This window comes from Leptonychotes weddellii, chromosome 3 (genome assembly GCF_054177405.1).
Source record: "Leptonychotes weddellii isolate Sample4059 chromosome 3, ASM5417740v2, whole genome shotgun sequence".
In the NCBI taxonomy this organism is placed as follows: Eukaryota; Metazoa; Chordata; class Mammalia; order Carnivora; family Phocidae; genus Leptonychotes; species Leptonychotes weddellii.
The window spans coordinates 16,780,452-16,920,111 of record NC_138371.1 but is presented as its reverse complement, the minus strand read 5'-3'; the positions used below and the strand labels follow the sequence as shown (position 1 = coordinate 16,920,111).

The following is a 139,660-nucleotide window of genomic DNA, read 5'->3' as shown; positions in this document are numbered from 1 at the left end:
TGACTTGTCTCCCTCGTGGAGGTTGAGCACCTGTGCCGCCTTTCCCCTTCTAACGCTGACTCTCCTGCTCTTCTCCACCCCCCATCCCCTTTCCCCAGTGGAGAAACTTCCCTGGGAGCAGAGGAAGCTGCTCCGGTGGAAGATGAGCACAGTGACCCCCAACATTGTCAAGCAGACCATTGGACGGTCCCACTTCAAAATCAGCAAGAGTGAGTCACCTGCCTTACTGCGAGCCTGTCCTCTGCCCCGACAGATGGGCTCTGGGCGGGAGGAGGGCCCTAGGTCCCTCCTGCTCTGCGGGGACCCTGACCTGGAGTTTCCACCTCCTAGGAAGACATGGCTCTGAAGTCCATCTGGGCTGGAGCCTGGTCCTCAGAGTTAGAAGACAGAGAGCCGTTGTTCTCTTCCTGACCCCAGGGTCTCATGTAGGACAGCTCCATGGCGACTCTTAGAAAACTGGGTCTGGGAGCTGTGCCCAGGCCCGGTGGTATTTCTGGGGCCTCTGAGCCTCTCTGTCCCAAGGACTGAGCTGCTAGCAGGGCTGACTCCCTGATGTGCCTTCTGTAGGAAATGATGACTGGCTGGGCTGCTGGGGTCACCACATGAAGTCTCCTAGTTTCCGATCCATTCGGGAGCATCAGAAGGTAGGGGTCCTTTCTGGCGAGCCCTTCCCCTGGACTTCGGACCAGGCAGGAGGAGGTTGGTGTGGGCAGGGGGGCAAGAGGAGGATGACCGCGGAGAAGCCAGGAACGTGCACAGAGGAGCAGAGGCGGTCCCGGAGGAGGGGGCAGCGGGGCCCTGGCGGGTCACGTACGTCTAGTGGCGCAGCTGCCGCCTCCCAAAGACACTTTCTCCTCTGGTGTGTCATGAGATGTGGCACGTGTTCCCATGACTCATATCTCTCCTGTGACCACTGTGCATTGCCTCTGGTCCTCCAAGCTGGATATGCACAAAGAGGACCCTGGTCTCATGTTGCGACAAAGGAGTCCCTTGCCCCCAGACCTCACGAAGGCCAGGTGCTTTCCTGTCTTTGCCCTACAGACTGTCACGGCAAAAGACACTTAAGGGGAATATCATGTCTGACTTAATCATGGTTCTCTGGCTATTCATGAGCTATCAACTCCTCAGGGGCACTACATTTTGGTGTTTTTTTGTTTGTGTTTTAATCATCTTTTGGTGAGTGCTCCGCAAGGGAGTACTTACCATCAGATGGTGATGGTAAAGATGGATCAAGAGCTCAGAGCGTCGCTAAGGAAGTTGGAAGGGCACCAGTGAGCCTTGCTGTCTTCCTCCTGGCCTCACCTGGGCCCTCTCCGTGCTCTCACCCTTTGTCCCTTCTGTAGCTAAACCACTTCCCAGGTTCCTTCCAGATTGGGCGAAAGGACCGACTATGGCGGAACCTGTCTCGCATGCAGAGCCGCTTTGGCAAGAAGGAGTTCAGCTTCTTCCCCCAGTCCTTCATCCTGCCCCAGGACGCCAAGCTCCTGCGCAAAGCCTGGGACAGCAGCAGCCGGCAGAAGTGGATTGTTAAACCAGTGGGTGGATCGCGGCGGGCGGCGGGCTGTGGTCTGAGAGTGCGGATGACGGCGTACTGGGCCGGCAGCAAAGCTCATCTCCTTCCACTTGACTTCTAGCCAGCGTCAGCCCGAGGCATTGGCATCCAGGTCATTCACAAGTGGAGTCAGCTCCCCAAGCGAAGGCCCCTCCTGGTACAGAGGTGAGCCCGTCTCCAGCTCACATCCCACTCCTCATTCTCCCATCTCCTCAGCCTGGAGGTTCCCTTTTTATAGTGAGTGTTCTTCTGCCCTTTGTCCTCCCAGCCATCGACCTCCGTCAGCCAACGGTTTTAAGGTCTTTGCCTTGGGGACTGTTGACTGGCTTTTGCTGTTTTACCCACCGAGCCCTGTCTCGTCGGTCCTGTCCCTAAAGCTGGCCCTTCCCTATTTAGGTATCTACACAAACCCTACCTCATCAGCGGCAGCAAGTTCGATCTGCGAATCTATGTTTACGTCACCTCCTACGATCCTCTGCGGATTTACCTCTTTTCAGATGGACTCGTCCGCTTTGCCAGTTGCAAGTATGTGGTCGCTGAGGCCTCACCCTGACAGCTCTGGGGATTTGTTTTCCTGAGAACGAGGGAAACTGGAGGATGCCAAGCAGAAAAACAACACGTTGTGGTAGTTTTTGTTGGCAAAGGAGAAGGAGGGGTATATCTGGAAAACCCAATCTTCCTTTCCTCTTGTGTGTCTCCTATTACATAGAACACTTCACTTCCACCACTTCTGGTCACCAAATGCGTGGGGCTTTTCTCCACAGGAAGCAGTTCTCTGCAATACCAGCTGGGTATCCTGCATTTTAACTCCCCTTCTGACACTGGCAACGCGCCCCCCCCACCTCACCCGCCAGGGTCCGAGCTCCCAGCTTGGGGCTCCATCTCACGAGGTTGCCCCTTCCTCCTGCTTCAGATGCCTGTCACCAACCCGGGTGCCCCCTGTGCTTCTCATTGGTCAGCTAGAAGTCAGAGGTTCCTGGGACCCCCTTCTCAGCTTCCATTAATTTGCCAGAGCAGCTCATCATAAAAGGAGATGGTAAAGTTCAGTTACAGGCTATCATCCAGATAGAAGAGACAAGGTGGGGTGTCAGAGGAGCTAAGGCACAGGACAGCGTGTATGGCAAGGGGCACAGTGCTCCCCTGCCCTCTCTGGGCACCACTCTCCGAGCACGTGCCACAGGCTCACCCACCCAGAACACGCACCCTGTAATTTTGGGGTTTTATGGAGGCTTCATCACATAGGCATGATTGATCGTTAATTCTTTTTTTAGCCCTTCTCCCTCTTAAGAGGGGGGCGCGGCCAAAAATTCCAAGCTTCTAACCATGGCTTGGTTTGTCTAGTGATCAGACCCTATCCAGGAGCCCACCCAAAGTCACCTCATTAGAACACAAGACACTCCTATCACCAGGAAATTACAAGGGTTTCAGGAGCTGGGGTCAAAGACCAAATATTAGTCAAAAGATGCTCTTATAGTGCTCTTATCACTGAGGAATTTATACGGGATTTAGGAGCTCTGTGCCAGGAACCAGGGGCAGAGACACACACGTAAGTTTCTTATTATAAATCGCATTGTCACATGGGGAAGAGGAAATGAGAAGGTTCTCGACCTCACTGAATGTGGGGTGGGTCTTTCTGCAGGACTGAGGTGGGATGAAGGAGATGAGTCCCACATACCTTGCCCTACGCTTCTCTTCCACCTGGCTGTTCATCTGTATCCTTTGTCGTCTCCTTTTATAAGGAACGAGTAAACAGAAGTAAACTGGTTTCCTGAGTTTTGTGAGCGGCTCATGATAATGGAGCTGTGGTATTCTAGAAACCTTAGCAATAGACATACTTATCAGACTCTTGTGTATCTGAAAAGATCTGTCTGTCCTTTACTGCCTCGGGATTTGGGGAAATGTCCACCTGCCGTCTCCCTGTCTTACCTCTGCCTTTCTCCTCACTTCCAGGTATTCCCCTTCCATGAAGAGCCTTGGCAACAAGTTCATGCACCTGACCAACTACAGTGTCAATAAAAAGAATGCCGAGTACCAGGCCAACGCCGATGAAACGGCCTGCCAGGGCCACAAATGGTACCCAGGCGGCGTCCCTGTCAGGCGGAGGCCTAGGGGAACATAGGGTTCTGGGCTTTGGGGAGGTTCGGGGGCATGGGTCAATGGAGGATTGATGTAAAACCCAAAGGTTATGTAAACACTGGGCAATTCAGAATTGGTCTGTTTCCATCCAAGCTCCTCTCTTTCTTAATTGAAAACCTCAAAAGAAGAGACATGGAGAGAACGCCTTTGGACCTCTTACTCCCTTTTCTTTTCTCTTTTCTTCATCACCCATTCATAGAATATAACCCCAGACACTCCCTCCCCCTCCCCCCTGCTTTGCAGGGCACTGAAGGCTTTATGGAACTACCTGAGCCAGAAGGGAGTCAATAGTGATGCCATCTGGGAGAAGATAAAGGATGTTGTCGTCAAAACCATCATCTCGTGAGTCACACTACCACCCTGGGTGTGGGGCCTGCCACTGCACCCCTTGGCTCATGGGCCTCCACACGGCTGCGCCCCAGACGCCGACCATGCTGTGTGTCAGTTTCTGAGGACAGGGAATAGGAAGGAGTGGATGGAATTCTGCTCCTTTACTGAACTTCCTCTCCAGAAGCTGGCTCCAGATCGGAGGCATCTCTTGGGAGCTGCTTTTCCTGGGGTGCTTCTGTTCTCCCATCTCTGGGCAGTGTAGGTAGGGCTCTCCGGGAGGAGCCGGGCTGAAGACTTGGCCTTCCCCGTGACCAGGTCCGAACCCTATGTGACCAGCCTGCTGAAGATGTACGTGCGGCGGCCATACAGCTGCCACGAGCTCTTCGGTTTTGACATCATGCTGGATGAGAACCTCAAGCCCTGGGTCCTGGAGGTCAACATCTCCCCGAGGTAGGTGCAGTTCTCAGGGCGCTCAGGGTACAACCCTGCCTGTATCCTCACGGTCCTCTTTCCACTCTGGCCTCGCTGACTTTGGGAAGACCTTTCCTGCGCTAGAATTTGTGTTTTCCCTTCGTGATCTGTTTTTCGCTCCTTCGCTCATTCTTGGCCATGATCTCAAGCTTCTTTTGAGGATGGAGAGAGATTGTTAAAAGTTGCTCTTTCCAGGGGCGCCTGAGTGGCTCAGTCGTTGAGCGTCTGCCTTCGGCTCAGGTCATGATCCCAGGGTCCTGGGATCGAGCCCCGCATCGGGCTCCCTGCTCCGCGGGAAGCCTGCTTCTCCCTCTCCCACTCCCTCTGCTTGTGTTCCCTCTTTCGCTGTGTCTCTCTCTGTCAAATAAATAAATAAAATCTTAAAAAAAAAAAAAAAAAAAGTTGCTCTTTCCAGCTTGATCCCTACCGCATGCTTTTCCCCTAGCAAACAAAGGTCGTAGTCAGGAACCAACCCTAGTGAGGTTATTCACTCTCTGGGGGGCAAGAAGTCCCCCACGGTGGTGCTCAGGAGTCGGGAAGGCAGGGTACACACAGGGCTAGCACTGACTCGGGCGCATAGCCGGAAACCGCTTTACTACTCCTTGTACCCTTTCTCCGAAGCCTCCACTCCAACTCTCCACTGGACATCAGCATCAAAGGCCAGATGATCCGGGACCTTCTGAACCTGGCAGGCTTTGTTCTGCCCAACGCAGAGGATGTCGTGTCCAGCTCCAGCAGCTCCGGCAGCTCCAGCGCCAGGTCGGCCGGCAGCATGAGCAGCCCCATGGGGACTGTGGGCAGGAAGGGTGCCCGGGCGCCCCCTCCTGCTGGGTCTCCTGTGCTGCACAGTCTGCTCCCACAGTCTTCCCGCACACCTCTTCCCACATCAGTGCCCCTTAAAAGCATTGCTGGTTATATTGTTCCCAGCTCAGGAATCTCCACAGGGCCTGGGGAATCAGCTTTTAACTCCTCGCAGGGACATTCGGGGCCCCAGCCTCCTTTCCCCAGGCGCCCCTCCCTCTACTCCTCTTCCTGGCTCCTGTGCTCTGACAAAACAGTCACTCCTAGAACCTCAGAGTTGGAAGGATCAGCGAATCGAGTCTCCTCTCTGAAATGTGTGTGGCTTCTCACTGTCCCTCCATAGTGTCCCCTCCTCTGCTCATGGGGTTGCTTCCTCCTGACATTGCCCTCAGTCAGGCCTCCCTGTTGGGACCTCACCCACCCATGGGAGCCTAGCTGAGGGCATCATCTTCATGAAGCCAGCTCCACGTGGGCTCTCTCCACCACAGCCCCGAACCTCTTGGAAGCACTCTTGAGGGAAGGGAGCTAATATTTAGTTGGGACCTGCTGTGTGTAAGGAGAAACCTGTAACTTATCTCCACCACAACCCCATAAGGTTGGTATTAGTATCCTCAGTTGACAGATGAGGAGACGAAATCACTGGGATTAGGCAGCACACCCATGGTTATTCAGCTACAAAGTGGTAGAGCTGGGATTCCAATCCTGATTTTCTGGGAACAACACTTGCTTTCCCCACCATGCCTTGTAGACTCCGGTGTGGCTCTGTGCTGTGGCTGTCACTTGACCCCTGCCATCCTGTGAGCTCTGTGGAGGCCATCTTCGTGTCTGTCAGCAGTAGCTGTAGTGATGTGGATGAGGAAACTGGGCAGGGAGTCCTGTGGTGTGCCCAGGGTCGCGCAGCCAGTGCTGAGCTGGGTATTTAGGAGGTGTCCACCAAATTCAACTAAATTGACCTACACAGCGATTATTCCGGAGTCCTCTTTTCTTACCACTGACATGCAACCCAGAGAGTGTGCCTTGTACTCTTCTAGTTATTCCGTGGTATTTGATCTTTGATGCTCAGACAGGCTACTTGAGTAGAGTACACTGCAGTCTCATCTACTTGAGTAACAAATATCTGTTCAAACTTCTTTGTCTTCTCTTGAGAAGGGGGTGACTCCCTCCAACAAACCACTTAACCTTGGTGCCCCAGTGAGTCCCCTGACCCCAGCCAAGAGTTGTCTTCCTCCTCCAGCTAAGCTAAGGGTCCTGAGATGGACCCCCTCTCCACATGTCCTCAGGATGTGAAGCTGCTGACCTTACACTTTGCTTTTTTTCCATCCCCTGTGTTAGCCTGCCCAGCTCCCCCAGGGATAAATGTCGAATGGCCCCAGAGCATTTCACTGCACAGAAGATGAAGAAAGCCTATTATCTGACCCAGAAAATTCCTGATCAGGTAGGAGATTACCCTCCACCCCCAAGTGCCAACAGAAAGTTTCCCTGGTGAAACATTTAGGAGCCCAAGGCAAGCAGTTTTCCCTCTCTCTAACCCAGCTCCGGGGTCCCTTGGTGTGCAGGGATCTGCTGGCATATGTGTGGTTCCAGGGGAGAGTTGATGGCCTTTATCACGTGGTCAACCACAGCTCTTAGCCAAATGCTGTACTAGCCATCCCCTGTTGTCAGAGCCGTAGACCCTTTGGGTTTCTTTCTTGAGGTGCAGTGAGCCCCGGGGAGGCTTGATGTCTTCTTGGAGCAGATGAGAGTAGCAAACCGAAGGCGGCTGCCAGATCTCAGTTGCTAGATTCTGGTCTTGACTCCATCCAGCCAACCTTTTAAAACCTCTGTGCTCCAGGGGCTCCCCCACCCAGACCAAGAGTATCTTCTCCAGACAGCAAAGCTCAGTAGGCTTGGGAACAGACAAGGTCCTGAGCTGACCCACTAGTCAGCCTTGGTGTTCCCTTGGGAGTCCTGGAGCCCTAGGACCTCAGAGCTGTGCTCACCGTCCCCCAGCTTTTTGATCCTCTGCCTCCAGCTCACACCCTCTTGTCACACTCTCTTCCTCTCCATTCCTTGGGCCTTAGGACTTCTATGCATCTGTGCTGGATGTCCTGACGCCAGATGACGTTCGGATTCTGGTTGAGATGGAGGATGAGTTTTCTCGCCGTGGTCAATTTGAACGAATTTTTCCTTCCCGAATCTCCTCTCGCTATCTCCGCTTTTTTGAGCAGCCACGATATTTCAACATTCTCACCACCCAATGGGAACAGAAGTACCATGGCAACAAGCTCAAAGGTGATGTGTCCTCCTTGTCCACAGGAGGCCATGTTTAATGAGTGATTAAATCCTAGTAGACCAAGAAATGGGCCTCCCTGACAAGGAGCATTGACCAGTTGATTCCACCCTCTTGAGTCCCACCCCTGCTAATCTTGTCCTAGGAGTAGATCTGCTTCGGAGTTGGTGCTACAAAGGGTTCCACACGGGAGCCATCTCTGATTCTGCTCCAGTGGTGAGTGACGCCATTGTGGGGGGGGGGGCAACTCCAGGCAGCACCCGCAGTCCTCCACCTTAAGAGCGCAGCATGGACTGGATGTAGGTTCAGACCCTCTCACTTCTCCCCTAGGCCCTGCCTCTGTGTCTCCTGACCCTTCCCTTTCACTGGAAGAGTGGCCTCCAGGATTCCCTGGCTGCCTTTCTTTCAGGGTCAAAGAGTGCTTTGTAGCCTCAACTTCTTTTTTTTTTTTTAAAGATTTTATTTATTTATTTGACAGAGAGAGACACAGCGAGAGAGGGAACACAAGCAGGGGGAGGGGGAGAGGGAGAAGCTGGGTTCCCGCGGAGCGGGGAGCCCAATGCGGGGCTCGATCCCAGGACCCTGGGATCATGACCTGAGCCGAAGGCAGACGCTCAATGACTGAGCCACCCAGGCGCCCCTGTAGCCTCAACTTCTTGTCTGAATCTGGAGAAAACAGATTTTTGTCCCAGATGGGCCCATGCCTGAAGGATAGGGAAGAGGAGAGCCCCATGATCACTCAGAGGTAGAGCCGGGAGAGAGTCTCAGGAGCCTAAAGACTCCCGCCTGACTTCTGCCTAGCCCTTTTGGCCTCACGGCTTCCTTTGTTTTTAGTGGTCTTTCCCAACATCACTTCTGACCGTCCCAAAGGGGGATGTGGCCCTCTGTGCTCTCTCCAAATCAGAGACTGGCAAGCTGGGGTGAGTGCTGTCTGGGCAAGGGAAGGGTGTTGGGTGTGAGTTCAGGGAGTTTTCTTCTTCGTCTCTTCCCACATTATGATGAGATCAGCGTTCTCCATTTGGGGGTGTGGGGGCGTGGACTGTGTGGCCACCCGTCTCCTCTGCCTGGTGGCTCCCCATCTGCCTGGCACAGTCGAGCCGGAGTGCAGGGTTAGGTCTCTCAGCTGTGCCCACTGCCCGTGGGCTCCTTGAGGTCTCCTCTCACACGTTCCCGTTTGCACCAAGCTCTCCAGCCTTCAGATAAAGAAGATGTATTTTATCGTTCTCTCTCTCTCTCCGTATAACGATGGTGTGTAGCCTTGCAAGGTCGTGAATGCCTGCTCCAGACTCTGAAGGCAGATCATAGGCTGAAGTCCCAGCTACACGGCCGTCTCAGCCATTTCTTTCCCCTCCTGTTTCCTTCAGAAAACACAGCTTCTCCGAGGGAAGCATACCACTCTCTGAAGACGGGACCATCCCGAAGCCCAAGAAGACCCAAGCTGGCCTTTCTCCTCTCCCCGAGAAACCCAGTTCTTCCAGGGACAGTGAGGACACCAGCAAAGAGCCCAGCGTCTCCACCCAGATGTTACCTCTGATGAAGTACTCTGGGCAGACTTCGAGACTGTCTGCTTCCCCCACCTCCCAGTCAACCGGTGACTCACTCCTGGCTGCTGTGAGCCCATGACTGGCCTCCCTCCACTCGCCCCTGCCTAGGAGCACCAGTGTTAGCTACCTCATGGGAACTGGCCGGCCGGCTGGCTGGCCAGCCAGCCTGAGCCCCAGCCCCTTCCTCAAAGTTTTTTTTTTTTTTTTTTTGAAGTGGTTGAATTGCAGAGATGGGTATCTGGAGGGGTGGTGGGAATGTGGGAATGGGGAGAAGGTGAGGAAGGTTCACTGGCTGGTACCTCATATCTTCATAGAGAAGCCACTGATGGCCACTCAGCCTTATAAAGCAGGGTTTGGTTTCTAACTTCAGAGAGCTGTGTGTGGTTTGTTTTCGACCTTGGTACGGTGATGAAGTCACAGCTCTAGAGGAGAAACCGCGCTGAACACATTTGGGCCTGAAGTCCTTTGCCTGTAATTGAGGAGGTCCCTCCAAAGGTCCTTATCTCCTCAGATCTCACCCTCAGTCCCGGCACCCCACACCCTGTCCTGAGGACACTGAGAAACCTTCAGTCTTCCTTAGTAGACAGGCAGGGAGAGGCCATACACGATAAACCCACTTCCTGTCATCCTAGTCTTAGGGGCTTCACTTCCTTCATATACCCAGCAGCCAGCAGTCCTGAGCCTTCGTATTCTGACCTCACATCACCGCCTGTCCAACCTTCTGGACTTCTCTCTCTCTCATGGATGTTAGTTCTTAGCGCTCTGTGAAGTGAGAGGTCTTGTGAGCTTTGCAAATTTCCTGTGGCCCCAGGGAAGGAGCCCAGATAATCAGTTGCTGTTGTCTATGTCCATCCATCGAAGGACACAATCCAGGGCAGGAGCTGTGATTTCATGTCCCCGCAACACAGAGGGAGTCTCGGCTTCTGCTTACTCCCTTCACGGTCTCTGGTTAGCAGGGTCTGGCTCCCAGGTCACGGGGGCAAGCGGAGTCTGGTGGCGTGGCAGGTGGGTTTCAGGAGCAGTCACCCCTGTAGGATGGCCTTCTAGCCGGACCGCTGACGAAACTCTCATAGTCTTAACTGAATCTGCCTCCCTCCCCAAGACCCAGTAAGATGGCGAGTGTGGGATGTTGACTGAGTGAACGGTGCCTATGAAGAACACGAGCTCCCGAACCCGGCGTTCTGCTCCTCTCCTGGGGCAGAATGGCGTCAGGGGAAGCGCACGGTGTGATAGTGCGGATCAGAAAGGTGCTTTTCCCTCGAACTGTGCTCCTCCTCGAGCCAGCACTTCCCGGGAGCTGCTCGCCCCCTCCCCAGCCCTGTAGTCTCTGGTTTTCTAGCAGCAGTGCCCAGCGTGCAGCCCCCTGGCCCCAGGCCCTCTGCCTTCGTTCTCCGAGTTTTGGAAAGATCATCACCCTGCTTCGGAGCTCCTGGAGTTCTAAGTGGCGAGTTGGGATGGAGCAATAGAAAAGTCACTGAGAGGCCTGCCTGGGTTCAAGGCCACCCAGTAGATGGCTGCGCTGGCCATTCGTTAGGCCATGTTGACAATTGTGAAGAAAGCTTGGTGGAAAAGTCCTCAGCAGCAAGGACGTCAAAGTCAGGCCCAGCGGAGAGGCCCTGGCAGTCTGGTTAAATCCCTTCTGATAGAATTGAAGCCAGCTCCCCCCGTCCCACCTGCATGCAGGACCCTAGTGCCAGGTCAAACGAACCTTGTGACGGGGGCAGGACCCGGCCTTCGCCTTCCTAACAGAGCTGGCCACCTGCTTCAGTACTTTTGGGGTGGCTGGTCTGGGGCGACGGCTTTGGTCCGGAGGCCCGGCCGTGCTGGTTTGCTCCTTGGAAAGCAACTTGAGGTCTTCGGCCCGCCCTCTGAGTGTCCCCAGATGGCATCCCCCCGTAATGAGAAGGGGGAGGGGACCGGCGTTGCGGCAGCGTGGGAATGGGGGTTGGGAGAAGGGCTTAGTTAAGCAAGTAATGAAAATAAGTGTCCTTAGTAGTTTAAAGCATCTTTGTACGGACACTATTTTTAATTTCCATCCCATCACAGCATCTGAAGGTGTGGGTGTTTTGCCGGATGGGAGAAAGGAATGGGGCTTATAGTCCCCCTTCACCCTTGAGAGAAAATTGAATCTTGCTTGAGCATTCAGCATACATGTTTAGCAATGAATACCCATGGTATAAGGTATTCAGCTAAATAAGGACTTTGGGGGAAGTAATGAAATTTTTGAAAAGTTTTAACTTTGGAGCTATAGTAGGGAAAATGTCAGAACGTGTCCACTGTTCTTCTAAATTGATGACTTAACACCCAGTCCCTGTTTGGAGACCGGGGAGAAACACAGGGTATTTCTGGATCAATGGAGTAGGGATCTGGGGTGGGGGCATGGAGGGTGGTCACTATTCCTGTTCACTTCGGATTCACTCAGGATTGATCAGAAACTAATTTAGAATGCATACTGATGAAGAGGTGGTGTTGTGATAGGAAGAGCACATGGACCTTGTAGTCTGACCTTGGATTCTAATCTCGATTCTGCTGTGTGACCTTGGGCATATCATCTAACTTTTTAAAGTCCAGTGTTTTGTTTTAAGGTTTTATTTATTTATTTGAGCACACACGCATGAACAAGGGGCAGGAAGGAGAGGGAGAGAATCTCAAGCAGACTCCGCACTGAGCGTGGAGCCTGATGCGGGGCTCAATCCCACCACCCCGAGATCACTGCCCGAACTGAAACCAAGAGTTGGACGCCCAAGCGACTGAGCTACCCAGGCACCCCTAAAGTCACGTGTTTTAAATAACACGAAAATAATACCTACATTGCAGGGCTGTGAAAATTAAGCAAGACATAGTAAAAGTACTTAGGACATAAAGGGAACTTAATACATAACACGGTCACTCCTTTCTCCATTTGCTGTCCAAGCCCTGTTCCTTGGCTAGGGGAAGGCAGGCAAGAAACGTAAAGCCCTTTCCACAGGGGAAGTGAAGCAGCTGAGACATTTTAGAGGTGAGGAAGGCCAGAACAGGCTTTATATACCTCATCACCCCCACACAAACACTACCAGCATTATTCATTCTACTGTTTTGCTCTTCATTGAGGGTTTCTTCAGTTAATATTTTACAGAATATTTGGGGCGCCTGGGTGGCTCAGTTGGTTAAATGTCTGCCTTTGGCTCAGGTCATGATCCCAGGGTCCTGGGATCGAGCCCCGCATCGGGCTCCCTGCTCAGCGGGAAGCCTGCTTCTCTCTCTCTCCCTCTACCTGCCACTCCCCCTGCTTGTGCTCTCTCTCTCCATCAAATAAATAAAATATTTTACAGAATATAAATGCCCTGGGACAGGAAACACATTAAGCATTGCAAGTATGTGAATTGAATGAAATTATTCAGCCCTATCCCAAGAGAAACGTTGATAGAAAAGGGAGAGCAGGGGAGCACTGAGGACCTGGTGGCCGGAAGGGGGAGGAGCAGGGTCCAGAAAGCAGGAGACCTTGAACTGGAGCTGGAGCCAAGAACATGCACAGACCCAACAGCTGTGCCAAGGACAGTTGTTACAGGTGCATTCTTAAGCTCTTAGGCTATTCGTTGAGGGCGACTATCCCTCTCACCATGGCTGAACGACACACCGGGCTGCCCCCTGAGTCCATCCAGCCCTGGGCCAGTGAAGAAGGTGGATAACCCAGCACATGGTAGGTACTTCCACGTCCTGTCAGCTGAATTAGTTAAATAAGGGGGGGCACCAAAGGCAGCTGGGGGACCTCCCCTTCTCGTTTCCTCTGGATTTGTCCTTTAAGACCTAAGATTAAGCTGTGTACTTACTGGTTGAATCCCCCAACTGCTTTGAGACTTTTCAGAGATGTGTAGCTGAGGGACCTCTATCTCATGCCACTTGTGATTCTGATCCAGCCTCTCAAACCTTCTTGGCCTTTGGACCCCGCCTCCCACCCCCAGCAGAGTTTTCATCCTCGTTAATGTCCAGGGATCAATAGATGCTCTTTTGATATGACCTTTCATCAGCTTCAGAGCAATGAAAGCTGCAAGCAATCATATGTTGCTCTTGGCAGATTTCTTACATAGATGAAAGCACACGAGAAGGATCAATAGTTGTTTTCTAAAACCCATTTGTGCCTTTATTATAATGGACTTGGACACAGAATGCTAGGGACTGTCACTGGAAAAGCTAACACAATTTGAAAAGCTCTTTTCTCTCCACGCTTCAATTAGTGAAGTGGGGAGCCCAAACCATACTTCATTGGCTAGTTATGAGGGTTAAATGGGGGGGGGAGGATGTATGGAAAAAATTAGGCAAAGTGTCTGATAACATACAGTTCAGATTTAAAATAGATTCTAGGGGCTCCTGGCTGGCTCAGTCAGAAGAGCATGTGACTTTTGATCTCCAGGTTGTGAATTAAAACCCCATGTTGGGTGTAGAGATTACTTAAATAAAACTAAAAAAGTGGGGGGCGCCTGGGTGGCTCAGTCCTTAAGCGTCTGCCTTCCGCTCAGGTCATGATCCCGGGGTCCTGGGATCGAGTCCCACGTCGGGCTCCCTGCTCAGCGGGAAGCCTGCTTCTCTCTCTCCCTCTGTCTACCATTCTGCCTACTTGTGCTCTCTCTCTGTGTGTGTCAAATAAATAAATAAAATCTTAAAAAAAAAAAACTATAATGATGCAGGTTTAGAGATTTGGTGTATGTTCTTCAGTGAGCCAATGGGGCGAAGCTACCATCTACGAATATGACTGAACCTCTAAGAATGTTGAGGCCAAATGATAGGGCAGTGTGGCTGGGCCTCCACCTGTTCTCCCAGGTGTCTGCTGCAGGTGCACCCTGGGCGGCGTCCTGAGCAGAGAGCCGCTCCTCCAGAGACACGGGTGTGGCTGGAAAGGGAGCCTCGTCCTCGCATGCCATGCAAGGCACATTCAAGGAGAACCTGGTGTTGAACTGTTTGTAGAGAATCTGTTTCTGGGTCTGGGTTGCTATGTAGCTGAGCAATTCCCTCATCGGATCTATTGAAAGTCAGCCCTTGACATAAGGGGTGGGGGTGGGAAAAGGGCAAAACAAAAGAAAACCAAAGTACAAGAAAAACTACAAGGAGACACCACTTACGTAGTAGGATAGCTCACATGAAAAAGGCTGAAAATACCACGCGTCAGTGTGGATGCAGAGCAACTGGAATGCATACGTTGCTTGTGGGAATGCAAAATGGTACATTGGAAAACAGCTTGGTAGTTTCCTGTAAAGTGAAACATACTCTTAGCATATGACCCAGCAATTCAGTCCTGCATGCAAATGTTCATAGCAGCTTTATTCATAGAGCAAACACTTGGAAACAACCCAAATATCCAACACCTACTGAATAAATCAATTGTGATATATCTGTTCAATACTACTTAGGAATAAAAAAGGAATAAACTGGGGCTCCTGGGTGGTCTGGGTGGCTCAGTCAGTTCAGTGTCTGACTCCTGACTTTGGCTCAGGTCATGATCTCAGGGTCCCGAGACCGAGCCCTGCGTTGGCTTGGTGCTGGGTGTGGAGCCTACTTAGGATTCTCTCCCTCTGCCTCCCCCTGGCCCCCTGCCCTGGCATGTGCACTCACGTTCTCTCTCTTTCTCTCAAAAAAAAAAAAAAATCAACTGATACATGCAATAATATGGATGAATCTCAAGAGTATTGTGCTAAATAAAAGAAGCCAGAAACAAAAAACTATGTACATTTTTTTTTAAGATTTTATTTGTTTATTTGAGAGAGAGAGAGAGAGTGAGAGCCCAAGAGGGGGGAGGGTCACAGGAAGAAGCAGACTCTCCTCTGAGTGGGGAGCCTGACGCAGAGCTTGATCCCGGGACTCCAGAATCATGACCTGAGCCTAAGGTAGCCCCCCAACCCACTGAGCCACCCAGGCGCACCAGAACTACGTATGTTATGATTCCACTTATATAACATTCTAGAAAAGGCAAATTGTAGTGACAGAAAGCATATCAGTGGTTGCCAGAGACTGTAGATGAGGGTGGGGCTTGACAGTTCAGGGGTGTGTTGGAAATACTCTGTATCTTGATTGTAGTAGTGGTTGCATGACTGTACATTTGTTGAAAGTAGTCGAATTATACACTCCAGATGGGAGAGTTTTATCGTATGTAAGTATATGAAGCTGACTTTCTAAAAAGGACAAGGAGATACCAGTTCATCATGCATATACAAATTAAAGACAATGAGATAACACTAGAATAATTAAAATTTAAAAGGCAATCAAGACCAAATGTTGGAGAGGTTATACAATTGGGGCTTTCACATTTGACGTGTGTGAGTGTAAATGGTACAACTGCTATGGGACACCAACAGTTTCTTGTGAGTTATCATATATCTACCTTCGATTCAGCATTTCCAGTCCTAGATAGTCCCCCCGAATAAAACAATATGCTCATCAAAAACGTTTGTTGCATCTTTCTTCATCATAATAAAGAGTTGGAAACAACCCAAATGTCTCTCAATAGAAGATCAGATAAGCTGATCTGAAGTATTGCCATTCAGCAATAAAAAGAAAGAAACTACTGATTTATTCAACAACATGAATCTCAAAAAAATTATGTTGCATAAAAGAAGCCAGATGCAAAAGAGTACACACAGTGCAACTCGTGGAGTTCAAGAACAGAGGAAAATAACCTGTGGGGAGTTAATAGTGTGGTAGGAAAAGGGGTACCAGGGAACTTTCTGGAGTGATGGCAATGCTCTATTCTTGATAGGGGTCTTGTTTACACATGTAATGCACTAGTTAAAACTCATCAAGTTGTGCACTTAAAACCCGTGCATTAATTTTAAGATAGCACTTTTTTTTAGAAATTGGGGTGACACTGACATAAAATTAACTTTTTTTTAAAGAATTATTAGAGAAAGTACAAGTGGGGGGGCAGAGGGAGAGAGAGAGATAATCCTCAAGCAGACTCCCCACTGAGTGCGGAGCCTGACGTGGGCCTTGATTTCAGGACTCCAAGATCATGACCTGAGCCAAAATCAAGAGTCAGCTGCTTAAGCAACTGATCCACTCAGGCACCCCCAAAATAACTGTTTTAAAGTGAACAATTCAGAGGCATTTATTTTTTATTTTATTTTATTTTTTTTAAACTCTACACCCTCTTTTTTTTTTTTTTTAATTTTATTTATTTATTTGAGAGAGAGAGAGAGAAACAGCATGAGAGGGGATAGGGTCAGAGGGAGAAGCAGGCTCCCTGCTGAGCCGGGAGCCCGATGTGGGACTCGATCCCAGGACTCTGGGATCATGACCTGAGCCAAAGGCAGTCGCTTAACCGACTGAGCCACCCAGGCGCCCCAGAGGCATTTAATACATTCACAATGTTGTGTGACCACCATCACTCTCTAGTTCCAAGACATTCTCATCCATCTGAAAGGAAACCCCAGCACCCTTACCCCCCCACTTCATTTTCTGTTTGCTGTTTCTGTAGATTTACTATTGTGGATATTTCATGTAAATGGAATCCTACAATTTGTGATCTTTTGTGTCTGGCTTCTTTCACTTAGTATATTTTCAAAGTTCATCAACTCCGTAGCATGTGTTAGTACATCATTCCTTTTTATGGCCAAATAATATTCCATCGTATGGCATATGTAGGTTCACAACCCTCTCAGGAGTTTTCCTGGTGTAATCTGAAACCAGGCCCCATATGCAGAGGGCAGGGAGAGACTGAAGAAAGAAGCAGGCCACTCCAGGTTGGCAGGTGACAATTTTAATACTAGCAAAGTGAACTTACATATGCAAGGTGAATGGATCCCTGCACCCATTAGTCATAACATCGTCAGTGCATGATATATTTCAAATTTGAAAGGTAGTTCACTTGAAACCAGACAATCCAAATCTGAATGCTCTTTGGCAGAGGAATACAAATTTTAAGTCAACTCTCTTGTTGGGGAATTGATTCAAAATCAGGACCATGGGCTTGGTAAGTGCCAATCTCAGCAATCATATCTGAGACTTTAGCTGAGATAAATATCACTGATTCTGTTGCCTCTATTAGATGGGAAAAATTCCAAATCCATGGAGATGAAAGACAGTTTTTTTGTTTTTTGTGTTTTTTTTGCAATTCCTCTCTAGCCTCAACAAATGACCTTTCTTATGGGTTGTGCTATTAATAGATGAAGTCTCAGACATTGAAAATCTCATCATGATATATTTCAGAAGAGCAATCAGTCACTGGAAGAGGTATTACAGACATTTTATTAATATGTATACTTCTTCCCAGAGAGTGGATGTTTGAGCAAAATAAATAGTAGCTATCGCTTACTCGGTTTCCATTTTGACTCAGGCATTGTTCTTGGAGTAGACACACACGAGCGTGCACATGCATGCACACTCACACACTTACTCTTATCAAAAAATTCCTTCAATATTGGTATGATTATTATCTCTATTTTTCAGATAGGAAAAATGAGGTTCAAAGAGGTTGGATGACTTATGCAAGGTTATTGAATGAATCAATGAATGCATGTACTGCCCAGTTTCTCAGTGCCTTGTAGCAGTTACAGACTTCAGAAATCGATGGGAAGACATGGCCTGAAGGAAGGAGGGACGGTGAAGCCAAAAAAAGAGTCAAAAATATTAGAAGATCGACAAATGTGACAGTGATTTAATCATACGGTCAGAGGTACCCTAACAGTTATAAAGTAATAATTAAATGATTTAGAAATGATTTTTAGTGGGTTTTCCCCCCCATATAAGGTATTTCCACTACATCAAAAACTGATGATGTACTGGATGGTGACTAACATAACATAATAAAAAAATTATTAAAAAAAAAAAGGTGTTTCCTACACATTTTCCGTCACTGAAAACGATGAAATAGACAGTACATGGCCAAATAAAAACTTCTGCCAGTTGTCAAAAGGAGTTTCCAACATTATTCGATGACTTGTGGCACATCCCCAAATTTGTGGGTTTTCCTTTTCTTTCCTTTTCTTTTGTCTCAAGATATATTTTAGGAGCACTTGGGTGGCACAGTCGACTCTTGGTTTTGGCTCAGGTTATGATCTTAGAGTTGAGGGATCGAGCCCCGAATCAGGCTCTGCGCTCAGCATGGAGTCCGCTGAAGATTCTCTCTGTCTCCCTTCCCCTCTGTTCCTCCCCAGGTTCACATGTGTGCATGCTCTCTCTCTCTAAAATAAAATCTTTTTTTTTTTTAATCTATTTTATTCATACCACTCTAAATAAAGTGGCTTCCATTTACTCTAGAATAAAATGGCCTGCATTTACACTTACAGATCTCTTAGTGATTACCTATCCTAAAGTTTATCCCACGATGTACCCCAGAGATGCAGCTGTGAAAAAAGAGAAGAGACTTCATAAAATGGAGTCTGGAAGCTCAAACTGCAAATTAGATTTTATTTTATTTATATGAGAAGCCAAATTTAAGACCAGTGCTATCCATCATAGCAATCAACCTGTAGCTAATTAATTCTACAGAGATACCTGTAGTATCATTAAAAAGAATTGCTAGCTCCCATCTGACACCTATCTTGACAACCCTCTCCCCTAATATTGAAGATGGTAAACCAAGTCCTCAGTATAAAAGATAACATATGTTGGGAGTCAAGAGCAATTTTTAAGCAATAAAGAATATTTTCTAATTTAAAGTCTATGTGATTGTTTCCAGCCAAGATGAAGTAGCAGGGACTAGATTTGCCCTCCCCCATGAAACAACTAAAAAATGGACAAAATATGAAACAATGATTTTCAGACACTGGACATCAGGCAGCATAGGACAGTGACCTGAGAGATGGGGAACAAAAAATACGATCCTTGTGGTTGTCCCAGCTTACTACCTGGAGAGAGTTTCTAGGCCAAAGCTCAGGGAACTGGACCCCAAGTGGAGCTTGGTAGAGCCCCTGAGCTGAAGAAGGAGAACTAGGAGTCGGGGATGCCAGGAATTCTTAGGTGAATTCCCAAAGAAGAGAGCTCCACACAGAAAGAGGGACAGGGAGAATGCTCAGGCGATCTACAGAGGGTCCCTTTTGAGTCTTCAGCTCAATTCTGATCAGCGCATGCGTGAGAAGAAACCACCCAAGCCTGGGGGGAAAACCCACCTAAAGGAATAATCCTCAGAACTCATATAGGGACAGGAATAGATTATGTTCCCCACAAAGTAGAAAAAAATGTATAATTCATGGGACATCAGATTGAACATTCAGAAGGGTATCACCTTGATAGTGGAGAAAAATTAGTCCTAAAGTCTGTTCTAATCCCACCTAACAGAATTTAAAATCTACATAGTTGAAATAATTTATTTCCCATCTTTGGAGATGGTTGACTTTCCATCTGGTCCCTCAATAAATATTCATTAAGTAACTGTAAAGTTGAATAGAGATTTTTACTTTGTCTAGATTTTGGCATCCAACTCCCCAGTTATACAAATGTGAGGGAAGACATGGGTGAGAACATCACAGAAGTGGAATCAGGTGTACCGTTTGTCGGGGAGCCATACTATCCCATCCCCTTCAAGGTGCTTCCAGCTGGACTGAGAATCAAATTGACATGAGACAGAGAAAATAAAATCTAACAGGGTACATACAGGGAATCCAAACAGACATGGAAATTCTAAAGACAGGCAAAACGAGGGATATATGTCATCCTGACCTAAGGAGAAAGGGGTTGGGGTCTGGGACTTCAGAGGGAAGGAATGCAATTCACAGGGCAGGAATGTTGGTAATTGGATGTTTTCCCCGCCGTACAGATAGGTCACTCAGATAAAACTTATCTCTGGTAATAACCATTATTTTGGGAAAGATCCCCAATTTAAATTCTTCTAACTAGTTAAGGAAAGGGCCAAAGTTTCTACTGAGCCCTCAGGATCTTAACTGCCTTCAGCTCGAAATAATCTTCATGCCAAAGTGGCCCATCTTGGGGCAGCCTGCCCTGGGCCCCTACACATTCCATTTCTATTTTCTCCTCTATCTTGCTTGTGTTCCATTTAGCGGCAGATGAATCCAGGATAAAGCTATAAAATCAAGCATCCCCCTAAGTGTTTAGAACATGTGATGGCAACTCTTTTTCGTGGCACCTGGGAGGCGGTAGGCTGCTTGAGGATGAAACGGAACATCTCTTGCCAGCTACTGGCTGCTAGAGACTCACTGAAGTGGATGAGGAACGCAGACCTCGTACCTTTTAGGAGAAGCGCATGGCCCCAGATGTTGCTGCCAATGTTCTGGGTGAAGAAGGGCAAGTTTCGTGGTCTGGAGCAAGGGTGGTGATAACAGACAAGGCTTCCCCACAAAGCAGGTGCTCTTGACCCATGGCCGTGTCCGCCTGCTGCTGGGTAAGGGGCATTCCCGTTACAGACCAAGGAGGACTGGAGAGAGAAAGCGCAAATATGTTCAGGGTTGCATTGTGGACACCGATCTCAGGCTTCTCAGCTTGGTCATTGTTAAAAAAAAAAAAGTGGAGAAGGATATTCCTGGACTCACTGCTATGACTGTGCCTCGTCGCCTGGGGCCCCAAAGAGCGAGCAGAATCCGCAAACTTTTCAGTCTCTCTGAAGAAGATGATGTCCGCCCGTATGTTGTGAGAAAGCCCCTAAACAAAGGAGGTAGGAAACCTAGAACCAAAGCGCCCAAGATTCAGCGTCTTGGTACTCCGTGTGTCCTCCAACCCAAATGTCGGCGAATCACTCTGCAGAAACAGCGTACGGAGAAAAATAAGGAAGAGGGTGCAGAATATGCGCAACCTTTGGCCAAGAGAATGAAGGAGGCCAAAGAAAAGCACCAGGCACAGATTGCCAAGGGACGGGGGTATCCTCTCTGAGAGCTTCTACCTCTGAGTCCAATCAAAAATGAGATTTTTCTAAGAGTAGCAAATAAATAAGATCAGACATCAGATTTCAAAATGAAAAACAAAAAACCCAGCTAAAAGCCAAAAACCGAATATGTGATGACAGCCCTAGAAACTGTTTACTTCCTCATTTTGAACAGACAATGTGCCCACTGTTTGGTAGCATTACTGCATCCTTGTTACACAATTACCCACAAAATATCATTCAGGCATTGCACCTACCAGAGACTACGCTGGTGATCTTTCCAACCCACGCCATTTGCTCCCAGCTCAGTCCCACTGTTCATTAAACATGAATTTGAGAAACTCAGTAATGTTGTTGGAATTATAAGTTAGTCTTCCAAGGTTGGTCTCATAAACCTTCTGTTGAAATTGTGGGTTTGGAAATGCAAGTTTGTCCTTTGATTTTATTTTTAACCTCTCATTTACTCTAGTGAGTACACTTTATCATGGGTCCAGCCGAACCCTCTACTATCCTTCAAACAACCTGCAAACGCTCTAACAAGCTTCTAGATTGAGGAATCTTGGGGGTACAAATTATATGCACAGGTAGGAGCATGGACATAGAATCCAGCTTCACTCTGTGGAGTGTCATGCCTAATTTCCCACCTAGCTCCTACCTGACTTCAGCGCTGGGCTGGTCTGGGTCTCTTTCTCTCTTTCTTTCCTTTCCTTCTTTCTCTCCCTCTCTTCCCTTCTTTCTTCCTTCCTTTCCTTCCTCTATGATTTTTTTATGGTGGCAAAATATATATACCATAAAATTGGCCATTTTAACTGTTTTAAATGTACAACTCAGTAGCATGAACGACATGCACTTTGTTACATAACCATTATCACTACCTGTTGCCAAATATTTCATCACCCCAAACAGATGGCTCATGTGGGAGGTTTTTTTTCCAAGGGGACTGCCGTAATTTCTTTGGAAACTCATGTAATCCTACAACTGATCTTGCCATTCTTCCATTAGGAATTGGAGTCTGATTTCTCTCGCCTTGGATCTGGGAGAGCATGTAACCACTCTGACTACAGAGTAAGGCAGAAGTGATGTGGTGTTGCTTCTGAAGCAGGGTAATCACAGATCAGGCTACTTCTGCCTTGTTCTTTGGAACCTTCATGCTTGCAGCCCTGAGCTGCCATGTACTCTGAAGCTGCTTTGCTACGGGGAAGCCAAGGCCACAAACAAAAGCCATGTGAGGACACTCTGGACGACAATCCTTGTCCCTGAGTCATCAGGCACTTCCAGATTCTTGCAGCCCTCAGCCTTTGCATCTTTCAGACTGAGGTCTCAGACACCATAGAACAGAAACAAGCTATTCCCACTGTGCCCACTCCAGATTCCCCTGACTCACAGAATCCGTACCCATAATGCAGCTGTTGTCATTTTAAGTCGCTAATTATTTGGACAGTTTGTTATGCAGCAATAGCAGAAGTCTAATACAAATGATTGGTTTTATTTTTTTTTTTAAGAGATTTTATTTATTTGACGGAGAGAGACACAGCGAGAGAGGGAACACAAGCAGGGGGAGTGGGAGAGGGAGAAGCAGGCTTCCTGCAGAGCAGGGAGCCTGATGTGGGGCTCGATCCCAGGACCCTGTGATCATGACCTGAGCTGAAGGCAGACGCTTAACGACTAAGCCACCCAGGAGCCCCCAAATGATTGGTTTTAATGCATAATGCTAGCATGTTAGAACACATGAGCTCCATTTACCCCTTCCTGCCTTTTTTATTATTATTGTGACATTGTGATTTATGAGATATATATAGTTGGTCATGCAGATGACCAATATATATTTCTCATATACATTTGGTCTTCATTGATGGTTCCTAGCTTACAGCTCTCAAGACCCTAGGAATTTCCTGAGCAATAAGAGCAATGGGAGAATCTTTTGCTGTAGTATTTGCTCTCCCGGGGCACCTGGGTGGCTCAGTCATTAAGCATCTGCCTTCGGCTCGGGTCATGATCCCAGGGTCCTGGGATCGAGCACCGCATCGGGCTCCCTGCTCGGCAGGAAGTCTGCTTCTCCCTCTCCTACTCCCCCTGCTTGTGTTCCCTCTCTTGCTGTCTCTCTCTCTGTCAAATAAATAAATAACATCTTTTAAAAAAAAAATTTGCTCTCTCATCCTCAGTTCCTGAAATCACTCCAGAGCCATAAATGTGCAATGTGTGTCTTGTGGTTTCTAACGAGCCCCTTTCCACCCCAACTGGGTTTACACTCATAATGTGACTTTTGGAAAGCACCTAAGAATGGGGGCTAGTTGCCAGGGGAGCCAACCATGAATAGAGGATTGGAACTTTCAGTCCCGACCCCTGATTTCCAGGGAGGGGAGAGGGGCTGGAGGCTGAATCAGTCACCAACGGCCAATGATTTAATCAACATGCCTCTGTAATGAAGCCTCCATAAAAAACCCAAAGGATGGGGTTTGGAGAGTTTCCAGTCTGGGGAACCAGAAGGCTTCCACATGCCACCATCCTGGGCCCAAAATCCATGGGGACAGAAGCTCCTTTGTTCTGGATATTGTCCTATGTTTCTCTTCATCTGGTGGTTGGTTTATCTCCTTTAAAATTCTTTGTAATAAACTAGCAATCTAGTGAGTAACTGGTTTTCCTGAGTTCTGGGAACTGCTCTAGCAAATTAATCAAAGTCAAAAACCTGGGACCTTCTGATTTAGAGCTAGTTGGTCAGGAGTCTAAATAACCACCTGCCCTTGTGGCGGGCATCAGAAGTCTAAGGAAGAGGTCACGGGAACCTCCAAACTGCAGCTGGGTGGTCCGAAGCACAAATCACCTGGGCTCGAGATCGGCATCTGCGGGGGTGGGCAGCAGTCTTGTGGGACCGAGCCCCTCACCTGTAGAATCTGATGCTGTCTCCGGGTCCATAGTGTCAGAATGGAGCTGAGCTGTAGAACACCCAGCTGGTGTCCCAGCACCATGTGGTGGTGTCTCCCCGCACCCCCCAGACACGTTGGAATTAGGTGAGCAGAACCCCTTATTTAAAATTACATTTTAGGGGCGCCTGGGTGGCTCAGTTGGTTAAGCGACTGCCTTCAGCTCAGGTCATGATCCCAGGGTCCTGGGATCGAGCCCCGCATCGGGCTCCCTGCTCAGCCGGAAGCCTGCTTCTCCCTCTCCCACTCCCCCTACTTGTGTTCCCCCTCATGCTGTCTCTCTCTCTCTGTCAATTAAATAAATAAATAAATAAATAATAAAATTACATTTTAATTCTACATATATTGCAAAACTGCTCAAAGCAACACTCTGCTTTTTGGAGGCTTTTCTTCTTAGCTTTTCAATCTCTCACTTTGCAACCCTAGAATCTGGCAAATGTCCAGAGGTAGAAACTGGCTGTGTGCTGGAAGTCCCCTATAAGTTCTGCCAACATTCTTTCTAGTTTCTCTTTCCCGCCTCAGTGACTCTCCTTGAAATTAAAGCCTGGACTTTCAACCTCCCTTCTGTTCCCAGAATTTCCAAATGCTCCCAGCATGAAAATACCTGTAGTGATCAGCTATACATTCTTTTTTTTTTTTTAGATTTTTTTTTTTAAATTATTTATTTGACAGAGACAGAGACAGCGAGACAGGGAACACAAGCAGGAGGAGTGGGAGAGGGAGAAGCAGGCTTCCCATGGAGCAGGGAGCCCGATGCGGGGCTCCATCCCAGGACCCTGTGATCATGACCTGAGCCGAAGGCAGATGCTTAACAACTGAGCCACCCAGGCGCCCCTCAGCTATACATTCTTTTCCCTCAGTGGCTTCATCCCTCTGGACCTACTACTCAAAATGTGGTCTATGGGCCAGAGGTCTTGTCATTACCTAGGAGCTTGTTAGAGATGGAGAATTCAGGCCCTCCCCCAAGCTTCCTGAATCAATACTTTCTATCCATTGTGAACAGAGCCCTGGTTATAGATTAAATAGGACACCCTGGTAAATTACAATAGTGATAATCATTAATTGAGTGATGAACTTTACTTATATTATCTTTCATCCTCACAACAGCCCTGTAACTTTGGTATGCATTATTCTTATTTAATTGTTGAGAACTGAGACTTATTCAAGGGGTTATGTAACTTGCCCAGAGTCTCATAGCTAGTAAGTAACAAAGCCAGGACTGTGCGTCCATTACAGCCCATATACTTTACTGCCATGAATCTTTTTATCTTATTACAAAGAAATCCATTTAAAAAATTAAGACAACATACAGAAAAGTATAAAGAACAAAAGTCACATATAATTTACCACCATTATTAATTTTCGTGTGTGTATTTCCAATTTTGTATGTGTGTGAGAGAGAGAGAGAGAGAGAGAGGGAGGGAGAGATGAACTGTTGAAATGGTTTTGTAACTTGTTTTTGTTTCTTCTTAATGAAGCGTTGTGAGCATTTAATACAACCCTTGCTCTTTTCACCATATCAAGCTGCCTCTTATTTCATTTTTTTTTTAAAGATTTTATTTATTTATTTGACAGAGAGAGACACAGCGAGAGCGGGAACACAAGCAGGGGGAGTGGGAGAGGGAGAAGCAGGCTCCCCACAGAGCAGGGAGCCCGACGCGGGACTCGATCCCAGGACCCTGGGATCATGACCTGAGCTGAAGGCAGTCACTTAACCAACTGAGCCACCCAGGCGCCCTATTTTATTTTATTTTTAATTTTATTATGTTAGTCACCATACAATACATCATTGGTTTTTGATGTGGTGATCCACAATCATTGTTTTCGTATAACACCCAGTGCTCCATGCAGTACGTGCCCTCCTTTTTTTTTTTTTAAAGATTTTATTTATTTATTTGACAGAGTATCTCTCTGTCACAGAGGGAACACAAGCAGGGGGAGTGGAAGAGGGAGAAGCAGGCCTCCCGCGGAGCAGGGAGCCCGATGCGGGGCTCGATCCCAGGACCCTGGGATCATGACCTGAGCTGAAGGCAGACGCTTAACGACTGAGCCACCCAGGCACCCAGTATGTGCCCTCATTAATACCCATCACCGGGCTAACCAATCCCCCCTCCCCCCAAAAATTTCAGGTTTAGATGTGTGATGAAATATTTAGAAAAAAACATATCTGGTTACAGAGAGCCAGAATTCCTGCTCCGAAGAGCAGACGGGTTACCTGAGGTGGCAGAAGGGGAGGCAACGGCGAAGAGGTCTAGTGAAAGGAAGTCAGTACAGAGCACTGCAGAAAGCAAGATGGAGTCCCTCATGTCAAGCAGTGGCCTGTGGTGCAGGCAGCTGGGGGCATTGCGGTTCAGACCAGGTATCACCGAGAGCAGCACCTGCTGACGACGCACCCAGAACAATAAACAGCAGAAAGAGAGCAGATCTGCAAACGCCCGACACTGACTAAATCCCCCGTAAAAGAGGATTTTGCAGCAAATGGTCAGACTCTCTGGACACTGAGCCCTCTGCGTCTGACCACTTCAGAAAGGTAGCTGCTGCCAACGGCTCTGACCGACTGATCTCATAACAGAACCGAGATCCTTGCCGGCTTGAACACAATAAGCAGTCAGTGCCGAGAGGGGACCCGGACCGGACCTGGACCGGACCGAGGCCTTATCTCAAGCCTTATCTCAGGGGCGACTCAGACTGAGTCTTTTGATTCATTAACGTCCTACACCTGCTCTATCTCGTTTGTTGTGTGACTTGCCTTGTGCCTTGCGTGACTTTTTTTTTTTTTTTAAAGGAGGCTCCCCACCCAACGCGGGGTTTGAACTCAAGACCCTGAGATCAAGACCTGAGCTGAGCTGGTATCAAGAGTCAAACCCTTGGGGCGCCTGGGTGGCTCAGTCAGTTGAGCATCTACCTTCGGCTCAGGACATGATCTCAGGGGAGGGGGAGGTTGGTCCAGGGATCAAGCCTCTGTCCAGCTCCCTGCTCAGCGGGGAGCCTGCTTCTCCCTCTCTCTCTGCCCCTGCCCCCCACTTGTAAACACGCGCTCTCTAAAATAAATAAATAAATCTTAAAAAAAAAAAGAAAGAGGCAATGTACCAGTTTGCTCAGGCCGCCATTACAAAGCACCACAGACTGGGCGGCTTAAAGAGCAGACATTTATTCTTTCAGTTCTTCTGGAGGCCAGAAGTCTGAGATCAAGGTGTTGGCAGGGGTGTTTTTTTTCCCTAAGATCTCTCTCCTTGGCTTGTAGACGTCCTGCTCAGGTGCCTTCACCTGGACTCCTCTGTGTGTGTCTGGGTCCAAATCCCCTTATAAGGATGCCAAATGTATTAGTTTAGGGCCCACTCAACCTCATTGAACCTTAATCACCTCTTTAAAGGCCCGATATCCAAATATAGTCACATTCTGAGGTACTGGGGGTTAGGACTTCAACAAACGGGTTTGAGGGGCAGACACTTCAGTCTGTAACAAGCAGTATTTCAAAGGAGATTCCACTGGCCCAGGAACAGGCCGAGAGAAGAGTGGGACATAAAGCAGGGAGTGAAAACCGGCACACACAGATTTGTTTGGACTGATTAATTTGTTTATTAAGGCTGTAGGGGGTTTTCTCATAAAAATTCTGATGTTTTGGCTTCTTGCCTAAAATCTAAAGCTCCAGCCCCATGGGGCCTGCATTCCTGCATGGCAATGCTTGGCTGGGGCTGGGTGGTAGCTGCCCCAATTCCCAGCACTCCCCTGCTCTGCTCTCCAGGCTGGTCTGCTTCACCTAAAGCCATTAGGGTTTTTGGCACCTGGGGTGGAGAGTATAGACGTAGATCCAAATTCATGTTCGAACTGAAGAAAAAAATGTATGTGATATTTCAAACCTATGGGGAAGCATTGTGTGGAAGAACAGGCCATGCTGTCCCACCCCCAATGAGAGGACAATTGTTGACTTGAGGAGTTTAAGGCAGGTGCCTTCCTCTGGGCGCCTGAGAGTGCAGCCCTTAAGCGCTAGCCTAGAGCTCCTGTGATTTCGGCAGTTCCCCTGGGCCCCAAGAAAGGCAGGGGAGGAACCAGCTGCTTTGTTTGTTCTTCAGCAAAGTAATGGACACTCACTGATTCTATTAATTTTAAGAGGAAATGCTCTGGCTTCAATACGGTTTAGACTGCACCGTCTTTAAGGGGAAGAAAAGTAATTTGCCTCGGGTGAGATGCTTGCTTTTAGAGGTCAGCCAATAGAGGAACGATGCCAGCTGCCCAGCCGCAGTGCTCACAGGCGGGAACACTGTGAATACAACACGAACCGGAGGGTCTTCCTTCACCATCTCCCGGCAGCTGGGTGCCCACCCCCCTGCGCCTGTGGGGCCACTGGCTGAAACTCAGGGTTGAATGAAACTACCAAACTAAGACTCAGAACCTTAATCTGAAGAAAAGAATCCAGGTTCCTTGGGAAAGAAGGGTTTTCTTAAGGAAGGGAAGTAGAGTTTCTCTACTTTGAGACTTGAAGAAGAGAATGCAAGAGGGACCAGGAACAAACCAAGTTCTGGAGAAGCCAGTTAGGAAGCTGTTCGAGAAGCATCTGAAGCACAGGGTCATGAAGGTCTAGGGCACCAGCTGCCCACCCTTGGGCAACTTGAGGGAGAATGTGTGATTCTCCTATGTAGCGGTTCCCTTCTGGAAATGTCTTTTTTGCTAAAGGAGCATAGGCTGTCTGCTCTGTTGGTCTTGTGAACACTAAAGAGGCAGAGTGGCATGACGTGGAAGGGTATGTTCCTTCCCATCTCCTCCTGGCCCTCAGTGAAGACAGAGGGTCACCCTTGGGTGAACTGTAACCCTAAGCTGCAGGTGGTCATTGTAATATCAGAGGATAATCCTGAAAGCTACACGGCACCGGGACGCCTGGGTGGCTCAGTTGGTTAAACAGCTGCCTTCGGCTCAGATCATGGTCCCAAGGTCCTGGGATCAAGTCCCGCATCGGGCTCCCCACTCAGCAGGGAGCCTGCTTCTCCCTCTGCCTGCCGCTCCTGCTTATGCGCTCTCTCTCTGACAAATAAATAAAATCTTAAAAAAAAAAAGCTACACGGCACCAAAGCAATGTTCTGCAGTGAAATGGAAGATCAAATCTGCTAAGTCTTGTAAGTTAAAGAATCCTGCTCCCAGAGGGAGATGGGGGCACCCAGCAAACTCCCAAGCTATTATATAATAAATGATGTTGGAATAATTAGATGTTATTTAATTTAATGATGTTGGAATAATTAGATACGTTAACACCCTAGGTCACACCAGAAACAAAAATTCATTCTAGATGGATTGGATTGCTCAATGTGAAAAAAATATATAGCATATAAAAAACAAAACTATCAAATATTAGGTAAAATATATGAAAGTTTTTTTCTTTTTTTTTAAGGATTTTATTTATTTATTTATTTGACAGAGAGAGACACAGTGAGAGAGGGAACACAAGCAGGGGGAGTGGGAGAGGGAGAGGCAGACTTCCCACAGAGCAGGGAGCCCAATGCGGGGCTTGATCCCAGGACCCTGGGATCATGACCTGAGCCGAAGGCAGACGCTTAACAACTGAGCCACCCAGGCGCCCCTATGAAAGTTTTTTCTGCTAACAATCTTGGGGTAGTCCCAAGCAAGATATGAAACCGAGAGGTCATAAAAGGAAAAAAATGCCAGGCTGGACTACACAGAAATGAACAAAAGATACTTAAATGCAACCAAGATATAGGGAACAGATGACAGAAGAAAATACTTGTAATATATAACAGACAAAGGTTAATCTCCCTAAATAGGAAAAGAACACCAACACACTAATAAGAAAGACAAAAACAAAAAACAAACAAAAAAACTCGACAGGAAAAAGATCAAAGGATATAATGAAGGACTTCATAGAGAAATAGAAATGGTCAATAATAATACATTTTTAGAAACCCTGAGCCTTTATAATATTTAAAGGAATTCACATTGAAGTATCAGTATGACTCTTTTACCTGTAGGCGAAAAAAGATTTGTAAATACAGAATAAGGTCTGGAAGAATATGCGCTAAACCCTGCGCAGTGTTTCATTCTGCGGGAATATAACTGAGGAAGCAGAGCAGGGGTCTTTTATTTTGTTACTTTATATTGATTTTTCATGTGGTGAGATTATGGGTGATTTTTACCTTGGGGATGTTTTGTCGCTGTACGATTTAATTCCTTGGCAAGCAGTGCAAACATAAATTCACTGCTTTCAGGGGGTTTGAAAAGTTTCTGTTTATTTTAGTTTTCAAAATCTCAAAAAATGTATGAGTTAATTAGAAGAATCAGGCCAGTTTTTACCTATTTTCACATCTCAAATTTTTTTAGAGGGGGAGGGGCAGAAGGAGAGGGAGAGAGAGAATCTTAAGCAGGCTCCAAGACCCTGAGATCATGACCTGAGCTGAAATCAGGAGTCAGACACGGAACTGACAGCCATCCAGACGCTGCTACAACCAATTTTTATTCACACTATTTGTCCTTGTACTTAATTCATGGATATCTTCAATTATACAATTTCCCCAACATACTTCTTTCTAGATATCCCCCCTACTGAAAATAGAAAAGAAAGAAAACAAGGAAGAAGGAAAGAAAGAAAAAAAAAAGGTGCCATATATATACAGCTTTGATTATTTTAATACATTATTATTGCTTTCACTAAAGTTTTGACTCTAGTGAGGACCAAAGTGACCAGGATAATAGATAGCCAGACATCACTTTGGGAAACAAGTTTTCAGAAAGGTCAAAAGAAAACGTCCTTGCTATGTGACTTTTGAATAAGCCACTTGAAAAAACTAGGTATTACATAACATATGTACATATTACATAACTCAAAGAGTCCAAGAGAGTGTGCTGGGGAGTTGTGTCCCTGCCACCTTTGTTCCTGAGGCAGATACCATTACAAATAGTAATATCTAGTATATCCTTCCAGAGACAGTCTACGCATGTGCAAATGTTGGCTTAATTATAGGGTAGCCTACTGTAACACTGGTTTGCCTCTTACTCTTTTTACTTAAAAAAATAGATCTTAGGGGCGCCTGGGTGGCTCAGTTGTTAAGCGTCTGCCTTTGGCTCAGGTCAAGATCCCAGGGTCCTGGGATCGAGCCCCGCATCGGGCTCCCTGCTCTGTGGGAAGCCTGCCTCTCCCTCTCCCACTCCCCCTGCTTGTGTTCCCTCTCTCGCTGTGTCTCTCTCTGTCAAATAAATAAAATCTTTTTTAAAAAAATAGATCTTAGAAATTGTTGTATATCAGTATTTCGATAGAGCTGTATCATTGTTTTCAATGATATGCAAATGCAAATGATTTCAGTCATTGAATGATGGTTAACCATCATTTACCTCATTAGTCCCCTACTGATGAGCACTTATGTTGTTTCTAATATTTTATCTGTTCAAGCAATGCTGTGATAAATATCCCTCCGTGGGGCACCTGGGTGGGTCAGTTGGTTAAGCAACTGCCTTCGGCTCAGGGTCCTGGGATCGAGCCCCGTAACGGGCTCCCTGCTCGGCAGAAAGCCTGCTTCTCCCTTTCCCACTCCCCCTGCTTCTGTTCCCTCTCTTGCTGTCTCTCTCTCTCTGTCAAACAAATAAATAAAATCTTAATAAATAAATAAATAAATAAATAAATATCACTCCGTATTTGTGATTTTGCACATATGCAAGAATTTGTAGAAGAAATCCCTGTAGGATTACTGGCTCATAAGGTAAGTGCAATTTATTTTTTATTTTTTATTTTTTTTAAGATTCTATTTATTTATTTGACAGAGAGAGACACAGCGAGAGAGGGAACACAAGCAGAGGGGGAGTGGGAGAGAGAGAAGCAGGCTTCCCGCTGAGCAGGGAGCCCCATGCAGGGCTCGATCCCAGGACCCTGGGATCATGACCTGAGCTGAAGGCAGACGCTTAACGACTGAGCCACCCAGGTGCCCCCCAAGTGCAATTTAAATTGTGAATGCTCTTTAGTAATTTGTATTCCTTTGAACCATGATTAAGGGTTTGTTTCCCTATACCTTCAACTACATAATGATATCAAGCTTTTGATCTTTGCCAACCTCATAGGTGAAAAATGGTCTCTTACGTAGTTTTGATTTGTCTTTCTTTCATTGCAAGTGAAGTTGAACATTTTTGTATATGTTTAAGGCCATTTATATTTCCTCTAAGGTATCCATTTATTATGTCTTAATTTTATTCAATTTCATGTATTTAGTTTTAAGCGTTCATTCAAATTATAAAAATAATTTTTGCTATTTAAAGATTCGCTTGCTGGGTAAGAAAAAATCCAGCTACATGGTATTTAAGAGAGATACTTCTAAATCAAAATAACTGGAAATAGAGGGATGAATAAAGATATATCAAACACATGAATAAAAAATAAAGTAGGAGTAACAATATTAAAACCAAAGCAATTTAATATTTCAGATTTATGAGAGGTGCTATTCATCAAGAATATATAATAGTCATGAATCTTTATGAATCTAACAACAGATTTCAAAATATAAAACAAAAACTGTTGGAAATACAAGAAAAAAATTTTTTTTAATACAGCTTTTTTTTTTAAGATTTTATTTATTTGTAAGAGAGAGAGAGCACAAGCAGGGGGAGCAGCAGGCAGAGGGAGAAGCAGGCTTCCCGCTGAGCAAGGAGCCCGATGCAGAACTTGATCCCAGGACCCTGGGATCATGACCTGAGCCAAAGGCAGATGCTTAACTGACTGAGCCACCCAGCTGTCCTGAAATGCAAGAAAATTTGATGAATCCACAAATACATAATATTTTGGGGATACTAAAATGTATCTCTCAGAAGTTAACAAATCAAGTAGACAAAAGTAAGTAAGGTTATAGAGGATCTAAATAACAAAATCAAGTTAATAAACAGAGAATACATATTTAAAAAAGACACATGGAATGTTCAGAAAAAGAAACAATTATGAGACTATAAAAACATTTTGATAATTCTAAAAAGACCATATACAATCTGACCACAATGTAATAACTATAATTTAATAACAAAAGAATGGAACCTTTCAAAACAAAAAACAAAACCGCAACTATTTGCAAGAAAATAAAATCACCTTTCTGTATGACTCTTAGATTAAAAAGAAAATCAAAATGGAAATTACAAACTATTGGGACATGAATGACATTAAGGGAGAATGTTTAGTGAATCTTGTTGGAATGGCCAACACAGTAACATGTGAAAGTGTATAGCATTAAAAGCATTTATCGGGAAATCAGAAAATTTTACTAAGCAGTCAGTTTTTTAAAAAGGTTAAAAAATAGAAAATAGCAAGAAAATGAATCCGGTGGGTGGGGGGGACGAATAAAGATAAAAGCATACATCAGATTTCTACTTCTGTTAATACTGGACTTTCTTCTAAGGATAGCTAGAAAAGCTATATGACTACAAATATGTCAAGCATTTACTTGAAGCATCAGCATCAGCGAACACGCAAGGTAATAAGACAATAGAACCAGAAGATGGAAACCCAGAGTAAGTTAGGCATTAGGTACCACTTTCCTATTAGTGGTATTTCCCATTTTCTTTTCTTAAACTTTTTTTTTCTTTTAAATATTTTATTTATTTATCGGGGGGGAGAGAGAGAGAGAAAGAGAGATCACGAGCAGCGGGGAAAAGGAGACTCCCCATTGAGTAGGGAGCCCAATGCGGGATTCGATCCCAGGACTCTGGGATCACAACCTGAGCCAAAGGCAGACGCTTAACTGACTGAGCCACCCAGGCACCCCCACATTTTCATTAGAGGAAGCTGAGTGGTTTAGCCTCACAGAGCTGGGTGAAGAAACGTTGGAATCCATGATCTCTTATACCCAACTTTAGGTAGGGATCCCAAAGGGTTAAGGACTGACTAGGATTGCAGCTTGGCTTCAAAGAATCTCACTCCTGAAACTGAATTAGGCTCATCCTGGGTTGTTTGTGCCTTCAGGCAACTGTCAGAAACAAAAGTAAATCTTGTCTGAGGAAAATGAAATCATCCTAAACCTTAATGAGCTCCACCAGAAACTTAAACAATGCATTTTTCTGGCACACAATCAAAAGTAACCAGGCCCAGGAAGAAATACCGCAACATGAACAAAAACCACTAGAAACAATGGACAATAGAAACTGTTCCATGTAGAACCCAGATATTGGAGTTATTAGTCATAATTCTTAAAACAACTATGTTTACAAAATATAAGGGAATAATAAAAGACAAAACTAAGAATTCTGACATAAAACTAGAAATATAAAAAAGGACATAGATTTTAAAAAAACTATTCAAAATTAAAAACTGAAAAATACAATAGCTGAAATTAAGAATTCAATGGACAGATTTAACAGCAGTTTAGACACAGCTGAATTGAGGATTAAGGAGCTAGAAGAGACAAGATAATTTTAAAAAAATGCAGAAGAGGGGCACCTGGATGGCTCAGTCGATTAAGCGACCAACTCTTCATCTCAGCTCAGTTCTTGATCTCAGGGTCCTGAGTTCAAGCCCCACTTGGGCTCCACCCTGGGCGTGGGGCCTGCCTAAAAAAACAAAAGTTAAAAAAATGCAGGAGAGAGGGTAAGAGACAGGAAGGATCGGTCAGAAGGCCTAGCATAGGTATAATCTGAAGTTTTAGAAGGGGGGTGGAGAAAAAGGAATGGGATTGAAGAAATGTTTGAACAGATGTCTGAAAAACTCCCAAACTGATGAAAGATTTTCAGTCACAGATTTAAGAAACCCTATGGCCCCAAATGGGATAAATACAAACATAAATCCACACCTAGGCCACATTAACTGACCCTCTAATTGTTGCCCCTTTGAACCTAAAATGGCCTTTCTCCCTCTGGCTGTTTGTAAATAACCAATTCTTCCAATGTTCTTAGAACAAGATTTACCATCCTGCTTTTAACTTTTTGAAATAGAAATAACGTTTCAATGTACCTTGAATATATAGGAGACAAAGGATTCATGAAACACTACTCTTTCTTCTTGGCAGTATTTTCTGTACTATTTTATTCTTTTCCATCTTATTAAAAAATAATTCTGGTCACAGTCCCTAAATCCGGGCTCAACCTACAGTTTGGAAAACCCTGCCTTAGCTGATTTAGGAGTGTGGAGAGAATAGAAATGCATTAACAAACCTCTAATATGTAAATTTGTTTGTTTGCCTTTTACCCTCCAGGAATCAGATGACCTTGGACACGGGCCGGTTTTCTTTTCTTCGCTGTGCTCTGCTTTGTTTGCTTCTTCTTCTTCTTCTTTTTTTTTTTTTTTCTTTTTCTTTGCTTTGGGGGTGGTGCGCATTATGAAAAGCCGGCGGCCAGTTAAATTTCAGCGGAGGGTTCCTGCTCTCGGGGAAGGGAGGAACAGTGGGGCGAGGGCGCTCTGCGGTAGCGAACCTGTAGGTCAGGCGAGGGCCCGGCTCGCTGGCTGGGGCTTCCTGGCCTGGGAAGCGCCCGGAGCTTTCGAGAACTTTGCTGTCCTGCGAATGAAATGTCAGACCAAGGAACTTCAAGTTCTCCTTGAGAGTCCGCGGAAGTGCAAGGCGGGGAGTCGCGGAAGAGGGGGCCGCGATCGGCGCTCTGGAGGTCTCGGTAAATCCCGGGGTGCATCCTCTGCAGTCGTGTTGGCCGGCGCCTCCCCCCGGGCCGCAGGCTTACGGCTGGAGGAGGTGGCTTCTGTGTGTTCGTGAGGTCCCGTCGGGGAGAGACCGAGGACCGCGAGGAAAAGTGAGCGGTAAGGGGCCTGGCCGGCCTTCGCCCGGCCCACCCCTAGCCTTTGGCGCCCTTGAACCCGCCCCTCCGGATAGATCTCGGAGTGGGTTCCAGGCGCTCTTCGCTCGAGGTCCAAAGGCGCGGCGGCGCGGGCCATGGATCGCCTGGCTGCGCTGCGGGGCGCGAGGCTGCGGTGGGCGCTGCTGGGGACGCGGGTGGCCCTCCCTGGCCTCTGCCCGCACGGGGCCAGAGCCAAGACCGCGATCCCCGCCGCCGTCCCGGTTACCGCCGAGACTCCTGGAAACGGGCCTGGCGACCGGAGACTGCGGACCCTGGAGGAGCTTCCAGGGCCCGGGCAACTGCGCTTCTTCTTCCAGCTGTTAGTGCAAGGCTACGTTCTGCAGTTACACAAGCTCCAGGTAATCGAGCTGGGGCGGGGGGGCGGGGGGGGGTGCGCGGAGGCTCGCGGCCGGGGTGTGTTGGGGGGGGGTGAGCACCGGGACAGAGAAGCTGGAGATGGAGAGATGTTGGACAAAAAAGTGAAGGACACGAGAATTTAGCTCAGGACCGACTGGAGCTATGGTCCTAGACTGGACATCTGTAGGGATTATGTGTAAAAGGTAGACAGAACCCTTTGAACTGAAATGAATAGGTCCAGGAGTGGTAGGGCACCAGGGAGGAGGTGACTTGGGAGGCCAGGTTCCAAAATGAACAGAGGTTGAGAGAGGCAGGAACTGTCTTGGTAACAGAATGGCAGATGCAAGTGTCTAAGTTGCCAGATGTGGTAGAACCACTATTTAATTCCGGGATGATGTTGGCTACCACAGACTTCTTCCAAAGGAAATGGCTTTGGGGAGGATTACAGACATCTCGCAATTTGCAAGATAGATTTTTCCATGGGGAGAAAAATGTCACTTCTCAGGGAGTGAAAGCAAAATCGTAGACGTTCAGGAAAAGGTGCATTTTTTTTTGTTATTAAGGAATCAATGTCCAGTAAGAAGAGTTTATTCAGTGGAACACTGAGGCAGGGATGGATGGATATCCCACTGTGAAGGGACGGAAACTGGAAAACCCAATGTGGGTTAAGGTGGAGAGGTTTTAGGAAATGAACTGAAGAGATTCATCTGGGATCTGTCTTCCTCATGACTATTACAAAGTTATAAACCCATCCACTCTGCCCCAGGCATTTTTCCAAGTGCTGGGATTCATTGAGAGGTGGCCAATGCCCTCATGGTTTATATGCTCAGTTGGAAGCTTACATCCCATGGTTTATATGCTCCTTTGAGGGAAGGAGGAGAACAAGGATATGAACAAGTCAATAAACAGCTCATTTCAGGAAGAGAACTTGAGTGCCCTGCAAGGAGAAGCCTGTCCAGCATTGGGGGCGGAGTGGGACCTTTGATTCATTTGCCCTCCACATGTGTGGTTCACAGTGATTGGCAAGAGGAATGGGCAAGCTCACCTGCTGGGCTGGTGAGCAGACTGGTTACCATGAAGCTGTGCTGGCCAGTAGTCAAAAACTCAGAGGAGCTGTGGGCACTGGGGATAGGACAGGCCTTTGAGCAGGGCCTCGAAGGTCAGACTGAGGGCCCGGGTTCCTCTGAGGGGCTTCGATGGGCTCTTGAGCAGGCCTGGGGGCAAGATGGCCTCCAAGGGACACTGTCCAGGTTATGGTGTGTGCAGTAGGGTGGACTAGACAGGAGGGGTAGAGAGGGCCTCAGGGGACAAAGGCTCGGGCGTGGTGTATCCGAACCACCCTCCAGACAAAGCTGGACCAGGAGTTGTGGATGAGGGGGGAAAATGACTGAGGCTTTGAAGCACTATACTGACCGGTGTCTCTGCACCCACCCGGGCTGCTGCTGTCTCCTGGGACTGCCTTTGTTAGCTCCTGTTCCGAGACTTGGTGGGCAGCTCCCAAGGCACTCAGAGATGGTTAAAAAATCATTCCTTCCGGGCTCAGCTTCAAGAAACCAAGTAAGCCAAGAAACCAGAGTCCTGTAAACTTTTCCTACTTGATTTAACCTCTGGAAATATGAGAGGCCCAGTGAATGCCCCGAGGATGGCGACTAAGGATTTCTCATCACTTCTTAGGGAGAGTTTACTGGAAGGTTTTGCTTAGGATTATCTCTGGAGCAGTAACTACCAAAGAAATTCTAGACCATCCTAGGAGGTGGAGGAGGAAGCAGGAGAAAGCCAGGAATGTGTAATATTTTATTTTATTTTATTTTAATGTTATTTTATTTTATTTATTTGAGAGAGAGAGAGAGCCAGGAGAGAGGGAGAGAGAGAATCTCAAGCAGACTTCCTGCTGAGCGTGGAGCCCAACATGGGGCTTGGTCTCACGACCCTGAGATCATGACCTGAGCTGAAATCAAGAGTCGGACGCTTAACCGCCTGAGCCACCCAGGCGCCCCATTTACTCTTTCTTTGAGATGGATACCTAGAAGTAAATCCAGAGTCGTCTGCTTAACTGACTGAGCCACCCAAGAGCCCCAGGCATGTATAGCCTTTTAGAGCAGCCAGGGCTAGGATCTAAGAGAGCCCCCTGGCTCCAGCCCCTGTATCCCAGAGATCTGGAGTCACATGAACCTTCCCAGGGCATCGATGGAAAAATACATTAGCCCTTCCCACTACATGCGGCTGGTGTGAATTAATAAAGAGAGGAGTGCTGCACATCTATAAAACCCAGTTAATACCCCTATTGAGGAGGAGGATACATTTCAGTGACCCACTTTGTATCAGTTCAAGTTTATTTGGTTGCCACTCACCCTGGCTTCAGGTAGCTTTACTGGCGCCTGTAACCAGAAAGTGTAATAGTTGGATGCCCTCCAGCTATATGGTTTGCTCTGGAGATTCATGAGATCGTCAAAGCTATAGTTTTGTTTTTCTGCAGTTCTCTTGGCTCTGCTGTCTTGCAGAAGTTGGTTGACTGACCCGGGTTAATTGCCTGTCTCTGAACCCATCATAGTGGCCAGAGACATACTCTAATGAGCTTAGACACGTGCAGGCTCACCCCTAAAGCTGGGATTGGGGTCCCTTCCACCTAAACCATGTGAGTACTGCACAAAAGGCAGAGGACTGGAGCTGCTGGAAGGGCAGCTGACCATAATATCCCCCGGACCCTCAGTTGTCAAAAACTGCGCATCACACACAAAAATAATAAAATCAGCTCAGGGAAGCGTTGTAGGACTTAAGGGGTGGGGTGGGGATTGGAACATGTGAAAATCGTGCTAGTCCATAAATGCAGTTCCCTTCTCTTTCTTAACTAAAATAATACCAAGAGTGCTAGAAAAATGAAATGTGAGCGTACATTAAATTTATATGTAGATTTATATCAAATTGGTTTCTTTCAAAGAGGTCGGCCCAGAGAATGATGAGACCAGACTGCCTCGGTTGGCGACCCCTCGTGTGCCCCACAATGCCCTGTGCATGTAACTCACTTCATATGCATGGTTCTCTCTCTCTCTTTTTTTTATAGTTACACATATTTTTTCCTGTGATGAGAACTCTAAGATCTACTCTCTTAGAAACGTTCAAATATACAATACTGTATTAATAATTATAGTCACCAGGCTGAACATTACATCCCCTGGACTTATTTACTTTGTATCCGGAAATTTGTATCTTTTGACCCCCTTCACCCATTCCAGCCCCCTCCCACCTGCCACGGCTGGCAGCCACCAGTCTGTTCTGTGTATCTATGAATTCGGTTTTGTTTTGTTTTTAGATTCCGCATGGAAGAGAGATCAGTCAATATTTGTCTTTCTCTGACTTATTTCACTTAGCATAATGCTCTCAAGGTCCATCCATGTTGTCATACATGTCAAGATGACCTTCTCTTGGGCGCCTGGTGGCTCAGTTGGTTAAGCGACTGCCTTCAGCTCAGGTCATGATCCCAGGGTCCTGGGATCGAGTCCCGCATCGGGCTCCCTGCTCTGCGGGGAGCCTGCTTCTCCCTCTCCCACTCCCCCTGCTTGTGTTCCCTCTCTCGCTGTGTCTCTCTCTGTCAAATAAATAAATAAAATCTTTAAAAAAAAAAAAAAAGATGACCTTCTCTTGTGTGGCTGAATAATACTGCATTGTATATATACCACAATTTCTGTATCAATTCATCCATCAACGGACACATAGATCACTTCTGGGTCTTGGCTCTTGTAAATAATACTGCCATGAACATGGGGTGCATAGATCTTTTGGGTTAGTATTTTCTGTTTTCTTTAGATAAATACCCAGAGTGAAATTGCTGGATTACAGGGTAGTTCTATTTTTGATTTTTTGAGGAACCTCCATACTCTTCCACAAGGGCTGTACCAGTTTGCATTCCCACCAATGGGGCGCGACGGTTCCCTTTTCTCCACGTCCTTGCCAACACTTGTCATCTCTTGTCCTTTTGAGGTTCATTCCAACAGGTGTGGGATGCTATCTCATTGTGGTTTTGATTTGCATTTCCCTGATGATGAGTGATGTTGAGGGTCTTTTCATGTACCAGTTGGCCACCTGTATGTCTTCTTTGGAAAAATGTCTACTCGGATCTTCTGCCCATTTGTGAGGCAGATGGTTTTCATTGATATTTTCTATTGTCTTTTTAGTCTCTATTTTATTTATTTCCATCCTGATCTTTGTTATTTTCTTCCTTCTACTAACTTTGGGGTTAGTTTGTTGTTCTTTTTCTAGTTCCTCGAGGTGTAAAGTTAGGTTGTTTATTTGAGATCTTTCTTGTTTCTTGATGTAGGCATCTATCACCATGAACTTCTCTCTTAGAATTGCTTTTGCTGTATCCCATAAATTCTGGCTTTTTCCACTCTTTCCGTCCTTTCCCTGAAGCCTGCATTCCCATTCTCCACTGGACATCAGCATCAAAGGCCAGATCAAAGGCCAGATGATCTGTGACCTTCTGAACCTGGCGGGCTTTGTTCGAGGATGTCATGTCCAGCTCCGGCAGCTCCAGCGCCAGGTCAGCCTCCTTGCTTGGCTGTGGCTCAGCCGGCAGCATGAGCAGCCCCATGGGGACTGTGGGAAGGAAGGGTGACCGGGCGCCCCCTCCTGCTCAGTCTCCCGTGCTGCACAGTCTGCCCCTATAATTTATGCATGCACCACTGCCCTGTCCGTGTCCCTTAAAGCATGTTTGGTTCCCCTGCTCGGGAATCTCCACAGGGCCTGGGCAATCAGCTTGTAACTCTTCACAGGGATGTCGGAGGCCCCAGCCTCCTTTTCCCAGGCACCCCCTCCTCTTTCAAGGTTTAGGATGCTGTATTTCCATTTTCTTTCTTTCTTTTTTTTAAGGTTTTATTTATTTATTTATTTGTCAGAGAGAGAGAGAGTAAGCACAAGCCGGGGGAATGACAGGCAGAGGGAGAAGCAGGCTTCCCGCTGAGCAGGGAGCCTGATGCAGAACTCGATCCCAGGACCCCAGGATCATGACCCGAAGTGAAGGCAGATGCTCAACCAACTGAGCCACCCAGGCGTCCCTCTTTTTTTCTTTTTAATTTTTAAGATTTTTATTTATTTACTTGAGAGAGAGAGAGAGCATGAGCACAGGGGAGGGGCAGCAGCAGAGGGAGAAGCAGACTCCCCTCAGAGCAGGGAGCCCGATGTGGGACTTGATCCCAGGACCCTGAGATCACCACCCGAGCTGAAGGCAGATGCCCAACCAACTGAGCCACCGGCGCCCCTGTATTTCTATTTTCATTTGTCTTTAGGTATTTTTTGATTTTTCTCTTTTGGTTTCTTCTTGGTTATTCAGTAGGCTGTTTAATCTCCACATTTTCGTGAATTCTCCAGGGTGTTGGATGTTTGGTTTTTTGGGGTTTTTTTGGTAATTGATTTCTAGATTCATACCCTTGTGGTGACAAAAGATGCTTGATAAGATTTTAATCTTCTTAAATTTGTTAAGACTTGTTATGTGGCCTATCATGTGATCTCTCCTGGAGAATGTTCCTTGTGCACTTGAGAAGAATGTGGATTCTGTTGTGTTTGGATGGAATGTTTGGTATATGTCTGTTAAATCCATCTAGTCTGTTGTGTCATTTAAGGCCCATGTTTCCTTATTGATTTTCTGTCTTGGTGATCTGTCCAGTGGGGTATCAAATTCCCCTACTATTATTGTATCACTGCCTATTTCTCCCTTTAGGTCTGTTAATATTTGTTTTATATATTCAGGTGCCCATGTTTTATTTTTTATTTATTTATTTATTTTTAAAGATTTTATTTATTTATTTATTTTTAAACATTTTATTTATTTATTTGACAGAGCGAGAGAGACAGTGAGAGAGGGAACACAAGCAGGGAGAGGGTCAGAGGGAGAAGCAGGCTTCCCGCCGAGCAGGGAACCCGATGCGGGGCTCGATCCCAGGACCCTGAGATCATGACCTGAGCTGAAGGCAGTCGCTTAACCAACTGAGCCACCCAGGCACCCCGAGGTGCCCATGTTTTATATCATCACCTGTTTATATGGCTTAGAGGCTGGGCTGTTAAGTTCTGAGGCCTGGGCCTATGTCTTTCCCACCTCTTTGTCTCCCAGTGCCAGAGACAGGCCTGGGTACGAGGAATGTTCTCAGTGATGTTTAATAAAAAATAAATTTCAGGGGCGTCTGGGTGGCTCAGTCGGTTAAGCGTCCAACTCTTAACTTCGGCTGAGGTCATGATGTCAAGAGTCATGAGATGGAGCCCCGCGTTGGGCTCTGTGCTGGGTGTGGAGCCTGCTTGAGATTCTTTCTCTTTCTCTGCCGCTCCCCACTCTCTCTCTCAGATAAAAAATAAAAATAATAAAAGATAATAAATTTCATGCAACAGCCAAGGGACTGGGATGGATACCGAGCAGTGGCTACATCTGGTGGCAGACTTTGTGAGTCTCTCCTCAGCTCTTGGGTCCGGGTTGTGTGACGTTAGATGGAGTAAAGAAGAGACAGTGAGGGCGGTGGAGTAAGCCTGACCCTTCAGGTCTTAGCTTTCGAGTTCAGAAACTAAATTTCTTTTTTTTTTTTTTTTTAAGATTTTATTTATTTATTCATGAGAGACAGAGAGACAGAGAGAGAGGCAGAGGGAGAAGCAGGCTCCCAAGGAGCAGGGAGCCCGATGCGGGACTCGATCCCAGGACCCTGAGATCATGACCTGAGCCGAAGGCAGACGCTTAACCATCTGAGCCACCCAGGCGCCCCAGAAACTAAATTTCATCAGCAAATTCAGCATGGGCAGACTATTAGGGACTGACCAACACTGGCCAAACCCACAGAAACAGATTGTGGACCGGAATGCCCACATGTTTATTTACTGGAGAAGCTGGCCCTCTTGGGGATCCTAATACTCCATCACATAGAAACCCTGTATTCTAGTTATCTATTGCTGTGTAACAACCTACTCCAAAACATAATGGCTTAAACCAACATTTTGTTACGCTCCTGATTTTGTGGGTCAGGAATTTGAGCAGTACACATCAGAATTGACTTATGTCAGCTTCACAGTGTAGTGGGCTTCAGTTTGAATGGCTAGTGATGGTTGGGATGGCTCGAGTGGGGTGTGTTTCCGGGCCTCAGGCCTGGTTTTGGGCTGGCTCCCTCAGTTTTTCCCCATGTCACAACTCCTGGGCCTGGAATTTCCAAGATTGTTTCTTCAATTGCATGTTTGGTGCTTGGGCTGGTTTGGCCACATCAGCTGAATCTCTCTCTCTCTCTCTCTCTCTCTCTCTCCATGTAGCTAGCTTGGGCTTCCTCACAGCATGGTGGTCTCTGGATAGTGAGAGTTCTTACAGGGTACTGGCTTCCCCCAAAGTGAATTTCCAAGGGCTAGAAAGTGCCCATGTTGCCAGTTTCTTAAGTCCTGGGCCTGAAAACTGGCTCAGCATCATTTCGACTGTATTCTACCCATCAAAGCAGTTATAGAGCCCACCCAGATTCTAGTGGAGAAGACGTAGACCTCACCTCTTAATGGGAAGGGTGTCAATGAATCTCTGGCCATCTTTAATCCGCCACATCCTCTTCCTAGGATCCAGGTACCTAGAGACAGAAAACAGTCATTACATTAATGGATTGCTTGGTATGCAGAGACCCCAGAACGAAAGGAGTAGAATCGTATGGAAGGAAATTTCATCTAGGCTTTGGAGAAACCTGGTTGAATGTGACTCTCTTGTGCCTATCCATTAGATTAAGTATCTCTCTCTTGAGAGATGAATGCTGCCAAATTCTTGCTGCTTGGCTCCCCTCTTCTGGGTTTTGTAATGGCCACTCCCATTCTGTTAACACATTCTTTCTTCAGTTTGGCTAATACCATTGCTTGGGTGGATTTTCTGCCCCAGGACTCCTGTTACCATCCAGGCTTTCAGAGATTATCCTCTAGTTACCTTTATTTGGCTCTCAGTCTCATCTGGCAGACATGATAGGTTGTCCTTGAGACTATGGCCAAATTGGGTGGGTGACTTTTAAGCCTCAGGGGTGGGCAATTTGAAACCAGGTATTAAGGTCAAAGTGTGAATCATACCAACTTAGCAACTGCACTGTGGAATTTGTATCTTACAGATACAATTCTCTGGTCAAAGAGAATACCAAATAGTCAAGGTAGCAATATTTCTGATTGGGAAAGATTAGAATGACTTGCATGTCCCAGTAAGGGACTATTTGATTATAGTATCTTCATACAATGGAATTTTATGCAACCGCTAAAACAGACCACAGCTCTATGTGTATTACTATGAATTGCCTGCTAAGAGATGGGAAGAAAGTAAGGCACAAAACTGTGTCTGTATGCATGCATATATTCAGTAGGCGCATAAAGTCTCTCTGGGAGGACGCACCAGAACTTGGTAATGATGGTTGCCTCTGTGTGGGGTCTTGGCATCGGAGGCGAGAGTTAGGAGGAGGTCTTACCTTTAAATGTGGGACGGCTCTGGACCTCCACCAGGTTTTCTCTGTTACAATGAAATTACCTATTACAATAAAAACAACAGCAGCAGCCAAAGAATGGAAAGCAGGGGATAAGTGCACAGCTGACCACATGCTTCCTGGTCTAACATAATATTTTGAGGTCCTCTGATGGCCCTTCCTCTTGCACCATTGTTTGGATCCAGGTCCTTACTTTGATTTCCACCTCTGTGCTACATCCTCCTTCCAGTTCTGTATCCGCTGGTGATTGCACGTTCCTTGTTCTTGGAATACTCTCGTTGTTCCGCCCGCCTGAGACCAGCCCGGTGTATAGGCAATGATAGGTGTAGTAGAATACTATTTCTGTAAATTAAAAAACCACACAAAAATACTATAGGCTATCATTGGACCCATATATATGTAGTAAAATTATATAAACACTGACAGAAAGGATACATTTCAAATTCAGGATAGTGGGTTGTTCTGGAAAGGGAGGGTGAAGGGAAGGATAAGGAGACTTTGAAGTGTTTTCTTTTTTGTTTTAATGTTTTCATTTTTGAAAAAGATTTGAAGCAAATATGACAAACGGTAACAGTTCTTAATTTTGGTGGGTGGGTGCGTGTGTGTGTATTTATAATGTTATTTTCTTTAACTATTCACATTAAAATATTCATAATAAAAAGTACAAGTACTCCTGCTCATCCTAAGTCCACATGGAGCCACCGATCTCGGAGATCATTCAAGGCCAGGTTGAGAGCAGGGAGAACCGGGGAATGCTGTTAATTATCTAGCACCTTCTGTCTCTTCGAAATGTGAATTCCATTTGTGGGAGGGGGTTGGGGCTAAATTCCTGATGACACTTTGACAGTCCTGAGACATGACTGTCCCAGCGGGGCTCCTCTTCACCTTTGACCCCGCGTGGGCCTTCTTTCTGCCACATCTGTCAGTGTAGGCAAAGGAATGACCTGTGCCTACAGTTACCTCTCTCCTTCCGTTTATCGAACTGATGGCTGCCAACTTTTAGGGGCAGGCTTGTTGGTACCAGAAAAACAGTACATGGTGTTTGTGAGTTTACTTTTGTCCTCAGCGCTGTTTACTTGCTGTTTTCATGGTGTTGTTTTTTTTTTTTTTTTTTTTGCTGTGCCGAGAGCCTCCCTGAGGAGTCCACTTGTCAGTACACTGAACAGGCCATTAAGTAGGAAAATAGAATATTGCAATGTGGTAGCAATTTTTCCCAGGGGAGATTTTAGATGATTTTAATGTTCTTTTTTCCCCCCCTCTGGTAACAGCTTTATGGAGATATAATCACGTGCCATATCATCCACCCCATTGAACAATTACATGGCTTTTAGGAGATTCACAGACTTGTGCAACCATCACTACGTCAGTTTTAGAATATTTTCCTTGCCCCAGAAGGAAACCTTGTGCTCTTTAGCATCACCTGGGCCCCATTTCCTCATTAGCCCCTGGCAGCCACTAATCTATTTTCTCTCTCCATGGATTTGCCTATTCCAGATATTTCGTACAAACGGACTCATTGGACATGTGGTCTATTATGAGAGGCTCCTTTCACTTAGCATGCCATTTTCAAGGTTCATCCACGTCGTGGCCTGTATCGGCTCTTTGTTCCTTTTCATGGCTGACTAATATTCCATTGTGGGGATACGGCACAATGTGTTCTTTCCCCATCTATTGATGGAGGTTTGTGTGGTTTCCACTTTGGGGCTCAGTATTACTTTTTGAGTTTTCAAGGTACACACGACTGTCAAAAATAAGCACGGCGGACATTAAAGTGGTGAAAACAGATTTTATTCAGTAATGAGTGACAGGAGGGGAAAGAAATTAAACTCCTTTCTGGTTTGTGCGGGGGGAGTGACTGGGCATTTTCAAGGGAGAGTGAGAGAGCGGGGAGCGGGATGGTGGGGGCTTGAGCAGAGACAGGGAAATGAAAAATTACAAAAGCAGGAAGCGGGGCAGTTGGTCCATGTGAAACTCATCTGGTTTGTTAACCGGTGCTTATCAAAGTCAGACTCCCACATTTCCTCAGAGACTGGAGACAGGGGCCTTATTTTTAGGTGTTGGCGGGAACAAACAAGAAATTCTTTTGGCAGCTTTGAGTTTTCTCAGGCAGGCCTTTCTCCTAAGGATGAAGGTCATCCTAGGGATGCTACTCTGAGCTATTAGATGTCGGTGTGTTCAAATCTTTCTCGGCCCCAGCTGAGGCCTAGCTGAGAAGAGGCCTGGGGAGAGCCTGACCAGGTCTGGTTAAGGACTGAATCTCTATCATATCCCAAAGCTGAGTTTCCTAACTTTGTTTAGGTCCTTGACCTTTTAAAAATCTGAAAGTTACAGCCCTTTGCAACAGCAAAAAATGAGTCTATATACAACATATTACATAGAATTGCAGCTTTCCCTCCCACCCCCCAGCCTGTCTGCACACCCCAGGTAACCATCCCTTACCTAGAGGCAGATTAGTACATTCTAGGCACTATGCCTAAAATTTGGGTAATGGCCATTATGACCTGCCTTGAGTTATTTATCTTAACGTATGGGTAGCCACAGTGTACCTTTGGGATCAACTAATAGTCTAGTTCTCTTATTTAACTGATGAAGTGTCAAAGAGGAAAAGGCAAAGCTAAGGCTTGACTGATTTAATCAGTAAAGCTACAACAAGCCACTTACAGATTTAGACATTTTATTTCTTACATAGTAAAAGGAAGAATAAGCAAAGGTACCAGCTCCCCGGGAACCGCATCCCACACATTCAAAAGGACAATACTGAAACTTTTCCCACCAGATCAGTGCAATGTGAGTTACAGGGTACCCTGTTGCTGAGGCATTCCTTCTAGACAGCAGCCAAGGGGATTTCTCTTCGGTGGCTCTTGTCTGGGTGGGGGTGGGCAGAAAGCCAGCACTTCATCAGAACCTGGGAGGTGATGAGGAACTATTTCATGACAACCTCCCAGGGGATATTAGGAAGGTGAGTGGGAGGTGGCCTTATAGCAGCTCCTTATAGAACATTCTCTCATATTCCAGGAAGATGGCAGAGTGTTCTGCCAAAAGTCATAAGCTATGGCTCAAGTCATCGCATGCGTGGATATGTCCGGGGCTATTCCATTATTCTCCCCTGACCTTTCACATATCCAGATATGAGAGAGAATTCTCAGCGATGTGAATACCCCACCAGATAAATAGTCCAGTTCTACTGATAGGAGCTCATACCAAATCGGCCGTTTGTCTTCAGCAACATCAGATGAGAGTCACTACACCCTCCACTCCCTGGAGGCTGACGGGGCCTATTTGGAGTATATACTGCGGTCAGGTCCACACCCGAGGGTAGCCAGAGGTGTCAGCGACCACGCACGCCCCACCCAGCCGGCCTGGGAAGTCGTGGGCATTACGACTGCCCATCACCACCAGTGCTGAGAGTTTAGAGCAGCCCGTGACAAATGAACAAAAGAGGCCAACAGTAACAGGATGAAGCTAAAGAGACCAAATCAGGGGCGCCTGGGTGGCTCAGTTGGTTAAGCGACTGCCTTCGGCTCAGGTCATGATCCTGGAGTCCCGGGATCGAGTCCCGCATCAGGATCCCTGCTCAGCAGGGAGTCTGCTTCTCCCTCTGATCCTCCCCCCTCTCATGCTCTCTCTCTCTGTCTCATTCTCTCTCTCAAATAAATAAATAAAATCTTTAAAAAAAAAAAGAGACCAAATCAGTGTCCAGAAAGTTAATCTTGTTCTGTTGTCTTTACTGGAGGCTGACCATTTCTGAAATCAGTGTCTCTTGGGAAGTTTATAACAGTTTTTAGATTGAGATTCTGTTTGGCCGGTGGTCAAGTTGAGGGTGGTGGCAGTCTGGGTTAAATTGGCCAGATGTCAGTTAGATGCCATCTTGTCTGTAGATAGATGCTGAGAGAGAGAGAGATTAGTAGTCCTTCCTGCACCTCCAACTACCAGGGGATGGTCCCTGATCTCCCACAAGCCAGAGGTATCCCTCTTTCCACAGCCATGTGACCAATGACCATTTCTTCTAGCAATCACTTCACCTTTTTGTCCCAGTCTTTCTTTTGTCTTACTCTCACACGAACCCTGGTTTCTCATGAGGTGCTTCAGTCATTTCTCCCTTATCTACCAGCTACCTATTCTAGAACATCTCCGAACCCCCATGGCAGGACCATCTGGGGAGTCGTCACGTCATAGTCATGACCATTATCGTCAACATCTATTATTGCCCAAGAGCAGCAAACACAGCTGATGGCAAGAGAAGTACCAGGTTAGAGTCGTTCACTCCCTGACTCTTCTTGCTGCATGCAAATTCCAGGAACCTTGGTTTTCCAAAGGGCAGGTGTGGGAAGAAAAATGGTAGAATGAGAAGAGTTAATTATGTGGCTTGGGTCCCTTACAGCTTATCCAGGCCTCTCGAGAGGATGGTAGGGGACCTCTACAGTCTATGTGCCAGGACAGGCTAGCACTGGTACTCCTCACTACGTGCCCCCACATTTCCTTTACCGCTGGACTGTTTAGCGGACAGTCCGGACGTATTTGCCAGGCTTCTTTGGCTTCACGTGCCGGAGTCACTATGCCTTGTTTGGGGGCCAAGTCTTGAATTGTAGATGGATTACCATGCCCTGTGCAATGGTGTACCCAGGTGGCTAGGGTCCTTACATGGGCATCACAGGTCCCCTCCGCTTGCTGATTCCACTGATGTGTGTTCATCCAAGGAAACCTTTACCACGGGCATCCACCTGGGGCACGGACAGAGGGTATGGGTCTTGTGTGATCTGCTGCCATAATGTTCCTTACCAGAGAGCCTGAGACTTGTTCATCCAGGCATTCCACTGCCAAACATCAGCTCACAGGGATCAGGGATCAAGGGAAAATGTGGCAAGGTGCATTTTGGGAGGGCTCTTCCAGAACAAGTACCATAGCTCCCAACTCTGCCTGTTGAACAGCGAATGTTCTCTTTTCCGCATGTAGTTTTAAGCAGTTTTCTTTGGGGCTACACAGCAGCAGCCCAGTATCCCCCCCTGGCCCTCAACTTAGCTGATCTGTCCATGAACCAGGCCCAGGCTTTGCCAGGAACCTCAGTGCGGCGAGGCCTCCAAGAAATTTGAGGGCTGGCCTGGACCCTGCATCTGAATCAACACATCTGGGGGACGACTAGCCACTTAATGGCTGGTGGACGACTTCCCTGGAGGTACCACTGCCACGTAATAAGGGACGCTTGTTAGGCCATGCCCACGTTGTTGGTGTTCTCATTTCTGACCCATCTCATGGGATGGACCCCAGGTAGAGCCACGCTTTGCTGTGTTGGCCTGTCCGTGGGCACTAGCTCTGGGTAACAAGCCAGTAACGGTCTCTCACTTGGGGTATTCCAGGTCCTGATGACAGGCGAGGGCCACGTCCAAAACCCTAGAGAACCAGTGTCCCATGGCCACGTCCTTTTGCTGCAAAACTCAGTCTGCATGTCAGTCACTGACCCGTGTAGCTCAAATGGCGAGTAAGGGTTGACCCAAGTGGAAGGGCAGTCTGTACTGTTGGATTGTTTGTTTGTTTTTCTAAAAAAATACAAATATACATCTATCTATCTGTCATCTATCTATCTTAGTGACCTCAACACCCAGTGCAGGGCTTGAACCCATGACCCTGAGATCAAGCATCGCAGGCTCTTCTGACTGAGCCAGCTAGGTGCCCCTGGATTGTTTTCTTAAGCATCATGTTTGTCTGTACTAGTTCTTTGATCAAGACCGTGATCTTCCCTTCTACCCCTTCCCTTTCCCTGGAGTCCTGTACTACTTTATTGATTATTGATAACACATGACTAAGCTGAGAGAACAAGGTGGACTCCCAGTGGTCCACTCAGCCCACCACCATTGTTCTAATCATGGCGTTTCCCCACTGGGAACATCCCTTACAGTGTACAGAAGCATGAGATGTACTTAACACACCTATTCCCACAATACATTCAGTAGTATCCATGACAACCATTGGAGTGTGTATTGGCTCAAAAAAGGTCACCCATGGTAATCGTTAACTTTATGGGTCCTCTTGGCTAGGTTATGATGTTTGGTGAGACACTGGTCTAGATATTGCCATGAAGGTATTTTGTGGGTGTGATTAACATTTAAATCAGTACCCCTTGAGTAGAGCAGTTTACCCTCCATGATGTGGGTGGGTGGGCCTCATCAAATCAGTTAATGGCCTTAAGTGAAAAGACTTAATGTCCCCAGAAGAAGAAGAAGGAACTCTGCCTCCAGACTGCCTTCAGACTGAAGACTACAACATCACCTCCTGCTGGAATTTACAGCCTTCTGGCTTGCCTTATAAATTTCAGACTTGTTAGCCCCACAATTGCATGAGCCAGTTCCTTAAAATAAATCTCTCTTTATATATACATATACCCCAGTGGTTTTGTTTCTCTAAAAAGGCCTGATTAATACACCCACAAAATTATATCAGTCCATTGTCCAATTTGAGAGTCATTTCCAAATCCAGCTGAGGTAATTTTTCAGCCATGCCCATGGGTATTTCTCAGCATCCTAGTGACTTGTGGCCAGAGTCCAAAAAGGCTGAAAAATTCTGACAGCCTTGGTTGCCATCAAGTCCCCAGCCCATCTTAGCCAGTGAGTGCATAAGAACCCTGGTCCTCCTTAGGGAAGGAGGGACTTGGGTCTCTGCCCTAGTCCTGTTTATTCTTGAAAGGGGTAAGATCTGGGGGGAGGGGCGGGGTGGAGGCACTGGATCAGCAGGGCTCCAAACTGCACAAACCTTAGCAAGGGCATCTCGATCCTCTTGGCCGTCCTCCTGTTTGTCCACAGTAAGTGCCAGTGGTAACTGGGGATTCTTCTCTGTTACAACCTGGGTCTTTCAGTTTTGTAGCCCTCTCATGGCCTGGTAGCGAGAGAGAATTTCCTTCCTGGATAAACTCTCAGTCTCCAATTCAGTGTCATCCTGGCATAATAACCAGGTCCATATGATCCTACATTCTGGATGCCTGTATTCCTATGTTGTCCCCGTGTGTTCGTTTGCGAGGGCCGCCATAACAAAGGACCCCAAGCCAAGTGGCTTAAACAACAAAGATGTACTGTCGCACGGTTCTGGAGGCCAGAAGCCCTGGATCAAGGTGTTGGCAGGGTGGGTTCCTTCTAAGGGCTGTGCAAGGAGGATCTTTTCCAGGCCTCTTTTCTTGCCTGGTAGAAGAGTTGTCTTCATGTTCACCTGCCATTCTCCCTGTATGCGTGTGTGTCTGCATCCAAATTTCCTTTTCTTAGGACACCAGTCATAATGGATTTGGGCCCACCCTTGTGTTCACTGGATTACTTCTTTATTCTGTCTTAAAACAAGGTCACGTTCTGAGGTACTGCATGTTGGGACTTCAACATATGAATTTGTGTGGGGGGGGCACATTTCAATCCATAACACCCCCCCTTAGCCTGAGGGGCATTGACCTTGCTCTCTGTCTAGGCTTCCATTCTGGGAAGTTTGTTTCCCAGAGATGAATAGTTTTCCAGAGTCTGTCTTTGGGGTGCAAGAGCAGATTTAACTGTCCCCTAAAGCCTGATGGTGCCCCTTGAACAAACAACTCAATCTAACCATAAGTGACTATCTGATCATCCAGGCACTCATGTTTTCCACTATAAATCCAGCTGTGGTTACAGCGTCCCAAGAGAAGTTATGGTTTCCTCCCTTGTCATCCCTGGGTGCTTATCAGATGATGGTTTCATTATGCGTGGAAGGACCCAGTGCAACAAGCCCTGATCAGTCTTCACCTGTCCTTCCTCCATCACCTAAGGAATTTGTGTTCATGGCCAGGGTGTCTAAGGAGCATGGGGTTGGTCATTAGGTGACATGTTGATTTCCATTCCTTCTCATCCGGCGGAACTGGTGTGGCTTTCTTATCTACTACCTGGTGCAACCAAATTTCCAGAGTCTCATTAGGCTTTTGCCCAAATTGCTCCCTAATTTCTCCTTTCCTGCTCATTTTAAGAGGAGACTTCAGTACATCTCTGGGGAACTGACTGCCCTTGATGACAGGGGGTATTTTACACCTAGCCACAGCCACCTGTCCGATGGAAACAGTGTTGCTTTCCTTGGTGATAAGGAACAACTGTGGAATGCTTTTTAAACATTTTATGGGCCCCTCTCCCCTTTTGCTCTAAAAACCAACACAACTCACCAGGGCTCTCGGGAACCATGCTTAAGAACCTTTTGTCACCTTGTCACTAAACACATCCACCAGGTCTGCTACTGCCTACCAGGATCCTATTGCAGTCTTCGCGAGTTGGCCTGTGGGGTCTCACTGTCTATTTCCTAAAAGGATGCTGTGACCTCATCAGCTTTGGTGAGGAGGGTTTAAAAACCCCATGTAAGTCCATCTGTCAGGAGCAGTGGAGTGACACCCCGGGTACTGTGGTTCTTTTTTGCGGGAGCAACTTTTTTTAAAGAAGATTCATTTATTTATCTGGCAGAAAGAGAGACAGAGAGAGCGCACAAGCAGGGGGAGTGGCAGGCAGAGGGAGAGGGAGATGCAGGCTCCCCGCTGAGCAAGGACCCCCCCCCCCCCGGGATCATGGCCTGAGCCGAAGGCAGGCGCTTAACTAACTGAGGTACCCAGGTGCCCCGCAGGGGCAACTTTTATATCAGGAATATACCGCTTTTTAGTTGGTAAAAGACAGCAGTTTTTCTCTGACTGCTAGAGGGATTCCATGCTGTCACTTTACCAACATTGTTGCCAAAACTACTTGGCAAGCAGACTCTGAATCTTACTGGTCATTCCTACTGAGACCTTCAACTTGCCAACCAACAAGACATCATTATACAATGAAAAGTTGAGACATCAGAGGAATGTTTGTAACACCTTAGGAACACTGTCAGGGAGACGTCTCAATACTGGTCACACATTTTGCAACAGTCTGTAGGAGGAATCGCCTTGGGGACCTCTCATGGAAGGACTTTTCCCTTTTGTTCTCTCTTGGAGGCCATTCTTATCCCAAACCATCAGTCGCTTTTTACGGAAGCACAGACCAAGGGGTTTAAGTCAGGCACTTCAGTGAGCAGTGGCTGGAAGGTCAGGGGAGAAGGGGCAGCGCAGGGGGACAGCTCCAACAGAAGGACAGCTTTGCAGTTAATTTCAATTTTCAGTGGCCTTTGTTTTTTTTTTTAAGATTTATTTATTTGAGAGAGAGAGTGCGTGAGAGTGAGCGGGAGGGGGGTGTGAAGGGAGGGGCAGAGGGAGAGAACTCAAGCAGACTTCCCATTGAGCATGGACCTCCCTCTGGGGCTCCATGTCATGACCCATGTGAGATCATGACCTGAGCCAGAATCATGAGTTGGAAGGTTAACTGATTGAGCCACCACAATGCCTTTTCAGTAGCCTTTTATTAACAGGATGGATAGGACAGTGGGAAGACCCCTACTCCTCTGCCTTCTCTCCCCTACCTTGGCCCATGCCATCCACCAGTGGGAGGACCCTTCCCTGCCCGCCCCCCCCAACACACACTTAACCCAGAACATGTGCTCCTAGATCATGGGTTCTGCTTTGTCTCCAAACCTGACCACGTCCCAGTTCTCTAAAAGGGCATTGTAACCTTAGCAGCCCCATGTTAGGCACCAAATGTGTCCAGTTCACTCTTTAGACAAGGCAAGGCCAAGACATAACCGATTTTTCTGGTAAAGATGTCACGGGCCACATTTAGATTTCGACAGTTCATTACTTACATAGTCAGTGAAAAGAAGAATAAGCCAAAGGTGCCAGCTCCCCAAGATCCTTGTCCCACACATGCAGAAGGACAACCCTGAAACAAAAGGGGTACCCCATGGTGGAAGTGCCCCTTCTAGATTTCAGCTAGGGGGCGTTATATTTTGCAGCTCTTTCCTGAGGGATGCGGGGCAGAAAGCACACATCAGAGCCTGGAGGAGAAGCTGTAGGTCTCCTGACGGCCTCCCAGGGGACATAGGGAGGCAAGTGCTAGGTGTCCTTGTGGAGGCTCCTGGTCGGCCTCCTGTCCTCCGGTGTCCCAGGAGGGTCACAGGGCATTCAGCCCAAAGACCCAGGGAAGGCTGGGTTCCAGCCTTTGTGTGTATAGATACACACAAGGTCGGGAGGGTGCCATAGTGAAGCTGTCATCCAGTAAAGTGACAAAGCCTGTTAGTGTTGGGGCTGGAACTAGAACAAAATCTCCTGCCAGGCAGTCCCTGCTCCCTGCACTGATCCTGCCAGCTGTGGATGAGAGAAAAACACACAACAGCAACAGGCTCTTTTTTGCTCTAAAAAGTACTCTTGTTTTTTGGAAAAAATCACATAAATAAGAGTATGTGCTAATTATTTATGACTGCATACCACCTGTAGGAGAAAATGTCATTTCGACATGGCTGACGTAATTTTCAGATATTAAACAATATTCTGCACACATTAACGTGTGTTTATTGTAGAGAAATCAGAAGATATAAAGACACAAAAAGAAGAAAATCCAAAACTTCCATAATCCCCAAACCCTGCACAGGTCACAGTGCCTTGTGCACATAGGTGCTTGATAAACATTTGTGAAATGAATACATAAATACAGACACCTGATCTTAGTGATAAGTAAGCATTATCCCTGTTTGCTTATCCTTGGTGAATAGATTTCCACACTTTCCCCGATGTGTCATCAACATTTATATATATTTTTTTAAATGAAAGCACACCATATACTCTCTTTGGTAAACCTGCCCTTTATTAAAAATAAATATGGGGGCACCTGGATGGCTCAGATGGTTAAGCAACTGCCTTCGGCTCAGGTCATGATCTCAGGGTCCTGGGATCGACCCTGCGTCGGGCTCCCTGCTCAGTGGGGAGTCTGCTTCTCCCTCTCCCTCTGCCCCTCCTCCATGCTCATGCTGTCTCTCTCTCTCTCAAATAAATAAAAAAAAAAATCTAAAAATAAATAAATATGCATACCTTTCTATATCAACAAACACTTCTATAATAATTTTTTTTTTAAAGATTTTATTTATTTATTTGACAGAGAGAGACACAGCGAGAGAGGGAACACAAGCAGGGGGAGTGGGGGAGGGAGAAGCAGGCTTCCCGCCGAGCAGGGAGCCCGATGTGGGGCTCGATCCCAGGACCCCGGGGTCATGAACTGAGCCGAAGGCAGACGCTTAACGACTGAGCCACCCAGGCGCCCTATAATAATTTTTAATGGCTGAATAGTGTTCTAGTGTATAGCTTCACCAGAATTTGCTGAACCTTACTGTTATATATTTAGATTTTTTTTTTATTTGTAAAGCTTTCACAGATATATCTATCATTAAATATCATGCCCATCCTGAATTAGTTCTGCAGAATAAACCCCTAAAATGGAATTGTTGTGTAAAAGATTTTGTTCAGAGGTTTGGTATGTATCACCTGCCAAATTGTCCTTTGGGAAAGTTGTAAACACAGTAGTTTAGCACAACAGAGGGCATTTTCAGAGACTCTGCCACTATGTTCTTCCCGGAACAAATAAACAGACCCACAAATATCCCCCAAAGCTTGATCCTTTGTCCTGGGTTAGGAGCTGACAGCAGAAAGGAACGGTTGGTCTGATTCTCTTTCCTCCTTGATCTACAAGAGAGAAAACCTTGGAGGCAAGGAAGAACCAACTCAAGGGAACATTCCTTAGCCTCTTTCTGTTCTCTCTTTTCTGAGGGGCAATTTTTTGTTCACAGCAGGTTCTTGCTGAGGCTCTGGAGGCTTTTTTTTTTTTTTTTTTTTTTAAGTAGGCTCCACACCCAGAGTGGAGCGCAACCTGGGGCCTGAATTCATGACCCTGAGCTCAAGACCTGAGCTGAGATCAAGAGTCAGTTGCTTAACCAACTGAGCCACCCAGGTACCCCTGAAGGTTTTAAATATCACAAACTTGGGTGCCTGGGTGGCTCAGTTGGTTAAGCGACTGCCTTCGGCTCAGGTCATGATCCTGGAGTCCCTGGATCAAGTCCCGCGTCGGGCTCCCTGCTCGGCAGGGAGTCTGCTTCTCCCTCTGACCCTCCCCCATCTCATGTGCTCTCTCTCATTCTCTCTCTCTCAAATAAATAAATAAATTCATTAAAAAAAAATATCACAAACTTCTGGGCTTTTTGTTTTGTTTTGTTTTAGGGGAAATTCACATAATACAATTAATCATTTTAAAGTGAACAATTCAGTGGCATTTAGTGTATTCTCAGTGTTATGAAACCACTACATCGCCCTAATTTCAAAACTTTTTCAATACCCCAGAAAAACACCCTGTCACCAATCAGTCTCTCCTCATTCCTCTCTCCTACTGCCCCTTGATAATCATTAATCTGCTTTCTGTCTCTATGGATTTGCCCATCCAGATAAATCATAAAAAGGATCATACAGGGGTGGCTGGGTGGCTCAGTCGATTAAGCGTCTGACTCTTGATCTCAGCTCAGGTTTTGATCTCAGGGTCATGAGTTTAGGCTCAGCATTGGGCTTCATGCTGGTGTGGAGCTTACGTTAAAAAAAAAAAAAAAGGATCATTCAGTAAATTACCTTTTGTGTCTGACTTCTTTCACTTAGCACATGTTTTTAAGATTCACCCAAATTGTAGCATGTATCATATTTTATTCCTTTTTATGACTGAATAATATTCCATTGTATGTGTAGACCACAATTTGCTTATTTACTCATCAACTGATGACATTTGCGTTGTTTCCACCTTTCAACTATTATGAATAATGCTGCTGTAAACATTCGTGTCCAAGTCTCTGTGTGGCATATGTTTTCATTTCTCTTGGGCATATACTTAGCAGTGGAATTGCTGGATCATATGGTAATTCAATGTATAACCTTGGAGACCTGCCAAATGGTTTTCCAGAGCATCTGCACCATTTTTACAATTCCAGTGTACAAGGGTTTCAGTTTCTCCACATGCTCACCAAAAACTTGTTATTTTCTGTTGTTTTGGATTAAAGCCATCTTAGTCAGTGTGAAATGGTATCTTATTGTGGTGTTGATTTGCATTTCCTTAATGACCAATGGTGTTGAATGTCTTTTCATGTGCTTATTGGCTATTTGTGTGTCTTCTTTGGAGAAATGTCAAATCCTTTAACCATTTTAAAATTGAGCTGTCTTCTTATTGTTGGTTTTTTTAAGACTTCTTTGTATATTCTGGATATCAAACTCTCATCAGACATATGATTTGCAAATATTTTCTCCCATTCTATTAATGGTCTTTTCACAGTCTTGATAATATCTTTTGATGTGCAAATATTTTAAATTTTTATGAAGTCCTGTTTATCTTTTGTTTTTCTTTTATTGCTCATGCTTTTAGTGTCAAATTGAAGAATCTGTTGCCAAATCCAAGGTCATGAATATTTGCCTCTATGTTTTGTTCTAAGAGTTTTAAGTTTTAGCTCTTATATTTAGGTTGTTGACCCATTTTGAGTTAATTTTTGTATGTGAAGGGAAGTAGGGGTCCAACTTCATTCTTTAGCACTTGGTTATCTAGTTGTTTCAGCATCATTTGTTGAGGAGGCTCTTCCTTCTCTCTATTGAATGGTCTTGGCACTCTTTACAAAAATCCATTCACCATAGATGGTGAACTGTCAGTTCTTATCCATTGGTGTATATGTGTATTCTTATGCTACTGCCACACTGTTTTGATTATTGTAGCTTTGTAGTAAGTTTTAAAATTAGGAGGTGTAAATCTTCTAATTTTGTTTTTCTTTTTCAGTATTTTTTTTGTCTAGTCAGGGCCTTGATTTTCCATTTCTACAGAAAAGGTCATTGGCATTTTGGTGAAGATTGGATTGCATCTGTAGACTTTGGGGAGTACTCCATCTTAACAATATTAAGTCTCCCTATCCATGAACATGGGATATCTTTCCATTTATTTAGTTCTTTAATTTCTTTCAGCAATGTTTTGTAGCTTTCAGTGTACAAGTGTTTCACCTCCTTGGCTAAATTTATTCCTAAGTATTTTATTCTTTTGGATGCTCTGTATTAGTCTTCTCTGGCTGCTATAACAAAATATGACAGGTAATAATAAGACACCAAAATATGGGTGTCTTAAACAATATAAATTTATTTTCTCACAGTTCTGGAGGCTGGAAGTCTGAGATCAGGGTGCCAGCATGGTTGGTTTCTGGTGACAGCTTTCTTTCTGGCTTGTAGACGGCCACCTTTTCCCTGTGTCCTCACATGGCCTTTCTTGGTGTCTGCGTGCAGAGAGAGAATGCTCTCTGATGTCTCTTCTTATGCGGACACTAATCCTATTGGATCAGGGACTCACTCTTATTTAATCTTAATTACTTGTTTAATCTTACTTCCTTAGAGGCTCCATCTCTAAATACAGCCACACTGGGGGGCTAGGGCTTCACCATATGAATTCCCCCAAACACAAATATTCAGTCCAGAACAGATCCAATCCTGAATGGAATTATTTTCTTAATTTCCTTTTCAGATAACTCTTCCAGGCTTTTACAACTAGTGGCCACTCCTTTGGAGCCACTGTTACCAGTTTCCTGTGAATCTCCTTCCCCACCTCCTTTCTGTGTGTCTTTGTTTCTGTCTGCAACTTGTGTTGTCTGCAACCTTTTTTCTCCACCTGATTTATTGACAACTGTTAAACAATAAGTGTCTAAAATGTGCCTAGTGGTATGTCAAGCAATATGGGAAGCAATAAAGAAGTATGACGTGGTTCCTGCCCTCGAAGATTTTCCATCTAGTTGAGGAGACAAGACATAACTAGGGAGTAATTTATAAGCAACTCCACTGTGTGGCTCATGCATTAAGATGTAAACTCTGTAAGGGTAGGTGTTCCTGCTGTGCTCACAGTTGTATCCTCAGCCCCGAGATCAGTATAGAAGGAAAGGACATGAGCTCAATAAATGAATGTTGAGTGAATTCATCACTCTCCCCCTTCAGAATCTCACTTGGTGGAAGCTACCCCTCCCATTCATCCTGGAGGATGATCCCTAGGGGACTGTGTTCTGCAGAGTGGCACTTGGACAAGGATTTATCTGAGAACCTTGAGGCTCTCTAACTGGCTCAGGTTACGGCCTAATGGTAGGTTCACAGACACAGCTCACTCTTTCAGCAAGTATTCTGGTGTCTTTCTAAAATAAGTTCTTACATAAATAGATCCCAGTTAAGTTCCACTGAGTAAACTGAGAAGAGGAACATGAAAGAAGAGGGAAGAAAGCATAGCTTACGCAAAGGGGGGAATGTCTCAGAAACCTGGAAATTGACAGCCAGGGAGAGGTGCCAGAGGCTTTGGATTCCGGAGAAGAAGCCAGTCCCCAAGTAAATGATGATTGCTCTAGTCTTTTAAAACATGAATTTTTTTTTCTGATTCCAAGATCATGGAAGAACATCTGAAAAGCAAATTACAGTATAAAGAAGGAAGTAACCTATCTACAAACCATGACTTAACGATAACCCCTTTTGCATTTTTATAAAACTGTTGCATGTAATTGTATTTGAACTTAACACAAGGAAAAGAAACCAAACTTCAGATAAGTATTTTTTTCAAAATGAGATATTGTTTCTTAAGAAGAGTCCTCTAAAATTAAGGAATTAGAGTCGTATTAAAAGGTTGGGGTTACAAAACAACAGCAAATAAACAAACCACCACCAACAACAACAAAAAGGTTGGGGTTATTGTGGAGGTTCTCAACCTGCGTGGTTTTGCCCCTCTGGGGACATTTTGGCAATGTCTGGAGATGTTTTTGATTGTCACAACTTGGAGGGCAGAGAGATGCTCATGGGTAAAGGCCAAGGATACTGCTAAACATCCTACAGTGCACAGGACAGTCCACCACAATAAAGAATCATCCAGCCCCAAATGTCAGTAGTGCAGTGAGGAACCCTGATTTATTGCATAGTTATGTTGGTTTTAAATAATGCATATTTTTAAAGGGCCTAAGTTTGTTTCTGGTTAGTAGGACATAGTCAGTTTTCTCAGGGATCAGTAGAGTAAGTGGTTGAGAGCATGACCTCCATCTAGGTGGTCTTAGTTTGAATTCTGACTCCTCTGCTTCCCAGTAATGTGACCTTGGGCAACCTCCTTGGGCCTGAGTTCCCTCATCTACAAAATTGTGGTAACGTTACACCCCCTCATACAGCTGTAGTGAGGACTGAATTTCTAACTAAGTAAAGTACTTGGAACGGTGTCTGGTTTATGCTAAGCTCCATGGAAATATTTACTGTTATTATCATTATTATTATGTCATTAATATCATTAATGAATCAACTGGAAACACAAATTAAAATTTACATTTAGGATAATTCTCCTAAGGGATTCAGTACAGGAAAACAGACATATAAGGACTTTCATTTTTTTTTTTTTTTTTAAGAGCCAGAGAGAGAGGGGTTGCACAGAGGGAGAGGGAGAGAAAGAATCCCAAGCAGGCTCCACACCCATTGCAGAGCCCATCGTGAGGCTCAATCCCACAACCCTGAGATTTTGACCTGAGCTGAAATCAAGAGTTGGAACATAACCAACTGGGCCACCCAGGCGCCCCCATATAAGTACTTTTAAAAAATGGAACCTTTACGAGAAATAAACAAAGTGAATAAAGCTAGGGCCCCGTTACAAATCTAAGGAGTATATACATGAATTGAGAGGTTTGGCAAGCCTTTCCTGCTTTCTGGAATTACCTGATCAATGGCAGGTGACTCATTATTTCACAAGGCACTTTCTTTTTTTCCCTTTAGATTTGAAAAAGTTGAATTCATTCTCATAGTTCAAAACTCAAAGCAATATGACAAGATATACATCATGCAGTCTTGCCTCTCACTGCCATCCCGTCCACCCGCCCATAGGTAGTAACTTTAGTTAGTTTCTGATGTATTAACCCAGTGTTTCTTTATAAAAGCAAATGTAAATGCTGTATATTCTTATTTGGCCCCCCTTTCTTAGACAGCAGATATCATACTTTTCCATTTAACAGTCTACCTTGGTTATCTGTCTTTCCACATTACGATCCATCGTTCCATATTATTACACCAGAAGCCGCTTCATCCTCTTTTAAGGTGACATAGTATTCCATTATGTAGACATCCATCCTCCATGTAGGTTTGTGTCATTTTAAACTCCCACCAGCAATGTATGAATATGCCTGTTTTTCTCCAAGAATCACTAATTTCCAGACAACCATCTGTTCAAAACCAGACCACACTGGCAGGCATTACTGGGAGGTAGAAGTGGGAAACAAAACTAAAAAGATGTTGGGGGTTTGTCGAGGCTGTTTTCCTAGAACCTGACAGAATCAGCTGTTAGTTCAGGACGGATTCTGGACAACTCAGTAGTATATTGAGGGCAATCGGGTCACATTGGTCCTGGGAGAATCTAGTTTTTAATGTCAATAGTAAAACCCAGGAAGATTGCTGTTTTTCTGGACCAGGAGCTGGGTGAAGTTTCTTTCTATGGTTTGAATGAAAGATCTCTTTTCTATAATTTAACACATCTTTTACAGAAATGCTTTGGTCTAATTTCTGTACTGGAGCAGATTCTGATCCTCTTAACATCTTTTCAGTAACAAATTATGAAAGATGAAGTACCTGGGAAAACACTATGTTTCATATTCTTTAAGTTTATAGGTGTAACTTAGCCAGTAAATTTAGCCTCAGTTATTTGTGGATTCTTCTTAAGTTTTACCCCCCAAGCCCAAAATATATTTATTTCCCTCCTCATTTTCAATAACTCTAAAAACATTATACTCATGTCAATTTCATAGATGCTATGGGTATCAATTGTCAAGTGCTTTAGAAATTCTAAGATAAAATATTTGAGAATCATATTACTTAACACAGTTAATAAATTGTTTTATTTAAAAAAAATTCATACCAGGGTGCCTGGGTGGCATAGTCGGTGTAAGCGCCTGACTTTTGGTTTTGGCTCAGGGTCCTGGGATCAAGCCCCTCATCGGGCTCTGAGCCCAGCATGGAGTCTGCTTGAGATTCTCTCTCTCTCTCCCTCTGCCCCTCCCGCTTGTACTGTCCCTCTCTCTCAAAATAAATAAATAAATAAATAAATAAATAAATAAATAAATAAAAATCATACCACAAAGTATACTTCATATTTGAATCTTGGCTTTCTCATTCAGCTTCTTGTTGTTCCTGGAGTTTCTGTTGTGTTTCTTTTTTCTTATTGATTATATGAGATACTTATCTTTAGCTCATTGACAGCAAGCTGCATTAGATTTAAATGCTTCTATGAAGGAGCTGTAGGCATTCTATTATACCTCACTAAAGGGTTCAATTTCTCTAAGATCTCAGACCCCAAACATCTATACCTCAATACAGACCCCAGTTTGCCACATATCCCATTTTTTTTAAATTTCATTTCTCCAAGGACTTCAACTCCACCAGTTCTACCAGATGCTTGGTGCTCTCAGTGTTCTAACTCCTGTGTACCCATTTTTTTCGGAGTTCTCCTTTGAGAACCACAGGCCATCCTAGTGCCTACCTCCTATAGAACGTGCTTTGGCCCAGCCCACTTACTCTGGTGTGACTATCAGATACTCCCTGATCGCATCTCCTCTCTAGTAAATGCCTGCCTGGATAGGCCATGGTTATTCAGCTTTGGTTGAACCCCACAGGTGCTGAACAAGGCCAAGTATGGTCCAATGTGGGTAACCCGCATAGGGCCTCAGACCCATGTGAACCTGGCCAGTGCCCCCCTCCTGGAGCAAGTGATGCGGCAAGAGGGCAAGTACCCAGTACGGAACGACATGGAACTATGGAAGGAGCACCGGGACCAGCAGGGCCTGGCCTATGGGCCCTTTACCACGTGAGCTGGGGCCTGAAGGGACTGGTGCAAGGCCTCAGGGCCAGGCCCAAGGACAGTGGTATTGGGAAGCCAGTGGATAATGGGCAGAGTGGGCTCTCCCTGCATCCTCTGAGCCTGATACTCAGTCTAGAAAGCAGTGGTTGGGATGGGCTGAAGCCCAGGGACCATTCATTATCTTTTCCATTAGTATATTGTATAACTTTGGACAAAGGAATAATTTCCTTCTTCCTTGGCCTTATGTTTCTCATATGTAAAATGGGAAGTTTGGAGTGGAATATCTCCAAACTATCTCTAGGACTTTTCCAGCTCCATTATTCTCCATTGTAGTTGAAAATATACCAACTTGAATCATAATAGGACGTATCTGTTTATAGTTGAAAAAACATCATCACCATACTAGTTAGGAAGGCTGAATTTAACTTTAAAAATATTTCCTAAATTATGTATTATAGGTTTGTTGTTGGATATAACTTTCACAGATGCTCTCCATACACAGACAGATGTAGGTTTCTGCCTTGAATTTACACCCAGAAAAGTTAAGATTATTTTCGCAGTGACAAATTCAAGGATGGGCTGAATGTGTTATATATGCATATGCCAATTGAGGTAAACCATTGAGAATCATTGGTGATGAACCATTCCTGATGCTACAGGTTGTAACTGGGTGTATTAGAGGGTTTTTAAAAAATTGTTTTTTATTTTAATCCCAGTATTTTTCACATACAGTGTTATATTAGTCTCAGATGTACACTATAGAATGATTCAACAATTCTACGCAGTGCTCATCAGGATAAGTGTACTCTTTAATCCCCATCACCTCTTTCACCCTATTACAGATTTCTTTTTGCTGTAGTATGTTAACAGAGCTCCAAAAATAATGAAAGACTTATTTTCCCTAGTTGCTTGACATCTCATGCTTTCATCATTTCTTAAGGGATTAAAGTTGATCCTGATGGTGGTTATCGTAGCAGGACCAATGATAGTAGCTAAGCAGGTGTTAATAACATGCCAGGTATCAGGCTAGTCTCTTTACATTTATCATTTCATTTTATTCTCACAACAAGTCCCTGAAGTAGATAGTGTAATTATCCCCTTTTATAGATGAAGAAACTGAAGCCTGGAGAGGTTTTGGCATCACTTGTCACTAGTAAGTGGTGGAATAGATCTCTCTGATTCTGAAAGTTAAGAACTTAATGCCTTGATACTTTTGGAAAGGAAGCAAACCGGTTGGAGGGTGCATTTCATCTGTCTTTGATGCCTCTATGTTCATTCTCCCATCGCATATTTGTGTCTTTTTTGTGGTTCCTTCACAGGTGGACAGTTTCAGAACTGCAGCAATTAATGAGCCCTTTATTCAAAGTTACGAAGAGAATCGAGCGTCTGGTCCTTCCAGAGCTCTTTAACTTGATGTCTGGCCCTGAGGGCAGGACTTGGGTCTTAGGTTTTCACCAGGTCAGGTCACCACTAGAGTTGATGGCTCAGGATTTAGAATTGGAGCTGAACATTATGTATACCCCTAGTTATCTATTTATAGTTTTTCACTCTACAGCCAATTTCCTAATTATATGATACCATATATGTGTATTTTAAAGCTATTTTGCTAACCAATGATAAGTTCTTTTTGCTTTACATATATAGAGATGTGTGTGTATATATATACATTTTTTTAAAATCTCATTTTATGAAGCATTTTTCTCCCAGGAAATATTTTAACAACCACAGAAATGTTCTCATTTAAATTCTGCAAATCTGATTGCTGCTATTGGGAGAATTTTTTCCTCTTGGAGAAGCACCCACACCCTGAAGTTCCAGTAAATGAGTCTATTCTGGTTTTTGTTTCTTTTTCAGCAGCACTTTCAGTTGACCTTTTTGCAGCTTTTCCCAACATAACAAAGAAAACTCCTGAGGTTTGAGGTTCATTTAAATAAATACTTTTCTAAATAAAAACCCCCCGATTCTTGCTGTAAGCCTTTTTAATATCTTTTTTTTTTTTTTAAGATTTTATTTATTTGACAGAGAGAGGAAAAGAGGCACAAGCAGGGGGAGTGGGAGAGGGAGATGCAGGCTCTCCGATGAGCAGGGAGCCCGATGCGGGGCTCGAACCCAGGACATGGTCCTGGGATCATGACCTGAGCCAAAGGCAGACGCTTAACCCACTGAGCCACCCAGGTGCCCCTAATATCTTTCTTTCTAAAATACCTTATTGGTTTTTACAATTCAAAAGTAATGTTTATTGTAAAAAGTTCAATAATAAAATATTGTCTCCCTACCGCCCACTCCCATCCCATTCTTCTAAGTAATCCTGACAGTTTGGTGGGTATTCCCTACATTATGTGGAAACAATCGAATATACATATGGATCTATAGGGTTTCCTTTCTTCTTTCTAAAATTGGGCCATATTGTACTTACTACTGTACAGCTAGCTTTTACAAAACTGACCCATGCCCAGCTTGCTTAGGGAAGGTAACAGGTTTGGGGGACAGCTGTGGGTGGGGACAGTCCCTGCACCTGAAGCCCCCTGTGGGAAGCATGTTCCCACCCTCGTGAGCATCCCTGTCTAACCAGGGTGGGGACCCAACCCCCTCACTGGATGACTGTAGCAAGAGGACCTGGGGCATCAGCCTGGTGGGTCTCCCTGTCCGTTTGGCTCACTGAGCCAAGCAGAGCATGAAGGTCCAGAATCTGAGCTTCTCAGGAACCCTGATTTGCTCCTCCTTTATTCCTCATCCTCCACACAGAAGGACTGGAACGATTGCACTTCCTCCTCATTTCACATACAGAAGATTCTGGAGTTGTATCAACCTAAGATAATCATAGTCAACATTCATTAAGCATTCACCATGTGCCAGGCTCTGATCTAAGCACTGTAATCGTCCAAAGAACCCTACCAAGATAGGCATGCTTATTATTCCCATTTCACTGAAGGGGAAACTGAGGCACAGAGGAGTTAGGTCGCCTGCCTAAGGTCACTCAGCCAGTAATCATCAGACCTGTCATTTGGCCCTAGGTAGTCTGGCTCCAGATGCCTACCTTGACTACTTCCACGGTGCTGTAGTGAGACTCTGAAGTTTTGTGATTTGAAGATTCTGGTCTTCGAAGTTCAGTGATTGTATAATTCTAAATCTAGGAGATTTTCCTAGACTCTATTGGGGTCTCAGGGCAGGGGGAAGAATGCATCCCATCTAACCTCCATCAGCTGCTTACAAGTGTGCGCTTCCTCCCTTCTCCATAGGGAAGGACAGCAGTGGTACGAGCTGCGCCACACTCTGAACCAGCGGATGCTGAAGCCGAGGGAGGCTGCGCTCTACACCGATGTCGTGAATGAGGTGATCGATGACTTCGTGGCCCACCTGAACCGGCTGCTGGCAGAGAGTGCCTCGGGGGACCAGGTGTCTGACATGGCTCACCATTTCTACTACTTCGCTTTGGAAGGTACCGTTGTTGGGAGAGGGGCTGGGGTGGGCAGGGGCAGAGGCAGGTTGTGCTCCCCCTCCTCAGCCCCCCTGGATTCCAGGCGCCATGACATTGCTGCCTTTGACGGCCTCTGTGCACCGGCAGCTATTTGCTACATCCTGTTTGAGAAACGCATCGGCTGCCTGGAGCGCCCCATCCCCGAGGACACGGTGGCCTTCGTCACATCTGTCGGGCTCATGTTCCAGAACTCAGTCTATGTCACCTTCCTCCCCAAGTGGACCCGTTCCCTGCTGCCTTTCTGGAAGCGCTATCTGGATGGCTGGAACACCATCTTCTCTTTTGGTGAGGAGGCCGGGGAAGGAAGTGGCGGGGTTAGGGTTGGGGGTGGGGGAGTGGGTTCCAGGGTCTGTACCATCAGCAGTCTCTCCCAGGACCTTCTACCTCATTGCTACCAGCTGTCAGAGTGGCTCTTGGTCCTTGGAGATCATGACTTTTGACCTTGCCCCCCTTTGTTCTCCATTGTCCCTCTAGGGAAGAAGCTGATTGATCAGAAACTCAAGGAGATCGAGATCCAGCTGCAGACCAAGGGGCCAGATGAAGTCCAGATATCTGGCTACCTGCACTTCCTGCTGACCAGAGGACAGCTCAGTACTCATGAGGCCATGGGCAGCCTGCCTGAGCTGCTCCTGGCGGGCGTAGACACGGTGCGTGAGGGGGGCCAGCGAGGAGACCAGGGGCTCCCAGCTCTTATCCTGAACCAATTCCCCATTACCCTCACCTGAGCCTGACCTTCGTCCCTCCAGGTACCTGCTTCTCTCTTTCTGTATCCTAGATGTAGAGCTAGAAGGAAAAAGGCGGGGGGGCTGTCATTCAACCTGGCAGAGGCGGGCAGGGAAGGGTCCTTTTGTAAGAGGGATCCCGTCACCTCCTGGAGCCTCTCTGGGCCAGCTAGAAGTTTCCTCTCCCATCTATTTAAGGTGTAACTTAAATGGGGAGCTCTGTTCTCTCTGTTCCAATCTCCTTGTTGTTAGAGCATGATTCTCCGTCTTGTGGGTCCTCACCCTGCCTGAGTCACGCTCAGCAGGGAGAGTCCCCAGGAGCCCCTGTGTCTGTTTCTGCCATGCTCGTGGCAAATTCATTTTTCGGTGCATGCCCACTCCCCTCCTGCTACCTCACTCGCCTTTTGCCTAGAAATCCCTCCTCACTTCATCTCTCCTTCTGCCTCCCAGACATCCAACACGATGACGTGGGCCCTGTACCATCTTTCAAAGAATCCAGAGATCCAGGCTGCCTTGCATAAGGAGGTGGTGGGTGTGGTACCAGCCGGGCAGGTGCCCCAGCACAAGGACTTTGCCCACATGCCCCTGCTCAAAGCCGTGCTTAAGGAGACCCTGCGGTAGGTGGTGGTTCCCGGGAGCACAGGGTCTATGCGGAGGAGGACTCAGGGACAGGAGTCGGGAGTGGGGGCTGGTGGGCTGGAGCAAGGGCTAGGGCCAGGGGTGAGGTGGGAAGAACTTGGACCTGGGGGACCAGAGGCAAACCTGCACCTTCTTTTCCCTGCAGCCTCTACCCTGTGGTCCCCATGAACTCCCGGGTCATCACGGAAAAGGAGATCGAAGTCAATGGCTTCCTCTTCCCCAAGAATGTGAGTGGGGCTGAAGAGCTGGGATTCCCAGGGCTGCGCTGTAGCCCTAAGCTGATGTGCTGCCCATTCTTGTCCTGCAGACCCAGTTTGTCTTCTGTCACTATGTGGTGTCCCGTGACCCTGACATCTTCCCCCAGCCAGAGAGCTTCCAGCCTTACCGCTGGCTGAGGAAGAGCCAGGCTGCTGCCCTTGGGGTCCAGCATCCATTTGGCTCTGTGCCCTTTGGCTATGGGGTCCGGGCTTGCCTGGGCCGCAGGATTGCGGAGCTGGAGATGCAGCTGCTGCTGTCAAGGGTGAGTGGGGAGAAGCTGCAGGGCTGGTGGAGACCAGGGGGAGGAGCATGTAAAGGAGGGCAGTGGATAGAGATGGCAGATTCTAACGCCCCGCGTGCGTTCTCCCCCAGCTGATCCAGCAGTATGAGGTGGTCCTGGCCCCCGAGACAGGGGAGGTGAGGAGCATGGCCCGCATTGTCCTGGTTCCCAATAAGAAGGTCAGCCTACGTTTCCGGCAGAGGCAGTGCTGAGCTGGGCCGCGCTGGGCCCGTGCCTCCTGGGAGGAGCCCCCTTCTCTCTCCCTGGCGCACTCATTCCTAGCCACTGCTGTGTCTCAGACCAGGAGGGGGAGAAGGTGGCTGCCAGACACCGGAGGTCGAAGAAACTCAGTGCACTTTCTGTAGAACCCTGAGCTTTTGCCACTTTGATCACTTTGAATGTCTCCTTCTCAGATAAAAGGCCACCACCATGTCACATTGCTCTCCTTGGAGAAAATACAGAATAAAGGGACTCGTATTGATAATTGGAGACCTTTGTCATTCTCTTTGATGACCCAGCATCTGAGCCCCTTGCTGTGTTTGGGGAACAGCCTCTCCCCACTTAGGGATCTTGTGGGAGGCAGAGCCCTCTCCCTCTGGAGAAAGTGAGAACACCTGTGCTTTCCTGGACCTTCAGCTGGTGCTGCTGAAGCCCAGCCTGAGTAGGACCTGCAGAACAATCCTCCGGACCCCCAAGAGGGGCCCCCTCGTGCTTTGATATAGGCAGCGCTGCCAGAATGGATGGAGGCGTTCTCGGCTGGATCTTCAGCAACGGCTCCCGGGGCTCCTGTCAGCCTGGGAAGCACCAGCTTGGCCGCCCTCAGGAGCATGAGTGTCGCGAAGCTGTCGCCACAGCTGCTGGCCCCAGTGTGCCTCCGTGTCTCCCGGGTCAGTGCTGCCGGTGGGGAGAAAAAGCGTCCTCCCTGACCCCACTCCTGGCCCATGACTGCCCCTCCCCCCCGCCCCCCGCAAAGCGACAGCGACACAGCGACCTTGGGAGGAGCAGAGGCATGGCCTCTGTCCTGCTAGCACCTTCCACCGACGTCTCACAAACAACCGAGAGGTGGAACCCAGGGCCGGCCTGGAACCCGAGCTGCAGGGCAGTATGGGGATTATAGTTCTCAGCTTTCCAGCCTCTTCAGCACAGGAAGCCGACCAGAAGGCAAGCGGGCTGGCGAGACCGAGAGTACCGCGGGTTTGACGAGGCGATGAGTCCCAGCCTCACAGTCCCAGCCCCGGTGGTACATTTCTGCTGGGTCATAGAAAACTAAAGTCGAATTTCTTATGTTGGTGAGATTAAAAAAAAAAGAAAGATGTCATTGTCCTTATTAAAATCCTTCAGTGGCTTCTCTCAGCCCTGAAGCAAAGTCCTAAGTCCTTACTCTGGCTTGGAAGACTCTGGCACCCTACCCTCCACCCCTACTCCCTGCCCAGAAACCCTTTCCACAGCCTAACCCCAATTCCTTGTATAGACCTGAGCACATTCCGCTCTTTCTGGCCTCAATACTTTGTTCTTAATGTCCCGTCTCCTTGGAACACTCTCTTCAGCAACTGTGATGCCATCCCAGAGAACTTGCTCTTCCTTAGGGCTCAGCTCAAATGTCACTGCCTTTGAATAAGCCTCCCCTGACCTCTCTGGGGGAGCACAAGCACTTCGTGTTCCCCGCCTCCCCCCGCCCCACCCGCCATGTTACAGAACTGAGTGCTCTGCCTGTTGACCGTGTTGGAGACCCGACTGTCTCCCCAACCAGCTGTGCACCCCCTGGAGGGCACAAATCAAGCTCCTTTCAGTTTGGATCCAGGTGACCAACTCTGTGTCTAGCCCGTAGGAGGCGATTAATAAAAGTTTGTTGAATGAGAAGAGGCTGCAATAGTAAGCAGGGGAAGGAAGAAGAGGGGACGATGCAGAGCTTTTCCTACTGAGTCCGGAAATCTGGAGAGTTCGGAGGAATTCCTGATTATAACGGCATAGCTCTTGACCCCACCTGTGCCGGGATTCAGCTGTGAGAGCGCCTTATGCATGCGGAGCGTGGGAGCTGGGCTCAGAGGGGGCAGGGATTTCTGTCACAAAGTCAACCAGAGCCACTTCTGCCTTCCCAGTGGGCTGCTCCTTCGGACCACCAGGGGTCTGCGGTCTCAGGGACCCTGCGCTGCCCACATAAGTAACAGGGAAGCAATGTTAACAGCTGGGCTCCCTGATTACCCACCCTGACCCGCCTCTGTAAGGAAAGAACAACAATTGGATTTAGGATCATTGCGGAGAAGCAAGCGAATGTTAACTCAGCACAGCAGATACACCTTTGGTTGAAAAGAATGTGCAAATCTCCTTACCGCCATTGCAGCTAATTTGAACTTGTTGGCCAAATTAGGATCCATATTTTTGGGTAAGATCCATAATTTGGGGTCAGAAATCAGCTTGTCGGGCACCTGGGTGGCTCAGTCAGTTAAGCGTCTGCCTTCGGCTCGGGTCATGATCCTGGAGTCCCGGGATCGAGTCCCACATCGGGCTCCCTGCTTAGCAGGAAGTCTGCTTCTCCCTCTGACCCTCCCCCCTCTTGTGCTCTCTCTCTCTCATTCTCTCTCTCTCAAATAAATAAATAAAATCTTAAAAAAAAAGATGCGTGTTAAATAAAAGCTCTGACAACTGTCATCATGAGATGGACATACGGGACATTGTACTGAATTCTTCTGTATTTGTGGATGTTTGGAAGACCAGCAAGAATGCCAGCAAATCGTGTCTCTCCTACGCTGTGCCAGCTCTTCTTGTAGATCTTAGTCATAACAAATAATATAGATGCAATAACGTGACAAATGATTTTCCTAATTATGGAAATGAGGCATCCTTACCTCTCAGCAAGCCATCGTGCTCATCACGTGTTATGCATCATAAATCTCTAGTGTCTGCAGAAAATAAATACAGTTGCCCAGGTACCCCCCCCAAAGTCAGGATATTAGCATCTCTAGGCCCCGGCCCTGGAATTTACATCTTATAAAGCTCCCCGGGGCATCCTGTTGCCCTGCCAGGGTTGACAGCTGTTGAGATGGTGGGAGAGAAGAGAAGGGGTGGGCTGAGAAGTGGGAGAGTCCAGCCTGGGGTACACAGAAACTTGGAGGGGCTTCGGAGGTCAGGGCAGGAGTCAGGGGCATGGAGCCAATAATGCCTAGAAAACGTGGCCAGCCCCAGGTTCAGAGGCATGAACAGAGGGGCCAGCAGGGTGGGTTTCACACTTTTATTCAGAGTCGGGGCAGGAGTTATCCCCATGGCAACCCTTTGCCTCTGTTCTAGCAGCCATGATGCTGGAGGACTGTCGGGAACGGAGGGCTGGGCTGTGACCCGAGCAGGAGGTCTGAGGCAGGGCGCTGGCATGGTCCCTCACAGAAGGGCCCAAGGGAGAACTGCTGGGTCCTCAGCATGGTGGGGCCCAGGAGGCTGGAGACCTATCTACTCTCAGGGGGAGTAGGAAAGGGAAGGAGGGACTTCCTCAGGCTGCCCCTTCTGCCTGCGCTATGACTTCTGAAGGTCTGCTTATGCGGAGCAATCTGGGGCCCCCCCCTCAGAGACTGACCTGCTACATTTACCCTACGGTCATCTGCAGCTGGAGGCAGCCTGCCCCCGGCTCTCCGAGGACACTGTCACTTGAGACAGGCCCAGAGAAGCACCCCCATCCCATCATCCCACTTGAGCCCAAGGCCCGGGGCCTTCCCAGGGAGGGCCAGAGCAGTTGCAGCACTGACCCGTGGGTTATGGCAAAGTCGGAGACAGAGGCTGGGTATCCATGAGAAAAGGCCCTCTTTTGCTGCCTGACTCATCAAGCACAAATGTCTCCACTCCGTTGCTCCATGAGGTAAATGAGGTAGGATCATATTTTAGAAATATTAGCCTATCCTCTGCCCACGGGACAGCAGACCTACAGTGTCCATTGCCACAGGGAAGGGATGATACAGCAGAAACCTGGTCTTGGTTTTGGAATTTGGCCCTCAAGGTAGGTGGCAAGAAACGCAAGACACAGACAGTGGACGTGGAAGAATGCGTGGTGGGTTCGTAAAAAGGCCCCAGTGGTAAAGATGCCATAGGTTGATGGGGTTGGGAAAGCAAAGAGACTGTGGAGATCTCTGAAGTCCACAGTTCTGGGGTCCCTGAGAAGAGGGGCCCTGAGAAGGGAGCTGTGTCTGAAGGGAGGGGGGAGTGTGACAGATACCCCAGAGAGGTTTGGAGATGACAAGGGTAGAAGAGCCCTGTGCCCTATGTTTCCAGGGTGGAGGCCGAAATAAAGCAAAATGCAGAATAAAGCAGACCACTTGCTGTCCGTCTGAGCAGATGGGCTTGGGACGGCCCTGCAGAGCTTCCCGAAGCCCAGAGGGGTGCAGGCCCAGGAGCTAGAATGTCCTCATGCCCCAAGAGCAAGCGGGCCCAAGGAGGCTTCGTGGTAGGGACTGAGGGAGAACCTAACAGGCGCCAGGCCCACCAATGACCAACCAGAGACAACCAGATGGGAATGGGATTGTTTTAGCTGGTGCTGACATGCATGGGTGATGATGACGGAGGAACAAAGTCTCACGCTACTTAGAGCCTTCCCCCGCCTCACCGAATTTAACCCCAGGCAAAGGTGGGGGATGAGCCCTAGACGGACTGAGATTAATTTCTCCCACCTGGTGAAACGGGGTTCATAATAGAAACTCCATTCAGTGTTAGAAAAATAAAGTTATGTTTCCTGCAGATGAGAGTTTGTCGACTGAGTTGTATTTACTATGTAATTAACTAATTCATATCTGCTTTGTGGTTTTGTTATAAATGAAAGATGAAAAAAGAAATTTCGGTGGGGTAACGCTCTATGCACCAAAGAAATGCCAGTCATAGTGTTTGTCCATCACAGACCTTCCCTCGTGTCTTTGAGTTCAGAAAGCACAGGGGTCTTGCCACAGGTTCAGGTCAAATGACTGGCATTTTCGGAGTTAAACTTCCACAATTCAAGTTCATTCGTGGTTTTTTCTCTTTGTTTTCTCAACGGTTCATCCACAGTGATCCAAACCCAGGCTGTCCCTGGGGAATGAGAACAATGTTTCCTGGTGCTCAGGATGAGAACGGAGGGAGGACCCCACTCAACAGACTCCACCCAGAGCTGCTATTCCACCGCGACCACCAGCAGCCCTGAAATGACAATGTTGGGAGGAGGAGGAGGGGCACAGTGGTGCGGAACCACCTTAGTGGTTGTGGAGGAACAGCTGGGACTCCCAGGTAGTCCAGAAGCTGAGGAATCCAGAACTCCTGACGAACCCCACCGGCCGAGGCCTTCCTGCCCTGCTGGGGCCGGCCACCCCACCAGGTGGGGGGAAGTGACGTGGGTGGGCCCGGAGCCACCGGCCTTGGGGTAATCCCAGTGCTTCTGGTTCACAGATCTCTAGGCTTAACTCAGCCGTTCTCCTTCATTTCACCATCCCACGGTGCACTGGGCATTCGTGAGGGCTTCTGGGAGCATAGGCAAGGCAGGGGCAATCAGGGAAGGCTGGAGAAGCCTGCGGGGAAAAGAGAAGGGAAGACAGTGACTACACTGTGGGGGGAGATTGCCTTTCCAATCCGGGGAACCTCGTCTTGCCATGCTCCGCCAAGCAGGTGGAATCTGTGCGAGCCCCTAGCGAGCATGCTACCAGCCAAGAGTCTGAGACGGTGTCAAATTTACTGAGATGAGTACTTAGAAGCGCCCTCCTTTCGGCCGTAGTTTTTACTGAGCATGGAAATTCCATTCAACAAAGGTTTATTAACTTGCTTCCTTCCGGTGGAATTCCGAGCCGGCGGGAATTGAGTCGTGAGAGGGCAGGTCAGTCTCCCCAGAGCATCTGAAATCACATCACTGCCCTTGCCTTTACCCCAGCCCCTGCCCATCCCTCTTATGAGGACCACCATGACCTCAGCTGAGACCGGGACAAAGTGGGGGCCCCACAGTGAGTCCTGACACTTGGAGTTTTCATGGGGCTCCTCAGCAATGAGCTGGGCCACTCCCGTCCTTGAGGTGCCCCGGTCTGAGATCTGAGAGCCCCAAAAGATCAATGGCCCAGGGCAGAGCCTACCTGTACCAGAGCCAAACCAGCAAATGGGGGTGAGGGAAGATGAAGGCCGGGTCCCCTGGCTCCCCTCATTGGCTTTGGCGTGTGAAAGGTGGCCTGGGAGGGAGGACTCGGATGTTCTCAGGCACTGAGGGCGTCGATGCCCGAAGGGCTGAGCACCAGCGCATGCAGGATGTCGGAGAGCGACACGATGCCCAGGAGATGCTGGCTCTCGTCCACTAGCACCAGCCGGTGTACCTGTGGGTCCGCAGAGGGTCCGTGAGGGGTCAGAGCCGTGCGGCTACGGCAGCCAGCAAGGCAGGTGCCAAGAATCGGGGGCATCAAAGGAACATAACTGGAGGAGCAAGAGCGTGTCTCCTAGAAACCAGTTAGGGGTGGCTCTGACCACTCTGGGTGATCAACTGTCTGTGGCCCCTTAGCACGGGGGCCCCATGGGCAGGACCAGTTGCAGACCAGTGTGGACACCGAGAGCTCGAAATGGCCACGAAACGGGAGGACAGGGTGTATAGGGACAGCTGGAGCCGCTCATGAGGACTGGGCTGTACGTGTTGGGCGTGCGTACGCAGGGGTATGGGGTACCTGCTCCCGGACAATCCGGTCGATGACTTCCCCCAAGCTCTCGTGGGGCTGGCAGGAAAGGACTCCCTCCAGACACAGTGTCCTCTGCTTCAGGGCTTCTGCCACACTGATGTCTAGGTGGTTGTAGGTTTGCTGGGCAGCCAGGTGCTGGGGCAGGGAGGGAGGTGCCGTGTGAGTCAGCCTCTCAGCCAGGCTCCGGACCCACACATACTGCCCCTCTACCCTCGTAAAGGTCCTCTGGTCCACAGATAGCCCTCCACCGATCCTCAGACCCACCGCCTCTCCCTGTGGCACCCTCATTCCCCATCCCGCGGACACTTACAATCACATCAAAGCGGGAGTAGAGGCCCACGACCTGTCCTGCGGGGGGCGGGGGGTGGGGGGAGAGGAAGAAAGGGAAGAGGTTCACATCAGGACCAGGACGTTGTGCAAGGGCCGGGGGCGGGCTTTCAGAAGGAATTACTGGACATCCCCCACCCCTCCCCGGGCTACTGGCTTCAAAAATGACACATCAGGCTGTCACCACCTGAAGCCACAGGTCACACAGCATCATGGACAGACAGGTTGATATGCCGCCTGATGTGATGCAACATGAGTACATAGTGTCACCTCTGAAATACCCTAGCTTCAAATGGGTAGCCTGAATCTGACCAAGGCTTTAGATCTAATTTCCAGTTTACGGGGAAACCCGGGAATAAAGGAACAACGCTGAAGCCACCTGTAGGAAGCAGAGACGAATCTGGAGGTGGGACATTCTATAGGACAACCGACCCATGGTAATGTCATGGAAATTAAGTGAAGACAGAACCGTTCCACATTAAAAGAGACTTAAGACAAAATAAGCAAATGCAAGCATGGACCTTAACTGGATCCTGGTTTGTCCAAATCAACTGTAAAAAAAAAAGATATTCTCAGGGAAGGTGAGCAAATGAGAATTAGGATCAGCTCTTAGATAATATTAATAAATTATTTAGAGTTTTGTTAGGTGATATGGAAAATATACTGATTTTAAGAGGTGCAGACTGAAGGGGTAGGGGGGAAATGACATGATCTCTGTAATTTAAATTATTTCAGCAAAAAAAGGGGGAGGGGAACAAAACACAACTGGTTACAGCAATATGTTAACAGGAGTTAGTCCAGGTAAAGGATAGGTGGATTTCATTATACGTTTTTTCCTACCATTTTCATACCTTCGAAATTTTTCATAATCAAAAATAAATCAAAACATTTCTTGGTATCTAGCATCATTACAGCAATTTTAACTTTGAAATGGTTTACAGCCATGGTTCAACCAAAGAAATGGAGTCCCTCTAACCCCTCTTCAGAGTGAGAAAAGGGGAGATCTGGCTGGATCCCCTGGCCCATTTTAGGATGAATTAACATTAAAAGCCTCATCTCTTGTTTCCTCTCACCACGCTCATTTTATTGCATATATTCCTTTCAAATCATCCCCTAAAGTCAGAGGATGGGTGTTGTTAAGATTCCCATGTCACACATGAGGAAACCGAGGCACAGAGAGGCTAAGGAATGGCTCTAAGACTCAAAGCAGGCGGACTTCGAGCCTCAGCTCCACCCTGGGTCCTGAGCTGATGCCCACAGACCCCTGCCTGCCACCACCCCACCCTAGCCAGCCCCACTCCTGGGTGCAGGTACCAGCTTCATTGACCACGGGCAGCGCAGACACGCGCCGGTCCACAAAGATGTCCAGTGCCGTCAGGATGGGCGCTGTGTCCAGCACCACGGCCAAGTCCCGGAATGTACCGATGCCCAGATCTTGGATGGCGCGGGAGAGGAAGGAGGGCTGGGGCAGCAGGGTGCCCTGGGTGGGTTAGGGACACGTGGGGATCAGGGTGGAGCAGCACCCCGAGGGCTCCCAGCTGCTCCCTCCTCAGTCCGTTGGGCCAAGGACTGTTTAGCCCCCCAGGGCACCCCGAGGCTGTGCCCAGGCTCACAAAGATGTGCAGGAACTTGAGCAGCCTCTTGTGTGTGAGGATGTGGAGCATGGCGCCTGAGACCGGGTCCAGGACCGGCAGACGGTGGATCCGGTTCTTGATGAGGGTGTAGACAGCTTCAAACAGGCTGCAGAGGTGGGAGCAGTGGGTCTGGGGGAGATACGCCCTCCACCCCAGCCCCTGCAAGAGGAGGACAGGGTGAACAGGCTGCCTTGTCCCCTGCAGGATGAGCCCGAGTTCAGAACTGAGGAGCTGGGGAAGAGGACTGCTCGGGAAAAGGAGGCGCAGGTGGGTGGCTGGGGACACTTACCTTCTGTTGGGAGAGATGGAGACCAGAGGCTTGAAGCAGGCTTGAAGGTAGATCTCTGTAGGCAAAGCCAGAGTCAGGCCCAGGGAGCTGGCTGCCCTGCCCGTCACCTGGCAGCTCCCAGACTGTCTTCCTCCCTCAGGCCCTCTGGGCTCCCTCTGGGCCCTCCCTTGCTCCCTCCAGGAAATCCCCACTGCCCATCCTCCACCCCAGGTGCTTGGCCCCCCGCTCACCCACACACACCCTCAGCCCCTTCTAGGCGCCCCCCCACCCCCCACCCCCGCCAGCTCACCTCTCCAGGTCTCAATCTTATGTTCTTCAATCTCACTGATCTGGACCTAGAGAACAGACAGGACTCCAGAAGTCAGACATGGGCCCCTCGGGACACCAGGCTCCCTGAGCCACTCTCCGTCCCAGCCCAGATGGGAGCCTCCGGGGACCCCCAGCCCACTTCTCACCAGCGGGGACCTGTAATAGCGGTGCAGCACTGAGATGAAATCCGTGATGGTCAGCATCCCTGCGGGGTCAGGAGGGGAGGGTGGGGAGGGTCAGCCTGGGGCCTTGTGGTGAGAGGCTGGTTGAGGGGTCGGACCCCCTTCCCTGCTCTGCCAGAGGCCGAGGACTGAGACAGCTGTGGGAGCTGTGGAAAGAGGGGAGCAGGGCAGCCCCTCCCATGCCTGAGAAATGGGGGTCGTCCCTTCTATGCTTCCCCTGTCATTTCTCTCCTCCCCCACCTTCTATTCTCCTAATTTCTTCCTCTCCCTTTCCTCTCTTCCTATCTAGCACCTATGACATGGGATGTCATACTCCCACGGGGGAGTAGAGCTGCAGTGGTCAGCTGGTCACACCTACTCCATGCGTGGGGTCTCCCACCCGGTGGCCACAAGACCGGGATCTGATGTTCCCAGTGCCAGCCCCCAGCTTGGCTTGGCCCGAGGGTCTGCTCAAGGCTGTGGCGCATCAGAGCTCAGCCCCAGAATCTCCACCAAAGATCTCTTTTTCCCCTTCCCTACCACCTCTGCCCCCCGCCCCTCCTCACCCACAAAGCTCTGCTTCTTGCTGTCCCACAGAGGTGCCGCCCGAATGCCGTTGGCCACGAGGGCGAAGAAGGCCTTCTTGATCTGAGGGCCAGAGAGAACGGTGGGGGTGAGTCTCTCCCTGCCCCTCAGTGGCACACTGTCCCCACCACGGGCCTTCCCTGGGGCCTTCTCCCAGGGTCTCCTGTACGTGAGCTTCACTGCCTTTCCTAAGCCTTGGCATCCACTGGACGTGGTCCTTGTCAGGCGCACTTGCTCAGAGCTAAGGCTGCTGGTGGCCAGAGGCGCGGCAGGGACCCCTTCCTCTGGCTCGTCCCGGAGTGGGAAACTAACCCAGCGTTCCCACTCGTAAGTCATATGTGGACAGTCACACACAGTATAGTTTTTGCTAATCTAGGCACTAGAGGTATACTTACGTAATACTTACAAAATACTTTTCTCTAAATAAATCTGACGGTGACTCGTGTGGCCTCATCCTAACTAATACCACTTACACTGCTTGTATCTGTTCTGGGTGGATTTTTCTAATGCGTATTAAAATAAATGCAAAGCTACTAAAGTAAATATATTTGTTCATCTACCACTAGAATCAAATAGTGTACTGTGGATGGTCCATATGCTGTGCTTCTGGAAACACTGGTCTGCTCTCTGTGATGGTAAGAATGGAATCAGGCATTCCATAACTTAGCCTAGTGGAAGAGCAGGGACTAGAGCTCATCCTAATTTTCCGTTACCAAGAGTTCCCTGCTGTTTGTCCTAGGCCACCCTGCTATGTCTTCCACATACTCTGGGGTTCGCAAAATGCTCCCATTTATCCTGGGTTGTCCCAGGAGTCCTCCGAAGCTTGTAGGGCAAAGCAGGCATTCCTGTCCCCATTTTATTTCATTTTGTATTTGTTATTATTTTTTTTTTTAGTAATCTCTCCACCCAACATGGGGCTCGAACTCATGACCCCAAGATCAAGAGTTGCATGCCCTTCCGACTAAACCAGCCAGGCGCCCCCCATCCCTATTTTAGAGACAAGAGAGGTAAAGTGACTGACCCAAGATCCTACAGATACTAAATGGCAGAGCTGGGATGACAATTAGGGAGAGAAGCCCTCCCCAGCCCTGGCCTCCCGGGTGTTCAGAAGGAGTTCTGGAAGGGGATTTGCAGGGGGTGCCCGGCAGGGTGTCCCGGAGGGTGTGAGCGGGGGCTGCAGCCCCTGAGGAGGGAGGTGGGGCAAAGCCATGGCCGTACCTCCAGCTTGGTGTCGAAGATGACCATCTTGGAGCTGGTCGCCATGGCATCATAGCAGGTGTGCTCCTGCATGAAGTGCATGTAGACCTGGGCCCCCGGCTTCTGCAGCTCATCGTCCCAGCCCAGCCTGGGAAACAGCGCCCGCGGGGAGGGACACAGGGAAGGTCTCTCTTCCACCAGGCCGAGCTCATACCCCCAGCCCGCAGTGGCTGAGAACTCTATGTCCAGCTCCAGATCATCTGTGCTGGAGCCCACCGCTGAGGCTGCATCGTCATGGGGGAAGATGTCCCACTCTGCGGGTGGGGAGCCCAGCCGGGCCAAAGGAGCATCTTGGGACAAGTGTGTGGCCTTGGGGAATGTGGCCTCCAGCCCGGTGTACTCAGCAGGTGGCCTGGCCTGGGAATCTGTTGGATCTGTTGGAGGGGGAGAGGACAGTAAGTCCATCTTCTGGAGCACTTTCTTATCTGCTGGCTCGGGTCAACCTCGCAGCAGCCTTGGGAAGCCTGGATGCTGTGGCCCCAAAGCTGAGTCTCAGAGTCACACAGGATAGTGGTTCTGTCCTGAGTTGGCCGTGCCGGACCCCTGGCTCTGCAACGCAGTTGACCTTTCCCATGTGGAGAGACTGAGGCTACAGGATGACGCTTGGGTCCACCTCTGTGCTTTGGAGGGATCCAGAGGAGAGCCCCAGCCCCAGGCTCTGGGACATCCCACTGCCCCCACTCCCGACTCCCCAGAACTGGCCTGGGCCTCACCTTCCCCCAGACCCGGCAGCTCCCCTTCCTCCACAGTCTCCTGCCTTGTCCATCTCGAGGCCTTGGCCCCCTCTTTCCCATGGCTTCTCTCTGAGCCAGTGGTCATGGCCGGCGATGGCCATGAAGTGTTCCCTCCTTGTTCTAGGAAGCTCATCTCTGGAAGGGGGAATGGGGCCTGTTTGGTTAATAGGGAGTAATACAACAAAATCAATTAAAATGTTATCAATAATAATATTTAATATTTGCAAGCTCCCCAAGGGTTTTTCTCCTATATATTTCTCACTCAAACCTCATAGAAATCTTATAAGGGAGGCATTATTATCACCCTTATTTTACTAAAGAGGGACTTGTGATCAGAGAGGTTAAGCAACTTGCCACAGTTCACACAGCTGGTAAGTGATAAAGTTGGAACTAGGGTCAGAGTCTTCGGACTCTAGATCCCCCCACTTTTTCTTCTGAAAGAGGAAGGAGGAAGTGAGGGACAAAGGAAGAAGAAACAGGAAAAAGAAGGAAAAGGAGAGAGAGACAGAAGCCCGGCTATGAAAGTGGAGGAGATTGGGGGCCCAGAGAGGTGGGAGACAAAGGAAGTGGCCCACCTACCTTGATGCTCGGGTCCCCCAAGGTGGCTCCAGGATGGGTTCTGTGAGGGAGAAGAAGGTCTGAAGGTGTGGGAACATGGCCCACATTCCCAAACCACAGGGAGCTCCTTTTCCCACCGCGTGTGTGCGTGTGCATGCCCGCACACACACGCACCCCCCCACACACACCCATACACAAACACTTATACAAACTCAGAAAAACACACATTCAACCATTCCCAGATCCACACAGAACCACACACGTCACTCACACGAAGAATACACATACACACAGCACCCACATGCTCACAGGCGCCCACCTGCGCGCGCACACACACACACAGAAAATCCAGACCGCACGCGCGCGCACACACACACAGAAAATCCAGACGGCACGCGCGCACACACACACACACACAGAAAATCCAGACCGCACGCGCGCGCGCACACACACACACACACAGAGAAAATCCAGACCGCACGCACGCGCGCGCACACACACACACACACACACACACACAGAGAAAATCCAGATCGCGCGCGCGCGCGCACACACACACACAGAGAAAATCCAGACCGCACGTGCGCGCACACACACACGCACACGCACGCACATTCACACAGTGTGGTGTGCTCGCAGTCCCCTGGCCTCGGCTGCCCCAGCGCCCGTCCCCCGGGACCCCTGTACCCGGCGCAGTGCGGGCTCCATGTGGCCAACCCCGACCGACTGGAGAGCAAGTGCGCAACACTGGCCGCACCGCACTATTCTGGGCCGGGCCGTTGGCGCCCGGCCCTCCCCAGATCGGTTTCTCTCTGATTGGGTGTCAGGCAGCAGGAGGGAGGGCCCCACAGGCTCAGCTGCTCCCGCCCAGAGCCTGGGGCTGGGTGGGGAGGGCAGGGGGGCACCTGGAATCTTGAGGCCTGGTCCTGGGCTCCCTCCTGGGTCTTCAAGGACAAACTTGAAGGACCTTGCTACGGGGGAGGTGGCTTGGAGCACTGGGGGGCACTGGGGGGGGGGGGCCCGGTGGGAGGAGGCTGGCTCTCGGAGTCCTGGATTCCTTCTCATCTTTGTCAGGTGCCAAAGGAGGGAAAATGGAGGCGAGTTGAGCTCAACGTTCTTCCTCTTAGAAACTTCCGTCGTGGGTGGTGCTGGAGTTAGAAAGCGCAAGTTGGAGCCAGCGGGGAGGCTGGGGCCAAGGGGTTTGTGGGAGGTCCCAGGAGAGTGGCCATTGTGTGTCCAGATGTCCCCGTCTGAGTCCCAGGAGCCTGTCCCTTTCCCTGCTGGAGGAGTTGGAGTGGGATGGCCGGGAAGGTGGAGAGCTAGGAGAATCACGGCGAAGTTGTGCGGTGGGCTCGAGGGCCCAGGGTGAGAGACATCTGTTTCTACCAGTGGTTCAGAGGTGGGTCCCAGAGTGTGGGAGCCCCGGTCCTAACATCCCTCTGTGCGTGCTGTCGCTACATCTCCTGGTGCCAACAGGATCCCAGCCCGGCTCTGGTGGCTGCCCACCCCCCTTCCTTGGCATTCCTGGGGCCTGAGTCAGTGTCCAAATCGGGAATGCTGACCCAGCTGCTCTAGCTCCCCTCTCCCTGCCCGCCCCTCCTCTCTTTCTTCCAGCCTCTTCCATCCCAGTCTCGGGCCCTGGAGTGGACACTCAGTAATGGATTACTGGCTTTCTTGCTGGATGTGCCAAACACATTTCTCTTCACCCCTCAAAGCCCCTGTCCTGCCTCCAGGGAGGGCGGGGGAGAACGGGTCAGGGAAGGGACTTTCCTTTCCGTGTGTGTCTTGGGTAAGTACTGGGGGTGAGTGCAGATCTCCTTCTGCAGGATCCCTGTGGCCTATTCCTGTCTTGTCCCAGAGGATGGATGTCTAAGGCACAGCAAAGGGGACGCCTCAACTGGTGGAAGGATCAAGTGGACCATCCTTGGAGAGACGTGATGCATCGGAACTGGCAGGCCTCTACCCTCCCTTAAGCTCCGGGCCACCTTAAAACCAAGCCAGATACAGAACAGGTGCAGAACACACCATTGCCTTCTCCTGCGATGCTCCATTCCCCCTCTCCCTCAGGCCTGTTCCATCTACAGGGCCAGTAGGAGGGCTCTTCTTTAAGACAGTCTTCCCTGATGGCCTCACTCTCACGCACCGATCTCCTTATAGAGCAGGCTCTGTGTGCCTATCTCAGGGCGCACGGAGCTGACATTTACATAACTATTCACGTGGGAAGGTCCTGTATCTCCAAGTAAACAGTGGGCACCTTGATGACCAAGATATTTTGGCTGGATGTGATGGAAAGCCTGTTTTACGGTCAGATGGACCTGATTAAAATTCATGGTCTGCCGTTTGTTTGCCATATGACCTTAAAAAGCATTGCTTGTTTTCTTTGAGCCTGTTTCTACCAATGTAAAATGAGGATGAAAACATTCTGTGGCAGACTGCCAGTTGCTTCCCACCATCTATTTTCCTCTTCTTCTTTTAGTAGTAAAATCACTTGAATGTTAGCTGGAGTGGCTGCTGGTAATAAAGACTCAATCTTCCTTGCAGCTAAATGAGGCCTTGTGACTAGTTTTGGCCAAAGTGATGTGAGTGGAAGGGATGTGAGCAACTTCCAGGTCAGGCCTTAAAAGAAAGAGGCGTGGTTCCTCCTCTTCCTTTTCCCCTTCTGCTGGCTGGAATGTTGATGTGATGGCAGGAGCTAGAGCAGCTATCTTGTACCCAAAGTGGAAGATGCTTGTTAAAGGTTTCAAAGTCACCCTACCAGCTTTAGACTGTCTACAGACTATTTTATATGAGAGAGAAATAAATTTTCTTGTTTAAGTCATTCTTAAAGTGGGCCTTTGGTACAGCAACCAAACATGCATCCTAATGAATGCAGAATTAGTATCTGTAAGTGGCACTGCTCTAAAAAGTCCAAAGCAAGTGACATTGGTTTAGAGACTGGGCAGCAGATAGCAAAGAAAAGTATTGTATCTTGGTAAGGTGGTGACCATTGTTATATTACAGCAAAACATATGGTGTCGCAACCATCTATAATGCCTTAATAGAGCCTATAAGTCACAGAAACTGGATGGAAACACTCAGAATGTTAGTGTGTCTGGGCTGTTGCTTGCAACTACTAGCAAAGACCTACAGGAGAGGTGCTCTCAGGCTGGTTATAAGAGGTGGTTTGGAAGAGGCAGCCTTCGCCAGGGTTGTACCTGTGGTTCCAAACCTTTCCCAAGCACACTTTGTTCAGCAACAGTGGGAACTGGCCCAGTGGGCAGAATAAGGGAGGCTCCCTTCACAGCCAAGCATATTTTTTCAGATGGCCTCAAGATAGCCACCAGCAGTTTGAGAGAGAATAGAAAGTACACCACATCCAGAGTATCAGGCACAGAAATTATGGCTCTGTGAGACCATTGGCTGTGGTTACTCAAATATGGAACCAGTCAGAAGCCTTTTAAGATTTTGAGGGTGGGAATGCCTGGGTGGCTCAGTCAGTTAAGCGTCTGCCTTCGGCTCAGGTCATGATGCTAGGGTCCTGGGATCGAGCCCCTCATTGGGCTCCTTGCTCAGCAGGGACCCTGCTTCTCCCTCTCTCTCTGCCACTCCCCCTGCTTGTGTTCTGTCTCTGCCTCTCTCTCTGACAAATAAATAAATAAAATTTTTTTAAAAAAAGATTTTGAGGGTGTTGGGGGCACCTGGGTGGCTCAGTTGGTTAAGTGTCTGACTTCGACTCAGGTCATGATCTCAGGGTCCTGGGATTGAACCCCCTGTTGCGCGCCTAGCTCAGTGGGGAGTCTGCTTGTCCCTCTCCCTCTCCCTCAGCCCCTCCCCCGACTCAAGCTCTCTCTCTCTCTCTCTCTTAAATAAATACATAAAATATTTTTTTAAAAGATTTTGAGGGTGTTGTATTGGCAAAGAAACTACAAACCTGGTCACCAAAAGCTGGTTTGACCAGCCTCCCAGATACGCGCCAGCAGGAAGAGGTCTATAGAAGCTGTAAGGTCGGGCACCTGGGTGGCTTAGTTGGTTAAGCAACCGCCTTCGGCTCAGGTCATGATCCCGGAGTCCTGGGATCGAGTCCCGCATCGGGCTCCCTGCTCAGCGGGGAGCCTGCTTCTCCCTCTGACCCTCTCCCTTCTCATGCTGTTTCTCTGTCTCTCTCTCTTTCTCTCAAATAAATAAATAAATAAAATCTTTAAAAAAAAAAAAAAAAGAAGCTGTAAGGTCTGCAAGGACATGTTCTCCAGGGCAGCCTTAGAGGATCCTGGGTAAGGGATAACTTCCCAGGAGGCAACACCAGACTCCGCATAGGCTAATGGAAAGGGGAGGTCCTCCCCAGAGAGCAGAACCAGTGGCTGCCAGAGGCATCACCCAAGAACTTACTCCTCTGTGGAGAAACAGCTTTGCAATTCCTGCCCAGCTGGATTTGGTAATTGATAAGATCCAGTGACGGCTAGGTGTTTGCCTTTCTTTCTTGTTCCAAGTGGATTTTTTTAAAAAATGTTCATGTGAACTCAATTTAGCTAACATATATGGTATTATTAATTTCAGAGGTAGGATTTAGTAATTCATCAGTTGCGTATAACACCCAGTGCTCATTACATCAGGTGCCCTCCTTCATGCCTATCACGGGTGGGCACATAAGGCTGGCAACAGACCTGTCCACAGAGACCTGGTGGGCCAGAAAGGATGGGCATGATATATTCAGCGTGCTAAATGGGGAAAAGATGCAGCCAAGAATACTTTATCCAGCAAGGCTGTCATTAAGAATAGAAGGAGAGATAAAGAGTTTCCAGGACAAACAAAAACTAAAGGAATTTGTGAACACCAAACCAGTCCTGCAAGAAATATTAAAGGGGACCCTTTGAGCAGAGAGAGAGCCCAAAAGTAACACAGACCAGAAAAGAACAATCTACAGGAACAGTGATTTTACAGGTAATAATACAACGGCACTAAATTCATATCTTCCGATAATTACTCTGAATGTAAATGGACTAAATGCTCCAACCAAAAGACACGGTATCAGAATGGATTAAAAAACAAGACCCATCAATATGCTGCTTCCAAGAGACTTAGTTTGGACTCAAAGACACCTCCAGATGGAAAGTGAGGAAGTGGAGAACCATTGATCGTGTTAATGGACACCAAGAGAAAGCTGGAGTAGCCATCCTATATCAGACCAACTAGATTTTAGACCAAAGACTGTAATAAGAGATGAAAAAGGACAGTATATCATAACAAAAGGGTCTATCCAAGTGGATGCTTTAACTGAGTTTATCCTGTTCCTCCTCCACTGTTGTCTACGGAGAGTAAGAGGAGCAGGTTATCTGTCTTTTAGTTTACAGGTCACTAGACCATCGGATCCCATCCACACCTCATCCTTCAGAGATCCTGGGCTCGGAGCTGGTGCGGTGCCCAGATGCCTCCCTTCCGGGGCTGCTGACTGTGTTCACTGCTTGGGGTGGCCAGATGGTGGGCTCTTACAGAGCAGTATCTACTCTCTCCTACTCTCTCCTACTAACCCCCACAACTTTAGCCAAGTGCAAGATTATATTTCCCAGCTTCCTTTGCAGATAGTATGGCCATGTGACTAAACTTGGCTAATGGGATCTGAGCATCAGCATTATATGCAGACTTAAAGAATGACCTTAGAAGGAAGGGACAGATTGTCTTCTTCCTATTGACTGGAATTCTGATACAATGGTCAGAGCTGAGGCACCGTTTGAACCCAGTGGTGGAAGATGCAGGTTGGAAATGACAGAACCTCTCCCGCCCCTTGTTGGCCTGTCTACCTCTGGGCTGTCATGCTATAAAGAGAAATAAATTTCCATCTTGCTTAAACCACTGACAAATCGAAGCTCTGCTACAGCAACTGAGCCTCTCTCTAGCGAATGCATTCACATTGTAGGATTGGGGTAGGGTTAGAAATGACAAGTGTATGTAATGATCCTTCACATTTATGCAGCACTTAATACCTACCAGACACTGCAAAACATTCTGTATGCAGTATCTCTTGTAATCCCTCATCACCCTGTGTGGTAAATATTATTATATGTTTGCTATTTAAGTTCGAAATATTTCATATGTATTAATATTATTATATACATATGACAAAAATTTTCCAGATGAGAAAATCGAAGTATAAAGAGATTAACTTGATCAAAACCTCAAAGCGAGTGAGATGGAGCTCAGAGTCAAAACCAGTGTTTCTGGACTCTGGTGCCACACTCTTAAGCCCAAAGCTTACTGTAAATAAAGCACAAGCCTGTCATCTAATAGATGCTCAGTAAGTGGTTACTATAATTACTGCCTCGCCACCTGCTTTCAGTCCCCCTAGCCCTCCAGCTACAAGGCTCTGAAGGCAAGCAGGCCTGGGGTGCACTGACCTTCCCCATGAGATATTGGTATCGAGGATGGGGATGGAGGAGCGCTTCAGCTCAGGCAGACCCTAGCACTGCTCAACACTACACCCATAGTGATTTTCCAGAGTAAAAAAAAAAAAAAGAGTTCTCTGCCCTGTTCCTGCCCTTTGCCTCTCAGAGCTCCCACACCCGCTCTTGCTGACAGGTGAGCCCGACCCACTATCTTTGGCAGGACGAATCAGCAGAAGGTACTGGCTTTGGCTGGGAAATAAATACTCCTTGCGTGTTTGCTTTTAGTCTCTGGTCATGGTATAATATTTCTTGAAACCCTATTTCTTGGCTTACTCTCAAAACTGGGTGTAATAAGTCCCTGCACCCTGACCCTAGGGTGAATTTGGCTGCCATCTCTGGATAGCTGATTTGCCTGGGATATGGGGTCGGGATCCTGTTTAAGCATTATTTTTATATCGGAGGGAGAAAAATAGCTCGAGGAGGCCAAGGGGAGTAGCCTGATAAATTCCAAGTGGGGTCTGCTGTACCAGAGTGGTTGGGAGGCTGTGGGAGCAGCCTTCAGGTCAGTCACCTGAACACTCCAGCTTTCATCCTGTCTGCGTGTGGCTGAAATCTATGTCCGTGTCCCAAAGACCTGGATAGAACCAGCACCTCATTAAGGCAATTTATTCTGCCCCAGGGCCCCATTCCTGAGTGTTTTTTTCTGTGAGCTGTTGGAGACTGAAGTGGACAGATGGTGCTTGTGGATACCCAGTATCCATTTACCCCTCTTTTGGCAATCCTCCAAGTTTTCCTTCAGGAAACCACAATTCCTCCCATCTCAAAACTCATGGTTTTCAGAGGGGCTTAACTGTGGGTTCCAGGAAATATACCTCTAATGCAGACTTGGCTAATCAGCACATCACATTCCCCTAGCCACAGCGGAAGAAAGGGACATTGACCGAATTAGTCCAATAGGGGTAAATCTTGGAACCTTTGTTGGAGTGAATAAGAGCACGCTTCCACTGGATTTGGAGCTGAGGATGTAAGTGTGGAGGTTCTGCTACCATGCAGAGTGGAACTGCCTGAGAATGAAGGAAAAATAAAGGGCCAAAGAAAGATATGATATGATATGATAAGAAAGATATGATAAGAAAGACCAGGTTCTCCTGATGTATACTGAACCTCTGGATCAAACTGAAGACCTACCACTGGGTTTTTCCGTTACATTAACCAATAGCATCTTTTTTTTTTTTTTTTTTAAGAGAGAGAGGGGATGCCTGGGTGACTTAGTCGGTTAAGCGTCTGCCTTCGGCTCAGGTCATGATCCCAGAGTCTTGGGATTGAGCCCTGAATTGGGCTCCCTGCTCAATGGGGAATCTGCTTCTCCCTCTCCCTCTGTTTGCCACTCCCCCTGTTTGTGTTCTCTCTCTCTGTCAAATAAATAAAATCTTTAAAAAAGAGAGAGAGTGTGTGAGTGGGGGAGGGGAGCGGGGAGAGGAGCAGAGGGAGAGGGAGAGAGAGAATCCCAAGCATGCTCCGTGCCCATCGAGGAGCCCAATGTAGGGCTCAGTCTCACGACCCCGAGATCATGACCTAAGCCAAAATCAAGAGTTGGAAGCTCAACAGACTGAACCACCCAGGCCCCCCGAATCTTTTTTTTTAAATGCAGTTTGAATTGTCTTCTGTCACCTGTAACTAAAAGAGTTCTGATACCAGAGTTAACAAAGAAACAAGATCTAAACACCTCCAGAGGCTTCTGGGAATGATGTTCAGTCATTGCGCCTTCCCAAGAAAAAGTGCACATTTGAAAAAACCATTAGAATAAATCAACAGGCTGAAAAGGTACTTGAAGAAAACACAGTAAAGGAAGAATTGGAATGGAACAAGGTTAATGAAGGAAGTTTTCCTAAAAAGGCAAGTTTGGATACAGAAATAATAATGATGACAATAGCAACTATTTACTGAACCCTAACCATGTGCTTGGCACTAGGCTAAGCAGTTTAGATGTGTGGCACAATAATGTGTTGAAATAATAGCCAAATTGAAGGGTACTTTCTTCTACCCGATAGACCTTTTCTCACTCAGGCTTGGCATGTCCTTGTTTATTGCTTCATGGAATAAATGATACAGCAGAAAGAAAAGCATCTTCTGACTTTTAAGTTTCGAGTGAGGTCTTCTGGGAGGAAAGGGAATACCTTTGGCTTAAACAGAAGATTTGGGAATTTTGACAGGCTAGGTGATTCAGAAAACATATGCCACCAAAAACAACTCAAAATGCTAGATAAAATATAAAGAGCAGCTTCTTAAAAGCTCTGAAAAGACAAGATAATAAAGAACTTACTAGGTCCAGGGGCACCTGGGTGGCTCAGTTGGTTGGGTGTCTGCCTTTGGCTCAGGTCATGATCCCGGGGTCCTGGGATCGAGCCCCGCCTCGGGTTCCCTGCTGAGCGGGGAGCCTGCTTCTCCCTCTCCCTCTGCCTGCCACTCCCCCTTCTTGTACTCTCTCTCTCCGTGTCAAATAAAAAAATAAAATATCTTAAAAAAAAAAAGAACTTACTAGGTCCAATTGAAAGGAAAACAGGGGTACACAGTGAAATTAGTGAAAAGAGAAGGGGCTCTGTTCTAGGGCATCTGACAATTCTAGCAAGAGCTATGTGTGACGATGGGGGCCCAGGACCTCCACAAGCTGGGAGGATAAGAGGCAATCCCGTCTATAAAAAACTGGGATCTCGAAGGACCACACCCTCAGAGTAAGTGTAATCCAGAAGCAAACTAGCTCTTACATAGATTTACAGACAAGGTTTTCCTCAACTGGCTCGTTCAGAGAATGTCAAACCTTGAACTTGGTTTAAGGTGTTACTAAATCAGTAATGACAGGTGGTTGGCAGGAGCAAACACAAATGTTCTCTGGAGAAAGTTAGCTCCTTCAAAGTGACAAATTATTCCAATAATATCCAGCACATGGTTGAAAATAATGAGATACACTAAAAATTGTAAGAACCAGCAGAAAAGATGGATAGCAGGAATAAGCCCATAAAAACTTCAGAAACTGGAATTATCAGACACTTCATATACGACAATGTGCTCATTATGTTTAATGAAATATGAGACAGTTTAAAAAAGTATGGAGCAAATAGGAAACGAAAAAAAGCAGCATAACATATTATTTTAAAAAGCAAACAGAACTTCTAGGGGCGCCTAGATGGTGAAGTTGGTTAAGCAGCTGACTCTTGGTTTCAGCTTGGGTCATGATCTCGGGGTCATGGGACCGAGCCCCGAGTCAGGCTCGACATTCAGAGTGGAGTCTGCTTGGGGCTCTCTCTCCCTCTGCACCCCCCGCAATAAATAGATGCAATATTTTTTTAAAAAGCTGACAGAATTTCTAGAAATGAAAAACACATAAGTGAAAATAAAAACTTAATAAATGTACTTAACAGATTAAGTGCAGCTGAAGAGAAAATTGAATGTCAAGTCAGAAGAACTTACCTATAATATGTGTAATACAGAAAGTTAAAAAATATGTAAAATAGATGTGAAAGAGATTAAGAGACATAGAGGTTAAAGCCGAAAAGTCTAAAGCATATTTAAATAGAGTCTCAGAAGAAGAGTGGAGAGAGAATGGGGTAGAAGCACTATTTGAAGAGATTGCTTGATACTTTCTGGAACTGATCAACAAATAACAATTCCCAGATTCAAGAAGCCTATGAATCCCCAGGAGGACAAGTGAAAGAAACTCACACATAGAAATGTCATAGCAAAAATTGTAGAAAACCAAAGACAAAAAGAAAAAAAATTGAAAGCAACTGGGGGAAAAAAAAAAAGATCACGGTTGATCCTTGAAAAACACGGGAGTGAGGGGCGCCGACTTCCTGTGCAGTTGAAAATCTGAGTGTAACTTGTGACTCCCCAAAACTTTACTAATAGCCTATTGTTGACTGGAAACCTTACTCACAACATAAACAGTCAACTAACACATATTTTGTATGTCATATTTATTATATACTGTACCCTTACAATAATACCTAACTTTTCTTGATTTTTTTCAATATTTCTAGGCTATGTGGTTTGTCTGTGAATTTTTCAAAAATTGCCATAAATCTCCAAAAAATTGTCCAATATATTTATTAAAAAAATTCACAAGTAATCAAACCTACACAGTTCAAACCCATGTTGTCAAGGGTCAACTGTACTTTCAAAGAAATGATGGTCTGACAGCTAACTTCTCAATAGAAAAGGGAAACCCAGGAATAGTAGAGTATCTTCAGTGTGCGGAAAGAAAGCAACTTCCAACTTATAATGTTACACAAAAAGAAAATTTACCAAGAAGACAAAAACTGTATTTTATGACAAACAAAAACAGGTGGCTCATCACTTCAGTAAAGGAAATTTCCAGAGAACATGTTTCAGAAAGAAAGTGATCCTACATAGTAGATCTGAGACTTAAGAAGGTAAAAACAAGGAGGAAAGTGGTAAAAATGTAGATACATGTAAATTAATCATAAGTGCAAAAAAAGAGAGATAATGATTGTAATGTCCTGTGGGGTTAGAATGAAAATACTACCAACCATGTTATATAAATCAAAGGTGGTGAAAAATGGAGTGTTTAAAGCATTTGACGGGGCGCCTGGGTGGCCCAGTTGGTTAAGCAACTGCCTTCGGCTCAGGTCATGATCCTGGAGTCCCGGGATCGAGTCCCACATCGGGCTCCCTGCTCGGCGGGGAGTCTGCTTCTCCCTCTGACCCTCCTCCCTCTCATGTTCTCTGTCTCCCATTCTCTCTCTCAGATAAATAAATTAAAAATCTTTAAAAAAAAAAGCATTTGAAAATCCTTGTATTATCTGGGAAGAGGAAAAGATTTTGGGTTTTGATTAACTTTAGATTTTGATATATTAATCATGAGTGCTGTAATGTCTAGAAAAGGCACTAAAAGAATATAAGTGGGGTTAATAAATAAAAAGGGAAGAAATTGAGAGAAAAAAGAAACAACAGAACAGGCAGGACAAACAAAAAGCACAAAACAGGAGATTAAATATGAGTTAGATTAAGACTTTCTTGGCCCCAAGAGGAGACAGAGATCTCTTGGTTTGGCAAGAGTCAGATGAGAAGCAAGGGTGAGCAGATGTGGGTTCTTAAGGAAGGAAGGCTCTGCCCTCTGCCCCCTCCCCTGGCTGGTTTGTGGGATCTGAGAGCAGAGACGGTCTGTGCTTCCTGATAGAATCCAGAGTAGAAAGGGTTACATGGTGTATGTGGGGAGACAGGACCTTACAGTGCTCCCCCAAACACAGCAGAGTAAGGGAGCAGCAGAATGATCTTAGCACCCAAGAGCAATGCAGGAGGAGACCAAGCTTTTGAAAATCATATAACGTTTCCTATGATCCAGCATAGCATCCACACAGTGAGAATGTTTATTGTGTGCCCGTGAGTGGGACAGAAGTGGAGAGAGAGAGCGAGCTGATGGGAATGAGGAACAGCACAACAGTGACCTGTATGGCCCATCAACTAAGGACCAGATGATTTGATGGATGCCTCAGTGGATGCTACGTGGAAAGATGACATCTGAGGACCAAATACCTATTCTCACAACCCAAAGCTCAGCCTTACATAAATACATGGGGATTTAGACACAACCCCAGGGGTGCTGAGGAGACTCTGATTAATGGAGATTACATTTCTCAGAGGGCAGGCTGTATCAGTCAGGATGATTTCAGACACAAGTAATAGAAAACTCAATTCAAAGTGGCTTAAGCAGGGGTGCCTGGGTGGCTCAGTCGGTTGAGCCTCAGTTTCCTCAACTGTTATCTGGGGATAATTATCAAAAAACTCGTGTAGCAGGATGCCTGGGTGGCTCAATCGTTTAAGCGTCTGCCTTCAGCTCAGGTCATGATTCCAGGGTCCTGGGATCGAGCCCCCTCATTGGGCTCCCTCCTTAGCAGGGAGCCTGCTTCTCCCCCTCCCTCTGCTGCTCCCCCTGCTTGTGCTCTGTCTGTCTCTTTCAATCTGTCAAATAAATAAATAAAATCTTTTTTAAAAAAACCCAAATTGGTTTAAACAAGATGGAGGCTTATCGGGCGCCTGGGTGGCTCAGTTGGTTAAGCGACTGCCTTCGGCTCAGGTCATGATCCTGGAGTCCCGGGATCGAGTCCCGCATCGGGCTCCCTGTTTGGCGGGGAGTCTGCCTCTCCCTCTGACCCTCCTCCCTCTCATGCTCTATGTTTCTCATTCTCTCTCTCTCTCAAATAAATAAATAAAATCTTAAAAAAAAAAAAAAAAGATGGAGGCTTATCGATTTGTTTAACCAGTTGATTGATTCTGGTTGATTTAATCCAGTGGCCTTGATATGTTTTTCCCTTGATTCTCTTCCCTTCGCTCTCCTCCGGTGCCAGCTTCACATACTAAGGAAGCAGCAACAGTTCTGAGTCCCTTATCCATGCCTATCAACATCCAGAAGAAAAGACACCATTTTCCCCCTGTACTTTCTTCTAAGAGGTGGAAACATCTTCCAAAAGCCCTTGGAAAATTTCTCTTTGTATCTCATTAGCCCAAGCTAAGCTATGAGCTCATCCCAGAACCAGTCTCCATCACTGACAGAATACACTTGACTGAGATTAATCTGGGCTCATCCTTGGCTGAGGTCAATTCTCCCAGCTGCGTGGCCACCACAAAATAAGGAGGAATGGAATGGCTATTCTAGAACAACTGTAGTCCTCCCCGTTGGCTGCCCAATAACCATACACACCCTCTGTGCTATGTTACAGACAACTTCAGAAATGCATGTGTCTAAATGCGATGCACTCATGCCCTTCTGAAAAAGTACCACCCACACTTCATCCAGTGTCAAACCTGGGATTTCTGAGAGATGTGCCCACCTCTCCATCACGTCAGAAATGTGCACCTGGGGGGGTATAGCTCAGTGGTAGAGCATTTGACTGTAGAAATGTGCACCTGGATTTAAAAGAAAATGGGTCAGGGAATGAGGTGAGTGCTTCTCGCTGTGTGGGCTTGGAAAACACTGACTCTAGTGTCTGCATGTATGAAATGAGAATAGTAATGTCTGCTATGCAGGTTGTGATGTTGATTTCAATGAAAATAGTGACAAAAACAAACCAGCGAGAGCTGTATATATTCATAATCCAGCTGCTGACCCCTAATAAATGTGCCACATTTGCAGCAGATATGCCAAAATTCTGCAGCTCAAAGTGATATCCTTTTGATGAGCAAAAAGACCTGTTATTTTCCCCTGGGACTAACCCTTCCCCACCAATTCCTTCTAGGAGTTTGAACACGTTCTGCACATAGTTAGAGTTATCATGCTGGGCTGCAGTTCCATCATCGTGCTGCCCTCTGCACGGTCATCCTTCTCTTTGTTGACTAAGTCCACCCTACTGGCACACCTCCCCCTGTGCCATTTCTTTACTCCTCCGACCACAGACCTCTGTGGCTTCTGTCCTTCTCTTTGGCCAACAGAAACTTTCCATCTACTTCTTCACATTAGCTATTTCAAAACCCCAGCTGCTGGCCCCAAGTAATACTCTTCATTCCCTTGCATCACAGCCTTCTCCTTCCAGACCCTCAGGGGATGGAGGGGGTACTAGATTATGGTCATGTGTGGCCTCACTTCCTGCCTAGATTCACAGCATCCTCCAACATCTTGACTCTGCTGCCCTCTACCATATTTCTTTCACACACAGTGACTTATCTCAGGGACCCATTAGTGATCTCATTCTCTCTCTCTCACTCTCTCTTTCCCTCCTCCAGTCTTATCTTCTTCAGAAAACTCCAGTCCAACAGCTGTACATGTTTATATGACAATAATAGACCAGGTTTAAGTTCTCTCTTACAGAGCCCCTGGGTAACATGTAAACTCGAGTGGGTATCTTATCTAAAATGCCCTAGTTTATCTAGAAGGCACAGAGAAACTTTGAGAAGAGTCTGGGTCTCAATAGAGCTCCTGCTCTTCCCAGCCAAGAGATGTTGCCACACTAGCCATGTGAGTATCAGCAAATCACTTATTTTCTTTGAGCCTGGATTTCCACATCCCTGTAAAGGCTAAAGCAGTGTTGAGAGGGAAATTTATAGCACAAAATACTCATGTGAAAATGGGGGAGAAGAAAGATGGGAAAGATATTTTAGTGATATGGAAAGATATCCAGGACACTGCTAAATGGAAAAAGCAAGATGCAGCAGTGTACATAATATACTACCTTTTGTATGTGAAAGAGGGACTAGAATATTTATATGCTTGATTCTGCACAAAGAAACACCAATGGGATTACACGAAGTGATAAAAGTGGTTACCCATAAATAATACATTAAAAGAATCACATACCATGATCAAGTGGAGTTTATTCCAGGGATGCAAGGATGATGGTTCAACATCCACAAATCAGTCATTGTGATACACCACATTAACAAAATGAAGGATAGAAATCACATGATCATTTTAATAGATGCAGAAAAATCATGTGACAAAATTCAACATCTATTTACAATAATTCTCAACAAAGCTGGTTTGGAGAGAACATACCTTAACATAATAAAGGTGATATATGACAAGCTCACAGCTAACATATTCAGTGATGAAAAGCTAAAACCTTTTCATCGAAGATCAAGAACAAGACAAGGATGCCAATCTCACCTGCTTTATTCAACATAGTACTAGACGTCCTAGCCAGAGCAATTAGGCAAGAAGAAGAAATAAAAGACATCCAAATTGGAAAGGAAGAAGTAAAACTATCACTATTTGCAGGAGGCATGATTTCATATGTAGGAAACCCTAAAGACATCATCAAAAAAACTGTTAGAAGTAGTAAGTGGATTCAGTAAAATCGCAGGATAAAAATCAATACCCAAAAATCTGTTGTGTTTCTATACAGTAATAATGAGCTATCAGAAAGAGAAATTAAGAAGAGAATCTCATTTACAATTGCATCAAAAATAATAAAATACTTAGAAATAAATTTAACCAAGGAGATGAAGGACCTATATACTGAAAACTACAAGACATTAATGAAAGAAACTGAAGAGACACAAATAAATAGAAAGATATTCTGTATTCATGGATTGGGAGGATCAATATTGCTAAATTATCTATACTACTCAAAAGAAATCTATAGATTCAATGAAATCTGTACCAAAATCCCAATGGCCTTTTTCACAGAAATAGGACAAATAATCTTAAAATTTGTATGAAACCCCCCCACAAAAAAAAATCCCAAATAGTCAAAGCAATTGAGAAAGAACAAAGCTGGAGGCATCACACTACCTGATTTCAAACAATATTACAAAGCTATAGTAATTAAGTCAGTATGGTATCAGTATTAAAACAGACATGTAGATCAATGGAAAAGACTAGAAAGTCCAGAAATAAACCCACATATATAAGGCCAACTGATTTACAAAAAAAGAGCCAAGAATGTACAATGGAGGAAGGACAGTCTCTTCAATAAATGCAGTTAGGAAAACTGGAAGCCACATGCAAAAGAATGAAACTGGACCCCTATCTCACACCATACACAAAAATTAACTCAAAATGGACTAAAGATTTGAATGTAAGACCTGAAATCATAACGTTTCTAGAAGAAAACACAGGTGGTAAGCTCTTTGACATGGGTCTTGGTGATGATTTTTTTTATCCTGACACCAAAAGCAAAATAAAAAATGACTAAGTGGGACTACATCAAATTAAAAAGCTTCTGCACAGCAAAGGAAATCATTAACAAAATGAAAAGGCAACCTACCAAATGGTAGAAAATAATTGCAAATTATATATCCAATGAGGTGCTAATATCCAAAGTATATAAAGAACTCATACAACTCAATAGCAAAAACACAAACAATCCAATTTTTAAAAATGGGCAGAAAATCTGAGTAGACATTTTTCCAAAGAAGACATTGAGTTGGCCAATGTGAAAAGATGCTCAACATCACTCATCATCAGGGAAATGCAAATCAAAACCATGATGAGCTATCACCACACACCTGTTAGAATAGCTATCATCAAAAAGACAAGAAATAACAAGTGTTGGCGAGGATGTGGAGAAAAACTGTCTGTGGGAATGTAAACTGTGCAGCCACTGTGGAAAACACTATGGAATCAAAAATGGAATTACCCTATGATCCAGCAATTCTAGAAAACAAAAACACTAACTCAAAAAGATAATATGCACCCCCATGTTCATTGTAGCATTATTCACAATGGCTAAGACATGGAAACAACTTAAGTGTCTGTCGATGGATGAACAGATAAAGAAATATGGTATGTATATATATATAAATGGAATATTATTTGGGTTTTTAAAAAAGATTTACTTATTTATTTTAGAAAGAGAGAGAGCACACACGAGCGGGGGCGGGGCAGAGGGAGATGGAGAGAGAATCTCAGACTCCCCGCTGAACTGGGAGCCCAACTTGGGGCTCAATCCCACGACCCTGAGATTATGACCTGAGCTGAAACCAAGAGTTGGACGCTCAACCAACTGAGCCACCCAGCCGTCCCTAATTCAATTTTTTTAAAAAAAGAATTTTTGCCATTTAAGACAACATGGAAGGACTTTGAGGGCACTACGCTAAGTGAAATAAGTCAGACAAATACCATATAATCTCTCTTATATTTGGAATCTAAAACAAACCAAAACTGAACTCGTGGATACAGAGAACAGACTGGTTGACTGCAGAGGCAGGGGGTGGGGGTGGGAGAAATGGGTGAAGGGAATCAAAAGGTTAAAAAAAAAGTAGTTACTCATAGGGTTTGGCAGAAGATGGGCAGGGGCATGGGGTAGATGAGAGCAGGGTGGGAATAAGATTTCTCCATGTATACTTTGTTACATTGCCCTGAATTTTTGAAACTTATGTCACCCATTCAAAACAACAAAATGGTTTTTTTTTCTTTTCAAGTTTTTATTTAAATTCCAGTTGGTTAACATACAGTGTAATATTGGTTTCAGCAAAATGTTTTTGTTTTTTAAAAATGTAAAGCATAAAGATAAAAACTTACAAAAATGGTCCATAATCGTCCCACCAGATAATCCCCGTTGACATTTAAAAAAATAATACACACAACGCACGTTGTTTGAAAACTCCCAATTTTATATACAGAGGTATAAAATCAAAAAGTAAACCTTCCTTTTCCCGTTGTCCCAAAGGTAGCCCCTGTTAACAGCTCCTCGTGTTTCTTTCCAGAAGCTTACCCATTTATAGAATTTATCCTGGTGCACCATTCTTGTCTGCTTCATGAACTGCACGTCTTGACCCTGTCACTATATGTGGAGAGCTTATATTTTATGGTATTTGCTGTAATATAGGTTGTTTTCCTATTGGTGGACATTGTAGGTTTCTAGGTTTGTTTTTTTTTTCTTTACTATTACCAGTAATGCGCTAACGAGCTGTCTTGTTTAAGCATCTTAGATGGCAAATGCATTTTGAACTCAGATGAAGTAAGAAAGATGCATTTTGAATCGTCTGTAGAACATGATACTCTCCCATGATGCTACATTTCTTTTCTCCAAATATTTAAAAATAGTTTTGTAAGGAGAGCGGTCGGGGGAGAGGTCTTCAACCCCCACCCAACGACGGAGCCCCCCCAGGGGGAGCGTTGTGCTGTAATGGAAAGTTGCTTTTGAATGCCAGGTGCTTGGTTTCTAATTGCCATTAGCCCAGAGCCAGACTGGGACGCCGTCCGCCCTGCCCTTACACAGAGCTCTTTCTTCTGAGGAGACTGTCCCTCCAGTCAGTCGCTTGGGTACCCCATGTCTGTTCGAAGCTGTCACTCTTCCTGCCTCACTGTGGCTCTTTCAGCCCTCTTCTTGAATGGTCCGAAGGGAGCCTCCAATCTGCTCCTCAGGGTCTGGCGCCCTCTGCTGGCATTGAGGATTCACCACTTACAGGGCTGTCCAAGGGCGCAGAACTGAGAGCTCATTCATTCCCAGCCCCCACTGTCGTATGGGGAAACTGAAGCAGCAGGGGCGGAAGTGACTGGCTCAAGAACACAAAGCAAACCGCTCAGAGGACCAGAAGTTGTGCCTTCTGACCCGTCTTCCGGTCTCCCACAGGCCAGTGTTGGAAGGAATGAAGACATAGGAGATGCCAGACTGGAGTCCCCCAACAGGGGGAGTCTGCCATCCACACATCCCTGGGAGCTCTAAGGCACTCTCCATCAGGCAGCGGACCCCTGCTCAGCTGAACTTGTCCTCTATTGTGTTCTGGGGCAGTGGCCCTCCTGTCCTCTCTGGGATGCCTCATTATTGCCCTCAGAGCATGGGTAGGTTTAATCAGGCCCTAAGCATAGACATGTGCTTTCCCCTACACCATTATTTGTAGGTCCTTTCACGGATATCCACGTACCACCTAGGCTATACTTTTACGTAATGCTTTTCTTTAAATTGTCTCATTTTAAACTTAAAAGTCCAAGGACATGTATTACCCTTCCCCTGGATGATGATCCATGGATGCTTCTGGTTCCCTAGGAATTGTCTTTGAATCCTTGTTGTCTTCATTTGGCACAAGAAGACCTGATCCTCGCCCTGAATTCTCTATTTAAAAAATAACCATTTCTAGTGAATGAGAGCCTGGTATCTTGCAGGTCCTGATTTTGCGCTGTGTCTTCACTATATTATTGAATCCTCGTGACAGGTCTATGGCGGGAGGGGGTGTTCTTACCTCAGGGGAAGATGAGGCACAGGTGGGATCATTAGTTGTCCAACAGCTGGCAGATGGCTGAGCTGAATTTGATCACACTCTTTCTAAAGCCAATGGATGTGGCCTTGTTGTCTTTTGAAATTAAACTAAGACGATGCCAAGCTACAGTGAAGAGATGAGGACGGGGCGGGGGGGACATCCCCCCATGCTGGGGGAAGCAGACAGAGAACGTGTGAGAGCAGTGGGCTAGGCTGTGTTGAGACCCAGCAAAGTGTGGTATCCTGGCATATGGGGATGGGGGCACCGGAGGATGTGTGTGCCAGAAGTCCAAGGGGGTGGGGGCAAAGGGAGGAGATGGAAGTGGCTAAGAGGGGCATTCCAGGTTCCATCTTCCTGACACCCTGGGGAACGCCATTGACCCTGCTGGATATCCTGTGGCCCCTTCTGATCACTAGTGGGCTATTCAGTAATATTTTCTCCATGGGAGCCCTTTTCAATGGGGGGGGGGCACTGTGGGATACACGGAAACAGGCGGGCGTAAGCGTTCACCAGAAGCGCAAGCTGGACTCCTAGCTCTACCACTCACGATGCCTATGATCTTGGCTTCAGTTTCCTCATCTGTCAGATGTCCCCTAATAAACACAGAGATGCAACGCCCAGGCTGCTGTTTACAGAAGGATCTGCTGCCCCATGGGGACTGAGGTCAATAGACAGTCTCTCGCTGTCAACTCCTTCAGGGTCAGCTGCAGAGAACACACTCTTCCTTTCTCAGGGCTGCCCACACATCTGGTGACCGAGTGAGATAGAGGTATAAAGGCCAGGCCATTTCAATCCGTGGGGGACATTCTGGTGGCAAAATTCCCTCAAGAGCTGGCAGCGCCTGTGATGGAGGCTTGGCTGAGCCTGCGTCCCAGCCCCACTTCTCCCTCTGCCCAATCCTGCTTCCACTTCTTCCTTTCCAGATAAACCCCTTGCACCCCAAAAGCCATCTCCAGCATCTGGAGGACCCAATCTGTGACGTTACTCTTTTCCATGCCCAGGACAAAGGAGGCAAGCTGCTAGATTTGATGAAATGATGCCAGATATGAATCCAAAGTGTGAGAATTATCCAGCTCGTTGGGACCTCCCTCCTGGCCAGTCCTAGATCCATTTTGGGCGGAAGCACTGAAGGCAGTAGGAAGGTCAGGCTGTGGGGTTCAGTGACAGCCTCGAGGCATGATCTGGCCCTCATCGAATCAGGGCGAATAACTTGAAGACTTTAAGGGCTGCAGGGCAATCGGGGGAGGCTTCTTGAGAGGAGATGGCACTGAGGAAGATGGCTGGTATTCAGGCTTGGCATCACTCAAACTTAGGGGACTCCACAGACATTTACTGAACGCATATTATATACAAGCTCTTGCACTGGCAGGTGGAAAGTTTTGGAGAAAAGCCCCAGGAAAAGTCTCTGGCCCTGACTGTCCCCAAGGGACATTGCCCAGCCCCATGAGCTTTGAACATTTTCCTAACCAGTTCCCTCCTTATTTGATTTCTTTTTACTGAATAGCTGAAGTCTCTATCAGAAAAACAAGCTCCCACCAGAGAGGAAATAAATAAGCCAAAACCTCAAAATGCTTCTTCACCTCTGAATAACGTCAACTTCTTATAAGATTTTTAATCCTCTTCCTATCCTTATTGCTGCATGCACTGTTTCTACTTCATAAGTGCAAATAACATTCTGGGTGCTCTTTTTGTAACTTAGCATTTATTTTATAGAGACTGTTCCTTGCGTCAGTGTGATGAACATATGTCATTTTAATGCCTGACCAGTATTTTATGGTGTGGTCAACATACCCTCTGCTAGCTAGGCATTGCATAAGCTTTGAGCTCTCCACTAATACAGAAAAGGTAGTTACATTTGCGTGCATAGTTTCTTTTTTTTTTCTCTTAAATAACTTACACTGGGTGTCACTCCAAAGTGAAATCACGCAAGGTACACGATCAGTTTCGTTGGCATGTGCTCCGGAACACATGGCCAGCTTGACAGCATTGCCAGCAATATGCAGAGGTTTCTCCACACCTCTCCCAGCTCTGAGTTTACACCTCCTAAATTTTTGTTGTTAATGTAACAGGTTGGTATTCTTCCTGGTTCTAATTTTTAATCTGCGTTTCTCTACCATGGAGACGACCTTTCAGAAGTATTTTCTCTTGAGGGACAGTGTCTCCTCTCGCCAGGAGATGGTGCTATGACTCTGTGCTAAGCTCCCGGAGAAGGTGCCGTCGTGTTAGTGGTGGGCCGTGGGGTGGGCTGTGGGTTTGCACGGAGAGAGGGGATGTTAAGAAATCCTCTGGTCTCGGGGCGCCTGTGTGGCTCAGTCGTTAAGCGTCTGCCTTTGGCTTGGGTCATGATCCCAGGGTCCTGGTCGGGCTCCCTGCTCAGTAGGAAGCCTGCTTCTCCCTCTCCCACTCCCCCTGCTTGTGTTCCCTCTCTCGCTGCGTCTCTCTCTGTCAAATAAATAAAATCTTAAAAAAAAAAAAAAAAAAGGAAATCCTCTGGTCTCCCCTGGGGCCCCAGTTTCCCACCTGAGTTCAGAAAATCAGGTTTTGGTGAGGAGGTGACACCACATGTTGGCGGGGGGCGCAGGGTGGGGGGGGAGCGGCAGGGAAGGGTCTGCCTTGCCCGGCCCTGCTGTGTATCTTTCATGCTTTCAAATTTCCAAAGAACCCAAGTTTATGAAGTGTCCACTGCAGGCCAGACATAGTTCGTGTCCTGCAAAAAAAAAAAAAAAACAAAACAAAACCCAAAAACAAACACAAACCAAAAAACTCATAAGCAAGTGGAGGAAAAATATACAGACAAAATCAACTCTAAATGCCGTACTTCCTATAAAAAAAAGGTTCAAAGTGCTACAAGTTAATGAGAATTGGAGAGATTGCCTCCCACGATGGGTGTGTGGGATCCTGGAGAAAAGGGCAGAGCTGGGCCTCCTGGGGCCAGGAGGCAGATGAGCAGAGTGTGGAGGGGAGGCCAGGGTTTGGGGCCTGACTGAGCACCACAGTGAGCCACAGTGAGCCTGGAGCTCTCGTGGAGACAGAAAGGAAGGTGAGGTTGGGAGCGGACAAACAGACAAACCATGGTGGACCCTAATGCCAAGCTAAGGAGTATGCACCTGATTTTGTAAGCAAAGCTAAGCAAGTTTGACAGAAGAAAACGGTGGGTCATATTTGTACTTTGGCCAAATCAGCCTGAGGTTTAACTGATTCAGTGGTTTTCCTCCTGTGTTATATAGACACATTTTCCTCCCCATCTGACCGACCTCTCACAAATGGTTCATATGATTGCCCACTTCCGGGCGCCTGGGTGGCTCAGTTGGTTAAGCGACTGCCTTCGGCTCAGGTCATGATCCTGGAGTCCCGGGATCGAGTCCCGCATCAGGCTCCCTGCTCGGCGGGGAGTCTGCTTCTCCCTCTGACCCTCCTCCCTCTCATGCTCTCTGTCTCTCATTCTCTCTCTCTCAAATAAATAAATGATTGCCCACTTCCCTCATCTCCAAGTGCTCTCTTTGCTTGGCTTCTGTCAAACCACAATGCTTTTTCCTCTTACACTCCTGGAGGCGCTCCTCAGTCTCCTCTGCAGCCTCTTCCCCTTCCTCTGGCCATTAAATGTTCATGGAGCCTCCATTCCCTCTGCACTCTCACCTGGGCGATCCTGGCCCTGAGCTTGGCTTAATTATACTCTACACCACGATGACTCAGGCCTGGCCTCCCCTCTGAGCTCCAGAGCCATATTTCCAGCTGCTAGTCGGCAGTGAATGTTTTGGAAGCATCTTTAATTCATGTCCCAAACTCCCCATCCAGCCCTGCCTAATGCTGGTCTTCCGCCGGTGTTCCTTAGCTGAGTGGACACACCACCATTCATCCTGCTAGGCCAGTGAAACATCCCAGAGGCGTCCTTGTCAACTCCCTCTTCCTTGCCTCCTTTTCCAGCCTCCTCCCAAGTCCACCTGACCCTCCTTCCTCAACAGCGACCAGAACTGTCCACTCTATCCATCATGGCTGCCATTCACGCAGCTCAAGGCTGTGGTGGCTTTTCACCTGGGCCCCCGGGGAGCCTCTGAGCTGGCCTTCTGCTTCTGCTCGGGCTCCCCTGCAATCTCCCCTTCACACCGTGGCCAGAGCCATCTTTTCCAACTGTACAACTGACCATGTCACTCACTCCCCGGGGAAACCGCTACAGTGGCTTCCTGCTCAGGCCCAAAGGGAGTGTTCTTTTCCTTAACCCTTTTATCGTTAGGAAAATGAATACAGAAAAGAGCATAGAACAAATGTACAATTGAACACCCCTGAAGCCAACTGCCATGAAAGGAGACAGAACCTTGCCAGCCATCCCATTCTGGTTGCTCCTCAAAATAGAACTGCCTCCTTCCCCCACCCCGGAGGAACTACCTATCCTGACTTTCCTGGGAAGCATCTACTTATTTTTGTCATCCAACCACATGTCTCTAACTACTATAGTTCAACTTTGCCTGTTTTGGTTTTTTTATATGTCTGTTAGTTCTCCTTTAATCCAGAGGTTCCCCCCCACCCCCGCCATCTCCTTTTCTTCCCTCTTGCGGTGCATTTGTCTTGTAGAGTTCCCATTGCTTTTAAAATAAGAAAAACATTCCCTTCCATGCCTGTAAGGCTTGACTTGGTTTGATTCCCCTAAATCTCTCTAGCCTCATCTCCCACCAGGCTGCTTTTCACTCTCTTTCAACCCATGCCAACCTTGATGCAGTGCCCCCATGCCTTCTCCATACCCCTGCGGGCCTTTTGCAAAGGCTGTTCCCTCGGCTTGAAATGCTCTTCCTTCCCTTGTGTCTCCCAGTTAACTCCAGCTTATTTTTGTATCTCCGAGGGAGCATGCTCTCCTCAGAGAAGCCTGCTCCTCCTTCCCTGACTGGCCAGTCCCCTGCAGCCAGAGCCTCACGGCCCCTCCCTCCTCCTGGACAACACAGGTCAAGGTTGCAGTTTTCCATTTGTTTGTAAGATGATATGATTAATGACCATGAGTTCCATGAGGGTAGGGATTAGGTCTGCTTTTGCTCACCCTTGTTTCTCCGCTACGTAGCTGGGTGCCTGGCACACAGTAGGTGTTCAATTAAAAGTGTGCTGCCCTCTGCCCAGGGAGAGGTAGCCCCAGACACCAACACAATTAGGAGACAGACCGAGACTGAAAGCCCTGATTCCCTCAGAGGTGGGAGCTGAAGCAGTGTGGATAGGGGGTGTCTCCTGGAGGAGGATGGAGAAGAGGGTGGAGGCTCCTCCCAGAACACCTCAGGCCATGCCAGGGTCCTTCTGCCCACCCCCAGGCCCTAATGCAGGAGCCAGGCCTGGACTGGACAGCTGGAGAAGCTCCTGGGGCCAACCGCTCCCACCCGGGGCCACTGGGGCTGAGCTAAGTGAAAACAAATGTTCTCTGGCTGTTTCCAGCCCAGTCTTGGCGAGCAGGCCCTCCCTCTCAGCCTCTGCTCCCCTTCCCCTCCTCAGAGCTCCTCCACAGCCCCCCTCCAGTTCTTTCTCCCTTTGACTCATGGGGTGATCAGAAGTTTGGGGTGTAGGTAGGGTTGAGAGATATGGAAAATGTGGGGCAGGTGGACTCTGTGGGGAACTGGAATATGGGGTGGGGGGCTCCCTTGGACAAAGGCCCAGAGGGTGTCTCAGAGGAAACTTGGCTTGTAAGGCAGGGATCCAATGGGCTAAAGTGGGAACCAGGCATTTGAGCTCCCACCCTTGGCTGGAAAGGCACACTCTCCTGACTTCAGGTGGGCTGGGGAAAGCTGGAGTGGAGCGATGCCGGGTACAGAAGAGGAAAATGACCCTTTTTCTTTCTCCTTCCCTTCATCTCTCTAGAGGACTAGGCTTTCCTCTCCCTGTTCTCCTGGAGAACCTAGACACCCAGGGCCCTTAGGAATTCTCAAGTCCCAGTCACCACCCTGAAAGAATGGCAATCAGGTCCCCTTGCTGGGGAAGGGGGAGGGAAGACGGTGCAGAGGGAGGGAGAGAGGGAGGTTACTGGGAGGGGAAGGGTCACAGGCCCAAATTCCTAGGCTCCTGCAGCTTCAGTCATTCTGAGAAACAAAGAAGCAGAGAAAGTGATTTAGAGACAGACACAAATAGAAACCGAATTCTGGAGATGGAAGAGACATGAAAAGGCACGGAAAGACAGAGAGAGAGGATCCAACAGACAGAGGGCTCTGCTTTCCCCTGCAGCGACTCCGATGTTATCTCTCTCCAGCTGCCTCTCTCCCCCTCCCCAGTCCCCACCTCTGCTCCTCCTCCCTCTCCCATCCCACAGCCAGACATCCCTGTGCTCCTTCCCCCTCTTTCTTTTGCACCAGGGCCTAAAAGTGGAGTTAAAAGGTTCTCAGAACTAAAGGCAGAGGAACAGAGGAAGAGGTGGAGGGGGCCCAGTGCCCAGAGGACTGACGGAGCGGGGATCAGAGTGGCAACACTCCACTCCATGCTGCCCCCTTCTGGGCTGCCACCTTCCAATCTTCCCAGAATGTTCCTCCACATGCATGTCTGAGCAGAGGTGGGGGGGGGGGCGGTGCGGGGAGCAGTGCATGTAATCTCCAGGGAGGCAGGCACTGTCTCAGCCTGAGCCAGCCCATCTGTGTGTCCATCTGTACCTGTGCGTGAAAGTTACTCAGCATTGTCCAGGGGAGGCAAGGATGTCCTGGTGTTTCTGTGGGGTTATCTGGATGCCCGTTGCCCAGGTGTGGGTGGATGTGTGCAAGTGTGCATGTGTGTGCACGCATCTTGATCTTTGTGTACCTCTGTCTCTGTCCCCCCAGCCCTGCTCCATGAAAAGTCTTCTAGGGTAATAGTGGGGGACCGAAGCCTTGGGAACATCTGAACTCATCTCTCTAAAGGTTTGGAACGCATAAGGGCAGAAGTCATTGCTCTGGTTTCTGCCCAGATGCCAGCCAACGCCTAGGTGGGGGTGCAGAGAAAGCAAAAGAGAGTAAGCAGAAGCACAGTTGCCCTCGGAGCCGAGGCCTGCCCATCGCAGACTCCAGCAGACCCCTCCCCTGCCCCAGTGCTTCTGCAGACACTGCTGGGCCAATGGGTTCTGCAGTGGGACTCTGGGGGGGATGAGGGCTTAGGGAATCCAGGGATGGCCAAATATTCTTTAAGATCTGGCCAGAGAGAGTGCTGCAGGAGGGGTGGGGCGATCTGTGTGTGTTTGTAGGAAAGGGGGGGGGTGGGGGCAGAAAGGCCGCCTGCGGGGGAGAAGGCTTCTTGGCAAACGCCCCAGTTTCCTGCGCTTATCCCTGCTCCCTGCCACTGCTCCCAATTCTGTTGTTTCAATAACATCATTTTTATCCACCCCACAGAGAGACTGTGTCTTCGGAGAGGGAGGCGAGGGGCAGGGCTAGGGCATGAGGGGGTGGTAATGGAAAGAGGCTGGGGTCTGGAGACAGCAGGGACTAGATTTGGGGCGCTCCCTCCTCAGGCAGAGGCAGGGCGGTCCCAGAGCCCCGGTCCCCTGATGACAAAGACAAATACATTAAAATTCTTGCCTCGGAGAAGAATGCAGGATAGGGAGAGCATTTCATAATCTGCAATAACAGTAGCAGGGTGGGGGCAGGGGTGCGTAGGGGACTCAGAACCCAGGCAGTGGTTCCCAGGGGTCTGGTCACTGGCCACCTGCAGCCTTTAGGAACCCGCAAAGCTCTCCAGATGCCTGTTTAGTACCATCTGGCCTGAGTGTGTGCCCAGCCTGGGTCTGTCTTTGAGTGTGCCGTGTCCAAAGTTGGCATTGCCCTGCAGAAACAGTAACTGCGTACAAAATTAAGAGGTGCAGAGGCCATGGGTGGTAGCTGGCTGCTATGAAAGGCTAAAATGGGAGGGGGCAACACTTGGGCCCTGTGCCCCTTATTAGCTCCCTCAGCCACTAGACGACCCACCCAGGGTCCCTTCCCCTTCTCTAGAGTGCTCCAGCCCCCTCATCAAAATTCTCTGTCCCCAGTACAGGGCATTAGACTGACACAGCCGGGACACCACTGGCCGTGGGGTTGGGCTCACAGCAAACCTAGGAGCTTCCCCATGTGCCTAGGGCAATGTTTCTCCATTTCTGTTTTCCACTTGCTCATCCATCCTTCCCCAGATCTGCCTCGTCCCCTGGGTTAGGCATCAATGGTCTTCTGTGGCATCCCCTTCGTCCCCCAGCTTCAGAATCTCTATTCACTTGTCCCCACTCTCTGGGGGACTCAATCTTGCCTTCTCTCTGCTCACCAAGGATGTTTGTGTCTCTTGGCAGCGGCCTCGCTCCCAGAGTTCAGATGCTATCTCCACCCCAAAAGACCAGGAGCTTTCCTCTGGGTGCCTGAAGCTTCTACCACTTGGGAGATCCACTCCCCCCCCCCTTTTAAAGGTTGATGCCACTCTAGATGGCGGTGATAGGGAAACTGGCGCTTGCTATGGAATGTCCTGCACCACCTGTCCCTCGGCACCCTTGGGGCAAGCAGGCGGAGGGGAGGAGCGGGGACTGCAGTCACTGCCAGTAGCTTGGTGTGATGAATGGAGCTGTCCCCCCTCCCCACGGGGCCTTTGATCTCCCCCCCCCCCGTGGGGGAGGGAGCATCAAAGACATTTTTGTGGCACTAGAGAATCAGATAAACACCATCTCACCTGCAGCTGGCTCTTCCACCCCTTCTGGCCCCGGCCAAGTTGGGGAAGGAACGTGAGGCAGGCTACACGCGGACACGCGGACACGCGGACACGCGAGGCCCGGCTGCAGAGAGATCTGCCCTCCTAATCTCTTGCAAGTCTGCAACCTCAGCTCTACCGCTCGCTTACACGTGCGAGCGCTTGAGCGCAGGCCATCCAAGAGGTTCCTCTTGCTGTCTAATCTCCCCTTCGCAGCCCTCCCCCGAACGCGGGCTTGAAGAGGCGGGGTGGCTGGGGAGCGAGAGCGGAGGCCTAGGGCTTCCTCCTTTCCTCGAGGAAAGGCTGAGAAAGGCGCGTGCAGTGCGGAGGCGGGGCCGGTAAGGGGTGACCCCCTCCTGAGTCCGCCCGTCCGACGGTCGAGTTCGGCACCCCTCCCCGGAGCACCCAGCGCCCCAGGCGGACTTCCTCTCCCGGCCCCGGCTCCAGCATCTCCCTCCGAACCGCCCCCCCCCCCAACTCCCTCATTCCTGGGAAGTTTTCTCTCTTTACAGTCAACAAACCTGTCAGACGTCTCCCTTCCAGCCCGTCCCCCATTCCCCAGCTCCTCTTCCACCCCCCCTCCCCGCCCTTACTCCTCTCCACCCTGCTCCCCCGCCCCTCCTTGCCCCTGACTCTGGGCGGCGGCGGGGGGCTCCCAGTCCGCGAGAGGCGAAGGGAAGGGGCGAGGCAGGCGCGTCCCGCAGCCACCGGCGCTCTCGGGCCCCGCCCCGGGACCTCGCACCCGCCCTCCGCTGAGCTCCACGCCTGCAGCCCCGGGGCGCACGGCTCCCTCCCGAGAGTCCCGCCGCCTGACTGTCGCAACTGCCACCCCACGGCCCCCCTGCCCCCGCCCGCGCCCGGGCCCCGCTCCCCTCCCACCCCCGCCCCCGGCTCTGATTTCTTCTCCCGAGCGAACTCGGCTGGAGACACAGGCGCTGGCTGCCCCGTCCGCTCTCCGCCTCGAGCCGCGCCCTCCTCGCCCGCGATGGGCCCCCCCCCCCCCGCCGCCGCCGCCGGAGCCCTCGCCTGCCGGCCGCCGCCGCCGCCGCCGCCGCGCTCGCCGCGCTCGCCCTGAAGCCCGCGCTCGCCCTGAAGCCCGCGCCCCGGCGCGCCCCGGCTGGCCCGGCAGCCTCGCCCCGTACCGCACCGGCCGGCGGCAGAGCGCTCGCGATGCTGCCGCCCGCGCCCTGCGTCCTGCTGCTGCTGCTGCTGTGTCCCGCGCACGTCGGTGGGCTGTGGTGGTGAGTGCGGTGCCGGCGCGGCTCGGGCCCCTCAAGGGTGGGGGCTTCGGGGCTGACGGCGGCCGGTGGGGGTGGCGGGGCTTCCAAACGCGCTCCCGCTGCCTGCGGGCTCTACCTGCGAGCCCAGCGCAGCCCCCCGGGCCGCTGGAGAGGTGCCGGGGAGGTGCGTGCCGCTCTCCTGCCGGCCCCCGCCTGGGCCACTTCTAAACTGCCACTCAGACGTTCCGAAACCTCCACTCCGCACAGTCGGTTGCATTTCCTCCTATCTTGTGCTACACACCCTTCCCCATCCTCCCCTTTCCCCCTCCGCTTATGCGCTCAATCCAGGTCCTCAAGGAACTGGCACGTGGGTGAGAAAGAGCCACCGGGTAGACAGCGGGTGTGTGTGTGCGGGGGGGAGATCTGTAGTCAGAGATCCGAAGAAAAGAATGTGTGAGGAGGGCCCTGGATTTAGGGGAGGAGGACTGGATTTGTGGAAAAGAGAGGAACAAGGTGGGAAGGCACAAAGGCAAAGAGGGTCAAACAGCTGTCTCTTCCCCGCCTTACGCTGCTCCACAAACCCACCAGCTTCTCTCTGAGGGCTACTTCAAATGGACAGTAGTGGCGGGGGAAAAACGTAAAGGGAAACTGAGTCAGGACCCCGGCTTTCTCTACATCCTCCTCCCGGAGCAAAGAAGAGGAAGAAGGACAGGAAAGGGACCCAGGCTCCCAGTCCTTCCAGATGTGGGGGTCAGAAATGAAAAAACACAGCTTCGGAGGTACTGGGAATCGTGGCGGGTCCCGGTGGAAGGGAGGGAGGCCTGGCCAACCAAGGAGACGTGGCCTCCAGACCTGGCCCTACCTAGAGCAGACAACTACGGAGCTAAGGTCGCGGGAACTTTGAGTCTTGGGGATGGACAGCAACTAGGAAGGTGGGTGCCAGGTCGGGACCTCTCAGAGATCTCGATCCCGTGGACTTTTTTTTTTTCCTTCCCGGTCTCTCCAGAGCTGCAAAGACCCGCCCGGAATAGCTGGGTGTTTAAAGAGGAGGGACTTGGACAGTATCACTGATGCATCAGCCAATCCTAAGAAAGGAAGGTCTTGTCTATTTGCATAGCGCCATAGCATTGGCTGGATTCTCTACCCTCCACTCCGCCCCCACCCCCCGGTTTGGAAGGAGGGGTGGGGCCGGCAGATCCCTCTCTTCCAGGGAGATAGGGAGCTGGATGCCCACACAGGGAGCTGCTGGCTGCGAGCCCTCTTTCCTGATGCGGGAGAGATGTCCCTCGGGGGTGTCAGCGAGGGAGCAAATCGAGGATGACCCAGGTCCCGGCTAGGGGACTTGCGTCCTTCGATCCTGGCTTAGCATAACTTAGTATAATAATAGTGTCAGTTTTGAAATTGACCTGAGATCCAGTCTTGGCCATTTGTTAAGTCTGTGACCTTGGATAAGTCACTTCTCCCTGCGCCTCAACGTCTCAACTATAAAATTGGGAAACAGTCCCCCTATCTGGTAGGCCGGACAGGAGGATTACCTACAAAATGATATGGTGTCGGGAGGTGCTCTGTAAATGTTAAGTCACCCTCCTCCACGCTGCGGGTTCTCCTGGGCAGCTTCTGTAGGCCAGAAAAGGAGGATTAATTTAAATTTAAAATCCAGAGTCCCAAGGAAAACTTTGTAAAGCGATCTCTGTCTTGTTTCCCAGACTCACATTTTCTCATTTTGCCCTTTCTCAAGGCATGGAGACAGGGGTCTCTGCCTGATGGTAGTTGCCCTCCCTCTACTCCTTTTCCATTTCTCCAAATCATTCTCATCCTTCCAGGTAGAATACCACATCCTCCATAACATTATCTCTTTGTCTTTCCTCCTTCGCCTTCTGTGTGCTCCCACTGCACCCCACGCATTGGGCAACTATGCCAGTTACTGGGACAACCATCCCCTCTGTGGTCCTTCTTCCTTGCTCCTGGAAGGCAGAGCCTTTGTCTTTGTGCCCTGGAGGCTAAAGGTGCTGGGGAAGTCTTGTGGAGTGTTGCTGAATTGGTTGATTTGCCTTTCTGAGACTTGTGTCTATGAGGGTTCCTTTGTTCAGGAGGGGCTGCTGGGTGGGTGACAAGCCAGAGGGAGAGAGGCCTGGTCCCTTGGAGACTGACCCTGAAGCTGGGAAGCAGGGAGTGGGGGAGGAGGTGAGGAGGGCAGGTGTAGGAGAACACAGGGGCCTTCATGGCTGCAGCTGCAGGGTGAGCTGGGTGAAGAGTGAGGGGCTGGGGTGATAAGGTGTCCAGCAACTGCCTCTCTCAGCTGCCTCTCAGAGAGAACCTGCCTCTCCCACCTGCACTGGTCCCCTCACTCTCCTCTGTCTGTTTCCGACACTTCATTCCTTTGGTCTGATCCCAGATTCCTTTCTCAGGATCTTTGACTCTACTTGCTTACTCTCTTGTCCCCATCCCACCCCACCATCGATCTCCAAGATCTGGCTTGGGCTGGAGGGCTGGACCCAGCATCCCCAGTAGGCTGAGGCTCCTGCCACTCCTTGCCTACCCCTCACTCCCCACACTGCCCCCCTACACCAGCTTTACTTTGGCTAGGAACTTTATCAGGCCCAGAGCGTCTGATGTCTAGGACCTGCTTGCTGGCCCCCTTTTCCCTGCTTCTCAGAGAATGCTAACCAGGCCAGAGTTCTAGCGGTAGACAGGAAGGCAGCAGCCCCTGCAGTCGACTCTGACATTCTAGTAGCAGCCAGGCTGGGAACAGAGAGGACCCCAGGAACTCTGAGTGACTGGACTGTCCAGATTAGGAAAGGAGGGTCCTGTAGGGGAGTGATCCAGGTCCTGGAATAGGCTCAGGTACCTAGCTCCAGGTTCCAGAAAAGTTTCCCTTCCACCTTCTTTCCCCCTCCTCCTTCCCCCTCCATGCAATGCATGCTTTCTAAACTCTGCCTCCAGCCTCTCTGTCTGTCTCTCTCCCATCTGTAACCGTATCTTTGTAAATCGCAGAATCCCAGATTCCAGGACATTGGCCAGGCTCTCTTGAGGTCATCTTGTCCAGCCCACTGCCTCCAGGCCATCCAGCCTGTGCTCTGGCCCTGACAGATCCCATTTTGAGAGTGAGGAAGAGACGGAAAGTCCGAGGTTTCCTGGTCACCAGCTCCCAGCCCTTCCAGCCTGCTCTCTGAGCCCCTCCCTCCCTCCCCCAGGAAGTTCTTCTCATTGTCTGACCCATCTTTATTTATGCCTTCAATCAGTGGATGTGGAACATAGCTCACTCTCACAGAATGGCCAAATCAATCTCCCTTCTTCTCCCTTCCTCTTTCTGTTTTATATTTTCTATGAAAGAAACCAACCCTCCCCCTTGTTCCACAAGCAAAACAGCACCCAGTCTCACTCCCTTCCCCCATCTCATCTTGCCTATCTCTCCGCCCCCCCACCCCCCGCCTTATGGAAAGGAAATCGGAACCAGAGGCTTAGGACAGCCTCATCTCTGGCCCCACAGGGAGTCAGGGAAAGGACCCAGGCTTCTTCCTGACACCCAGGTTGTCCAGCTTAGACCTCCCACACCACCACTCCAGGCTGGGCTTGGCCACCCTCTTCCATTGCGTCTTTATCTGACCCTTTGTGGGCAGTCCGGTGGCTGGCCCCCATCAAGCTCAGGGTGGGGTGGAGAATGGGGGTGGGGTGGCCATCCAGTGCCCCCCCTCCAGGCCTTCCAGCTTGGCAGCTTCCCCTGGAGGGAGACAATGGGGCTGTGAGCAGAAAAGGGCAGGGGCAAAAGGAGGCTGGCTCGATCCAGCCCAGAGCATGCCCTGAGCCCACCAGAGTCCTGGCACTGTGACATTTCCTGGTGGCAGGGGGGCAACCCCCTCCTGCCCCATTCTCATCGGAAGCCAGGAGCTGGTGGGGTGGGGGGGAGGTCAGTGGGAGGTTTGGTCACCAGGGCCCAGTGAGGGGGATTCCAGAATGTGTACTTTGATGGAGAAATGCAGCTGTGGAGGGGATGAGGCGAGGGCGGGGTGGGAGCCAGGCCGCGGTCAGGCTGGTAGCAGGGCGCCCAGCCAGCCAGAGCAGGAGGCGCTGGGGAACACAGCAGCCTGTCCCCAGGGACTGGGCACAGCGCCCTCTAGCCTGTGTCCTCCTTCCTGCCCCGGGGCAGAGTGGGGTGAGACCTTGGGTGCTTCCCCTGATCAACCTGAGGAGGAGCTGAGGGAGGGAAAGGTCGCTGGGAGGGATCTTCTGTTTTCCACCTGGCCTCCAAAGCTGGTTCCTCTGGCTCCAAGCCCTTCATCTAAGCCAGAAATTAGATCTAGGAAGGACTTGGAGATCATCTAAGCCAATCTTCTCACTTATGGTTAGAAGTCCAGCAAAGTCCAGGGACAGGAGGGGACTTGCTTAAGGCCACCCAGGATACAGGCAGTGAGGACCAGGGCTGGGAGTCCACCTCTTGCTGAGTACCTCATCCCTGTGTGCAGTCAGGAAAGGGGTACAGGGCCTTCCACAGGCCCCTTCTGCTCCCCAGCCCCACCTTCACCTGGGTATTCCCCACCGCAGCATGGGAGAGCAGAAGCACAGGACAGAGAATCCAGTGGAGGGTCAGTGTGTCCACTCCTTTGCCTTCCAGAGCCCTGCCTGATAGGAAGCCCTCTCGACTGGTGAAGGCCATCAGGGAAGGGAGAGCCCCTGCCTCTCCCAAGAGTTACGAGAAGGAGAGGGGAAGGGCAGTGTCCAGGACAAGGCAGAGGGAACCCGATTGGGCCAGTGTGGGAGAGGGGGGGAATGGGGTGTCTGGTGGGCGGTGGGGAGGCAGGGGTTAATGGAGCTGGGGCATCACTGGCTTTGATGTGGTGGTTGGGGTGGGGGTAGGGGCTGGGGGAGGGGGAGCAGTAAATTACCGAGTTAGACAGAGCAGGACAGGACAGGCGGGCGGGCACAGGCCCGGGCCCAGCCGCCTCAGCAGCCGTCAGGCAACATTTTTCTGCCCCCTCTCCACCACCCACCTCCCCCACCCCCATGCAGCCCCCACCCACAGCCCCGGGGCTCAGGGCTCCCTCTGCTGGCTCCTAGGAGGTGGGGGTCAGACTAGGGACCCTGGGGGTGAGTGTGAGGAAATAGAGGGGGGCTGGCCATGAGGCCCTTCAGAGGAGGCTGGACATCAAAAGGGTCTGTGATCTCAATAATCCGCCCAGGAGTGCTCTCTGGGGAAGGGGAGGGGTCCTGGAGGGTGCTTCTGGTTCAGGGGCAGGGCCAGGAGGAGGAAACACAGGGATCCTAGCTGAGGAGTTAGGGCAGAGAGTTGGTGAGAAGGGCATTCTCACAAACCCACAAATGCTGCCTGCCCCACACTGGGCAGGCCCAAGAGATGAATCCGGGTGTGACCCAGAAGACAAAACCCACTTGCTGGAGCTCGCTGTCCGTACAGACCCTTTTCCTGTTACCAGAGAAGCAGTCAGGTATCATTTATTTCCATTTTACAGTTGTGGAAACTGAGGTTCAGGAGGTTAGGTCTCATTCATTCAACAAATATTAAGTGCCAACTTCACGGGCAAGGGACTTGCTAACATCTTAGAACAAGCAAATGGCAGAGCCCAGATCCAAACCCCAGTCACAGTCTCCCCAAACTCTGAAGGTGCGCTATTGATGATGTTATGCTTCCTCGTGAAATCTTTGTCTTTAGTGTGTCTGCAAGCTAAGTGAAGAGAGAAGACAAGAAAACAAGACAGAATAGTCATGCGCTAGCAGGATCACAAGCACAGGATCCCTCCGCTGAGTGGCCTGCGTCAGTCACCTCCCTCCTTAGATGTTCATCTATATGATGGGGGGGGGTGAGGTGGGTAGAGAGGACTAGGTGATTTCTTTTTTTTTTTTTTTAAGATTTTATTTATTTATTTGACAGAGAGAGACACAGCGAGAGAGGGAACACAAGCAGGGGGAGTGGGAGAGGGAGAAGCAGGCTTCCCGCCGAGCAGGGAGCCCAATGCGGGGCTCGATCCCAGGACCCTGGGATCATGACCTGAGCCGAAGGCAGACGCTTAACGACTGAGCCACCCAGGGGCCCCAGAGGACTAGGTGATTTCTGGCATTCCCTTTGGCCCTCTGAATCTAGCCATGGAAAGGTAGGTTAGGCCAGAACCTGGGGCCCCCGGGGCTTAGATCTACAGATACTGCTAGTAGGAACTGGCTGGCCCTTAATGCCACCTCACTTGGCTATTGACTACCAATCAAGGTCCCTGGGAGGGAGATCTTGGCGCAGGCCAAGCCAGTTAGAATGGCCAACCCTAGGCTTGTCCCTTCTTGTCTGCATACTGATTTCTCTTAGGACTAGCCTCCTTTTTTTTATGCCCAGGAATGGCTATTTGATTAGGATCTCAGATCCTACCTACTACATATTATATATTTCCTACCACCACTGTGCTCCAGCCCCCACAACATGCAGATGCTCCCAAATGGGCACATCTTCCCTGGGCTGACCCCAGGTCAATGCTGACTCAAAGGCCAAAAAAGCAGAGTTGGTTCCCTAAGGAAGCAGAAGGGAAGAAAGGAGGGTAAAGGAAGAGGGGAGATGGGCGAGTTATTTCTTGATGTGGAGTCAAGTTGTAACATTAGAGGGGATAAGGGAGCTTCTCATGCTAACTCCTCAGGTTTCTGAAGCCCAGAGAGAGAATGACTTGCCCACAGTGGCTCAGCTCACCCAGAGTTGACAGAGACCAGGGTACAGAAGTGAGGCTTGATGTTTTGTCCAACACCCCCCTGCCACTCCTCTTCTGGAGTTTTCTTTCCTGTGACTTGGGGATGGGAGCGAGGACAGCAGGGCAGGGAGCAAGCTGGCCCCTTGGGATTCTAGCTGCTACTACTGCCCATCCCTCCTCCTGACCAGCTCGTAAACAAGCCTCATTCCCAGGCAGCCAGCCAGCCTGGGGAGCCAGACCCAGACCAGCAACTGACTCTGGGGCAGCCCCTCAACCCTGCAAAGGGCTGGCCCCACCTCCTGGAGGGCCCTACCCTTCCTGCTCCTCCCGATTTCTCTCCTATCTCTAGCCCCTGGCAAGCAGACAAGGTCGGGAGGTTTGGAGGTTTTTGCTTTTTTCCCTGCATACCCCCACCCTCTCCTGCTTCCCTAGGGTAGGAGGAGTGAGAGGAGAGGGATGGGGTCAGAGTGACCTTGAGAGGATAAGGCCAGTCAACCTTGGGAAAGTAGGGAGTTAGCAGAGGGCAGGGTTGGGGCGGGGAGACTGGGGAGCTTAGTGGCATGGGGGTGGGGTGGGGAAGATGAGTTTGCAGAGCCCCAGACTCCGAGGTGGCGGGAAAGGAGCTGGACAGCCATGGGGAGGCCTGCTTCCCTGCCTCTGCATCCAGTGTAAGGGGGAGGGGGTGGGGAGAGAGGAAGCTAATAAGGAGTCCTGGAATCACGGGTGGACAGGAGCCTGGCCTCAAGTGAGGACATTCTCTGTAGATGGCTCATTCATTCATTCAGAAACATGTATTAAATGGTGTTCATTGTAGTATTATAGTAATCATAACATGCAAATTTTCATAATAAAAATTGGGGGAAATACAAATTAAGCATCTAAAAATCTGCCATGGGAAACGAAGGAAAATATCACTTTTAACTCCCAAGGCGCTCATAGTCTTATCTACTGACCCTATACAAGCATGCTGGAAGCTGCCTCAAATCCTTGTAATGAGGTGGATAAGTGGGTGGAGGGAGGATAGATAGATAGATAGATAGAGATTGATCCACACTTGACGGTCATTGGGCCACTGGGAACCAGGTTGGGTTGCCCTACCCTACCCGTGGCCCACTCCCCACTACTCCATCCACCACTTTTCTAGGGTTGGGAAGGGGTTGGAGCTGGACCTTTCCAGGCTGCGGTTGGAATGCAGTGATGAGTAGGTCTTAAGCATGGAGGAATGAAGGTCTGGACTATAAGTCTCTTCACTGAGAAAAGAATCTTGGCTCCAGGACTACTTGGGTGGAGAGGTTGACAATGATCTGATAGGTGGGGGTCTGGTGGGGCGGGGGGAAAGACTAGGAGACCTTAAAGGACTGAGCTTACACATCTTCCTGCAACTTCCTCTTCAAGCATCTCACACCCCAAGAGTTGAGAAGTTCTACATTAAGACCTAAATTCTGCTCGCTGCTGTTCAAGCCCATTACATCTCATTGTTGTGGGGCCAGAACATGCCTGGGCAGCCTGCACTTGCAGAACAAATGGGGACGGGACTGGGGGGGGGTGCGGCAGATGGGCATGAAAGCTAAACTGAAAAGTAGGCCACCTTGACCTTTGGCACCTAGCTCCCACTCTCCTCTGTGTTTTCTATCTCCTGGTGCCACTTCTCCCCACCAGGGAGTCATTTTCTGCCCTCTGCTGAAGGGCTTTTGTGTGATCTCAAATGACTCTCAGGTCCAAGTGCTCCACCCACTCATTCCTACCAGCAAGCACAGGGATCCCAGCTAAGGGTTCAAGTCAGAGCAATCTGATTAAAGCAGTTCCACTCAGGTGTGAATAACCTTAACCTTCAGGGGTCTGCTATATGGAAACCAAATAACAGCTCTCCCGTTAGGTGGAATGAAGGCTAGGCATGGAGGGATTTCTGAAAGTGTGTGGAACTTCCTGTGAGGTCTTTACCCATCAAGCCAAACAGCAATTCCTTCTCCCCAAACCAGTCACAACCAGTGACATCAGGACTTGGCTTGCTGATCTGCTGCTCTGAAAAGGTCACAGAGGATGTGAGGGCGATCTGGCTGCGACATCTGTCACCCCATTGATCGCCAGGGTTGATTCGGCTGATCTGGCTGGCTAGGCGGGTGTCCCCTTCCTCCCTCACCGCTCCATGTGCGTCCCTCCCGAAGCTGCGCGCTCAGTCGAAGAGGACGACCTTCCCCGATAGAGGAGGACCGTTCTTCGGTCAAGGGTATACGAGTAGCTGCGCTCCCCTGCTAGAACCTCCAAACAAGCTCTCAAGGTCCATTTGAAAAGGTCACAGACCCCAGAGCAGAAGGGTCGCGTCACTTACTTCACAATCATGCTTCAGAGACTCAGTCCCCAGCTACTTCCTCCTGCTCTCCAGTTCAAGGAAACAGGATATCATGGTTGAGGGTCCACCTTAGAGATCAAAGCCCAACCTTCCCATTTTACAGAAGGACAAACTGAGCTAGAGAGGGGGTGTGACTGCCTTCAGAGCTTCCCTTCCCTAGCCATTCTAAAATCCTGTGGCCTTCTATATCCCTGGGATTGCCCCTGCCTTTCTAGCATCAGGGTTGTTCAGCTGCCAAAACCAGCTTGTTGTCCACTAAGACCAGATCCTTCTGTGATACTGCCCATTTTTCTTTGTATCTTTTTGTGATTCATACTGTTTTCTGCTCTGACAGTTTTCTTGATCTTCCTCCTGTTCATTTCTTCCTTGTCTCCCTTTTGGCTCACCTGGTGCCCCGTGCCTTGACCTTGAGTCACATTCCTATAAGGACTTATTAATGAAGATGTGCACAGAAGGATAAGACCGAATCCTTGCCCTATAGCAATTTCAGTCTAAAATCTAGTTAAGAAGGGACCTGGGATGGTAAGAGAACCAGACAGGACAATCTCAAACTCGGTTGGGGTGGGGTGAGACAAGAGGCACATGCCAGCTCTTAGCCCTGGGCTGAGCAGGGCCGGTCTCCCTCCCCCCTCCCTCCTCCCCCCTCCCCACAAAGCCCCGTGAGTCATACCCTGGACCTTGGCTCTTCGCTTTCCAGGGCAGTGGGCAGCCCCCTGGTCATGGACCCCACCAGCATCTGCAGGAAAGCACGGCGGCTGGCAGGGCGGCAGGCTGAGCTGTGCCAGGCCGAGCCAGAAGTAGTGGCGGAGCTGGCCCGGGGCGCCCGGCTTGGGGTGCGAGAGTGCCAGTTCCAGTTCCGTTTCCGCCGCTGGAACTGCTCCAGCCACAGCAAGGCCTTCGGGCGCATCCTGCAGCAGGGTCAGTGAGGGCAGAGCACCCGGGGTCGGGGCGGGGGGAGGGGGCTGCTTTTTGGTCTCTAGGGGATCAGGGGGGTTGGGGGAGGCTGCCGGAGCCCCGCCTGTCCCACGGGTCTGTGGGCACCCTGCCCTGACCCTGTCTCCCAGCCACGCCTCCTCGCCCCTCCCCTGCCCCCGTGCCCCCGGACCGGGCATCGGTCCTGCCCGCTGACCGCCCCTCCCCGCGCCCGCAGACATCCGGGAGACGGCCTTCGTGTTCGCGATCACGGCCGCGGGCGCCAGTCACGCGGTCACGCAGGCCTGCTCCATGGGCGAGCTGCTGCAGTGCGGCTGCCAAGCGCCCCGCGGCCGGGCCCCTCCCCGCCCCCCTGGTCTGCCCGGCACCGCCGGGCCCCCGGGCCCGGCCGGCTCCCCAGACGGCAGCGCCGCCTGGGAGTGGGGAGGCTGCGGCGACGACGTGGACTTCGGGGACGAGAAGTCGAGGCTCTTTATGGATGCGCGGCACAAGCGGGGACGCGGAGACATCCGTGCGTTGGTGCAACTTCACAACAACGAGGCCGGCCGGCTGGTGAGTTGGGGGCAGGGGTGTGTAAGAGTGTGTGTGGGTGTGAATGTGTGAGCATGGGTGGGTGTGAGTGGGCGTGGGTGAGGGTGGGGTCTGTGGGCGCGTGTTTGTGGAAGCGTGAGGAAGTGGGGGTGTGTGCGAGGGCCTGTGGGTGCAGGAGTATGTTAGGTGTGTGGGAGCCAGCTGGCAGAGAGGGACTACTTGTAAGATGGGCTGGGGGGAGGGGTATGTGGGAGGTAAGGTGGCTAGCCTAGAAGAAGGAGTCCCTTGGGAGGCCTGGGAGGACCTGGAGCTGGTGGTCTAATGGGGAGGGGAGGGAGGGGACACCCAGGGAAGAGGACTCGGGGCCTTAAGGGACCTCAAGTAGGGCAGAAGAACCTCTGAGACCGGACAGATGGGACAGAGCTTGGGGTAGGTAGAGACCTAGCTGCCAGGGCATGGGCAGAGGAGGGTGACAAAAGCTGGGGATGAAAGAAAAGATAGAAGTTGGGGCAAAGGTGTGGGGGTCTGGAGGTAGGGGAGCCAGGCAAGGCCTGGGAGGGACTAGAACAGGCCCAAGAGGGACGGGCTTGGAAAGGTGTGAAAGACAAAAAGTAGATGTTGGTGAAGGTAGGAGGGAGTCAGGCAGAGGCCAAGAAAGCTGTGACCGAATCTGGGTACTTGCCAACTGGCTGCCCACCAACCCCAGAGTGGGGGCCCTGCTCGGAATCCTGGCAGCCTCTCTCTCGTTCCCTCTGCAAGGAGGGGGGCCCCAGGAGCTCCTGTTTAGGGACAAGAAAGCTCTCTGGGTCAGCTGTTTCCAGGAGGGGGTGTGAGGAAGGAGAGAGACCTGGGAAGAGGGGGGCACACAAGTCCGTAGATCAGGTTGGCCTCTGGACTCTGAGCTTCCAGAGATGATCTTCCTGTATCATCTGACACCATAAATTTCTAGTGGGGTTGTGACTCTTAGACCCCCAGCTTCAGACACAAAATAGCAAATAAGCGGCAGGAGTTCTGGATTCCCGTTCTCAGTAATGCATTCACGGTGGGCCCTCCCGCACCCTAGGCCTCAGTTCCAGGGTACTCTAGGGACGCCCCCACACACATTCTGCGTCCTCCAGGGTTCAGGCCTGAGGCATCAGGCAGGGGCTAAGAGGGGGCCCAGAGAGGAAAGTCCAGACAGGCCCACATACCTGTCAGAGAGGAGTGGGGAGGGGTGGCAGAGACAGACGCCCAGGAGGCCGGCTCTGCGACTCTGCTCAGCCCTGCCTGGGGCCGTGAGGGGCAGCAACGAGAGGGGGCCGGGTTGGTAGGTTGGTAGGAGGAATAGAGCGGAACAGCTGCAGCCCTGCCTGCCTCCCTCCAGGGAGAATCTCACCCCTGCCGTCCATTCTGCTTTCTCTCCCATCCCTGACTTTGGATCCTGCGGTCTCTGTGCGACGTACAGTACAGCGCCCCCCTTCCCCCACTTCTCTTACTCTTCCATCTTTACCATTTTTCTTTCTCTCGGAGCTGTTGCTCCCTGGATTTCCTCCTCTCCACCTTGCGCTCTCCTTTTTGTTTTTGGCCTGCTCTTTTCTCTCTTCCGTCCACCCCACCCTCCCCATCTTATTCTAGGTCGGTCCTCTGGGCCTCCCTATACCACGCACCCGCAATCTGTCCCCATCCGCGCGCTCATTCGCTCTCCGCCGCAGGCCGTGCGGAGCCATACGCGCACCGAGTGCAAGTGCCACGGCCTGTCGGGCTCGTGCGCTCTGCGGACCTGCTGGCAGAAGCTGCCGCCGTTCCGCGAGGTGGGCGCGCGGCTGCTCGAGCGCTTCCACGGCGCCTCGCGTGTCATGGGAACCAACGACGGCAAGGCCCTGCTGCCCGCCGTCCGCACTCTCAAGCCGCCCGGCCGCGCCGACCTCCTCTACGCCGCCGACTCGCCCGACTTCTGCGCTCCCAACCGGCGCACCGGCTCGCCCGGCACGCGCGGCCGCGCCTGCAACAGCAGCGCCCCGGACCTCAGCGGCTGCGACCTGCTGTGCTGCGGCCGCGGGCACCGCCAGGAGAGCGTGCAGCTCGAGGAGAACTGCCTGTGTCGCTTCCACTGGTGCTGCGTCGTGCAGTGTCACCGCTGCCGCGTGCGCAAGGAGCTCAGCCTCTGTCTCTGACGCGCCGCCCGGCGGCTGGGGGGCCTCTGGACCCCAGCGGGGGCGCTGCCCAGCTTCTCCCGGCGACAGCCCATCTCCCAGGCCTCCGGAAACTAAGAGGCGGCGGGGCTGGGGATACACGCCTGCCCAGGAAGGCCCCAGGGCGCTGGAGAACCGCACCCCAACCCCCCCCCCCAACCCGCCAGGGAGCGCTCTGGAGGGCTTGGGGGCGGGGAGGCAATGCAGTCTCTCTCGCTCTTTGGCCCCCATATGGAAACCAAAGAGCCAGTCTCTAGGCCTCTGGATGCAGGACTCCTTAGAACTGCTGGCCATGGGGTGGGTGGGTGAGTTTAGTATCAATAAAAGTATTTAAACCAATAGGACTGGGCCCACGGTTTGGGAGGGGGGCTGGCCTCCAGGGGGCTGACATGGGGCCAGGCTTCCCAAGGAGTGCGTAAAGGAAGATGGTTTTGACAGAACTAGCATCTCAGGGGTCATCCTTAGGCCCCTATCTTCTCACCTTTTGGATTAAGCTCTCCTGGCAACGTGATGAAGAGTCACCCTTGCCACATTTCTCCGGCCTGCCTCTTAGGAAGACCTAAGCCGTCCCTTTTTAAAGGAACAGACTGAACAGGTCTAGGAAAAGAAGCCCAGACAACTCTGGTAGTGTACTCAGCTCTCAGATCAGCCCTCATCTTAATTCTAGGGGACTGTGATGCCTTCATCTGTCCTTCTGTTTCTGTGACCCCTGGGGGTATTCGAGGGTAGATTTTTAGGGCCACCCAAGCCCGTAGGATTAAAGCACTTTATAAACTAGAATGTGATGAAACAATGTTATTAGTAACATCTGACTTTGTTACCATCAAAACTAACTTCACCCCCGTTAGTGTCCAAAAGACTGCTCAGAACGGCATTTCTAATCACACTCAGAAGGAGAAGAAGCGAAGCTGTCCCAAGGTTTCTCTTGGCTCCCAACCACATTTCCTTCCTTCTGGTTCTTTCTCAGGAAGCCCCCAGTTTTCCCACAGTCCAAATACTATAGTGGACAATGACTGCCCCACCCAGGTATGTAGGCAAAGCATGAGCTTCGGATTCAGGCACTCTGGGTTGGAACCCGCTGCTGCTGCTTAGAAGGTTGCAATATAAGCATGTTAGCCTCAGTTTCTTTAGCTATACAATGGGAACACCATCGTGTCTCAGTTATCTATTGCTGCATAACAAACAACCCCAAAATAATTACTTCTCACGATCCTGTAGATTACGAATTTGCCAGAATGCCAGAATTCAGCTTGGTGGTTCTGCTCCTTATGGCAGAACTATTGGCTGTGGTCCTTCATTTGGTCCTTCACTGCTGCGGTGGCTGGGCTGGGCTGGACAGTCGAAGAAGCTTTCCTCATATGTGTCTAGTGCCCTGGGGCTCCTCCATGCTCCTCTCCAGGTGGCTAGCTTGGGCTTCCTCACAGCATGGTGGCTTTAGTGTCATCAGACTTCTCCAGGCTGGCTTTCAAAATAGATTGTGTTGAATGTCAAGGCAGAAACTCCTTAAGGTCCAGCTTTGAAAGTTACACAGCACTGCTGTCACTCGCTATTGGTTGACACAAGTCACAGAACCAGCCAAAATTCAAGGGAAGGGCAAATAGATTCCGTCTCTCAATGGGAAAGTGGCAACACCGTCATAACCCATTCACATCATCATAGAATCATGGGGAGGAATTTTTTTGAGATATGAAAAGCACTTAGCACAACACTTGGCACAATAATTTATGTCAAGCTTATATGTAATGAATGGCAGTTACTGTGGGAGTGGGGATAGGGAGCTGATACTCTCAGGGCAGACCCTGATTGCAAATGAAGATACGCAACTCAAACTAGCTTAGGCCAAAGAAATGAATTATTGGAAAAATAATTAAAAAGGGAATTAATTACCTGGGAAGTCCAGAGGTAAGAATTCAAGCACAACTGAACCCAGTGGCCCAAACAATGTCATAGGTCTTTCTCCCCTGTCTTCTTCCCTCACCACCATCCTCACATCTATAGTTTCTAGCTTATCTCTGCTCTTCTTTTCATACTGTCCTCATTACCTCCTGCTGCAGATAGACTTTCTCTATATGTCAGCCCGATGCCCACATTCTTAGAGCTAGTGGTCTAAAAAAGAATGGCTTTCCCAGCAAAAGTCTTAAGGAAGACCCTGATTTGGTCAGCATGGGTCACTTGCCCATCCCCAAACCAATAACCATCCAGGAAGATGTATTACTGTGATTGGGACTGGCGCCCCACCCCCCGCCACCCACCCAAGACTAAGGGAGGAGAGGAGAGTTTTTCAAATGAAACAAAAGGAAGGGGAACTCATCCTGGATGTAACAGACCTTAACCATGCCTTCTAGTGCATCTGTCCTCCCTCCCCACAAAGCCTTCACATCCACCTCTTGACCTAGCTTGGTTCAGCCTTCGAGAATCACGTCGGGACCCCAGTGTGAGGCATGTATGGAGAGGGGGTATCAGGCGGCAGTGGGAAGGAAAGGGCATCTGACTTTTCCTTCCTGCCTCCTCCTGGCTCTCTTAGGTCAAAGGTCCAGGCTTCAGGGAAGTGTCATGGAGAATCTGGACTCAGAACCTCTCTACTCAAGGGGGTTTGGATAACTTACCAAGGGGGAGAGTGGAATTGGCATCATGGCATCACATGAAGGAGAAAGGAAGCTCCCTAAGGGTGGGGTTTATATTCACAGCTCTGCCTTCCCCAGCTGGGTTCAATACGCTAAATAAATAAATAAATAAATATCTCCTGCACTTCTCTCAGAGACCACAAGAGGGTGCACAGTGCCCAGCTTCCCTATTAACTGGACCCAACAGGACCTGCAAGACATCTGGGGAGCTCAGAGAGCCGTGGGCAGGAGAGGGTAGGATGAAAGGAAACAAGGAGACCCATGGACAGCTTGTGTCAAGCTGCTAGGGTTCCAGACTGTCTGGAACCTCTGGGGCTGACCCGGACCTAGGGCTGGGACGCTTGCCTCCCGGTCTCTATTGCCAGGTCCTGGTGAGTGGGGTACAGTGGGTGATGCTGGACTCCTCCATGATGCCACAGAAGGAAACTGAGGCAGTGGCATGAACTGACACCACCCCAGTCAGGTTAAAAGGAATTCAGAGGAAGTAGCATGATACAGTGAAAAAAAGGCTTACTTTGCTAGCTGGACCTTGATCAAGTCAGTTAATCTCTTCAAGCCTCAGTTTCCCATCAAAAATGGTGGTGCCTGATAGCTTTTTATTTTTTTATTTTTTAAAGATTTTATTTATTTATTTGACAGAGAGAGACATAGCGAGAGCAGGAACACAAGCAGGGGGAGTGGGAGAGGGAGAAGCAGGCTTCCCTCGGAGCAGAGAGCCCCATGTGGGACTCGATCCCAGCACCCTGGGATCATGACCTGAGCCGAAGGCAGACGCTTAACTGACTGAGCCACCCAGGCGCCCCTGATAGCTTTTTAGTACATCGTAAGAGGGCATTGCGATCTTCAAACTGCTAGTTGTATGCTAGTGGTCCATCTTCTGTGACCAAGCTCAGCAGAAGTCTGGGAAATGCCCTCTGTGAAGGGTCAGAGCCTTGTCCTGAGAGGCACCATTTTGACCATTATCTTGGTCATCTCTAAGCTCAGAGATAGCTCTATGCTCTTGCACATTGCCTTGGGAGAAGGCTAGGCCCAGAGCTCAGAAATGCCCCCTCACCACCACCCCCTTGCTCACCCAGCTGCTCAGCCCAGGGCACAGTCTGAGCCATGAAGGTTCCCTGCTGGCTGAGTGGTGGGGGACATGTGGTACCGGGGAGTTGGGGGAAGAGCACAGAGGCGCCCCAGATGTGTGCATGACCACATCAGGAACAGCCAGAATGCAGGCAGAAGGGTGGGGAAGCTACTGGAAAGCCCATGATCAGCCTAAGGCCAAGGGCTCATTTCCCCTTCCTTCCAATGACCAACCAGGAGTTTGGGTGACTAAAGCAGCAAGTTAATCCCCTTACCTTACTGAGGGGCTCTGGTCCCTGAGGCCTGAGGATAAGACAAAGACCTCCCTTACTGGTCTGGAGCTCCTTCCCTCTCCTCTTCACCAAGATAGACTTCTCTTGCAGAACCTCGGGACTGAGCCTGGCCTGGTCTGGGTTGGGGCCGTGAGGGTCCCACCTGTTCTCACCCTGGTGCCTCCCCTTGCCCTCCCTTCCCTGCAACCTCCTCCAGAGTTGCCACAGCTGGAACCATTCTCTGAGCTGCCTTTCATCCCTGGTGCTCCCCCCACCCCCAGTGGCCCCTATAATTGTGGTCTCAGCTGGTGGCTGCGGGGGCTGGGGCTGGGCTGAGGGCCAGGGCCCAGGGCAGGGCCAGGGTGGGGTCTGGGGGCTGCTGATAGGGGCTTGCCCATGGCAGGGGTCATTTGGGACTGGGGTGCCAGTTGCAGACACTCTTTCTGGGCCTCCTCTCCCCACATGCCAAGGTCCTGTGCCTATATATGCACTCTCCTCCCTGCACTGAGAAGTGCCCCAGGCTTGGGCACTTTTAGACCCTCATGACATCAGGCCAGAATTATATCCCAGTGCAAACAAGGCTTGAAAATCATTATTTGCCTCCTGGGGTTTTCAAAGAAAGGGCCTTCTCCTTCTCTTTTACACCTCTATATTTCATGAGCAGTAGAGTGGGGCGGGGGGGGGGACAAAGAGACCTTCCCTTGGCAGGTCAAAGGAAAAAAAAAAAATTGACCTTTCAAGCAGCTCAGCAGAATTTCCCAAATGTGGTCCTCATGAAAATCACTTGAGATACCAGCTAGAAATGCAGACCCCGGACAGGCTGATTCAGCTGCATGGGACCCAGAATCAGTATTCCCCACAATGGCCTACCCCAGGGGATACATATGATGCCTCAAGCATGGAAAGGCTAGTGTGAGCTCTACCCAGGGAGTAAGGAAGTCATGAACGAATTCCCTGTCCCACCTTGGGCCTCTTCCTAATCCCTTCTGTGCCTCAGTTTCCCCAACAGTCAATGGGCACCTGACTCCCCAGCCTGGCTTGTCCCTGTGGTGCCCTCTCTCAGCCCAGGCTCATTGCCTCCTTCCTGTGCTGAGTCCGGTCCTGCCCTATCCTTCCCCATACTCTTCCCAAACTCTAGTCCCAAGCTGTCCTTGTCCTTGCAGCATGGCGAAGGAGAGTGGGGAGGGCAGGGGGCGGCCAGGGTCAAACAAGGCTCTGGCTGACGCAGACTGCTTCCTGCCCCCGGCTGTTTTCCTGCTGTCCAGCCAGACTGCTCCCCCCATTGCCCCACCCCCACCCCCAGCAGCCTCAAGCCCTTAATTCCTGACAGCTGCGGTGGCTGCCAGCAGAGATGGGGGAAAGGAGGGGGGGGAGGATGCCGTCAGCCTACTGTTGCTCAGGCTGCCCCCATCACCTGACAGTCTGGGGACAGGGAAGGCCCCACCCCTCTCCAATTCCCCAGGGATGGGCAATTCCAGGAATGGGCCCCTTTTGTCTCAGAGCCCAGAGTTTGTCCTTAAACCAGGAGAGGACACTGAGGTTGGGAAGGAGGTGTGTGTATAGAGGGGAAGACTTGCGCCCATTTTACAGAGGAGGATGCTAAGGCCACAGCAGGGGTAGGATTCACTATCAGGGCCCAGGTTGGAACCAGAAACAGAGCCTCTCTCCCCAACCCTCTGGTTTCTCAGGCCCTTCCCTGGGTCTAGTATACTAACCCCATATTGAGATGAGCTCAGTATTCAGCCGGGGCGGGAGGACAAGAGGAAAATCCCAGAGAGGAGTGGGCCTGAGCTAGGAGCCTGGTTTGGGGTGGCTTTCAGAGGACCAAGTACAGGTAGCAGGACCAGGGCAAGATCTGGAGCATCTGCAGAAAGGCCCAGGCAAGTAACACTCAGTGTGGGGGCCACTGCTACCATGCTCAGGGTCAAGAGAACTGGGCTCAGTTCTAGCTCTTGGACTAATTTGCTGTGTGACCTTGAGTAAGTCATGACCCTCTCTGAGCCTCATTATTTTCTTGTGAAATAAAAAGGGACAAAGTAAGATGACCCCCAAAGCACACTTTTGGAATTAAAGGACTCACTAATCCCTCTCCCAGGGTGTGTCACCCCAAGGAGCTCTGCTCCCAAACAAGCATTTACTGGAGTCCCAGCATTTTTACCTTCATTGGCTTACTGACTAGATGAGGTGGGCCTCAGTAACCTCATTTCACAAAGGGGCAGAGGGTGGCTCAGTGTGCACGAGGCACCTGTTTAGGGTCACACAGGGAAGAAGAGCAAAATCCAGAGGCTGCCAAACCCCTTTACAGGATCCCCCACACCTGCCACACCAGTCAAGCCTGGGAAGTCCCTCCTGAGGTGGGAAAGGCAAGCAGGGGGGACAGCCCCTCCCCTCCAGCCCCTGCAGGTGTGTGTACTGGGGAGGACTGCTCCCCGGCAGCTGTGTCCCGGCCAGACACACACATTCCCCAGTAACACACAGCTTCTTACACAAACCAGCGCGCCCTGGCACTGGCACCTCCACGTGCACGCGCGCACAGACCCCCAGCACCTCTCCTTCCCCTGCCCTCCCACCGCCGCTCCCACCCGGAGTCCTGAGCGGACGCAGTGGCCTCAGGACCCATACACGCCTCCACCCCCCGTCGTGACGTCACCTGGGGTAGAGCCCTGAGACACTCGGGCGGGGGCTGGGGGGAGGAAAGGGGAGGCGGCAGAGCTCCCCGAGCCGGGACAGTCACTCACTCTCTGGGCGGTGGGGCCGGGCACAGACAGCGCCGCCCCCCCACGTCCCCCCCCACCCGCCCGCCTCTCACGCCCTCGGAAGTGCAGGCTCGCGGCGCTGCTCTGGGGGGCTCCCCGGCACCCCAGCCTCTCGCCCCCAGCCCGCAGCACCTCCGGCCCCCCCCTCGAGAGGTACCAGGAGTTGTCGCAGGGGGGCCTCGGGAAATTCCCTGGACCCCTGTGCCAGGAGGTGCCCGGTGCGCCCGCCCCCCCACCCCGAGGGCGGTGCCCGGGGGCGCTGCCCCATGGAGCGGGGAGGCGGGCGCCGTCTGCTCCCGGAGCCGTGACCCGAGTCGGAGCTGTGTGTCGCAGCCGCCCCGACCCCCGCGGATCATGCGCCGTCGCCCCTGGCCCGCCGGTCCCGCCGGGCTGTGAGCCCCCCACTCCTGGCCCGTGACGGCCCGCGCGCCATGGGCAGCACCCACCCTTGCCCCTGGCTGCGGCTCCGACCTCGGCCCCAGCCGCGGCCCGCGCTCTGCGCGCTCCTGTTCTTCCTACTGCTGCTGGCTGCCGCCGTGCCCAGGTGAGCCCTCAGGTATGCCCCGCCCTCCTGGAGAGCTGGGACCCCCAGCCACGGGGGGCCTCTGGTGCTCCCGCCGGGGCAGGGGACCCTGGAAGGAGGGAGGGACAGTGTCGTAGGAAAGTGCTGGTACCCAATGAAAGACACTGCCCTCACAGGAGGGGGCTGAACTGGTGACAGAATCTGGGCAGCCCAGGGAGACAAGGCAGTGCCCAGGAAAGTGAAGGCTACTAGAAGCGGAGGAGTGTGTATGTGTGTGGGGGGAAACAAGTGCCAACCTGGAGTCCATGCCAGGCCGGGGGCATGCACCCCCACCCCAGGAGAAAGCTCAGACTGCCTTGCTCCACCTTGGATATCACTCCCAGGCAGGAGCGTGGGTGGGGGGCTGGAAGGGAGTAGTTCAGGTGGGGTCCCTGAGACACTGAAGCTGGAAGGGTTCTCAGTGTGTGTGTGTGTGTGTGTAATTTTGTGAACCCTGCTAGTTATGCTGTAAACAGCAGTCTGTGTGTGCACATGGGTGTGACTGAGAGCTTACGGATCGATATACGTTAAGATGCGCACATGTACATGCTTGTGAGTGTCTGTGTGTATACCTCTGTCTGAAGTGCACGTGTGTGTAAGAGTTCCTGGGTCTGTGTGGCCCCTCAATGTGTGCAGAAGTATGCCTGTGTGAATGGGACTGTCTGAAACATGCGCTGGGAGTGGTCTCCTGGGGAACGCTACGTATGTGAGCATCTCTGCCTCAGGATGTACTTATGAAATACTATGTGCACAGGCATTTTGGATGTGTGTGCATTTACATGTTAACTTGTGTGGGTGTGCAGCTGGGCAGGTGGTGTTGGAGGAAATGATGATGAGAGGACCAAGAACAGGAGAATGCTTTAGGACTCTACCTATAGGCCTAACCTTTAGAAGAGGTTGGAACAGAGGGACTATGGCCTTTGGGAGAGAGTGTAAATTGCTAAGTGGGGCCCTCCTAGCTCCCCAAAACACTCACCCACACCCACACCCACACCCCACCGCCTGCAGGTCTGCACCCAACGACATTCTGGGCCTCCGCCTCCCCCCGGAGCCCGTGCTCAATGCCAACACGGTGTGCCTGACATTGCCGGGCCTGAGCAGGCGGCAGATGGAAGTGTGTGTGCGCCACCCTGACGTGGCTGCCTCCGCCATCCAGGGCATCCAGATCGCCATCCATGAGTGCCAGCACCAGTTCCGGGACCAGCGCTGGAACTGCTCCAGTCTGGAGACTCGCAACAAGATCCCCTACGAGAGTCCCATCTTCAGCAGAGGTAGCTGCCCCCCTCACCCTTGCCCTTCTGCGCACCCATCCAACACCTTCACCCCAAAAGCCAACCACCCCCAACCCACTCCCTCAAGCTGGCAACCCCCCCCCCCCCACACACACACAGGTGCCCATCTACCAGCCATATTGCTCCTTTCTGGTCTTGGGCAGTCCACGAGGGCCAAACGGGGCAGACATGTCTCCAGCCTGAGCTGCGTGGGCTGAGGGTAGTAGGTTCCATGCCTGAGAATTGACTCCTGGGTTATCTTGCCCTGTCACTATATATCTCAGGCCCAGGAAATATCCACATCTGTCACCTTCCTCAATTTACCCTCTACCTAGTAAACAGCATTTAGGATGGAGAGCCTAGGATAAGGTGCCCAGAGTCAGCATGAAGGACTTTTGCCAAACGGTGTAGGTGAGGGAAGCCCAGGCAGGTAAAATGTCTGTACTTCTGTAGAAACTCTTCCCGGCAGGGTACACCACCAGCCTCTGTGTCATTCCCGCCGCCCCCGAGAACCTTCTCTGAATCAGAGGCACTGGGTGTGTGCATGCCTCCTGCCCAGCAGGCCCGACAGCTCTGCCAATCCCTCTTCCCTTCACAGCCCCGAGAAACCACAGCCCACTGCCTGTCCTCCCTCTGGGACTTCTGGGTGACCCAGGGCCCACCCTGACGATCCCTAGAGTAGCTTGGGCTGGAGATGGCAGGAGCTTTTGTCACTCCTTTCTGTTCACAACCACCTCGGGCCCTGAGATCTTAGGCCTTGACTCTGAGATCTTAGGCCTTGACTCAGGTCTTTTGGGGAAGATGGGGGTTATCTATCTTTCCTCTCAGCTGCTTGAGTGGGACAGTGTGGGGACCTGGCTCCTTGGGACTTGTCCAATTCTCAGTTGACAGTGGAGGAAGAGGGGTACCCCTATACCCTTGTGGCCTTGGGGCCCAGAGGCTTCTGGAAGAGTCAGATTTCTAAGGTACCCTAATTTCAGAAAGAACTCGGCCAGCCGGGGACTTTCCCTTTTCATCAGACCCCTCCTTGCATCCCCAAGGGCCCCCAAGTCCGGGGCCATCGCCGCCTCCCCCAGCCCAGCCCCACGCCGCCCGCCCCGCCCCCACGCGCCCTCCCCCCTCCCTCCCCCGCGCGCCCCGGGCGCTGTTTCTACCCGGCCGAGCCCAGCCCGACGCGTGTGGCGGCATGCAGCCGCGAACTAATCCCCGCGGGCCGCGGCAGACGGCTCCGGGCCCGAGCCGCGCGGCTCTCCAAGGGGCGTCCCCCGCCACCCCGCCCCAGTCCCGCGCTCCCGCCCCGCCCGCCCCGCCGCGCCCGAGCCCCGCCGGTCGGCAGACGGCGGCTGCGGGGGACCCCGGCCGGGCGCCCCGCCCCGCCCCGGCCGCCCGCGCTCGACCACGCCAAGGGACGGGCCTGTGCCTCTCTCCAGCCCTGACCGGGCCGGGCTGGAGCTCGCCGCCGCCGCGCGCCCGCTCCCACTCCGGGTTTCTAGGTGACCCGTGCGCTCCCCGACGCCCCGGGTTCCCTCCAGCGCTCGGGGCCCCCGCAGTGAGGGCGCCGGAGCCCTTGCTTTGGGTTCTGCTCGCGGGGGGTTGACAGGCGCTGAGGTTCTCACCCCTGCCGCTTCGGGTGAGGCAAGGCAAGGCAAGGCAAGCTCTTCATCTCTCTTCCCGGCCACGGTGTCCCCCCTTCCCCTCTGGGCTTCCTGTCCCCTCTATAGGGAGTGAACCCATGCGTCCTGATTACTTCGCCCGCGTGAGGCCCGTGTGGCCCGGTGGAGGACGTGGGGTCTTTGAAGCTCAGGGGTGAGTTTGGAGAGGTGGAAGCGCGCGGGGTTGGCGCAGCGCCAGGCGCTCCCGGGTTCACCTGCAGTTTAATAAGCGGGAGGTGAGCTGGGGGGACCGGTGGCGGGGGAAGGTTAGGGGTGGAGGGGGGAGACTTGCCGGGGCTAGCCAGGGCGGGGCGGTGCCCAGCTCGGGGAGGAAGGAGCGGGACAGCCGCTCCTGGGCTCTGGCAGGGGGGCTGGGCTCCTTCCTTTGGCCTTGGAACACTGTCCTACCTGGGTGGCTTCTCCTCCCGCATTGCGACACCCCATTTTCTACCTCTCCCTCCTCGGAGGGCCTCTGGGCCTCTGGAAGAAATGGCCACTTTCTCCCTCCACGGGCCACCATTACAACCCTTCCCTCACTCCATATCTGGGTTCACACTTCACCCTCCTGTGGGGTTATCTCCCTTGGCCCATCACCTCAAGGACTAGCTAAATTTGAATTCTACGGGGCCACTCTTGGTGGCAACCAGTCCCTGGACTGGGTCCATCCCCCCAGTCTCCCTTCTTTTCAAGTTGTGAATTGTCCCATGTGGGGTCAGGTGACCCGTTTCCCCCAAGTGGAATACAGGGTGCTGACCCCTCTTCCAACCCAGTGGGGTTCTCTTAAAGGTGCGTTCTGCCATGTCTAAAATTCAGAGACTGCTGGGAGGAGGTGGTCCCTGGGGCCTTCCACCTTAATGCTGTTACTGCCATCTGATTGTCCTGGCATCTCCCCTGAAATGGATTGGGTGAAGGGATGAGTTTCCAGTGTAGGAGGGAAGGGTGCTTGAACACCTGGAGTGGACAAACTTGGGAAGATAGGGCATATAATAGGGCTTTACCCAGTCTGGGAGACGACATGACAGGGTGCTAGAACCTGGGTGGGTAGGGGACAGGGAGAGAGGCCTCTCGGGGGTTAGAATAAAAAAAAAAAAAAAAAGCTGTGGGAAGGTCCCCAACCCAGGGGCTGCTCTTACCTAAGGGCCAGGGCAATGATATCCCCAGCTTTTTGTTCTGAGGACCCAGACAATTGGTACCTGCTGGGCAGCCCATCTAGAGGGGAACCCCTCATTGTGAGAACTAGAGCACCCGTCCATCTCTCACTCTGGATGCAGGGGCAATGGAGTGGAAAGGGATGAGGGGCCAGGGAGAGGCTGGTGGAGGCAAGTGTAGGAGATTCAAGCAGCAGGTCCTAGGAGTGCCCACACAGGTTATTACTGCCCTCTCCCAAGGCCTAGACCCATCTGGAATGGATGGAAAGAGAGGGGGCATGAGGCCCTGCAGCCCAGCCAGGCTCTCAGCCCAATGGAAGCCCACAGTTTGAGAGTCCAGCTTCTGTTTTCCAAGGGCCTCGCTCTTTCTTCTCCCACCTCCCTTTTACGGTCACCCTTGAGGAGCATTGGTTCTATGCCTAGGCCTCCAGGCTTGGGGTGGGTGGTAGCACGCAGATAGGGAGACAGAGGCTCAGGCAATCATATCCCAGGATCTCCTAAAGTTCCATTATTCAAATAGCCCCCAATAAATTAGCTAATACATATTAAGTACTTGCTGTTTGCCTGGCACTGTTCTAAAGCACTTTATCTGTACTTTAAGATTCTCAAACAATCCCCACACAATGGGTCCTATTAGTATCCTCATTTTACAAGTGAAGCAATGAGAGGTTGGGTAACTTGCCATTGGTCACACAGCTTCTAAGGGAGCTATAGAGCCAGGACTCAAATGCAGCCTAGCTGACTTTAGAGATCGCCCTCAACCCCCTCCCATACTGCCTCCCTAAGCTACCAGGCCACCAGGGTCTCCCACCGTGTGTCCAGAGGTGAGCGGTACAACCGAGGAGTAGTCTAAGAAATGAAACTGACACGTATACACACACAGACAAACACCTACCTCTGTTTGTGCAAACGTGTAGCCACATTCAGTGTTCCCCCTAAGTGTTCCCACATGCACACAACTCTCTCTCTCTCTCTTTCTCTCTCTCTCTCTCTCAGCCCAGGCACCGGAGCGTGCACAGATTATTTGCATGGAGGGGATGGAGACCAGATCTCTCCCCTTGCCTCCCTCTTTGACTCAGACAGCCGGGGCTCAAGCTTCTCTGACCCCTCCTGGTTCCCACTGGCTCCTGAATCCCCTCTCCCCCAAGCTCCCCTGCCCTCCAAACCTCCTCCCTCAGCCCCATCCTGGCCACTGGCCTGGAGCAGCAGCTGACTCCACTTAGATGCTGGCAGTCCCTGTCCCAGATCAAAGGCAGGATGGCTAATTGTGCGTCTTAACAAGCCCCCCCCACCATGCTCCAGGCAGCCCAGCTGGCCATGGCCCCACCCCTCCCCCTCCAGCTGGTCAGATGGCACAGCGCCGCGTCTGCCCCAGACAGACGGGGCCAGGACCGAAACTGGGGCCCTGAGTGGGAGCTGGGGGCAGAGCCAGGAGGCTGGACTTCTCTGAATCCTGGATGCTAGGAGCAGAGGGTGGTCACACAAGCCCAGCCTGGCCGCCCCTACACGTGGCTGTGACAGTGGCCAGAGGCCCTGGCATGGTGTCTTTAGCTGCCTGGGGTAGGTAGGGGTGTTCTTTGTAGATTGTGAACTACATTTTTCCAGACTCCTCTGGGCCTGCCTCTGAATGTAACAGAGCCTGGAAGATGGTGGCCCAGCACATCCCCCTGGACTAGGCTCTTGCTCTTTCTTGGTGGCATGCGTAGATAGGGCCATAGGAACTGGGACCTGGGTGACCTGGGTTTCTTACTCAGGAACATGTCTTCCCTAGAGCCAAATGTCCTTTAGCAGGAAGTTACCAGGCCTGGGAGCTGAGGGAGCTGGGGCTGGGGCTGCTGCATAACCCTGTGACCTTGGGCATCTCCCTTTTGCACTGTGTGTGTGTGTGTGTTGGGGGGGACAATTTCTGAGGCCTGGGCTGCTTCTGAAGGTCTGAGTATTGCCATTTGTCCTAGCAGTGGGCTGATGAGCCCCCTAGCAATAGGGGGAGTGCTGAGAGTTCCACAGCTAAAAGGCAGGGGATAAACACAGGGTACGCTCCCTAGGGACTTGGTCTGCCCTCCTTTCCCTTGGGCCCCACTCCCATGTCAGTGTCTACTCCTCTGCAACTCCCACCAATTCCCAACAGCCCCTTAAAAGGCTCCCACCCAATCCTCATCCCCTCCTGTCTGCTAATAGCTGGGCTCCTTACAGAAAAGGTCCTGAGATGCCACAAGCTGGAGAGAGAAGATAGAGAGGGATGTCCTGCTTCTCGGGCTTCTGGTGGCCCATGTGATTTATCCTAAAGTGGGTCATGAGCTGCTGGGCTCTGTCCCTGATTGGAGGAAACAAGAACCAATGGCCTGAAACTGCAACTCCAGTGAGTGGAATGAGACAACATGAAGAACTTCTCAAAAATAGCTAATGTTTGTGCAGTACTTACTACGAGGAAGGCACTCTCCTAAGTATTTGAAATTTACTAACTAATTCAATTTTGGGGACAACAGTGAAGCAGATAATAACAATCTTGTTTTACAGATGAGAAAACTGAGGCACAGAGGTCAAGTCACTTGGCCAAGATCATGTCGCTATTAACAGTTAGTTAAGTGGAAGAGCTAAGATTTGAACCCAGACAATTTGGCTCCAGAGTTCATACTTTTAACTACTGCACAACTTGTCTTTTTTGGGAGGGTGGTGTGGCTAGGTAAGGACAAGGGGACAGGACCCTGTGATGCAGAGGGTGAACATGGGGGGTGTAAGATTGGGGTCCAGCCCTGGTTGGCTCTCTGAGGTCTGTGGGAACTCCCAGAGCACATCCTTCCAGTCTTTGATGCTAGGGTGGAAGGACCCAGAGTTTTTTCCTCTGAATCTCTGGTCTCCTGCAAGCCTTCAGTCTCTTGCCAGGGTCTGGGCTTCCCCCAACAGGTGCCTACGGCACAGGTAAGTTCTCCTCTTCATGTGCAGGCTATGATTGCTCCTGGCTTCTTCTCCCACTGCCCACACTCTCTCGGTTTCAGAGGCTGGTCAGAGACTTGTACCAGAAAATGCTACTAGCTGGTCCCTTGTCAGATGCAGAATAAGCCAGAAACCACTTGTGGGTCCAGGAGCCAGAGCCTCCTCTGCAAGCAGACCTCCCTCTGCCAGGGAGGCCCAGACCTACCAGGGCCTTCCCAAAGGATGGCTCAGGCTGGGAAACACTGAGGAGAAAAGTAGTGTAGACAAGTCCTGGGCCCCTGAGAGTGGTTCATCAGGGTCTTTGTGCCCCCCGAGCATCTCAAGGAAGGTGTCTGCCTTAGTTCACCTTTCCCTCTCAACTTTCAACAGCAGGGCACTGGGCTGACTTCCAGCATTCCTCCAACAACCCCTTCAGCTGACCTAGACCCGCTGCCATCAGAGAGTGTTCTGTAGTGGGCTGAAGGGGTGGCAGTCGGCAGGCAACCTTGGGGCTGGCAGCTTTAGGAGGACCCCATCTCCTCTTACTTGCCCTTCTGCCCATTAGCATCTCCTAGGGCCTGGAAGTCCATCACGAATGATTTATTTTTTTAGGTTAAATTTTGCCTTCTTTCTGCAGGCTTATTTTTAAATTGCAAACATCACATGAGAGGTAATAGATTAAGTCCCTGATCTTCAAAAGAATGTTTACCAGATACTTTCTGTCCAACAGGAGAGAGGTAGACACGAATTCTGAGCTTGCTAAGGGTGATGTAACCCTCCCTCCCCCACTCCACCCTGCACCCCGAACTTCTAGGGGTGATTTCTGCCCCTCTTTGAGTCTGTGTCCTTGTACCAGACCTTCCCCCAACACTGGGCCTCAGTTTCTCCCTCTTGTGGTAAGAAGGGTGGGCAGGGAGGGAGGAGGGATGAGATGTCGAGGCCCCCCAGAACCTGTTTCCTGGATCTCCACCCTCAGGTTTTCGAGAGAGCGCTTTCGCCTACGCCATCGCGGCTGCTGGGGTTGTGCACGCGGTGTCCAATGCTTGTGCCCTGGGCAAACTGAGGGCGTGCGGTTGCGACGCCTCCCGGCGCGGGGACGAGGAGGCCTTCCGCCAGAAGCTGCACCGCCTGCAGCTGGACGCGCTGCAGCGCGGTAAGGGCCTGAGCCACGGGGTCCCGGAACACCCAGCCTTGCCCCCTGCCAGCCCGGGCCTGCAGGACTCCTGGGAGTGGGGCGGCTGTAGCCCCGACGTGGGCTTCGGGGAGCGCTTCTCTAAGGACTTTCTGGACTCCCGGGAGCCTCACAGAGACATCCACGCACGCATGAGGCTCCACAACAACCGAGTTGGGAGGCAGGTGAGAGCCCCACCCGCCTGGGCCTGCTCCAAATCCCTCCGCCTAGGGCTCCTCCCCTCCCCCACCAGGCCTACCTCTCCTCTGGGGACCACACCACTTGCCCTAGCTCAGCAACTTTCTCATTGCCCCTGCCTAATCCAGTCATCAAACATGCATTGGATACCTACTGTGTGCTGGGCACTGGACTAGGCTGGGGATGCAGGGATGAACCCCCGGGGGCCCTGGCCTGGATCAACTCCCGCTCTGCTGAGCAGCCTGCTCCTCTCATTATTTGGCGGTGAGCAGTGGAGGGGGCACTGGGCTGCAGTCAGGGCCTCCCGGGCCTTGGCCCTGCTCTGCCACTCTGTCGCCTCCCCTGTAAAGCAGGAAAGTGGAACTGGATCACTCAATCCCCGAGTCCCCCTGCCCCGGCCCAGCTCTAATGTTCCATGATTCTGTGCTATCCTATGCTGTGATCCTCTACCTCCTCTCCCAGCCTTTTTGTGCAGAATGAGGGGTTCCTGCAAGGGGAGGTTCCTGGGGGGCCACCGTGGCCCTGTGTGGTGGTTGCATGGTTGCCTTTCTCCTTTTTCTCCCTACCTTTGAATGTTCATACTACCTCAAAGGTCATTCATTAAAAAAAAAAAAAAAGAAGAAGAAGAAGAAGAAAAAGAAAGGAAGGAAGGAAAGGAAAGGAATAATGAATAATCGCCTGGATTTACGGAGTCCTTCCTATTTGGTTAGACACTGCCTGGAGCACCTCAGTGCACAGTGGCCTGTTTAATCCTTACAACTAGCTATGAGGGTCCTGGTATTAGCCTCATGTTCAGATACGGAAACTGAGGTACAGGGAGATGGAGAAGCTTGCCCAAGGTGGTGCAGCCAGTGAGGAAGTGGTAAAGTCTTCCTCAGGGTTCGTCACCAGGCAGCTGAGCACTGGGCCTGGGCTCTTTCCCTCTGCGGCCTTATCTGCACTCTATGACCGCCACCACTAAGAGGCCTCCTTAGCCCGCGTGGGAGCTCCGCACCCTCCTTTCCTGGCTGTTCAGCCCCCGTCCCTTCTCTCCGCTCTGCCTGGCCTGCCTTCAGGCCTTGTTTCTGCCTTCCCCTCGCTCTGGCTGGCACCTGCTCATCCTCATTCCCCTTGCTCCTGGCCTCTCAGCCCAGGCGGTTCACCTTCTCCTTCCAGAGATACTCGGAGCTGATTCAGCTCTTCCCATCCTGACTTAGAGGTGAAGTAAACTGAGGCATATCCACCCTCAGGTCACATCCAGCTTCCACCCAGCCCTGCCCTGTTCATGCGGCTCTTTTCCCAAGCTTCCATACTATCCCAGCCCATACCAAACAGTGCCTCCTCCTCCTTGTTAAACTGGTTAATTAATGGCTGCTGCCGGTGGGAAGAAAATGTTCTGGAGCTGTTGGCCAGGGGAGGCCTTGGGCTGGTTCCTCCGTGGTGCCGACAGCACGGCCTGCACCTATAAGCTGAGGAGCCCTTTAAGACTCAGAGGGCAGGGTCTCAGGTTAGAGGGCCCCACATCACTGCTCTCC

At 49.7% G+C, this 139,660-nt stretch overlaps 5 protein-coding genes, 1 long non-coding RNA gene and 1 pseudogene across 14 annotated transcripts in view; 5 read left to right on the top strand and 2 right to left on the bottom strand.

Moving 5' to 3' along the window:
* Positions 1 to 9,642, top strand: part of TTLL4 (tubulin tyrosine ligase like 4) — a 36,866-nt gene extending 27,224 nt beyond the window's left edge. For 2 of the 3 annotated variants that reach the window (XM_031038634.2, XM_031038633.2), the window contains exons 6-19: positions 99 to 209; positions 568 to 644; positions 1,344 to 1,535; positions 1,635 to 1,717; positions 1,949 to 2,077; positions 3,503 to 3,625; positions 3,932 to 4,030; positions 4,334 to 4,468; positions 5,111 to 5,248; positions 6,623 to 6,725; positions 7,351 to 7,561; positions 7,705 to 7,775; positions 8,394 to 8,479; positions 8,924 to 9,493. In XM_031038634.2, the coding sequence (XP_030894494.2) occupies positions 99 to 209; positions 568 to 644; positions 1,344 to 1,535; positions 1,635 to 1,717; positions 1,949 to 2,077; positions 3,503 to 3,625; positions 3,932 to 4,030; positions 4,334 to 4,468; positions 5,111 to 5,248; positions 6,623 to 6,725; positions 7,351 to 7,561; positions 7,705 to 7,775; positions 8,394 to 8,479; positions 8,924 to 9,182 (1,817 nt within the window). In that variant the 3' untranslated portion in view covers positions 9,183 to 9,493. Of the gene's footprint in view, positions 1 to 98; positions 210 to 567; positions 645 to 1,343; positions 1,536 to 1,634; positions 1,718 to 1,948; positions 2,078 to 3,502; positions 3,626 to 3,931; positions 4,031 to 4,333; positions 4,469 to 5,110; positions 5,249 to 6,622; positions 6,726 to 7,350; positions 7,562 to 7,704; positions 7,776 to 8,393; positions 8,480 to 8,923 lie in introns of all 3 variants that reach the window. The other variant, XM_081813587.1, reaches the window with a different exon arrangement.
* A 9,878-nt stretch (positions 9,643 to 19,520) lies between these two features.
* On the top strand, positions 19,521 to 20,925 carry LOC145720734 (small ribosomal subunit protein eS6 pseudogene; annotated as a pseudogene).
* Positions 20,926 to 32,193: 11,268 nt separating this feature from the next.
* Positions 32,194 to 35,016, bottom strand: LOC145720459 (uncharacterized). The gene is made up of 3 exons (XR_014143381.1): positions 34,928 to 35,016; positions 34,218 to 34,327; positions 32,194 to 32,531 (listed from the first exon to the last, which is right to left on the bottom strand). It is a non-coding gene; the product is annotated as an uncharacterized LOC145720459 (long non-coding RNA).
* A 623-nt stretch (positions 35,017 to 35,639) lies between these two features.
* CYP27A1 (cytochrome P450 family 27 subfamily A member 1) lies at positions 35,640 to 68,970 on the top strand. Its single transcript, XM_006742899.3, has 9 exons — positions 35,640 to 35,919; positions 62,920 to 63,110; positions 66,344 to 66,543; positions 66,670 to 66,867; positions 67,057 to 67,229; positions 67,755 to 67,921; positions 68,089 to 68,170; positions 68,251 to 68,463; positions 68,574 to 68,970. Exons 1-9 carry the CDS (start codon positions 35,656 to 35,658, stop codon positions 68,691 to 68,693), a joined length of 1,608 nt encoding a protein of 535 aa, XP_006742962.1. The 5' UTR covers positions 35,640 to 35,655; the 3' UTR covers positions 68,694 to 68,970.
* A 4,229-nt stretch (positions 68,971 to 73,199) lies between these two features.
* On the bottom strand, positions 73,200 to 81,936 carry PRKAG3 (protein kinase AMP-activated non-catalytic subunit gamma 3). 7 transcript variants are annotated; one of them, XR_014143378.1, is made up of 14 exons: positions 81,894 to 81,936; positions 81,010 to 81,049; positions 80,410 to 80,584; positions 79,658 to 80,070; positions 78,421 to 78,502; positions 77,840 to 77,898; positions 77,674 to 77,719; positions 77,385 to 77,439; positions 77,075 to 77,201; positions 76,776 to 76,941; positions 75,445 to 75,482; positions 75,123 to 75,269; positions 74,547 to 74,780; positions 73,200 to 73,994 (listed from the first exon to the last, which is right to left on the bottom strand). XR_014143378.1 is itself a non-coding variant. In XM_081813588.1 (13 exons), the coding sequence occupies exons 1-13, from the start codon at positions 81,694 to 81,696 to the stop codon at positions 74,664 to 74,666; spliced, it is 1,467 nt and encodes a 488-aa protein (XP_081669714.1). In that variant the 5' UTR covers positions 81,697 to 81,791; the 3' UTR covers positions 73,200 to 74,663. The 7 variants fall into 7 exon arrangements, 2 of the variants coding, with proteins under 2 accessions (XP_081669714.1, XP_081669715.1); XR_014143380.1 differs by having other exon boundaries at positions 80,410 to 80,565; positions 81,894 to 81,915; XR_014143376.1 differs by lacking the exon at positions 81,894 to 81,936 and adding an exon at positions 81,676 to 81,791 and having other exon boundaries at positions 80,410 to 80,565.
* A 27,614-nt stretch (positions 81,937 to 109,550) lies between these two features.
* On the top strand, positions 109,551 to 123,304 carry WNT6 (Wnt family member 6). The gene is made up of 4 exons (XM_006742897.3): positions 109,551 to 109,870; positions 119,574 to 119,794; positions 120,027 to 120,361; positions 122,032 to 123,304. The coding sequence occupies exons 1-4, from the start codon at positions 109,800 to 109,802 to the stop codon at positions 122,491 to 122,493; spliced, it is 1,089 nt and encodes a 362-aa protein (XP_006742960.1). The 5' UTR covers positions 109,551 to 109,799; the 3' UTR covers positions 122,494 to 123,304.
* Positions 123,305 to 129,662: 6,358 nt separating this feature from the next.
* Positions 129,663 to 139,337, top strand: WNT10A (Wnt family member 10A). Its single transcript, XM_081815306.1, has 4 exons — positions 129,663 to 129,775; positions 130,802 to 131,064; positions 137,754 to 138,133; positions 139,275 to 139,337. The coding sequence occupies exons 1-4, from the start codon at positions 129,663 to 129,665 to the stop codon at positions 139,335 to 139,337; spliced, it is 819 nt and encodes a 272-aa protein (XP_081671432.1).
* The last annotated feature ends 323 nt before the right edge of the window (positions 139,338 to 139,660 follow it).

What these genes read in the sequence shown, in the direction of transcription:
- WNT6 (XM_006742897.3), top strand. Translation starts at nt 109,800, where the DNA reads ATGCTGCCGCCCGCGCCCTGCGTCCTGCTGCTGCTGCTGCTGTGTCCC. An exon ending in CACGTCGGTGGGCTGTGGTG is followed by an intron (nt 109,871 to 119,573) that starts GTGAGTGCGGTG and finishes TTCGCTTTCCAG; the next exon opens with GGCAGTGGGCAGCCCCCTGG. An exon ending in CGGGCGCATCCTGCAGCAGG is followed by an intron (nt 119,795 to 120,026) that starts GTCAGTGAGGGC and finishes CCGCGCCCGCAG; the next exon opens with ACATCCGGGAGACGGCCTTC.
- CYP27A1 (XM_006742899.3), top strand. Translation starts at nt 35,656, where the DNA reads ATGGATCGCCTGGCTGCGCTGCGGGGCGCGAGGCTGCGGTGGGCGCTG. An exon ending in GAACACCATCTTCTCTTTTG is followed by an intron (nt 66,868 to 67,056) that starts GTGAGGAGGCCG and finishes TTGTCCCTCTAG; the next exon opens with GGAAGAAGCTGATTGATCAG. An exon ending in GTGCTTAAGGAGACCCTGCG is followed by an intron (nt 67,922 to 68,088) that starts GTAGGTGGTGGT and finishes TTTTCCCTGCAG; the next exon opens with CCTCTACCCTGTGGTCCCCA.
- PRKAG3 (XM_081813588.1), bottom strand. Translation starts at nt 81,696, where the DNA reads ATGGAGCCCGCACTGCGCCGG. An exon ending in GCTATTACAGGTCCCCGCTG is followed by an intron (nt 77,720 to 77,839) that starts GTGAGAAGTGGG and finishes TCTGTTCTCTAG; the next exon opens with GTCCAGATCAGTGAGATTGA. An exon ending in ACCGGATTGTCCGGGAGCAG is followed by an intron (nt 74,781 to 75,122) that starts GTACCCCATACC and finishes GCGGACCCACAG; the next exon opens with GTACACCGGCTGGTGCTAGT.
- WNT10A (XM_081815306.1), top strand. Translation starts at nt 129,663, where the DNA reads ATGGGCAGCACCCACCCTTGCCCCTGGCTGCGGCTCCGACCTCGGCCC. An exon ending in GAGTCCCATCTTCAGCAGAG is followed by an intron (nt 131,065 to 137,753) that starts GTAGCTGCCCCC and finishes CTCCACCCTCAG; the next exon opens with GTTTTCGAGAGAGCGCTTTC. An exon ending in ACAACCGAGTTGGGAGGCAG is followed by an intron (nt 138,134 to 139,274) that starts GTGAGAGCCCCA and finishes CTGGCCTCTCAG; the next exon opens with CCCAGGCGGTTCACCTTCTC.